Here is a 116,754-nt window from a genome sequence, read left to right on the forward strand (position 1 = left end):
TCCTCGTCGCCAGGCGACTGCATCTGCATGAACATGTTCTTGATGCGGTGAACGTTGGAGCCGTACTTCCGGCCCCTCCCGGTCGGGCGGGGCAGAGGAGCGGGCTTCGAGACGGGGCCGGCGCCTCCGTTGGCGGCGTTGTTGAGGTGGTCGGTGGCTTTCTTGAGCGCCGCCAGCCCGGCCTCGTAGGCGTTGCGGTGGGGCGAGGGACTCCGCAGGTTGGAGCTCCCGCTGCTGCCGGCGGGGGTCCCGTTGCCCCCCGTGGCGGTCGGGGGTTCGGTCTTCATCATTTTTGGTCAATCAGATGCCCGTCGGTGAACAGCAGGTCAGCGGGGACGAGGACGGCAGCATCCTGCAGCTGTTTGACATTCACCTCCTGAAGCACACAGAGACAGATCGATGGGTCATGCGGTTCATCCTCCTCAGTGACATCTAATCCCCCAGATGAGGAACCACCACACAAAGCTTTGAACCTCCTCCTTAGTCTGACGTGCAACCAACAAACCCAAAGTATTCTCTTCTTGATGATATGAAACTGAGTGATTGTTGGGGCGTTTTCACCAGATGAAAACTTTTGGAATCAATTTATTTGATAAGTGAATTATTTACGTTTTAGTCAAGAACATTGTCCACATTGAAAATGACTCTCAACTCTGATATGACTGCAGTTTGAACCAGGAACGTCGTGGTTGGCCACCTTAAAGGGCCACGCCACCAATTTTACACACAAAGGTCAGTTCACCTGTCACGAGGAGTACTACTGAGCAGTACATGTACAGTAATATGTCATCCCCAGAAATTCTTAATTGACTGACACTCAAAAGCTTTTGTTGACAAATCAATGACTTGATTTTATTGACAGATCTGTTAAAATGTTGTTCCTCCACAAAGAATCACACAAAAGCACCACGTTCAATCTTACGTCCATGAGACATGTGCTTATATGTTTCTTGGAAATAAGTGTTAAGTAATAAGTATTGGCAAAAAATAAAAGATGGCTGACGAAGACAAAAGCAACAGATTAGTTGACTAAGAGGGAGCAGCAGTATTAAGTATGATATACTCTGTGGCTCTTTGTCAACCTTCTCCACACTGTTGCCCGGTTATCTTGGATTTGGCTGCAGACTTGAAGAGAAAACCTGTTGGCAGCCTAAAACGAGACAAAGATCTCGTTGCGTTGCGCAACAGGAAATATAAAATGCCTCTGACGTTTGAATTTGGATCACTTTCATTCTGTAAGTGCCCCAACTTGGAGCTAAATCGCTAAAGTGGCCCTCTAAGTTTGTCATCGATAATCGAGCATCAGCGGAAAATGACCAATCCGAAAAGTGTTGCCAATGATGACATCGCTGTGTATTTCATAACACCCACATGGCGCTCCAGGAGCTGTCAAAGTAATCCAATTAAAGCGCTGACGCACTGTGACCTCGCCTCACGTGTTGCGCGCGCGCGCGAACGTGTGTGTGTGTGTGTGTGTGTGTCTTCAATGTTGCCACTCCGAATGCCAAACTTACTTTGTGACAAAGTCAGCTCATGAATACAGAGAGCCCTCCCGTGTGGTCCCCAGACATCAAGCTGTTTTCTCACCATCACAATCCTATTAACCGGCTGATTGCGTTGGCGTCCGTGCTGTCAGAGTAAAGCGTGATGTTTTCATCAGGCTTCATTTCTAGTTCTGCGTCGCACAACAACACCGGCAATGAGAGTGGTGCTGAATTGGTTATAAGCTCTGGCTATAAAAATCCCACAAACAAAATATGAAGAAAAAAAAAAGACAAAAACTCACTGACACTATGTCTGTATGTGGAGCTCTCAAAAAAAAGACACCTCATGATAATTTGATATTGGTTATAAGAAAAATCATGTTCCATCTCTCTCTGCGATAATTAACTGCATTTGATATCCACGTGGCTTTCACTGTTTTATGTCATGCCAGCAAGTTAGTGCTGAGCTTACAGAGCTCCAGAAAGCAAACTTAGCAGAAAGAAAGACCTCACAGGAATAATCCAACAATTTGGGAAACAAGGTTATTCGCCTTTTTTTTGCCATAGAGTCAGATGGACATCACTCTGTCACTGCTACAGCGCTGCATATGGGAAGATACAGCCAGCAACCACTTAGCTTAGCATAACAAAAAGCGGTAATACAGGGGAACAGTGCTTAGTCATTCGGCAAACGCCGTCTGGCTTTACCTCTCACCCGTTCTGGGACTGTGAATGTTGGTCTTGTCAGAGGCAGAAGTACTGAACTCAAACTATCCATTGTGAAGCGATTACTACATGACTACGGCACAGCCGTGTGAAGTACTGGAGCTTTCACTTCTAAAATAAAGCTGGATAATGTAACGAATAGCAATGCATTTTTGGAGTCCAACATAACTTGTAATATTTCTCTGTCGGGTATTTTAGTAGAACTACAATGTTTCCTCTCCAGTTGAAATGCAGAATAAGAAGTATACAGTTGCGATGCATAGTTTTTAAGCGCTCTGGGGCCTTTTGTAACTTATTTAATGGTACATATCTTCCCCTGGTGTTTCTTTCCAGTGGACCAACGTGTTTCTGGCCGTGAGAAGCCGTGAGCTGGGTGTGTGAAGCAGCTATGCTCGCGGCAGGTGAACCGCTCATGAACCACGAGACGACAGTTTGCATGAGCTGAAAGCAGCAACGCCGAAGTATCCGTCTCCTTTCTGAACAGCCATGTTATGAACATCCACTGCACTCGTGCTAATGACACGAGGACCTGGCTGTTTGCCACTTCATGAAGCGATTACTTAATCGAATGTGGACTGAGCCAAAGACGCCGTGGGCTTCGCGTGAAAATTCACAGCTGAGGTGTGAGGTTTCTGATCCGTGCCTCGTCTCAGAGTGTGTTTCTTTTGAGTCGACGCTCCTGGATGAGTGTACAACAAACACAATCTGAAGTAGTCCGGTCATGCTCAGTCTTGCCCTGTACTTTGTTTCCCTGAGTCTGAACAAGCCAAATACTGGAGTCGAATTTTCCACCCCGGATAGACCAGAGAGACCCGAATGAGGACGCCCCGCAACAGCTTTGTGTGATGTCATCACTAATTGATGGTGTCTTGAGTTGTTCATCATCGAGCCGCAATAAAGAATATCGCCCCTGAACAAGCCGGTACACAACAGTGAAACTTTCCATTAGCTTTTCAGGCCTGTGCTTGTGTTGGGACGAAAAGCCAGTGCAGTGCACGTTACACGCTTTGAGTCAGTGCAGCGTGGTTCGATATGAATCACTGCTGCAAGGATTTTTCTCGCTGATTGATCTGGCAATTATTTCCTCAATGAATAGTCTATAGTCCACAGCCATGCTAGCCGCTCTGTGGGGCTGTCCTTCTGCACAGCAGTGCTTTGAGCTAAATGTTAGCATTAGCTGTGGTTTACAGGAGACTTGATGGTGCTACCGGCAGCTAGCTAGCGGCGCACAGCAGAGAGCCTTAGCTTATGAGCTAAGTGTGCACGTGCGACCGGTTCAGATACGTAAACAGAGACAGAGAAGCCGGGACGCGACACCGTATCTTTACAAATGGTAGTTTGTTGCTATATTGATGCTCTGAATCCCGAATAGAACCTCAAACGTATCATGTGCATCCTCAGGGGAACATGCACCACATTTCTCTGCAATTCTTTGAACAGTTGTTGAGCCATTTATCTCGAGTCCATGAATGTCAAACACACGGTGAAAGTCAGGGGATCACCAACGCTATTTTGTCTAAAAAAGAATAAAAAAACAAGTCCAGCTAAATGATTTCTGTCATATGAGACGAAGCAAATTCTCACAATGTAGAAGATGAAACTAGAAAATCTATAATTTATCAAAATAGTTGACACATACATCTCCACTCCTTCATCGCAGGAGCGACTTTGCACCAAATATGCTGCAACATGCATCCGCACTGAGAGCGGATTAAAAACATGTCTGCTCATGTTGCTGTTTTGTGTGCTAGCTAGCTAGCTTTGCCATGGCAACGCGGACAGGCTGGATGTTGATGCTGCGTCGTCACCGAGTGAAACTGTCTTTGGGTCAGACTTCAATCACACAAAACCAAATGTTGTAGAAAACAGTGCTCACAGGCATTCTGGGGATCCGTGTGTGTTCCTGCCTGAGCCCACGCTGACTCCAGATGACACAGCTGACCACGATGGGACCAAAACACACACACACACACACACTGTGACCACGGCAGGTCTTGTGACGCCGTCTTGCCAAACATTCGATTCTGACACACTGATCATGTGAACTTATAAGCGAGCAAGTCCGATGTAAAGGGAAGAGCCTCATCAGACGCCTCTAGAAACACACAGAGGCCTTTTTATTTCCCCCGTCGCTGTAAAGACCGATCTGGTGGCTTCTGGTCTAACACACAAACCTGAAATGCACAACACAGACGAGCAAAATCTGTCTCCATCTGAGCAGATTTTATGTTAAACCTCCCCCTCCCGGGAAAGACTTCATCTGTCTGCTGCTACCCATAATCCTTTGCGGTTCAGGGGGTTTGCTTCCTGTCATTTGTTCAGGGTCCTCACTCCTTACTGCGCTCGGGTCGCCCCGTTTAAAGGTCATTGTAGGTCATTAGAGACACCTGAAGACACAGTGTGGAGTTACAGGATAGTTCACATTTTGCTTTTAAACCTGAGGCTGGACACGGCACTTTACAATTTGCTCCTCCTCACACACACACACACACACACACACACACACACACAGATGAAGACGGAAATGCCGTACAAGGTTGCAGGTTGCTCCCTGACAATCGACTCCAGGGACTCTGGGTTTCGATGTCTTACACCAAGGACACTGACGAGCGGACGGAAGGAAGCCGGGGATCGAACCGCTAACCTTGCGATTAAAAAAAGGACAAGCAACTCTACATGAAAACGCTAAAAACTGACGTTGGTCCATTAAAAGGATGCTATGCTTCTCCACTCTATTTTGTAATCAAAGTCAAAAATGTAGTGTGTTTACCGAGAGCTACCTCCCTCCTCCTCCTCCTCTTCCCACGAATGTTACACACACACACACTGTCTCAGTCAGGTCAACACAATCTAAAATAAAACCATCGCGGCCCATCCACTGCTCGCCTGCACCAATAATCCTCAGAGTATGGAGGTAAATGACTGTTGACTTGTAATCTATTGGGAGAAGCAGCCCCTCCCATCACATCACTAAATACAGGTTACACACACACACACACACACACACACACACACACACACACACACACACACACACACACACACACACAGCCGAGCAGTGTGTTTGCCGTGTGACAAGTGTTTGGGTGGTTTGTCTGGCAACAATGACCTTCATCACATACTGTAGGACTGGAGCTGTGTGTGTAGCACTGTGGCCGTGCGCGTGCATAGCGGACAGACTCTCGCTGCTGTGGATGCTGACACGGAATGTGCTCTCCCGTTCAGACCCGGGTTAATAATAATGGGTCCCTTAAGTCTCCGTGAACCGCACAACATATCTCGTCTGTGTGCGTCACGCGCGCCGTTCAACAGAAGCCACATTATGGACAAATTAACAATGAGTCCCGTCTATTCGCCCCACAATCCCTGCATCTGTCGAGGAGGACACTCCCGGGCCTGGCCTGCTGAAACAACGGTTTCTGGCAGGCACACACACACACACACACACACACACACACACACACACACACACACACACACACACAGTGTGTGTGCTCCTGCTCACAGTGTGTGCTCCTGCTGCTGCTGGCTCGAGAGAGGCGCTTTGTTGGCATACGCTGCTAGCGCCGAACTTCTTTTGAAAAACATAGTCTTTCTTGTGGCGTCGCTTCAGGAGCACTAAATGCAGCTTCGCCATGTAAAATGCTCCATCTGCTGCGAATCGCCACGCGACGCGGATTAATTCGGCGTGCGTTTCACACGCACATCCGCTTTCAAATACAGTAAAATGTCAACTATTTACAATGTCTTCCGTCAAAACTACACCTTATCGTGAGGCGCCGCGCGCTGTGCTCGCGCATTCAGATTCTACAGGAACTTGAATTAAAACAGGGTTTTTATGAACCCCTCCTGAGCCCGAAATTGCCAGAAGACGTCGGGGTATACTAATAATTATTGACTCGCATTATTTTAGGTGTTCACTTCCACATGTGAAAACAAGAGTTTAAAACAGCTAAATGTCTAAGGGAGTTCGGCGCGACGTTCTTTCTGAAAAAGAGACAGGCGCGCGCATTCCGGATGTGTTTTTTTCTGTGTTTTTCCCCCTGCTGTGAGTTATCACGCCGAACAAAAGCAGCACATACAGACAATATCGTGGAGCCGTTACAGTCGTGCCTGTGTTATAACGTGTCACCGGCCGGTTCAGGAGCCGGAGGCGGGCGGACGACGGGGCCCTGCTGGGTGTCTTGTCTGTCTGCTGCTCTGCGTCGCTTCCTTCCTGCAGCCTCTCGTCTTTTCACACACAAACTGCAGATTTGTTTTTGTTTTTTTGTTTCTCCGCCGCAGGTTAAAGCGCTCTAAAGCCGCGCGCCGTCATCCATACCTCGTTACTCCGGTTGGTCAGAAGCAGCAGCCCCGGTGCCCGTTAGGATCCGTAGGGGAGACTGTCCATTGTCCTGCTGCCGCTGCTGCTGCTGATTCCTCCTGCGAGAGAACAGACTGAATGCCAGCCTCCCTTCTGCTCCTCCCCCTCGCTCTCACCCCCCTTCTCCTTCCCCCTCCCATCATTTTCCTCCATCCTTCCCTCTCTCCCTCTCTCCTCTGCTACTCTTTTGCGTCCTTTCCCCTCATTCGGCCCCCCTCTTCCAATTTCTGTTTTTTCCCCCCTCCAGATCTCTTTCACTTCACACCCTCTCACCCTTTCCTTTCTCCCTTCCTCATTTTTTCTCCTTCCTTCTTTATAGTCTTTTCCTGGCACCCTTTTCCACCCCCGCTCCCTCCCTCCTCCTATTATAAGTAGCTCTCACCCTCAGTAGATGCAGATTGGCATCATTTTAACATGTTTACCGCAACAATTAATCCACTGACAGACGGCATTAGGTCACGTGCACAGACAGCCTATGACCTCATGTCACCGCATCACGTCCTCACTGCTTTGGACTGACTGGGTTACCTGATTCTGGTGGCTGAGGACAGGTCAGGTGTGTTGACGCTCAGAAAGTTTGACTGTCGACACGAGTATTCATTGAATTAGTGTTTACTGCCCTCAAGCGGTCACTGTGAGTAATGCGACACAGATTTAACTTCATGCTCATACACGTGCTCATAACGTTATTAATGCAATCAAACTATTTCAAATGCATATATATATATATATATATATATATATATATATATATATATATATATATATATATATACTGATTGTCATTATTTAGAAGTATCAATAATGGTATCAAGAGTCATGTCAGTGTTTAGGACATTTCCTTTTTCCTATTCACAGTTATGTGCAACTTTTACACAGCAACATCTTATTTGACATTTTTCTTTTAAACTTTAATTTTTAAGTGTAGTCATTTGTATGCTCTTTAGTGAAAATGATGAGCGAATGTGAGCAGAAGATACATCGTGACCTCTGAACTGTGTCTACTTGTAGTAACCACACGTGGACGGAGGAGGGCAGCAGACGGAGGTTTATCAGGTCTGGTCATGAGAACTCCATGGCATCGAACATGTGACACTGATTTAAAAATATATATGCATATATGTTTACTGCATTTGTGTGGCATTGGTGGTTATGATATGTCGACACCAAGCCTGCTGAATATTACAAACGTTTGTGTGCGTTTTGTTAATGGTCCGTGTAAAAACCTAATAAAAGACGCCCCCAAAACTGCTGGCAGGATTCTTCATCAGAAGCTCTTCCTCACTCTCCAAGTCCTGGTAGGTCCATGAATAGACATCAAAGCCACTTGTAAATTGAATATATTTGTGAATTGTTCTGTGCGCATTTGTGAGTCTTTCTATGTGCATTTGCAGTTATTGAGACTGATCTGACCCCGTACAGAAGGGCCTGGAACCCACAGCTGTGAGTGCATGGTGCGGTGTCAGCCTGTTGGCGTCGGTCCAATAGCTTTGCGCATGGGCACAGTGGAAAAAAAGAGAAAAAAGCCTATAGCCTACATGTATTTGTAGTCCCTCCTTAATACATTTTAATCAGGACATGTAAAATGCATTACTTCGTAACATCATAGCTTCATATGATCAAGATGTATAGGAGATTTTATATCTATCTATAGAGAGAGAGAGAGAGAGAGAGAGAGAGAGAGAGAGAGAGAGAGAGAGAGAGAGAGAGAGAGAGAGAGAGAGAGAGAGAGAGAGAGATAGATATAGATATATATAGTTTACTTATTTATTTAAGTAAAAAATAATACAATAATATTAATATAACAAGTAATACATGATGATATAGGTTGCAAATGCAACATTAAATACCAGAGAATTAAACAGCATTAATTAATTGTATCGTATGTATAAATAAACTAGATGAAAGAATAGTATGTATTTGATCCCATAAGGGAAAGAAAGTGAAAATAGTGAAAAACTACAATTTCGGAGCCTCAAAAAAGCCTGATATCATAGAAACCTGGTCTTTGAGAAACTGTCTCTGTATTTTGGTTATAAAATGGATTATAGACATTTAAATAGAGAACACCTTTCTAAAATAAATGCCATATGCAATAAAACAAGCAAAACTATATATAAAAAAAAACAAAAAACATTTGAAAATTAAAAAGCTAAAATAGACTTGTTTGATCTCCAGCTCTAATCACAGTTCCCAAAATATTAAATGAATACGAAAGCCACCAAGACGTTCTGGTTCAAAAAGCTTTTAATTCACTGGTGGAGCCGCCCACACATAATGAAGTACAGATGAGAGGGTGATGAGGAGGCACAAACAGAGCTGCGAGTTCTCCGGGTACAAAGCGGCACACAGCTCACATGGAAGGAGCACGAACCCCAAAGAAGACGTCGCCCAGGGAGCTGAAAGTAAATCCACGGGTCTACACACGTAAGCAAGAAGCCTAATGTCACAATGTCATCCTATAATAACCTTCTGTTCCACCGTAATCACACATCTATTCACTTAGCAGTCAAACCAGCTTTGTTCACTCACTCTCCAGGTAACAGACCCACCACAACGTCCAGACGTGAGCTATGAGATGATTAATATGCCGCTCTGATTCATCACGTCTCGTCTCTTTTGTACGTTAACGACCCTCAATTTCAATCCCCCCCACCCTACTATCCCATGAACTACTACTCTGATATCAAACTCCCCTCCTCTTCCTCTTCTTCTTTTCTTCCGCTCTGCGCTCAGCTGCTGACGACGCGTCCCGCCCAGGTCTCGTGCTTGCTCCCCGGCTTGAGGTGCGTTATGGTCACCTCCACCGCCTGGACCTTCTCCTGCTTGGGAGGGATGCAGCAGATTTTGTAGCTCACCTCGTCGCCTTCCATCGGCACGTACTCGCCCTCGATGCTGGAGGAGGAAGAGGAGGAAGGCAGAGTTGAACTAAACGCATGTAGAGGCCATTGCACTCTGTAAAATCCACCAATCAGAGGCCGTGGACACTTTGAAAGCTCTTCAGACGTCACGCTGAGCGTCCACTTACAGACATTTACAAGGAAGATAGAAACTGAACTTTTCTTTGTTGCCGTTTCACAGTACACATCGTGCAGTTGTGTTCAAAGTGTTTGTAGATGTGTAGATGCGCGTGTGTGTGTGTGCGCGTGTGCACACACACACACACACAGTGGTGATGTCTATGGGGTTCAAAGCCTGTGGCTGATAACAAAGGCCCACCACGGTGAAGGTCATCAGTTATTCTGTCCTCCTACAAAGTCCTGCAGCTACCACCACTCCTGTGTGTGTGTGTGTGTGTGTGTGTGTGTGTGTGTGTGTGTGTGTGTGTGTGTGTGTGTGTGTGTGTGTGTGTGTGCGTGTGTCCCTCATCTCCTACATAAACCCTGACATTCTTTGAGGTAAGTGATTGAAGCAGCCCTCTCATTATTCATTCATTCATTAGAACAGATATATAATATAATAGTATTATATTAATTTTCTCTCTCTAAGATGCTTTTAAGATAAGATAAACCTTTAGTGGTCCTTCAGTGGGGAAATTACAGGATTACGGCAGCATTGCTCACAAGTAAATAAAGACACAAATCTTATATAATATAAATGAACAGTAGAACGGTAATAAACCCAAATTAAAAATTAACATATAATCAATATAATTATAATGAATTATCATACAAGCGCAGGCTCATTCTTACTCAGAGATGTGGACGAAGATGTCGCCGCTCCCGTCGGACGGCGTGATGAAGCCGTGGCCCTTGGAGCGGGAGAAGCACTTGCACACGCCGGTAAACGCCGGGCCCTCTGACGCAAGAGCCGTCCTGCACGGGAGGGAGAGAGAGAGAGGGAGAGGGAGAGGGAGAGAGAGGGAGAGGGAGAGGGAGAGGAGAGAGAGAGAGAGAGAGAGAGAGAGAGAGAGAGAGGGAGGGAGAGAGACAGATAGTGAGTGTCCTTCTCTGCCAGTGTATGAACCAAAAGACACCGATTGAAGGTACGGTCACTCTTCAAAATGCGTCTCCCTCTCCTCTCCCAAACAAAGGAGAGTTGTTACTTATTTGTCCCTCCAGGCTTCCTTACAGTCTCGGCGGCAGCAGCAGAGAAAACAAAGCCACAGGCCCGATCCCAACAGTCAAATGTCAAAACAGCTTCAGTAACAAAAAGGAAACGTTTGATGAATAAATGAAGCGTGTGATGTAGAGTCTGTTTTCATGTTCCACCTCACACACAGGCCGCCCTCTTCCTTTACCTGTTTTTATTGTATTACCTGGCGGCCACGCCTTCACTGGCAACCCTGTGTTTAACGTTCCATTGCTGTGAATTGTGGGTAATTCCCTCGGGCTAAAGTCCTCTTAGAGATGCGGAAAAGTGCTCATACAAGGACTCTAAATGTCTGCGACTGGGACTCGTTGGGGCGGCTTCATTGTGTCCACCGGCAGAGCTGTGAAGAGGCCTCCTGCCTCTGAACCAGCTGATCACTAGCGGGGCGACGGATCATAAAAGTTACGGTTCAGAACAAAAGAAAAAAAGGGCGCCAATAGAGCGGTTAGAGATCTCTGATCACGTTAGTAATCGCCGATCTTTGATGATCCGTATTGACAGATGCAGATTCTTTTGTTGCTCTACGAGGATCCATCCGCCCCGAAAATCATTCAGACTGCTCTACTGTCAGTAAAGCATCCAAAGTGTTTTCCTTTCACTTTGTTGTTGTCTTTTGTGTTTTTGCGGCTGTCCAACAGGGAGAGCGTGAGAGTGTGTGTACTCACGCCGAGCAGGTCCGGTTTCTGCGCGTGGGCAGAGGGCTGGGGATGAGGTAGCCTCTCATGGGGGACGGTGAGCGGTCCCTCTGTCTGCAGGCCGGAGGACGCAGGGACACTGGGAGGGACAGAGGACAGTGTGTTACATCACGACAAATAACACACACACACACACACACACACACACACACACACACACACACACACACACACACACACACACACACACACACACACACACACACACACGGCAGGACAGGGGTTTGTTTCTAATCAATTCACTTCATTTTGTAAAGCCAACAGCTACAGATTTGCCACAGAGGACTTTACAATCTGAACACGTACAACATCCGGGTCCCGGGGCCTCACATCGATCAGGACACCCCCCCCCCTTTCCCATAATGCAAGTTGATAAGCATCTTTCATTAGATGCAGATATCACACACCAGTTTTAAACGTTTTCTATATATACAAAAATCTGAATTCAAGCTTGACCTTGTTTTCTGAGACTTCACATCCACAGACCATGTTCACCAAGTCAGTGGCCTGTCCCTTTAAGACCGTGCTACTGGGTTTATGGTATAGTACGGTACATTGAGTCGACAGTACTGAAAATAATCTGTCTTTACCTGGTGACACTGGGGATCCTGCAGTGGTCAGCGGCGGGGTCATGGGGCGTGATTCCTGAGATGACATCACGAAGGAGTCAAAGGGCTGGGATCAGGGAGGAGAGGGGGTCACTGGAGAAAAGGGGTGTTAAACACCTAGGGAGAGGAGAGAGGAGGAGAAACTTTAGAGTCCTTGAACCGATTGTGGTGATGAACAAACAACCAACCTTTTGGAAACCGTGAGCGAAAATCCTCCCGTTCCCATTTCAAGTCCCAGCATGCCCCAATCAGACAATCTTTTGGCTCAAAACCCTAACTCCTTCCTAACAGACCAAGACTTTGTTTTATTGGGATTTTTAGTGCAGATTCTGATTCTTTAGGTCCTAATCTTTCCAAAAAGGTGTCTTATTGACGCTCCAGGAGGCATTTTTGGGGAATCTGGCTCATATCATGCTGAATATTCATAGTTACGATCAAAATATCTTTTAAAAGTGATTTTTTTTGCAGATATACATTTGTTTCCCAAGACTTTGCTGAACAAATACATACAACAAACACAAGTATTGGAATTAATTTGGGGTTCCTACGACGAAAAAAACAAAACAGGTCTGGAGACAAAATTGGTTCCACAGCTTTTAACAGGTTACGCGCACACACACACACACACACACACACACACACACACACACACACACACACACACACACACACACACACACACACACACACACACACACACACACTCTCTGTGCAGCTCATTGAAAGGCGTCATCTCTCCCTCAGCTCAGGAGACAAACAGAGTCGCTGACCCGCCACAGCCATTCTCCGAACCGTGGTTACCGTGGCAACACTAGTTGTGAGGGCCGAGGCGGCTTCAGCGAGAACAGTCTCCTCTTTCATCACGACATCACGACAACGAGCCACGTCAACCAATTAGGGAAAAAAAAAGCAGGACGGAAAATCCTCGTTGATTGGACTTTCTGTAAGGGATGAATTGTTCAAAGACGAGAGAGAGAGAGAGAGAGAGAGGGGGGGGGGGGGAGAGAGAGAGAGAGAGAGAGAGAGAGAGAGAGAGAGGGAAAGAGAGAGAGGGAGAGAGAGAGGGAGGGAGAGAGAGAGAGAGGGAGCGAGAGAGAGAGGGGGGAGCGAGAGAGAGAGAGAGAGAGAGAGAGAGAGAGAGGGGGGAGAGAGAGAGAGCGAGAGAAAGGGGGGGGGAGCGAGAGGAGAGAGAAAGAGAGAGAGCGAGAGAGCGAGAGAGAGAGAGAGAGAGAAAGAAAGAGAGCTGTAGAAATATAATGAAAGGAGACAATGACGGAGGCAGCAGGGCAGTCAGCTCCGAGGCGTCAATGCTTTCCATTTTCTAGGTGTTCAAAAACAGGATTTAAGATTCCCAGAGAGGTCCCAGGAAAGTTTAAGTCAAAGATCATTTAACTTGACTTCAGGGCCGTTCGAGGGTCGGCCCAACTCTTTCCATCTGAACAGACAATTATGTCATGGGACTCAAGAGGCTTAGCGAAGGGTAAATTAGCTCATTTCAACGGCACCTTGTTTTCTGACATTTCAAATAAAAAAGAAATAGCAATAAAACCTCTCAGGAAAGATGTTTTTCTTAAAGGAGGTAAGAGAGCGTCACTAACAGGATGAGGCCCAATCAAACGGAACAAATGCATGCTAATATTGTTTTGTTTGCAGCGACGGATCATCTGGTTTTCACGCCGGACGAGGACTCTTTAAAAGATCTGAAGAGGATCCTCGAGCGGGTCTGGGTTGCAGGAAGGTTTGCTCATCCTTCATACGGGCGGCTCCGCACAGCGGGGACATGTTGTGATTTCAAAAGCACAGCGTCTGATCCATCTTAACTCAATAGACAGTGAGGCTTAATGAAATCACAGCCTCTTGCTTCCTGCTCGGGGGAGAGCAGCCAGGCTCACGACCCAAACACACACACACACTCATATATACACACTTTTTAATCATTTATTCACACAGTGAGGAGCCCCACGCCAGGCGTTTGGGTGGATCAACTCAAACACCCTCACGATCATCAGTTTAAAACGACTGAGGGTGTGAATGATAAACACACACTCAGAGAGAAAACAGCTGTTTGAGAGCAACAACGTGGGGGCGAGGAAGAGGACGAGGACGGAGGAGTGGAAGATAAGCAAGAGATGATCCACGAGGGAGGCCCGACAAACATGACAGGGACAGGACAGATTTAGCCTGTCCAGTCTTAACTCTTTAAAAAAAAAAAAAAAGGTCACAGTGAAGGTCTGCCATGTTTTGTTTGGTCTCATTAATAGACTACTTAAAAAAGAAAGAAAAAGATGACATGAGTTGTGGAATAAAGAAAGCAGAGTCTTTAAGACTGAAGAAGCACAGGACGAGTTAAAAGAGAAGAGGCACGGAAGATAAGGACAGAGGGAGGAGGAGGTCAGACATGATGCCATGCTTTGTGACGGTTGTAGACGAACTAAACTGAAACGGCAACATGTGGTCCTTCTCTCAAGCCTTTGGGAGTCTCAGAATGAGTTTATGATGTCGGGAGGACAGAAACATTTGGCAAGGAAGACACTAAATATTTGTGTGTACTATATTTTGATATGAAGCAGCATCAAAACACACACACACACACGAGTATTGTGGCATCGAAACACACACGTGTATTGTGGAATTTTCTAATCCCCAATCCCCACACCAGGAACCATGTTTATACAGCAAATACCAGCCCAGTGGGAGAAAAACACACACACACACACACACACACACACACACACACACACACACACACACACACACACAGTTGAGGCCATTATTCCATATAACCACAGCCTCTGCAGAGGCTGCATAATACATTTATAGACTTCCATTCACTGGTTTAGAGTTTCAGTCCGGCACTTTCTGCGAGACCGGATCCATTCATCTGGAGCAGCGGTTTGTAAAGCGGCAGTCGTCCTCGACGCTTCCATATCAGCGGTTGCATGTGGAGTTACATCATATTATGTGTTCATGAAAGACCCATAAGATCCTAAAACACAAAGGAGGTCTTCCGCCGCGGAAATGTAAAGAAAAAGATGTCTTATATGACTGTAGGGAACTTGTGGTAATGGACCGATACGCCTCTGACCACTCAAAGCACTTTACAAGTCATCCTTCATACACTGACACACTACCTGAGGAGGAACTAACATTCACACAACATAGCTTTGGACTAGCGGAGCCAGGGATCGAACCACCGATCTTCTGATTGAAGGACGACCCCGCGACAGTCGCTCAGAAAACAACCGCTCAGTCACACATGAAAGCAGTGGACGACGAAAAACACACTTATTTTAGTGTATATTCAATATGAAAGATGGTGGCTTTTTTTCCCACATAAAACGTGTGAACGCTTTGAACTCTAAGACCAGAAGGCGCGATTGAAAAGGCAAGTTTTCTTTAAACAAATCACCAAAACTACATCGCGTATTGTAGCCTGAAGCTGTAAAAAAAAGATGGATTGTAGTCAGATTACAATCTTTTCCGTTGGTAACCGAACACATCATGTGAGACTAACGAAAAACGTGAAATTCCACATTCCCAAATTGGACCAATAGCATAGTGAGCTGTTGTTGCTTCTTTTTTCGTCTTTATTTCCGCTTACCTCGGTTTGAGAGATGCAGTCGGATCATATCTGTGATCAGCTGCCACTAATGTGCCAAGATGTTAATTAAAAACTGCTTCAAAATCACACGTCAGTCTCTGCGTCTTTCTTTTTTTTCTGTTAGGAATATCATAAAAGGACAACACGCAGGAAGTGGCACGTCATAACAGACCTATGCGGTGAGAGTAAAAAGGGAGCGAGGAAGCCGTGTGAGGAACTGAAACTTAACATCTCTCGCGTCTCCTGCAGCCTTTCAGGTTCTCTGTCCTCCGGCTCGCTCCTCGTTGGCCTCCGGGAGGTAATACAGAACGGAGAGGAAAGGTCAACAAGGACGAGGCGACGCGAAGGAAAGAGCCGAATATGAGACCGTGAGAGGAGCGTCTCCGTGTCATTAATTATATAACTGTGGGCGACGACCTTCTCCAGGTAATGGAGGATGTTTCTAAACTCTGCGCTACATTAGCTTACCTCAAGGCCTGTTCAAAATTTTGGGAGATACCCCCTTCGATGAGAAGACTGGCCCCGCTCTGTCTGCAAAGTAAATGTGAAGCCACAGCCGGCAGCTGGTTAGCTTAGCGTAATCTATTTAATTTAGCCGAGATTCAATTTAATTAATTTGGCATTGCACAAAACCACAAATTTGCCTCAGAGGGTTTAACAATCTGTACACTCTGTCCCAGGACCCTCGCGTCGGCATGGGGGGAAAATCCTCCGCCTCCTAAAAAGAGGAAGAGACCTGAGGGAACGCAACAGAGGAGGATCCCAGAACAACAGATGTCATGTGGACAACACAGAGTTACAACACAACAGAGTTACAACACACCCGATGCGAATTACATAAAACATCCAAAACATGAAAACTAAACCCGTTACGGTTCTTTGCCACCAATTTTACACATTAAGCTCACACCCAAGCGGAGGAGCACACCTACTTTTATATTTTTATTATCGATTTCTTGAGTCAAAATAACCGTTTGACTTATAAAAATGGGTAAAAAAGGTCCGAGCCCGTCTTATTTTCACCAAAGAAGAGGACTTTGAGCCGCTGATGGACCCGTCGCCCCCTCCTCTCGTCTCTTTTGTGAAGCAGCTAGTTAAAGAGGTTGTTGACGGCTCCGGGCCGGTTATTGAGGAGTCTGCGCTGACGCAGAGAACGAGAAGAGCTGCTTTAAACATGTTATGCAGCCGGGCCGAGCGCCGCCGGCAGAACGCATTAACCTTAAACACAAACAGCCAATCACATTGAGCCCTCTGTGTGCTTGGTAAGTCAGTGTGGGGGCGTGTGTGTGTGCGTGTTGTGTGTGTGTTCCCCTGTATGTGTGTGCAAGGCTAAAATGTGTCACGCATTGGTGACAGACAAGAGATGGTCCTGATCCCACAATTTGATGACTCGCCCTCCGAAGTGCGTCAATGCAGAATCACGCACGCCGTCGGTGAGACCTGAGCACACGCACAGCCTTTTGTGTCGCGGCAATTTGCATTCACCGATAGCTGGGATCCAACTCGTTCTAAATATAAAATCTGATGGGAGTTTACCGCACATCTTTGCCACTGTGTGATTGTGACTCTTCTAATGGCCCTTTCACAGGTTAACCAGCGACAGCTCCACCTCATCGGCGGTCGAAGCGAAGAAATCTCTCGTCCCTCTTTCGGCCGCTGCCGTTCTTCCTCTGCATTATTTTCTGCAACTAAACCAACTGCAGTGTGTAGAAAATCTGCTTTTTGTTTGCACCATCACACGCACGCCCAGAGTATGTGACATGAGAGTAACTATAACCTGCTCTTGGGAGTCGCGTGAGAAGAACAATTCTCCCGTTAGCCAACGCTGGCTGTCAAGTTTCGTTGGCTTCTTTCTTAACGAACAATGGCTAAAGAAAACTGAGCATGTACAGTCACTTACTGTCCACGACCACAAGTGTTACTTAAGTAACTTAAGACATTGACCAACGGGACCGAATCGACCGCCCCTACACGTCGACTCAATGACCAGAGATTTACACGCCTGTTTGGCACCATGCGGACAGAGTTAACACGCAATTGTGTCATGGCCGATGTGCGTGCAAAGGTTCTCTGAAAGGGTCCGAGCCCAGACCATTGTCGCCTACCATTCGTTTCATGTCGGGCTTAATTTGATCTCTTAGCCAAAGTGGGAATCTCTCATGTACTGCGTGGCCAACGGTGTAACAAACCAAAAGCACTTTAGAAGCACTAAACTCAAAACTAGAACGGCACTCAGAGAGCGCAGACTTTCGCCAAGGATGTTTCCATAAGTGAGAAATAATGCTCTGTGATTTTGAGCTGCTCCAAACTAGGTTCTTCACCTCAAAATGTTTGTCCTTCAGTAAGAAAAAAATGTCCCAAGTCTGCGGATGAGGACGCTTCATTTCAAAATATAAAAATCGAACAAGGTGCTTCATTTGATCAGGTGATTTATTCATGCCGGTGCGCTGAGTTAAGAGTAGGCGTGGAGTCAAAGCCCGGCCTTTGATCAAACTATTTTTTTTTTATTGCCTCATCTTTTGTTATTAACCTTTGAGTTCATGGAAATTAAACTCCTTTGAGCCGACTCGAAACAAAGCACATTGAGTCCTCCTGTCACACGGAGAGAAGCGCTCTTCACCGCCCTCGTGTGAATCCCTTTTGGCTTTCAAAACCAGCTTTTAATCTTAAAAGCTGAAACTCATAATAGCGGAGTGTAGAGAGAGTGTGTCTAATTTTCTCCACCGTACAAGCTGGATAACAGAAGGACGGGCTCATTCGCAGCTGGGCTTGCCAGCTGTTGATCATTCTGCTGCTTTTGTATTGAAGTTACCTCGATGACAGTCTAACAACAGCGACGTGGGCGGAAACGAGCACCCCCCTCTGCTATATTTGCTGCAGTTCGAAGAAGACACTGTACGTTACGCCGAGCACCCTTCACCTCTTCTCTCCCTGTTCCCCCCCTCATTTAGACCCTCTCCTTAGGGTGTCATGACCCAGCCTGGTCCTCCCCACTTCCTGGATGCAGCAGGAAAAAGGAAGCAGCCGCATTTCATCCTGTCGCCAGAGAGGGGAAGTGTCGCTGAGGGTGTGGTTTGCTTGTTTTGGAGGCTTTCTTTTCAGCTCCTATGCAGAGACTTTTTTGATCCTTGCCTAAAATAAATTGTCCAATGATATTGTCGAAAATATGAAAGACCTGTCCAACAGGTCTCTCTCACACACACACACATATTTGCAAATGCTTCCTGGGTGATGCTTTGGACAGATAAAATGTTCCTGTTCATGACAAAAACAACAGTGACGTACGTGGTTGTGACTAAGCACCCTGGATCGCCGGGTCCGTCTAAATCTAAATGGGGAGCGACGACAACACGGGCGCACGGGCAGAACGGCCACGCTGAGTGAAGTGAGTGTGATAAATCAGAGTGAAAAACACCGCGTTAAGGCAACGGGAGAGAACAAGACACGGAGGGAAAAGATGAGAGAGAAAAGAGAGCCGCGGTCCCTTCATGTGTTACTCAATAGTGCGCCTGTTACAGCAGCATCAACACAGCGTCCCATCAGGCACTGCAGCTGACCGAGTGTAAAATGACAATGGCTGCTCTCTTCTCCTCGCCGTTGCGTCGGCGAAGAATGAGACAAGAGACTAATGATCCTCGCCGAACAATGAAGGAGCAGATGAGCATCGGAAGAGTTAAAAGAGCGGTACCGCTTTCAAACCACAGCAGATACACCTCAAAGTGTCCTCGTTTCCCTTTTTAAAGCTCTACTGATGGTCAACAGGGTTGTGGAATCATTGCCTTTTCTTCTACATGGACTCATGTCGAGTCAGGATGACCTCTGACACGGCGCTCACAGGAGCGATGGACCGAGTAAGCGACGAACCAAGACACAAGCAGCGGCAGTTCAACCCGCAACTGCTCCTATAAACTAAATAAAACAACAATAAATGTTCTTATTCCTGCCGCATGGCAGTAGAGCGGCACAAGAAAGTCAGCACTTTGACCCTGACGTTTCAACACGATTACAGCCTTGGCCCAACGGTCAAGTCTGGATCTGTTGCAAACAGACAGCCGACAACCACGCTTCTTTTCATGGTGGTGAAACCCTCCCATGATGCTTTGGACAGATAGTACTGCAGACTGAAATGGCCGCATCACATGGTCCCCCAACACCGGTCAGCGTTGCACAAACCCTTTTGCACACTGACAAACACATTCCACCAAATGTGAGCCGGAGTTCAACGCACTGATTAAAGTGACAAATAAAACGGGTCATACCAGACCAAGAACGTCCGTCACAACAAAACCTCTGAATGTGTTGCATTGATGAAGTATTCGTTTTTAAGAGTACTCCAGAGAGAGTACATCCTGAGCTCTGCTGTCGATTGCACTGTAAGCACCGCTAGCTGCTAGCCGCCGGCTAAGTCGTCACTAATGTTGAGAGCGGCGTGGAGGAAACCCCGTAATCACAAACATGCTCTGAATTTCAAACGGAGTAACTGTCAGGAGCAACTTTGATGACGCCGCCTTTATAAAAAAGGATCGCTGCACTTCATATCCTCGTGTGCAGGTCGCGTGCTCTGTGTTGTTCAGGACGGCAAACAAACGCCGCGCCCCACACACGCTGCGTGTCACAATGAAACCTGATCTGGTGTCCTGCCCCCGGTCTTGTGTGGTACCATCATGCCGCTCACTTCTACTTCACTACATGTGGATGTGTTTACGCCTCCTCGCGCTCTCTAGCAGAGTAATACGACACCTCTGGTGGTGATAACTCTCAGAGCCACAGCTGAAGGAGTTCTGCACCAAAAAGAGCCGTTACTCAAAGAAACACTGAAACAGGGATTCACACGGGCAACCGTGGCGTCTCAACGCAAAGGCTCAGCGGATGACTTTCATTATTATTCTGTTACGTAAACAAATTAAAAGCAATCTTGTGTGAAACCAATTCTTGAGTAAATATATTTAAAAAAGGGAGCATTATTAGGCAATGTTCAATTGACAAGCATTAAATGTGACGTGTGTTGCACCTCTACGCTCAGCGTTGATTGTGTAAATGACCTTGAAGATGATTCAAAAGACTTTAGCGAGCTCCACCTTCCACACGACTGAGAACTGGTTTGACACGGAAACTGGACAGCTGCTCCCCCTTTTTGCTGGAGAAAAGATATGCAGCTGTGTAGGCTCCCTGCGCAACTACAAAAATGGCAAATGCAGCGCTGCAGGGATGAGAGCAAAGTTTCTCTTGTCAGAATTAAACCTCAGACGCATCGTTTGGGGAAATGACATCCAAGCGCGCATTGCTATTGCTATGGAAACGGCAGGTGCACGCTGCTGGCCACCATCTTTGTCTTTATACCGGTGTTTGTTTCGTGCTCATGGCAAACGACAGGACACATTCATCAACATCTAGAAAGGACGCCTGGGGATCAGAATTAAGTGAAGCGGACTAAGAGACGATCACTGAACCAAACGCCTCCAAACGGCCACGTGGAGGAGAGCGAGCTGGAAGCTAAGCTAACCCTGACGTAACGACAACAACTGATCCTTGAACCCTCCAGTCTACGAGCCACAATTCCAGTTTTTAAATGGCCCCCGAAGCCAGAGTCTCATTTGAATTTGTCTTTTGTAAACAAGCCCCGAGGGCAGGATGAGTCATCAAACATTTAAAAACATTTTACAGAAGGAAAAAGACGAGGATCTGATGGGGGTGTTTACAGGTTTTTTGTTTTTACATATCTTTGGCATTTAACAACAGGTAGGTGAATAACAAACCCAGGGTAGATTTAGGGAAAATGTGTTCCTCAGTACACTGGGACTCTAAATTCATGCTTGTTTTCACGGTGATGAGGGAGCAAGCAGCTTTCTTCTAAGCAGGCTGTTCTCTCGCCGCATAATCAACCAGCTACCTAGTGGCACACAGCCTCTTGGTTTCCTGTTGCGTTCTTCTGTTCGCTGCTCTCTCGTGTGCATGCAAACTAGAAAGGCAGGTGAAAGTCGGCCGTGATGGCTGACGTTGCCATCGCGGGGAGCGCACAGTGTTGCTGCTGAAGCTCGTTTCCATAGAGGCCATTTCTCGACATGCAAAGTTGGAGGATGATCGCTGCTTTACCTCCCCGCGTCATCGCCATATTCATGTTGAGTCTCTTTTTACTGAGAAGCGGGTTTCACCTTCTCATCGATCCACCAGACTGTAACGTGCTTCTATCAGCCGACGCTTTGTTTTCTGGTTGCGAGGCAGTTCTCGTGAACGCAATGTCTCAGGAGGAGGGAACTTATAAACTGACTTCACTTTACTGTAATGCAGCCTCTTAAAATAAGGACTACACATAATACGACAGAAAATCTAGTCTCATATCACGATATTGATATAATGTTGATGTTATATCAAAAGGGCCTGTTGACCAGCAAAGCACTAAGTTACATTTTCCTCAAACTTGACACTAACGGCCACTAAAACGCAGGATTGGAATGTTAAGAATTTGGTGGTCAAAGGTCACTGTAATACCTCACAACACACATTATCGGCCATCAAAAATGTCAACGCTAATTATGGCAATTTCCACCAAATGCTGAAGGGGTGACATTGTGGACAGACAGGGATGTAAACCGCAACATGACTGGTTGAAGGAGGCACACTGAGAGGCAGTAATTATAGATTATTTTTAATTTAAATAAGACCCATGTTGTCAGGAAGCTGAACTCATCTCGACTCACGTCCTCTGATGCTAAGCTGCTGCTATAACACATACTTATAGTTTCCTAATGTATGTTGTTTGTATGTTTTTCTATTTTTATACTTTTAACTGTTTTTTCACTTTATTACCTTTCCACTCACTTTGTTGGACAGAAGAAAAAAATATTTCAAATCTTCAAAATGGAAGAATTGACAAATAAAACTGACATTGATGTTGGGAATTACCTGAATATTTAGTTGTTGTTTTTTTTTGCTTGGATCAAAATAACTAATTCTGATTGAATTAACCGAGCGATAAATATGAAACTACATCCAGCTGACTGTAGTTTAGCATAAAGATGAGGGAAATCACTAACCTGGCACTGTTAGACACAAAAACATTAAGTGCAAAAATCATATTACTACAGCGTAGAAACATATTATAAACATATTTCAGACAATGTGTAACTAACTATTTCCAGCAGTTTGAGAAGTCCTGATTGAGGCCCTGAATCTCCAATTCAGTCCCCCCTCCCTCTCATTATGATGGATTTGTTGGCCTCACGGGTCGATCACAGCAGATCTTATTACAACATGTAGGGCCTTCACAACAACAGAGTGTGTAGGGTTTTCACACGCCGAGAGACAACACTCAAAACGGATAGCACGCGCACTAAAACGTTGTGTGCCGCCGATGTACATTCTTCTCCCACAATGCAATGCTCACAGTTAATGGGGGAGCTGCTCACAGTTGTAAAATAAAAAATAAAACATAACGCGGTCGGGTTGTGAAACACTGCAGAACATCAAAGCATGTGAGAGAAAGTATTGTGATGTCTGTCCGAGAAGTTTGATTGGCAGAGTTTGATTAATTCTGCTTAAAAAAAACTCTTATGTATGTTGATTTTTACATTTACATCAAACTAATATATGGATCAGTATATCACACTCACACACACACACACACAGACACACACTGCAGTGTCAGAGCAAAGCATCAAACTGACTCTGTCCATAATGATGTCCGTTATTCCCAGCATGTTATGCCTTCAGGCCGCAATGCATTCTGGTCAATACAGACTATTTGCTTTTGCTCTTCATGTCACAAGGGGGCGACCCCCAAATGCAATGCCTGCGCTTGTTATTTTAAACGGTTAAATATATTTTCTGCTATACTTTTTTCTTTTAAATAGCTCATTCCGGCTCATTCGTGTACACGCTCGGGTCTGCCATCATTACAAATATGTGCTGGCATTGGCAACATGTTATATTAACCTTGAAGTCGGCCTGAACAAAGCTACGCAAAGTATGCGCTCATGTTTTGACAACAACACAATTCAGCTGTGGGGAATCTGCCACCAGCAGCCTGGAGACGCTCAGACCTGGTGAGGAGGGCACTTCAAACTTTTAGAGCCAGCCACATCCTGACTAAAACTGTGTCACGACCCCCATCCCCCAACACCCCCTCTGCGATTGATTAGAGGTCTGGAAACACACGCACACACACACACACACACACACACACACACACACACACACACACACACACACACACTAGTTATGCACACCATTTACTCGCAATGAGAGGTTTGTGTCGACAGAAAACCTTTTGAATGAAAAGCGTCGCACGCGCGCGGCAACAACTATCGTTCTGACCGTTGCTGCGCGTGCTCGCTTGTGTGGCCCCCCAACCTCCAAAAGAAGCGCGAGGCCAGGAAAACACAACCCGTCATGGAAAAGCAAAAGCGTGGACATCTGTGGACTTGAACGGCAATAAAAAAGTTGCAAAGAGAAAGCGAGTGTTGAACGTCGACAGCAACCACACTTTCGCTCCAAAACATAATGGATGCCGCTCCGTAAACCAAAGTATTCACTTCAAGAGACCGCGTCCTGAAACCCAACGGCTAGCTTGTGATAACTAACGTAAGAAAGTTATCTCACGTTAACTGCAGAGGGAGTTCACGTGTCCGAGAGCATCGCTCACCTCGTTCACCTCCTTCACCGCTGAAGGGCTCGAGCCAGAGAAACCCGACGACACGAAAGACAACTTTGTGGAGTTGTGTGTTGGTTTGTTCCGCCGCCGGTGGAGGAGACGTTGCGTGTGAGGTTTCACTGACCCAGACTCACTATAGCGCGCGTCTCTCTCTCTCTCTCTCTCTCTTTCTCTCTCTCTTTCTCTCTCAGTGGGCGTGGCTGCGTCACCTGTGGGCTCTTTACCGTAACGTACGTCACAGTGCCGCCTCAGAAGCACGTGGTGCACCGTAAATACGAGCTACAGCCCCAACGTTGACTTACCATTGAAGATGAGCCTGATGGTGATTTTTTAGGGAATCTCAGTCCACCAGGAATAACCATAATACAAAATAAATAAAAAATATTCCCATTGGTGGGTCATTTAAAATTATTTATTGTGCTGTGGATAGAATATTTTTATGGGAATACATGTAAAAGATCATGTAGATAGATGGATGAAGATAGATAGATAGACGGATAGATAGACAGATGGGTGAATAATAGTAAGAGTAATACATATTGAAACATCACTATATTTCTCGGATATGAGGAAACAATTATATCAGTTTAGGTTTTATTGGATGGATGTCATGTGGGTGAGCCAGTTAACCATTGTTGGAGGTGATCTTGTTATATTTTGAAATAATTCATAGGCAAAGTTGAGGTGAAAGAAGTAGACAGAGGTATATGCGACTAGGGGTGCTGGCATCCAGGTGCTCGGTGCTAGGTGCTGGATGCTAGGTGCTGGGTACTAGGTGCTGATTACTAGGTGCTGGGTGCTAGGTGCTGGGTGCTAGGTGCTGGGTGCCCCCCGGCTGGAGCAAGGTGCTGAGGCTGATGTGATTGCTGGAAGTAGACAGCTGGGGGCACTGGCATCCTGTGGTTGCAGGTTCATATTCCAACTGCTGGCACAGGTTGAAGCTGTATTTAAAACACAGGAAGCAGGACAACCGATGGAAGGGCAGGAATCTCCTTGAACGAGTTACTTTAAGATGTGTTTATTTCCTTATTATTTAGACAGGTTGTGATGGTGCATCTGTTATACCTGTATAGCTCCACAGGAGCACATGACATGACAAGAATGCAACTTCACTGTTGCATGTTCTAATAGAGCGTAATAACCCAGTACTTAAACTGGTGGAACTGGAAAAGTGACATGGCTGCAGCTGTGCAATGACTACCGTGCAATTCCTTTTTCAATTGGTCCCTTTCATCACCAGCAGAGACTGCTGATCCCTTTTGTGCAACTCATGAGGGAAAAAAACAAAAGCGAGCAGAAGCATTAGCAGGAACAAAGGGAGAGCCACCCATCTGCCCTTCACCTGGACAGAGGTGAGGCCACGAAAAGAAAACACATGACCTCATGAAAAATGACTATGGTTGACCTCCAAAATGCAGCAAAAAAACTAAGAGAACTCTAAAGAGACAACGCTGTGTCCAAACTGTGAGAATAAAAGCTAAAGAATGAATTTAAAATATTCAAACAAATGGGTGGAAAGAGTACTTCAAGGATTGGAAATAACACGGGTGTTAAACGTGGAACACCCACGACCCCCCAAAAAATGTGTTTGTGAACCTTTGATGGTTAGAATATTAAAGGGTTCTTGATACACTGGGTGGGTTCTAGATAAAAACCTGTGGGATATCAAAAGGTCCTCCGGTAAAACCCCTGGATGGATCTTGTTATGGACCTTTTTGTTGGGTTTAAGGTAGAACTCTCTACGGTGAAACAAAAGATGCTATCAAGTTGAATTATGGGAAGTGGAGGAGTCAGGAGACCTCTGCTGCTTTACTTTCAACCATTCCATCTTTAAGTCTCGCCAAATGTATGAAAGCACAATAATTAATCTCGGCACTGCCCCTTCAAGACCAACAGTTAGCTTATTATTGATGAAAATGTCCTGTTTAGACAATGTACTACGACACAATGGAATTAAGATAATACAATATACAGCAAGGAAAGTCACACTGACTCAGTCGTTACAATCAGTCAAATAAAACAAATTTATTGCATACACAATGTCTGAAATTTATTTTTGAGTTACCTGCCCAGAACCGGTTAACTCACCTTTTTTACATCATACGCACATTTTGTTTTTCACAGATACCCTTTTCCAGTGCCATGTCCTGTATCAAATCTACCCGCTCACTGACGTGGACATTGGATCCGGTGCAACAGAACGCAGGAGAGTTGAGGAACTACAATGTCACTCACTGACAAACTCACAGTCAACATGTCGGGCCAACTTTATTCATTTTGTCTCTCACAGTCCGGACCAACATTTTGGCACTTGCCGGGTGCTAAATTCGGACCTTGTGTGCATAAATATTCACAGACACACACACACACAGCTGCATGCACGCAGGCACGCAAAGGTGTGTGACTTAGGTGTGTGACTTGTGTGTGTGTGTGTGCGTGTTTAGGGAAGAGCATTTATTTTACTCATCTCTTACTACAGGCCCACATAAAAATCTTATCTTGGCTGTATTTTAAAAAAATCGGGACAAACAAGTGGACATTTCTCGACATTATAGCAGCAACTTTACAGCCGTGGAGCAGACGAGACAGGGCTGCAGCCATTTAAAACCTCTAAAATAAAGACCGAGCAACTCTTGCACGAACTACACACGGGGAACATTTGGAAACGATGTAGAAAGGCCCGGACATTTTCAGCCTTTCAGACCTAACTCACGCTATGAGAGGTGCGTGTACACCTGAAACATGCTAAAACATGATCATACGTTCTGGTAACAATGCCACCAGCGCAGACTGAGTTCAGTTATTGCACACAGCGAATCAGACGATATCGGGCATTTTCAAAAAGGAGAGGATTCCTACTAATCGTATCTCCCCCATCTACATCGTGTCCCAACATTTCCTGTGTGTAATTAGCTTTGCTCTACCCTTCTCGCCTGTTAGCCCGTTAGCCCGTCAGCGTGGCTTGATTCAAGGACCAATTCAATTTAGTGTGTTTTGAGTTTGTAGTAAAATTGATTCTGGATTCAATTTATACTCAAAAAAAGGGGACAGGGAGGATTCTCTTTGAACTCAGCCTACCGACAGCATAAAACAGACATACATAAGATAAATTTATATATTAGCTTAGTATATATAATATACAAACAGTATACATAGTCTCTGTGACAGTGGTGGACAGGAGGAGAGGAGACAGAAAGATGGACAGGGTTCAACCTTTAGTCTGTGTCGGGTTCCCAGAGGGTGGATATGTGTGTGTGTGTGTCTGTGTGTGCTACATCCTTTTTTACACCAAAGCTACGACCTGTGTTTGGCGTCCGCGGTTCATCTCTACCAGTTCCTCCGCTGCCGTCAGGAGAAAGAGAGTCCAACACTGCTCGGCTTTGGCGTACACAAGTACACAGGTTACTTTAGTAACTATTGGGATAGTGTAGTAGAATATACGGGGAAACAAATCCCACGGTTTGACCAGGTCGGTGTAAAAAAAAAAAAAAAACCTGTTTAGCAGACCTACGGCCGGGCAAATCTCGAGGGGGAACAGTGACAAACGCGCATCGGGGAATGGGGAATAACATTCTAGCATGTGAGCAGGTCAAACGCAGGTTGGACCCGGGGCCCGGGGACAAACACAGGGCGTGGGAAACCCCGTTACGAGGATGCAAGGGTGCGAGTGTGCGCGCGTACATCTGGGTGTGTACGGGGGGGGGAAGACTGATGAGCATCGGCTGCGCTCCTGCAAGAAAAAGAGAAAACAGAAGAGAGACAAAGAGGTAAATCAAACAGCCATTCATAGAAATAAACTATGCAAACGTACGCTGCCGTGACCACGCCTCCCGCCCACCTGGTCGCGGTCACATTGTTCTGCTGTACTGGATGCCGGTCTTGGAGGCGATGTTGGACCAGGGCAGCAGCGAGCGCAGCAGGGACTGGGCCTGCCGGTACAGCCTCTGAGGGATGGAGCAGGGGCTCAGGCTGGCCAGGGTGGAGCCGATGTGCTGGATATAGTCAGTGGGACAGGAAGTCAAGGAAAACGGGAGCATTTATATTTAGAGATGAACTCATTGTCATTTCCTTGGCTGATTTCCAGAATGTGACTTCAACTCTCCCAAAGCCGGTGAAAACCAAACAAGTGTTTTAATGTGATTGTTTTACTTTGTTTGTTTCAGTGCTGTGAAAGCATCTCTTTAAAACAACTGGATTTATCTAAGCATCTCATCAAAATCTACCATTTACATGATTACATTTGAACATATCACGACGGCGTTATAATTTTACAGAGGAGAGCTTGAACGCATCAAAATACAAAGTCAATGCAACCTTCGTCAGCGTTAGCTGTTTAGCTCCGAGCAGTTTGAGCAGCATGATGGGAATAAAAAACAATATAATAAATGCCTGACTAAGTTTGTTGTTCCAAATGTTTTTCCTCCACGGCTTAATCTCGTAACACATTGCCAACTTTACGTCTTCTTCACTCGCCCTGAAGAACGTCAACACAGACGACATGACACGTGTGTGTGTAAACATGTGTGTAAACATGTGTGTGTAAACATGTGTATTATCGAGCCAGCGTCTCACTGCCGACTCCACAAAAAGGATATAATATCGTCCAGGGCGGATGACCCCCGTTGATGTAGAGCACGTATGTGAATCCATCTTTGAGGACGCCTCGTATGGAGTAGTAGTAGGGCAGGTAGTGGTGCTGCCTGAAGTCCCTGTTCTCGTAGAAGTGGATGGCAGTGTTGTTGGTGGTGAGCACGTGCAGGTAGATGGCCTTACAGTGGTCCTGGGCCGTGGTGGAGATGTGCTCCTTCAGACTGTCCAGCAGTAGGGAGCCTGCATTGGTAGAAAGGAGAGCGCACGCACATTTAACTCCATTTATGTTGGCCACTGGACTCGTACATCTTTTTATTTACCCTCCACTTTAACAGATAAGAACTAGTTGAGATAAAAAATACAAAACATCAACAATACAGAAGAGATTAAATTAAAAAACGGGCGAAATCTATAGTAACAAGAACAATTTACTGTAAAAGCTTCAGTCAACTTTTGTTTGGTTGGAGAGATGAGGGAGGCTAGATTACGTGTAGTTTGGTTCAAGACCAAGAGCCAAAATAAAAACAGGCTCAGTCCACAAAAGTTGGCACCTTTAAGCCGATTATCGGACTTGGGACCAGAGGCATCCTGAACAAATACAAACAGAACGCTGCATCCTGTGCAGAGCAAGTGAAGCCGACACGTCTCAAAGCGGCACGATGAAGTGGGTCGAGTAGGGCAAAACCCGTGGGACATGCACATCACTTGATGGTATCACTGTAGTTCGGCTGTGACAGGAATAAGCCTTTACAGAGCACATCTACAGATGAGAATGGAGACATCGTCGGAGTCCCATGGGGGAAACTACAACGACCAACTTCCTGTGGGATTCGGCAGTTTGTGCAGGCTGTGCTGGTGCTCGTGCAGGTTTGAGCCGAACGGTTAAAACTGATGTACGATCAAGGCACCAAGTTTGTGTGCGCGTTAGAGCCGGTGGGGTGAAGGTACCTATGCCATGTTTCCTGAACTCTTTCACCACTCCCAGGCTCAGGATGTAGGCTACCTGTGTGTCCACAGGGAAGCTGGAGGCCAGGATGTCTCCATCCTAACACACACACATGGAAACAGAGAGATAAAGAGTGAGAGAAAACCACAGGTTAAGATGCATATTACACAGATTTTACCATTAAAAACTAGATTAAATTCAACATTTTTCAGTTTGCTCTTTGCTGTCCCGCTATATGAGCTTCTATGAGCTCCTCATCAGCACACATCTTTAATCTTTGCGCAGGCAAAATTACCCACTTGGAAGGCAAATATTCAAAAAAGAAAAGACCCTTCCAAAGGGAAATTAATTTAAGACACCAGGCGCTCCTTCCACTTCGTGAACGGCTCATGATAACCTCTCAAGAAGTGAGAGGAGCAGATCTCTGATAACAGCCCAATGGAAATGTTCCACTACCTGTTTCCTGGTGTTTTATGACACAAGTTAAGTCTTTTGCCATGGGCAATTAATGTCAAACATTTATATATACCCAAATTCAGAACAGGACACAAGACTAGTAGTCTGTCTTTAACCTATCTCATTGTTTATGCTCCATTTTCATCACTGAGAGCTGATAAACTGAACTCACGAAACACTCAGTGAGGCCACTTTTACAGAGCACATCTTATCTGTTAAGTGTGTGAGTGTGTGAGTGTGTGAGTGTGTGTGTGTGTTTTGGAACGGTTCTGCGCATCGTACCTCTTTGTGTACTTTGGTCCGGCCTTTGATCTCGGCCACAATCATTCCCACGATGCCCCCTCTGAAGGTGGCCGCGAGGGAGAAGAACTTCTTGTTGGAGGTGATGTCCTGATACCATGAGTCTGGGTACCTGCAGGAGAGGGTCAAAAGGGTTAGGGCTCACGCGCGACTCTGTATCAACGTCTGTCACCCAGTCCAAATAATGAGATTGAATTGTACGGGCAGCACATGCAAAACACACTTCATGTAGATTGAATCCCGTAATGCAGAAGCAAAGCTCAGAAGTGCAACTTCTACCAGGAAACTATGAGATGACCAGAAATTGGTTGTTTGACTTTGGTTGTTTGACTGAATTGTTTCTGAGCTTCTAACTTTATCTCAAAAGTCTGGAGATATATATATATTAATATATTATATAGTATAGAACACAATAATAAAAGCGTTATTAATTCCTTCCTCTAGTCCAGGGCTGTGCAAACCTTTTGAGATGAAGGGCCAGTGTTAAATGTTCTACTTTATTTAACATTAAGTGTAATTATGCGGATCTGTAAAATTAACTGCATCCATATAGACAACGGGCAAAGCAACATAAAAAAGAGATAGATCTGTTTTCTGGTAATTCAACAAATAGTCTATTTGAAATGGTTTTCTATGCCTTTGTGTGAAATAAGTACTTGACAAGTAAAAAATACTGAGCATATTTTCATTTGAATTAAGAACCTGAGTACAAAATAATCACAGTCTGAGAAATCAGAGATAGTATTGGCTGTTAATACCAATAAAGAGGACACAATTGTGCATGTTTCCATTAAAAAGGAGATAAACTGTCATATTGAATTATCGCCGGCTCCAACTACAGAGTGCACGCAAAGTGGTTTCCAGTTTTCCAATGGCCAGCATTGTGAACGCCCCAAACTACAATCAATATTCATGCCATCGTCAACTAATGTGGGCGCACAAGTGCAGTGAATAAGCGCATATAAATGTAAATCTGAGAAAAAGTTGGATTTTTTTCTGCTTTAAAAAAAGTTTTACCCTACAACGCATGTACAGATGTTACAATGACATTTAGCACTTTTAGAGTTGGATGCAGAGCTGACAAATGATTTCAAACGATGACAACTCCCAACAGGGGCACCTATGACTCTTACTCGATTGGGAACCAATCCCCACAGAGCAGCTTGACATTCTCTATGTCATCCTGGCAGAGGAAGCGGAGCTGGACTTCACTGAGAGCTGTGGGAGGCACCACGTCACTCATTCACACCTACAGGGACCAACACAGAGCGGAGAAAGGTTTGTTAATAGGTGTTTTTTTGTAGTTTTGCCTGTTGTGTAACGCTGCCCCTGTTTACTTCAATCCATCTGGACTTTTTTCCCATTTTTTTTAATCCTCCATACATAGAGGCATGAGAAAAAAGTTTCTGTAAGAATTCAAGGAAAGTGGGGTGATTGGTTGAAATACTATTTATCATTTTGGGGGTGAAACATTCCTTTAAAAACGTCACCCAAAAATCTGGGACACGGTGCTGGGCAATTTTCTATTTTTGATATAATCATTAGTTGCAGCCTCAATCTCTACTGATAACTCTTTGTTGTACTACTATAATAGTAAGGCTGCAATATGAATTGATTGATTGTTCGAGACCATAATGACATCAACATGTGATGTCAGGAAGCAAAGCTAATGCTCACATGCTGCTCTATGGAGGTGGCCAGCGATTAGAAATATAGTGTGTCATACAGCATTTATGCTACGTCTACTGACACTGATACTGTTATTTATGGTGTCGAACAGATTCACAGACTAGAAAAAAGTAAAGCGATACCAAATCAGAAGTGAACGGTGCCATCTCCTCTCCAGGTTATTGACAGCACACACAAAAACAATCCTATTAACCCTACTGAAAGCATATTGAGAGAAAAAAAAACTTCTGCAGAGAATGCATTGTGTACATCTCGAAAAAAAACAGAAATAATTTCATACAAAACGAGTCCGAGTTAAATGAGTCACAATGCACATAAACGAGTTTATTATTTCTGACTACATTACCCATGTACCCCGAACTATCGTTATAACGCTTCATGTTATCAACCCGTGGAGAGGTCTGCTTGTGTTACTAACAGCTAGTAATCCTATGCATGACCTCCACGTCCACGCGTACAACTAAAACGATAGAATAAAGCTCACAGCAACCAGGCTAACCCTAGTTATCGCTAGCGAAGCTAACGTACCTCGTTTCAACACTCGGACCGGAGGAAAGTCGAGGAGGAAGGTATTCCCGGGGTATCTGGCGGGTATGGCCGCTACTCCGGGCACAGCATGACCAAACACCAGTTTGTTCGCGACTCTCAAAGCCGTTTCATTACTGTGGCAGTGCTACACAGGCTGCTAAGCTAACAGAAAGCTACCCCCGCTTAGATAACAGCTGGATGTTTTCTTCCTGTTTGTGGCTGCTACACGAGCGACGTCACGCGGAGTTTTTCTTCTGCGCTTGAAGTCGGCCGGTGTAGAAACACAGAGGCGCTCTATCGCCACCTGCTGGCGCAGGAACCAAACGACCACAATAATGAAGCCACAGTGCAGAAATACTGAGATCACTTTTTTTTGTTTGATACGTTTTAGTAAATGCTGTGTGCTTGTTCTGTGTCGTTCAACATTAGAGAGTTTATTCATGGCTAGTGTACAGACACAGTTTTCATGTAGCAGATTCAGTCGATCGCACACACAACAAATGATATCCATTAAAATATATATACAGCAACACGGGCGTCAGAGCAACGTGACGTCACGTAACCAAGCCGCCGTTCTGACTCCAGCAAACTGCTTATTGCTGTAAATGCACAATGTTCCTTATCTTTAATCCTAACAAAAGATTTATCGATATTATAGTATGCCACTTTATATCCTACACATCTTGATCATATGAAGCTATATAGGTGGACGTTGTGTTTACAAAGTAATGTATTTTACATGTTTTTTGATGTTAAAAAAAATCGAGGCACAACACATGTTTTGTTGCTTTTCTCTTCTTTTTTTTTTTTAACTTTGTCTATGTGTCAAGCTATCATTGGTCCAGCACAGAGACATATTGTAATGAAAACAAAACAACTAAGCCATACGTGTTCATAATTCCTCAATCTTACGCTAGATGTAATAAACTATGTAAACTTACTTTCCCTTACAAATGTCTTTTGTCATTCCCACATGAGGCAGTTCCTCAGTATGTTCAGTACTGACCAGTCAAGAGGAACAAGGCCTCCATCCCCAACCGGCCCGCCCTCTGACATCGCCAGACCAGTTTATATTCTATACTTTACAGAACACGTTTAATTTACGTCATACCTTGTCTTAACACTCATTGACTAATATTTATACCACTCATGATCTGTATTCTCACTCATGGTTTCCATCTCATTTACTCATCTAATCTCCTCCGTCAGTCTGTCGTTAAATGTCAATCACTCCACTGACTCATTAGCAGACAAAGCCGTTTTTGAGCCTTTTATACCTTTAAAACCCCATTCAAGGTTACGCTGTTTACGAGGTTACGCATGCGCGACTCGCTGATTCTTGGCTTCTTGGTCAAAAGCTGACCTTGAGACCTCAACCTCCCTCCTCAGAAAAACATAATCTGTAAACCTGATCAACACTGTAGTTCAGTTTCTTGATCGTGTGATGGTTCTCTGCTGACACTGATTCCTTCATTGTCACGGGACGGACGAAGGAAGGAAGACCCAAATGCCAATGCAACAGTTGAAAGTTATTTATTTAAACCAAAAACACTCATTAAAACAGAGACAGATTACTCACGGGGGACCAGACACAGTACGAACCGACACAGAGACAGGAAACAAACGGGTTTAAATACAAGAGGAGGTAACGAGCATCAGATGGACACAATGAGGGCCGCACATGAGCAGGGAACACACAATCAATACCAGACAATCACCATGGCAGGAAGTGCAGAGACACAGGGGACACGAGACTACAAAATAAAACAGGAAACAGAAAACTCAAATCATGACATACGTACAACCAATTTTTGAAACGTTTACTTATCACAATAGTTAAACACTACCATTAACCTGACGTTTGTGACGTTAACGAGTGCTATATGCTATTTGCTACATGCAGCTGAAAGTAATTGTGTTTTTTCCAGCAACCCTCCCAACCAACCTGTGGTGATGCAGGAGGCGTCTGATGGTAGTTTTGGAGACTTTCTGACCCCAAGACTCAACTGACCTCTGCAATCCTCCAGCTGTGAGCCTTGGACGTTCTTCAGCCGGTGGAACTAGCAAAAAAGCTTAGCTCATATTTATTAAGGCTGCTAATAATTCTGGAGGAATAAATATCTGTATATAATATATACAAATATAAACATACATACATTTCATTTAAAATGAATGATTCTTTTCAAGTCCATTCACTATACATGTGTTTTAATGGGAGACTCAGGATGCCTCAGAGTCCTGCTGAATCACTCTTTGAATTTTTAATATTTTTGAATGAACCTTGAGATGTGTTTAATGAACTTTTCATCCAAAAAGTGAATGTATAATAAGGTTATTCCTGAGCAAACCAGTATATTCTCAGGCTGTAGTTAAGTGTGGCTCCAGCAGCATGGGGTCATAGACCCCATGCTGCAAGCACACTTCATGTTCTCCTGCGAGCATTCCAACTATTGTTCTTCAAATCTTTATTAAACTGTTTCTTCTATTTCTTCAATCCGTATTTTGGACAGAGTGAGAAGAAGCGACAGAAACTGTTAAAAAAATAAAACGTATTTTGTCTTTACTCCCACAATGTTCACTCTTCATACACCATTGTTGGATAGAAACGTTGGAAATCTTGTCTTCTGTCATAAACTGCGGTCGATAGGAATCCAACAGACTCAGACGTCTTGAAATCGGACTGAATGTGAGAGCAAGTCCACCTCGCTCTGCCATCCGCCGCCATGTTAAATCTCCCTCCAAAGCCACGTCTCCCCTGAAGCTCGTACCTGATTTGTAAATCGCCCGTACAGACACATGTTTTATCGTACAGACTCGCCAGTCACAGTATCTGTTCATCAGGTCTTCCTAACGCTCAATATGCGATATCGAAGCAATAGGAGCTTTTAAAGTACCATTTTTTAAAAATAGTTTGAAAGGAGTTCCACAGTATTTAGGTCTATTAAGCTCAGCGTAAGGAAGTCCCTTTGAAGTCATCACCATGGCAACCTTTGATCTAGCGACCCACAGGTGTTCTCGTTAGGGCAGTTTAACAGACACACAGACACTTACACACGCACACACAACACAGATGACTTCTGTCTCTCTGTCTGTTTGTCTCACACACACAGACACACATACACACACACACACACATACACACACACACACAGACACACACAAAGACGTTTACGTGTGTTTTATATTGTGTAGTTGTCAACACTGTGATCATTAATAAGGTCATATGATATTTCATATACGTTTGTGTGTGTTCAGGACGTTCAGTAGTTTATTTCCTTAAGTCCACAGTCCAGTCTGCCTCTAATCAGTCTGCTGGCGCTCACTTGGTCACCATGACGACGGCAGCACACAGGTGCTTCATATCAGCCAATCAGTTTAACACACAAACCAACTCAAGTGCTTTGGAGGAGAGACGGGCGTCAGAAACAAAAGCTATATATTGCGACGTCTTACGGCAGTAGTAGCCACACTTTCAAAATTTCTTGCGAAATTTTCTAGTTTGCTTCTGTCATGGCTCAATACAGGAGAGAGATTTCATCACGCCTGACCTCAAATCAACTCCCTTTATCACACATTCACGCCATCTGTTTCCTTCCCACTGCCGCTGTGAACGCCGCAGGTGAAACTCTGTTGAGCACACTCTGGTTCAAGAGGTGAGTGTGCTTAATAATCCTTAATAACCCGTCTCAGGTGAGTTGGATAACTGTAGAAACACAATTGAAATCAAAAGCAGAACTTCTTTCAACTACAAGACCGGCACATTGCAACACAACGATGCCGAACGGGGCCTGATTGACCTTGAAGACCAGATTCCCCACCGCCTCCCTTCACCCCTCCCCTCCGGCCCGACACGGTCACATGCGCCGTGCAGGTGAATAAAAACCTGCCGACAGACACCGCCGACGTCTGTCTGGGATTCACACAAGCGAGACTCTGAGCCCAGCTTACGTACAACAGGCCTTCCACTCACAGAAGCAGGTAACTATGCAGCTCAAGGATGAATGACTCAGTACATCAATACTGTAAGCCTGCTTGTTGCCGCGGAGAATCATAATTATTCAACAATATGTACAGTATGTCATTTACAGACATGTGACCCGTTGAAAACTGTGGAACCAAAATTGTCTGCAGACCTCTTTTTCCTCGGTGTTTGAGTCGTCGTAGGAACTCCAAATTAATTCCAATACTTGTGTTTATTGTATGTATTTGTTCAGCAAAGTCTTGGGAAAAAAATGCACATCTGCAAAAAAAAATTACTTTAAAAAAATATTTTGATCGTAAGTATGAACATCCAGCGTGATATGAGCCAGATTCCACAAAAATGTCTCCTAGAGCGTTCAATAAGACACCTTTTTGGAAAGTTTAGGACCTAAAGAATCTGAATCCGCAACAAAAATCACAATAAAACAAAGTCTTGGTCTGTTAGGAAGGAGTTTCAGTCAAAAAAACTGTGTCGTTCAGATTAAAAATGGAAGAATTACATATTTTATGCCAAAAGATTGTCTGAATGGGGCATGCTGGGACTTCAAATTAGGGGCGTGAGGATTTTGGTGCACGGTTTCCAAAAAGTTAATGTCAGATTAACCAATACAGGAACACACCACACTGGAAGCTGACGATGATATTTTACGACCTTTGCACTCAAGATCACCGCCGGACCGATGTAACCAAGGCAACAGGATGACCTGTTCTCCTGCAGAGCCGGAACAATATTTTACCCAGCATGCCCTCGTGAAACCGCTCGCAGCTCAATAAACATGCAGTACAACTGCTCTCTGTCAGGAAACATGTTTTATAAACAGTTCATTGGCACAAACTGGATTTTTTTACCTGAAACTTGCTTGGAGGAAGATGACAGACCTGACTTCAGTTACACGAGTGAAACAAGAGCGCATGAGAAAGGAGGAGTTGCTATTTTATCTAATGAGTCTCTTTAAGTCTCAAGTTTTATTCCTGAACATTTACAGACCACCTCAATACTGAGCAGCCTTCTCTGATGAGTTCACTGAACTGTTCATCATCTGTATTGATTTTGATTGTGTTGTCAATGTTGGTGATTTTAAAATCCATGTTGATAATCCCCAGGATAGACCCTCAGGACAGAAGGTCTATACAACTCTGTGGTGTCCTTGATCACTATGATCTGACTCAGCAGTTTTTAAATTATTGTTCTTAATTGCTTTTAAATCTTGTTTTCTCCTGCATTATGTTTTATTGCTTTTATTGTTTTACTTCTCTTGCCTGTTACATGCTGATGGTCCATGTGTCATAAAATCAAGGTTTACGATGATGTGTCGTAAATATCCACATTAATCTGGCCTCTTCGGCCCAGGATGCGTTGGGTGTGTGTGTTGGGCGTCTTGTCGGCGCTGCTGCACCTGTCGGCCTCCCTGCTGCTGGCAGCCTTCAACATCAAGTCCTTCGGAGACAAGAAAGCTTCCAACGCGACTCTCATGCAGCTCATCAGCACGGTCGGGAACTTTTTCTTCTTCTTTTTCTCAGACTGTGTCTCATTACACGGACTCACATTTATAGTGTGAAGATGATGTATGATGACCGGTGCTGAGGAGCTAAAATACCACGTTTATCAACTACCAATGAAGATCAAAGGGGCGCACAGGCAATTTTTGGAGACTCACGAAAGGAAGATTACTTTTTTTTTTTAAAGGATTCGATATTTCCCACAATGCAACCGTTAGCATTTCATAATTTACCTCCTCACCTGGTAAATGCATCCATTGCTTTATAAGTTTACTTTCCCAGTTTGTAGCTCAGGTTTTCCGTTTCTACCGTCCAAGCCCGAGTTTATATGACCCTGATGACATCACGGTGACATCATAGGGGTAATTTTCGCCTCAAGTGCCACTGAAGACACTATCCAGCTGTTTTGAGAGGTATCAGAGTACTTACTATGCAAAGCTAGAAGGATTCTACCACTACCACTTCTGTCCAGAGGGGCCGCCAAAATACAAACAAAAATAAAGTTTTTTTTGTAGTAGCTTTAATCTTTAATCTTTGTTGTTATTTTATAACCTCTAATACATATAACACCTTGTATTGGGGCGAGTAAAAGAAATACATTAAAGTTGAAGTCTGCCGTGACCAGTGAACTTTATTGTGTAGAATTATCAAAAAACACCTTTACTACATTTAATCCTGATGAAAAAGTGGCAATTTGTTGGTTGACCTCTTTAGGTTCTGTTTTCTGCATATTAATCAACTTAATAATAAGACGCGGCTGCTCCGAGAACTCCCATCAGATATGTGTTGTTTTGTGTTTCTCAGATTGTCCATCGCTATGACATCATTCTGATCCAGGAGGTCCGAGACAGCGATCTGTCGGCGACCAAAAAACTCATGGAGCACGTCAACAAGTTAGACTGCACCAAGCAAAGCACAATACCAAGTGCGTATGTTTAATATTATGATAAAGAAAACAAAAGGGTGTGTGTGTGTGTGTGTGTGTGTGTGTGTGTGTGTGTGTGTGTGTGTGTGTGTGTGTTTTCGCAGAGGTTCTCCTCAGTTCAGGTACAGCTACATCGTCAGCGAGCCTCTGGGTCGCAGCACCTACAAGGAGAGATATCTCTTCCTCTACAGGTAAACACTCAGAAGGGCAAAAACAAGCGATCTTTAGTAGAAGATCCTTCGTTGAGGCCCAACATCGGTGAACAGAAACTGAACTATTTCTCCCTCCACGTTCCATTCATACTTCATATTCACACCGCGTCTTTGTCCTTATTGTCAGCGATGGCCTCTGAAGTGAGAGGTATTTGGTAACAGAAATTAAAAAACACTCAAATAACCCAACATGTCTCAAAATGCATCCATTCATAAACATTTAATCAAAATGGCTATAATTTAATGGTTTGATTCTGCAAATTGTCTTTTAACTTTGATTTTTTTGCCATATGTTGAATGCAATTTTTCAACAAATTCACTTAAAGGGCCAGTGTGCAGTTTTTAGTGGCATGTTGTGGCGAGGTTGCAGATTTGAGCCAACTGAACACCTCTACCGTCACAGGCGTGTTGGAGATCAAACAGTGGCCTTAAGAACAAAACTAATGCAAAAGCCTCGGTCTAGAGCCGATGTTTGGTTTGTTCCGCGCTGCGACGGAGCATCTCAACATGTAGATATGAAGGGCTCATTGCAAGCTAGCACAAACACGATTCGTAGTTTACGTTGCTTATCCACAAATGGAAAGACATTACAGGACTTACAGACGTGCTCAAGTAGCATTTTTCCCTTGCAGGGAGCAGACGGTGTCCGTGGCTAAAAACTACACCTACGACGACGGCTGCGAGCCGTGCGGGACGGACACCTTCAGCCGAGAGCCCTTCGTCGTCATGTTCACCTCCAAACAGACCGGTAGGCCCTCGAGGAGGTAGACTGAGGTCAAAGATCTGTTAGTCACCAATGACGCTTAAAAAAAACCCAATAAGACTTGTGAATTCTTACTGCCATGCAGTATGTTATGTTAGCCAAATATTGTTAGCATCTTTTTTCTGCAATATCCCAAAATCTAAACTTGTGTCTTCTCTGCTTTGTCTGTTTCCCCCCTTCATCCACTCCTTCTTCCCTCCTCCCATTTCCTAGCTGTGAGGAACTTTGTTCTGATCCCCCAGCACACCTCTCCAGACTCCGCCGTGAAGGAGGTGGACGCCCTCCATGACGTGGTGGCCGACGTCCGCGCCCGCTGGAAGACCAATGTGAAGAAAACACACTGCAAAAAAGAGTGCATAGGATAATTCATTTGTGACATGTACGAGCTGGGGTGTTGTCAAAACTGTTCCCGTCTCCCTGCAGGACATCGTGCTGCTGGGCGACTTCAACACCGGCTGCACGTACGTATCGGGCTCCGACTGGCAGCAGATCCGCCTCTTCACGGACAAGAGTTTCCAGTGGCTGATCCCCAACGAGGCCGACACGACGGTGTCACACACTAACTGCCCTTACGACAGGTGGGGACACATGCGTAGGCACTTGGACACACACATGCACACGCACACGCACACACTCACAGAAAAAGTTGTACACACACCACATTTTAACAAATACCTAAGCAGCTCTGCATAGGTCAGACAGATAATGACACATTTTACTCCGGTCATCTTCCAGCCGGTCACCACTTATGTCATCAATAACTGTCTTTCGTTGTATTTCAACCCTCTTCCCGTATTCGCAGGATTGTGGCCACAGCTGACATGGTGGAGGGAGTGGTGCCCGGCAGTGCTCAGGTCTACAACTACATGGTGGACTTGAATCTCAGCCACAGTCTGGTGAAGACAACTCTTTCTTTAATCCTCCTCTATGACAGAATTTCCATCAGTTGCGATGCAGTAAAAAAAAAAAGGCTGAGTCTAGGTTCAAAATGCTGAACTCAAGGCTTCAAAGCGGCAGTAAACTAAAGGGTGACATCACTTCCATGAGACAGTTCATGGTCCTGACCAACGGGCCACCCTGACCCTACCGAACCCCTTGACCTCTCTGCCTCCAACAGCTAGGCCAAGAAAAGTAGTGCGATTCATAATCCTACGCAGTGAACCCATCTGATGATAAGTTAGCAAACTCACGTTGCGTTAGCTAACATTACTTGCACTTTTCATTTCAATGAAATGTCCAAACGGGAATAATCGTGACTAAATGGGATAATCATATTCACGTGTAATCATCATGTTCACATCTGATGACAATGGTGGTTGTTTAACAATGAAGACAACTCCCATAATAATCTCCCTCTCCTTCTTGATATCATTTCGCGATTCATTTGAGAGACCCCCAGATGATTACGTCATGTGGAAACCGAAGGAGACTACCCAGACCAGCCGAGCAATAGTCTGGCTCAAAGCACCAAATAAAAAAAACAAAACAGTACTATATGTAGTCCTTTAGCGACTTTTTGAGTTTTACAATATTATAAACCATGTTGTTTAATCAAGGCACTCTTCTGTATGCTTAAGATAGACTAACAAGAAATCGTGCTACAGGCAAAAGCTACTTTTTTACATTTTCCCTCTCTCTCAGGCGTTGGCTGTGAGCGACCATTTCCCTGTGGAGGTGGAGCTGAAGGGCCCGGCTGCCGCCGCCTGAATCTTCACCCCCACAAGCGTTGCAGAAACCTCCAGCGGGCTGAACTGGAACCATGAGATCAATCCCGCAGCATTAAATTCACAAGACTGAAATAAACTAATAATTTTTGCTATTCTATTATCTCTGTCATTCAAATCTTTGAAGCAGCACAAACAGAAGTTCATGCACCTTTATTGTATCAAGTGACAGTACAATTTGTAGTAGCAGTAGTGGTAGCAGTAACACTAGTAGTAGCAGCAGTAACAGTAGTAGTAGTAGCATTAGTAGTAGTAGCAGTAACAGTAGCAGTAGTAGTAGTAGCATTAGTAGTAGCATTAGTAGTAGTAGCAGTAACAGTAACAGTAGCAGTAGTAGTAGTAGCATTAGTAGTAGCAGCAGCAGTAATAGTAGTAGTAGCATTAGTAGTAGTAGCAGTAACAGTAACAGTAGCAGTAGTAGTAGTAGCATTAGTAGTAGCAGCAGCAGTAATAGTAGTAGTAGCATTAGTAGTAGTAGCAGTAACAGTAGTAGTAGTAGTAGTAGCAGTAACAGTAGTAGTAGGAGCAGTAGTAGCAGTAACAGTAGTAGTAGGAGCAGTAGTAGCATTAACAGTAGTAGTAGCAGTAACAGTAGTAGTAGCATTAGTAGTAGGAGCAGTATTAGTAGTAACAATAGTAGTAGCATTAGTAGCAGTAACAGTAGTAGCAGTAACAGTAGTAGCAGTAACAGTAGTAGCAGTAACAGTAGTAGTAGTAGCATTAGTAGTAGTAGCAGTAGTAGCAGTAACAGTAGTAGTAGCATTAGTAGTAGCATTAGTAGTAGTAGCAGTAACAGTAGTAGTAGTAGTAGTAGCATTAGTAGTAGGAGCAGCAGTAACAGTAGTAGTAGTAACAGTAGTAGTAGCATTAGTAGTAGGAGCAGTAACAGTAGTAGTAGCATTAGTACTAGGAGCAGTATTAGTAGTATAACTGTCTCTCTGTTGCATTCAAAACAAAAGCGACTTTATTTCTCAATGTGACCATGGTGATCAGTTTTTAATGGAGATAAAGTACACAAGCCAAAACTGTTTTTTTTTTATTCTTTAAATACACAAATCAATTCTTAGACCACATAAAAACTCCAATTGCTTTAGACATTTCAGGGTAAAAGGCAGTTCAGTTCTTTTATGTAGATTAATCTGTCACAAAGGCATCGCCTACAGTGGGCTGTTTAAATGCACCCAGGGTTACTTTCATTAGTTATGGTGTTTGAAGGTACAGTAGTGCGAGGCAGTAACTGGAGACCGGTTTGTGGCAATAACTGATCGTTCGCTAAAGCCCTGCACCCTAAAAGCAAAAGTTAGGGATTTCTACATTGCAAATAAGAGTATTTCTTTGCTGAAAAAAAAGGTTAACAGGTTTGTGTTTTTCTGATTTTTCAATAACTTCAAATGTTAGCACGTTCAGCTAACTGGCTTAGTAAATACATTTCAAAATAAATGGAGCGTGGCTGACAGTACATTGGAACTGCTTCTCTCTCCTCTAGGCTTTTCTCTTTTTAAGCATGGCCATATACATGCCCAGCGACTTCTGAATCGAGTCTTTGGTGATGAAGTTAACAAAGTACTGGATGTCGGCCTCTCTGTTAGAGGTCAGCTTGTCGATGGTTGGCTTCCTCATCATGGACTTGGTGATCGCTCTGGCGTGGTCTGTGAAGTGGACAGATGAACTATTAGCTCGCCGATTCCAAAAGTAAAAAGAGAAAAATTGCAATTGGCTTTTTCGACCCAATATTAATGCAATGTAACTGGTACTTTTAGCGGTAGCATTGATAGGTAGCAACAACCCAAAGCAACTACTCACACTGAAGCTCAAGTGCCACCACTTTAAGAGTATGAAAATGTGGCTGGACCAACAAGTTCTGGCACTGATCATGCATGAAAGGTGCCAGTATACCTGGAATAGCCAACCACTTGGTCATGGTCTGCGTGGCTGTGGCGAGGACCTGGTCTTCAGGTACCAGCTGGTCCACCAGTCCTATCTTCAGGGCCTCTGTAGGGTTGTAGAGCAGTCCCAACTGCAGAGCCACCTCTGTGGTTCTTTGGCCCACTGTGTTCGTCATGGTGTCCTTAAACCTGCAGACAGCAGCAATTGAGTTTTTGCGAAGCTGCATCCTTTTCTTGTGAGCTAATCAGTCAAGCTTTCAGTGCTGGCATGGAGCCCACACTGTCACTAACTGCACTCCTGGAAGAAATATACTTATTTTTGTGGGGTTAGGGTTCATTTCCGTCAAACCAGAGTTAGCGATTGTTGAGAAAGTGGAAAGATGAACCAAGGCCATTTGAGAGTTTGATTTTGCTTCTGTTGAGTTCGAATGAATAGCGTCTCATGATGCCTTAAAGTCACTGTTTTGGTCAATGGAGTCTGGTGTATTTGGCTTCAACAGCTGCCGTTTCTGGTTGAACAAAGAGGATTGAACTTGTTAAAGCTAGTTATTGATGTGCTAACATACTCTGCTAATGTTAGCCATTGTTACATTTAAAACGTTTAACAGTGGCTTCCTCCAAATCCTCAAAACCAGCATGACAATGAAGATCATCATAAACCATTGCAAGAGAGTCTTTGAAGCAGTTCTTGCTGGCATCCCGTCTGCTTTTCTCGAACAGAGGAAGGAGGAAATTAAACAGAGACCGGTGATCCGGCCAGCTCTGGTGAAACAGTGCAGGGGATCAGCACAGTCGTTTGATTTCCTGGAGTTATACTTGTAATTCTTACCAAAAAGGTGCTACGATGCCGAGCTGCGTCTCGTTAAGGCCGATGCTGTAACGCGGGTTGTCGGCCATAATCCTGTAGTCACACGTCATGGACATGAGACAGCCGCCTGCAGGACTGGAACCCTGTGGAGGGAGGGACAAGGTAAGCTACGAGGCAATCCGCGAAACGTTTGATTTATCAAGTTTGTGACGAAGGTGTTTGCGTACATTGATGGCAGCTATGGTGACCATGTTGGAGCCATAGAGTTTCAGCCACATCTCCTGAACCGCTCTCCAGAACTCTCCGCAGCGCTCTGGACTCTTCCCGTACATCTCTGTGATGTCCAGGCCGGCTGAGAACACCTTGGGCTGGCTCTGGATTAAAACAACACATACACACACACTCACTCAGGGTAAACGGTCCAAATGTAATGCAATATTTCAAAATTGTCACACGGCAGCAAAAATGTTAGCCACACTGATTCAAAACATTCTAAAACATGAAAGAGTATTTACCATGGAAAGGGTCACTGCTGGTATTTACTATTCTGCAACTCCAAATCCTATTTCTAATGTCATACAAATACGGAGGAGAAAGTTAAGACCGTACCGAGGTGAGGATGAGGCCTCGGCAGCTCTTATCCATCTCCAGCTTCTCCACACCGATGCAGAGCTCTGTGAGGAAATCTAAACTAAGACTGTTGACTGGCGGGTTCTGCAGGCACATCACAGCCACACCTACAGGGAGGGAGGGAGAGGTGCTGGTCTATTACATCAAGACCTTTAACATCAATTCTTTGCCAAATTCATGTCAAAAAGGAAAATAAATTACAACATGAAATGTAAAGTCTTTATAGTCAGCAGTATCTAATTTACATTTACCGTCACATTTAAGTAGGGAGCTGGGCAGCAGACTCTCCGAAACGTGCAAAAGATGATCTGTTGGCAAAAGCTTTACCTGTGCTTTGGTCAAAATTAACGTCAATTTTAGGCGACGAGGAGGAGTTGTTCCTTTGCTGAGCGGCGAGGACAGGAGTTGCACAGACTCTGCCATGGCTGCTGCAGGAGGATCGCTGGTAAAGAAGACCTGCACGCATGCACGCACACACACACATAGTTCGTGCCTGTGAGGAAGATCTGTTACAAGTACATATCCACTAGACATATATGCAAATCAGAAACAAATTTAAACTTACAATTTAGTTAAAACTATCAACTATACGGTCGTATTATTACAATACTGAAGGTGTGTCCAATTCTTTACATTACTCCAATAATGTTAAAATATGGTTGTTGATGCCGTCATGTGTTTGATTAGGTTACTAATAAATGGACGTAGAAAATGAAAACACTGTTCTGTCAAATTCATACTTTTTTTGTGGAAATAGTTGCCGATTATTTTTCGGTCATTAATCAAACAATGAGATAATTACACTATTCACCTAGAACAATGAGTTTGACATTATTTTGTATTTAAATATTTTATTTTAACAATAAATACAACACATATCTAAAAGCAAAAAGGTGTGTTCACCTCGAAGATGTTCTCTGCACCAATTAAAAGAGACCTGTAACTCTTAAATCTAAGAGCACATTTTATATTTTTAAAAGTTCTTAAATTTGAAAATGGGCACGAGCTGAAATTGACCTGGCTGACCTGAATAATAACACGACACGCTGTTGATAGTGAAAGGTAAGGCACTGAAGCACAAAACACTACGTTATTTAGCTTGCATTTAATGTAAAGAAAATTATGCCCGTGGTCGTGACCCAGAAGGCTCTTCTTTATGCCTCGTCCTGTAACCTTTGCTCCAGTTTCTATGGAGCGCGGCCCTGGCGCGCGTAACACGGGCCGACACGCTGAAATGGGCGGGAGGCGCGTGAACGTGCATGCAGACAAACCTGACAAGACGCACTTGTTCCTCAACACAGCTCTCAGGGCCATTTCGTCCCCCGCTTGAGTTTCTGACTCAACTCCAAGCTGAAGACGGGCAGGAAACGACGTCCGTCTTTTTCTTCTGCTTTAAGTTTGAAGGGTTGCAGCTGTCGCGTCCACGGCGCTCTGCCGCCACCTGGTGGCCCGGAGTGTGTAGTTTCCAGCGTTAAAACACAGTGAGGGGGCGTGCCCACTGGACACGCCCCCTCACTGTTCTTCTGTTATCTGATTGGACGCTGCAGCTGCGCGGACTGATCGCTGGAGTTTCATACCAGAGTGAAGACGATCACAGAATAAACGTAATAAATATAGTTATATATTTTAATGTTTTCTTATTCACCATCTAGTTTAAATGTGTTCATTCATTGTAGGTCTGACCTAAAAAGGACCACAAACTATTTTCTTCAAAGATTTGATCTGTTGTTTCCCTCAATAACTTTTATTATTATGTAATTAAACTGAGGGCTGGAGAGAGGAACACTTTTTACAACATGTATGGTTATTTTATAATGTCACAATTAGAATTTCAAAACATACCGAAATTCATAAATAAATAAATAAGATGCATTCTGCTGGTAATCGATCCTACATATAAGCAGGACACTGAACAAAACAGTGTACATATAAATATATATTCATTCCTCAAATATTCTGTTATCTGTGTGTGCTGCTTCTCATCTCCTGTTGTTCCAAGAACACCCTCAAGGTCCCCCTTCCCATCTCCCCGTACCAATATTCAGTTACCTTGTAACTCTGATTGCTGCTGCCACAACCCAATGTCCCCTTGGGGACGAACGAAGTAGATATCCTATCCATCCATCCTATCCTTTCTTCCATATATTTCTGGCAGTGCAGAACAAAGTGCTGCACCTAAAAAAACACACAACAATATTACAACCGGTCCTCTGCCGTGTTGTATTGTACACTAAAGAGGACCTTGTGTCTCTCTATCTGTATGACAAAGAAAAGGTGTGTAAAGAAGTGACAATTAGACCCAATTACACCTTGCTTATTGGCTTGGGGTTACACATCCGCCTTCGGCACAAATGCTCTTTACTGACACTCCGAAAAGTCCTAAACAGGTCAACACAATAAGAAAAGAAAACATACAGGCGAAGGACAACGTCTCTGCAGAGTAAGACACAAACTTCTTGTGAGTCATAAGTGATGATTAAGAGATTATTGTGTCTAAATTCCTTCACGAGATACATTTGAAGCTCTTGTATTGTAAAAATCAAGATTTAATCTTGAAGAAAAATAATGTTTAAGTTCTATATGAATAGGGTGAAAGTATCTAAACGCTCAATCCATAAAAAAAATCAAACACAGATGTGCCTGTTGATGATGGTGCCATAGGCATAGAAATGCAAGACTTTCATTTGTAATGGAGTAATTTTATATCGCTGTCTTGGTACTTTTATAAAAGTAAAGGGTCTGAATACTTGCCCCACCACTTCCTGTTGTTACACTGTATATTAAAGGAGTATAGGAAGAGTGTCTATGGCATGAAAATTAGTTAGCGAGTGTGAAAACACAATGAAAAGGTCATGTTGCAGGCGTTTGCGATAAATAGGCCCGTTGGTGAACATTTCTTCCGCTAAAGTGACGTATCGTGAAACAGGTAAAGCGCACAGCATCGAGCAGGCGGCCAAAGACGAGACGGAGAGGAGGAAGAGAGAGGAGTGAGTGAGGGGAGAGATAGAGGTGTGTGTGTGTATGTGTGTGTGTGTCAGTCATGGCAAAGTGTGTGATCGCGGCAGAGAGACCCAGCGCCCAATGAAGCTCCTCGCAGTCAGTGAGTATGTTGTTTTATATCCTGTTAAAGTGTTTCTTGTGCGCTCTGTTTCATATCTGAGAACACTGACGTACAGCTTTGGGATTAGATTCTTTTGTAGGTGCTTACAATGAAAAGTAGTTTTTTAATTGTTTAATTCTTATAGATATTGATGTTAGAGTAATAATTCATTATAACAACAAAAGAAAGACTTAAAATGCAATAAAATCTATAAACTGTGTAGAGCTTTATGGTTGTCTTCTCTCCTATGTGTGTATCAGTTTATTTGGTTTGTCTTTTATGGGTTTGGAACTAATCAGGAGCACAAACAGAAGCATTTAGTGTTGATTTAACTGCTCCAGAGTACCTTGATGCACGTCTAACTGCATGTGTGTTTACTCATGTATGTTAAGTAAACAGCATTGCATGCATTTCTATGTGTCATCTCTTGTGAATGTACACACGTGTCCGTTTTCTCTTCCACTCAGACTCCCCTTCAGTGTTCGCTGTGATTGAGCGGCATAGGAAATCCATCGCTGCGTCCTGTAACCCGGGACACACACACCTCTCCCCCGCTGCTTTCTCCGCGCTCCCTTTTTCTGTCCGACCCCACGGGGCGCCATCATGGATCCGATTGAGTGGGGAGACGTGGGCAGTGGCTGCGAAGATGAAAACTGTAGCCACGCATCTGACTGCTTGGACCCAGAGTGCCACTTGGAGGAACCTATGTTTGGATTGAGCGAGTTAGGTGGGTAAAATAAAATTATTTTGAAAACTCAAAAACAAGTACCAATGTGTGCAGACGGTACAAGTTCATACAATCTTCCCAAAGATTTTCCACGGCTGTGATGAACTCCAAAACGCTCTGGATGCAGAGTAACGGATGAGCGCTCAGCTGTGTTATCACGAACGAGCAGGGGAGTCAGCGGGCAGCTCAATATCTGCAATCACATGTGTTTTGAGAAAGTGTGGGTCACCGCAACCAAGCAATGTCTTCAAGCGGGCAGCCATAAAGTATTATCGAGTTTGCTGAAGAGGAATGCAAGATTAGCCGCGGACAGACGCTGAGACGCACACTCACTCACGGTCCGATCGCATAATCCTCCTGGCGGGGATTAAAAAGAGAAGTTAGATGACAAAGTGGGGATGCCATGTAGTCTGCTATCCTTTGATTTTAATCTTGTTTGACTCCAAGGCCGAGCTGTTGTGGCAAAAGTGACGAGAAGAGACGTTGATTTGGAGTTGTAACCCAGCGGGAAATGTTTAATGTCCTCAACAGGCACAAGACCACAGTTTAAACTTTCAGCATGGGCTTTATAGTGTAATTCAACCCTCCCAGATCCCTTTCCATCTTCTTTGGGTGTGGCCTGCGGTCAGGGTCACACTCACCTTTGACTAAACACACAATTTGTGTACAGAAAATGTATTTACTCAACCCAGGTTTCATGAGATAGTGTCATTGTCAACTTTCTAACTTTTAGAAAGTATTGGTTATAAAACCAGATGTGTTCAATTTAACAAGTTATATATTACGTTTTCTTATGTTTCCAAATGTAATGTTTCCAAGCTATGTTACATGATGATTTTCTCCAACAGAGATGATTCTGACAATGTGTGGAATCAATCTATAAGTATTTCTGATAAAAACCTATCCATATTTCATATTCTAGTGTGCGTGACTGTCATTTACATCCCACTGATGCTCTTCGGCTTTCTGGGAAACATACTGACCATTCTGGTGGTTTGGCTCCGCCCTCACATGAGAAGCTCAACCTACCTCTACCTGAGCAGCATGGCTGTCAGCGATCTGCTGATACTCCTACTGCTGCCTCTGGATCTGTATAAGGTACACGCACGCACAAAACACACACACACACACACACACACACACACACACAAAACACACACACACACACACAGCTTTAAGACTTGGTTGGTGGGGCTACAAATGTTGCATCATTCACCATGTTGTGAGTCTGTCGAGCTACTTTAAATGGCTACTTCTAATGCGTGGGACTCTTCACACACACTAATTGTGTGTGTGTGTGTGTCGCTCTGCCAGTGCTGGGTGGTTGGAAATTGTCTCGTCATTCCTTTTCTTTGGTTGACGTCTTGGCTCACGTCTTGTTGGGAAACATCACTATTCTCGTCTAAAAAAATAAGCGTTCTAACTCCAAATGAAGAAGTCAAATCATTGATCGTGAACTGAGGATATTAAATAAAAGGTCGCACACCCCTGCGTGTGACGGCTGCGTCATAAAGTGTTAAATAAAGGTGGAAAACGAAAGATGTCGTCGGGGTGAAAATAATTGCTGTGTCTCTTGCAGCTGTGGAGGCCCAGACCCTGGCCTCTGGGAGACCTTGCATGCAAGCTGACGATGTTCCTCTCTGAGTGCTGCACCTTCTGCACCATCCTCCACATCACCTTCCTCTCCCTGGAGAGGTACCTGGCGGTCTGCTGGCCGATCACGGCCAAGACCCTGCTGACGCGGCGCAGAACAAGGGTCCTCATCGGTTGCCTCTGGCTGGGCGCGGCCGTGAGCGCGGCACCCGTGTTGCTCATGGTTGGAGTGGAGGACGTCGGGGGAGAGGAGCTCGGCGGAGGGAGGGAGGACGGAGGGTGGACGAGCAAGGAAGGAGAACAGGGAGGGATTATGGTGGGCGCAGAGGAAAGAGGAAGTGGACAAAATGGAGGATTAGAGGAAACGGAGTGGAGAGACAAGCAGAAAATGGGATGGGGTGAAAGGGTCGGGGAGCTAAAATGGTTTGGAGAGGAAGCGGAGAGCAAAGCGGGAACAGAAGAAAGAGGCGAGAGGAATCAAGGCGAAGGAGGAAAAAAGGAATTTGAAAATCAACCAGATGACGGAGGAGGTGAAGAAGAAGGAGAGACGGGGGTTGAGGGAGAGCGGCAAAACAAGATGAAAGAAGATGAGGGAGGGGGACGGGAAGAAGGCGACACCGACAATCGAGAGTGCCGCTGCACGCAGTACGCCGTCTCCTCCGGCCTGCTGTCCGCCATGATGGTCGTCTCCAACTTGTACTTCCTGGTGCCCCTCGGCATCCTGGGACTGGTCTACAGCCTGATCGGACGGACGCTGTGTCTCCGTCCACAGAGCAGCCGCAGAGACCAGAGTCACCGGCACACGGTCAAAATGCTGGGTGAGAAGCACACGAGAAACACAGCCAGAGCCTCGGGCGCTTCTTGGGGTGACTGACACAGGCATGGACACACTTTCAGCAACGTTGTTGTCAAGCTTGCACTGTTAAAAATATCCGGCTTGATCCACTTTTTTAAAAGTATGGCATTTTTTTTTAAAATTTGCACTTTTTGATTAACTAAACTTGTATTTCAACAATGATCAAGCCATATTTCCGAAAGTGCTGCTTGAGACGATAATTGTTGAAAAATTACCGTTTTTCCTCCCAGTGCTGTGCACTAAGCTTTGACTCTAACTGTAGAGGACTGTTCACAAGCCCTCGTGCCGATAGCACAGATAAACAACCTAATTTAATACAGTATGTATCGTCTGTCCCACTGATTACGTAACAGCTGAAGTTACGTTAGCTTATGTTAGCTGCTCAGCGGCTCTGAACGCTACAGAAACTTCCCGCTTAAATAACTGATGGCTTTTGATTGGACGATGCCACAGATACCTCCGGGCAACCAGTTTAGACATTACTTATATCTTTATTAGTTAAGACATTTCTTTAGTTTTAAGCCTTAATGGTTCACTTTAGTTAATTTTAGTTAAAGAAATTGGACATGTATTGATGATTGTAACGTTCTCTCCTGGGTTTTTCTCCCCACCCTCTGTGTCTCCACCATCTCCAGGAGTGATCGTCTTGGCGTTTGTCCTTTGCTGGCTGCCCTTCCACGTGGGTCGCACCATCTTCTTTTTTTCAATGGGCTCCATTTACGACGGACAGGAAGGGCACACGGACACGGACGCACACGCAGACATCGACACCTTCGCTCACGTCGCCGCCAACGCGGATATTGACGCACGTGCCAAACCCATCAACCGCTCGGACTCGGACGCACGCCTCCAGACCACAAAGACGACTGCGCATTCGCACGTACGCACGCTCCAGCAAAACATGACACACGCACGTGCGCGCTCGCGAAATAACACGCGTCATCGCGCACCAAGCGCGACGTCTACCGGCTTGTACGATGACGGCGTGCTCAATGACACGCGCTTCAACGGTACACACCCGCACCCGGACGCCCACGCGTACTTTTTATACTATTTGTCTCAGTATTTCAACCTGGTGTCCTCCGTCCTCTTCTACCTCAGTGCCGCCGTCAACCCGTTGCTGTACAACCTGATGTCCGCCAAGTACCGGCACGCCGTGCGCAGCCTTATGCGCACGCAGTCCCACCGCCTGCGTACGCTTACGACGCGCCACTCCACGACGCGCCACTCCACGACCACTTTTTGAGCGGCTAACGATGCGCAAGCAGAAACTGACGCACAGTGCAGTGGTAGTAGTGCAAAGGTCACGACCACAGTGGGAGTTTGATAAAAGGGCGTTTTTAAAATCTAAACCCGCGTTCAAACAGATCAAACCACTTCCTGGTTTGATCTGTTTCAAGTGTTTCCACAGACCAGCTCAGTGCGTGGCCGCCTCTCTCGCTCTCTATTGTTAATCTGTAGCATCCGTCAACGTATGTCTGACGGATTTTGTGCTGGCATTGATCTGTGGCGCTGTCCGTGGAGCTAAACTAGCAAACATTTTTCCGGGCTATGTCGCTAGTCGCTAGTTGTAGGAATCAACCCCGAGTCCATTCCCCTCTGTTGAAAACGGACGAGTCAGCGACTGATTCCAGTAAACAGTAACGAGAATATTGTCCTCGGATTAGAAACAAAGGTCCCTCCACTTATTTTAGCTCACTGACAATCTTGCGTCTTAATGTTTGAAAGTAGGGCTAACTCACTTCCAGGATGTGTGTGTGTGTTTCACAGCAGACGAGGCACTTTCCACACTATATTTTATACAGGAGAAAGTGTATGTTTACGTAGGTACAGCTTAAAGTGTGGTGACAGCAGCCTGCTGGAATACATTGTATGTCCACACACACACACACACACACAGACACACACACACACACACACACACACACACACACAGACACACACACACAGAATAGGGCTATCATTTGATTCATGTAGTTTCATACCGGCTGATGTGTTTTGACGTAATATATATATATATATATTACATTAACGTGTCCCTATACTGATATGAATGTCTTTATTTGATTCACACTGGAGGTGTTATCACCTCTGCGGAGGACGTTATGTTTTCACTGTCTGTCAGCAGGAAACACCTCAGAATGGATTTCCTGAAGTTTGATGGATAGATCGGCTTCGGGGCTGAAGGACAATTGATCTGATTGTGTTGGTAACCATTTGTGCCATCAGATCATGTCTTTCATAAGAACATATGTTTGTACGTTGAATATATATATATATATATATATATATACAGACTTGATAAAAGCAACCAATGATGAACAAATCAAAATTTAAAAAGATTGTAATTAAAAAATAACATGTAGTTGACTGAAAGTGTCTCATATCATAAATCATTCTGACCTTTTGTATCTGTGATTGTATTTCTAGTGTCTCACATGTATCGTAAAATGCAAAAAAAATAAATGTTTTGCTTGTGTTTGTGCTGTGAGTCATCTCCTGGGATCAATAGAGTTATCGCTGAGGTTTTGTCTCATATGAGACACACACACTGTACAAATTACTCAATTCTACTCAACTTAGCTATTCAGTCCTTGTGGAGTACGTGTGTAAAAGTATAAATATGTGTATATGCTGTGCGGGTGTATATGTAGATGCATATGTATAAGCATCTGTTGGTGTATATGTATATAAAGATTAGCATTTATACTCGCGATAAGCTAAACTATTGATACTAATTATCAATGTTTCAATTATTTAGTATTTTATGAATGATTCAATGAGTGTTCAGTCAAAAAGATTTTTTAAAAAAACAGAAACCGTTTCACCTTGAATGAGTTAAAAATAAAAACATGATTTGATGATCAGTTGACGATATGCAAGACATGTCACACACACACACACACACACACACACACACACACACACACACACAGTCACCAGTCTTAATGTTGTCTTTTAAGGTTGTTCTGCGGCCCCCAAAGTGGCTTCAAGAAGTCAGTGAATGCATCTTTGAGATGCTCCTTCAGCGTCACACCGCCTCATGTAGCTGTGTAGTATTGTGTGCTCGGTGTAGTAGTACTATGGGCGGGGCCCTGGGTAGTTTTGAACGTGATGTCACTATTACCTATTCTTATGAATTAATATAATGACTCTTACAACCGTTGCTCTCTTATTCTGGAAATTGAAATAACTGGCGGTGCCTCCAATAAAATGAAGGATGTCTAATAAAAGGTCTCTGCCTCGTATGAAGTCCTTCATCTGCGTTTTAATGGTATTTTAGCCCTTTTTTAAACAGTTCTCACCAAAAACATGAATTTGCCTTTTTGTGATGAACGGTGACACTTAAAGATACTTTAACAGCCTTAAAAACACAGTTTGGTATTCATGCAACAAACAAAATGACCTGCTAATGGTGCTGGATTCATACTTACGCACAGACACGTGAGTGGTTTCCATCTTTGCCTCGAACTCTTCGCAGAAAAGCAAAGAACTGTCGTTCCCAAAACGGGAAAATATTCCTTTTGTAATTTAAAGCAAACGTTTAAGTTTACACGGTTAAAGAGTTTTTCTAACCTGCAGGTTAACGCGCTCTGATCTCAGCCATAGCGTCTAGCTTTAGTTTCAGCAGAGGTTAAGGTCATGTTCCTCACAGGTGTTGTGTTTGTACTGTGTGTAGCGGCTACACAATACACTACACTGTAGACACGTTTGAGTACGCGTACCCGCAGCTTGAAGAGCTCGGAGAAGGAACCGTGTATGCTGGGAAAAGAAAGACTGATCAATTACCAGTTAGTACTACGTTTGTATTCTTACACACACACACACACACACACACACACACACACACAGTGATCGCTCCGTGCAACGTCAGGGTCATGTGATGCCATGAGGCCCAAAAGAAATGGACAAAAGGTCATCAAAAGGTCATTCGCCATGCTCATACCGAGCCAAACCCTCTCCACCTTCAGTATCAAAGTTGAGTTGTTCCTCTCCTTTTAGTCTCATATTTTAAATCTGCAGCGTACAGGTTCTGGTAAATGGACTCGTAGAGCGCTTTTATAATCTTCCGACCGCTCAAAGCGCTTTAACACGTCATCATTCAGCCATTCCTACACTGATGGGGCGACATGCGAGGTCCCATCAGGACTATCTCTGACATCACGTCCCCTGAATGAGTCCTGGTGCGTCTGTTTGACTCTTTAGTTTACTGCTGTTCACGCGGTGCAACAGATGCTCTCCACCACCATGCGGCGCTGTGGTACAAAGGTCTGAAAGGTTCAGTTGAACAGGTGAAGCTCCTGTGTGAATTTATTTTCATGAAGGAAGACAGAGTTTATTAAATACTTTTGAAGTTTAAGTGTCTCCAATTGTGACATTAATTAAGCATTAATGAACGAATGGGAGGTCATTATTTATAAAAGTTATTGGTTAGTCGACCTGAGACCTGATTATTGAACACACTTTTTCTCATCAAATTTCTTATGAACACACTTGTTACATTACACAGTGTTGTTTGTGTGTGTTATGCAATTTTGTCATTGCGTAACAAGCGCATATAACCTATTTTTAGTTACGATGTGATCACTTTCACTGGTCAATGATTTTAGATCACATTTTCCTTCAATTTAGAAAGAGATTTTAAAAGATTTGTATTACTTGTATCTTCTGTTGTGCGACTCCACTGTTTCTTGTGCAATCATCCCCTTCGTACGTGGAGCAGAAACCCTTGAGGACCTGTCAATCTGCCCCTGCATCATGTTGTGTGTTCGCCCCGTGCAGCGAGATGTGGATGAAGCGGCGTGCTTACTTCACTGTGTGATGCACAGCGTCTCAGTTTGTTCCCAACGGCGCAGCGGGGATTTAATTGCTTCAGCTGACAACTGGTGGACGGGCCGGTGAGCGTTGTGGTCAGGCGAACACGGTTCTGCTTGAAAAGGGAATGTATCTGTCTACATGTACATGTATGTAATCAATCTTTGTCTGGTTTTCCCACAGAACGTGACTCACACTGCAGTTTTAGATTCGTCAGGTGGCCACAAACACAACTCCAAAATGAAGGCTGATCATGTGTATTTTGTTGTGTTTGTATCTCTTTTGTTATTAGTCTGATGCTCCACATGGTTTCTCTGAGAAACCTTCATTGGAAACTATTTGGAAAAGGGTCAGCACCATCAAAAAAAGGTGGCAGGTGATTGAATGAGCCATCTGCGAATCAAACTCTTGCTGAAAAAACCATCGAGAAAAGGTTTTGGCGTCATTCTTTGCTCGTCTCTCTCTCTCCAGTTCTGTTAGAAGTTATATGCAAACCTCTTCAGGGGCCACCATGGCTGTTTAGAAGGAACAGTTGCCTCTAGACCGTGTGTAAGGAGTGGACGACGTAGCCGTCGTGAAGTCACCCACACGATTCAAAAGCACTACTCGATAGCGTGAGAATCCAGCTGCCGTGCAATGTTTTGCCCCCAAGAAGCAAAAAACTAATAGACAAATCACATTTCTATGAAAATGCGGCATGAAACCCGCCAGTAGCCCCATATTTCACCCCAGTAACACCCTGAAAACCACATGCTTTACCCAGTGCATTAACCCTGCTGCTTCAGCAGCTCAGGCACTACTCTTATAGAAGCTGTTTTCAGATGCCCTTGTCTCCCACTCTCCACTGGCGATTTAAGATCCACTTAATTGTCTTCCGCTCTGGTGAAAAGATAACAGATCCAGTCTTCTGCCTTGCGTGTACATGAACCAGGTTATCAGCAGGACATGTTCCCCTTATCACTCACCCAGCTTCCTCTGCATTGTTGATACAGCTGTGTGCATTTGAAATGTACCTCATAAATCATATCATTTAAAGAACCCCTCCATCCGGCTCCCAGGCCTTTGTGAATGCGACCCGGTGGATTCGATCAATCAAACAACGCTTGGTCTGGACTTTATTTATTCATTAATGATAATTGTAGTGACGATATGTAGCGCAGGTGTTCACCAGTCAGTCTTTCACGAGTCAGTCATCTGGCTCACTTAGCTCGGGTGGGATGGGAGGAAGTGGGTTTATTTGCTTGGGGGGGGCAAGAAATGAATAAGAAGGTTGATAGCACTTAAGTTTCTAGATATGAAGCTGGGGCCAGCAGTTGGCTAGCTTAGCTTAAAACTTCAAAACGTAAACTTTATTACGTCGTCAATTTTTACACACTGCAGTGTCACGGGTTGTCTTTAGGGCAGGCGAGGGTGGGGCAGTGCAAAAGAGGGAAGAAAGTGGTTATTGCACCAAAACAAAACTCAACTCTGCAAAGTCCATGTTACAAGGTCCTCCTCTTCGTAGTCCTTTTCTTCCAAGTAGGTGTTGGTTGACTTCCTGCTTGTCCAGCTCCTTGTGCTCTCCACTCTGCCATTTATTAAACTTCTGCTCCAATGAGGTGCCCTAAGCACCTGCAGCTGGGTGAGTGATGCGGCAGTCTGGGAGATGAAGTGTAGACCCTGGCGGCCATTTTGTAGTGTGGGCGCGGATCATGAGTTGGAATGTAGCGCCCCTCCATACCTGTCCCCTTGTGACACCACAATACATACGCGAAATTTGCCCTAACGCTAACCGCTAGCCCTTTCTGCATTTAGCATAAAGAACTAGCTAGCCTGGCTCTGGTCAAAGATAACAAAAATGTGCCTTGCAGCACTCCTAAAGGAAAATAAATTGCATTTGCACGTTATACATGTAAAGCCACACAGAAACCGAATTGTAACAACAGCAACTGTTCGATTTACGCGGGGTCGGATGTGTCTGACTATTTCCTGGCTGGGACCTGTAACTTCCTGGAGTCTCTGCTTGTTTTTCCTCACAAGTTCTCCCAGTGTTTTTTGTATGAATTAAACAAACAAGTTAATCAGAAGGTAAGGCGGATTTTGTTCCTTTTCCCCACCAGGAAGCAAAGCCAACTGTTTTTCTCCCGTTTCCACTCTTCACGCTTAACTCAAGCTAAGCTAGTAGCGGTAGCATCGTGTTAGCCGTACAGATATTTCACATGATTATTAAAACTATTTTCTTTCGATGTTTGACGGCGGTAATGAAATGTTGACTATTGGGCTGATCATGAAGCTGAGGTGGAAGAGAAAAATACATATAATTACTTTCTGCTCTCACTTTCTCTTGCGTGGAAACAATAATGTGAACAGTACAGAGCGCAATTAGCAAAAACAAATCAGCAAGAGTTTCATGGAATTGATCCCGAGGCATGATGCAATGTGGAAATTAGCTGCATGTATCTCTACTTCTGGCACAAACTCAATACCTCTCTTCCATTGCAGTGGACCTAAGAGCTTCGTTTAACAAGCCGGTTCATCACAGGGATTCATTTCTGCTTCAATCCAACTGCACATGGATGTAAATTCTCTCAAAGCCAGCGCACGCGGCCGGCACATTCACACTAGAGGGAAATAAACACAAGTGTGAACGCGACGCACGCTCATGTACACACATGGACATTAAAATGCCCTCCTACAACACACAGACATCTCTCTCTCTCTCTCTCTCTCTCTCTCTCTCTCTCTCTCTCTCTCTCTCTCTCTCTCTCTCTCTCTCTCTCTCTCTCTCTCTGAGCCCCCAGCAAGACAAAGCTCTCTACAGCACATGATTGAGCAATCTAATTATAAAGGTTGGGGGCCATCCAGTAGTTTACTACCAGTATTTATTAGCTGTAGTGGTGCTGCTCAGCAGTAGGGACCTGTAACATATGGAGCAAATTAATGCAATATGGAGTCAGAGCTCCTGGGCGAAGACAGCTGGGATGACAAGTTTGAGGAAGATGTACACAGTTGCTTCCTCTCTGAAGGGAGCCATTGTGGGATGTTCTGCCATTTCTTACCCTGCGATAATGCTTCAAGTGCTTTCCAATAGACCGTTTTAAACGTGTCTGTGAGGATGTATATCTGACTGAAAACACTGTGGAAACATTCATTTCATTTGAGTAAGGAAACTTTACCCTACGGTGAGCCAGAAGTTGAGTCGTCCAAAACCCTGAACGTCTGATTTAAAATTTAAAAAATGATTTTGCAAAAACATGGAACAATGTGATGGAACAATTTGGACTTTAAAGTTATACTTTAAAAATACTTATTGATTTGTTTTATGTCAATCCAAACAGTCATCTAACAGTCTGCAAATGTATTTGCTGCAAAACACACGACATCTAATCTAACATGACGAGTCGTTCCCTCATCGGCCTCTCTCTCTGTCTGCCTGTCTGTCTCTCTCTCTGTCTGTCTGTCTCTGTCTGTCTCTCTCTCTCTCTCTCTCTCACTCTCTCTCTCTCTCTTCTCTCTCTCTCTCTGTCTCTCTCTCTCTCTCTCTCTCTCTCTCTCTCTCTCTCTCTCTCTCTCTCTCTCTCTTCTCTCTCTCTCTTTTCATACTGGCTTACCTCGTTTGTTTCTCTGGTAGTTGGTCATTGTTGCAAGTTGCCGTGTGCTTCGTGCTTTTGCTTACCTGCACCGAAACCTACATACATACTTACCTTCCTACCTACCTACCTACCTACTTACCTTCCTACCTACCTACCTACCTACTTACCTTCCTACCTACCTACCTACCTACCTACCTACCTACCTACCTACCTACCTACTTACCTTCCTACCTACCTACCTACCTACCTACTTACCTACTTACTTACCTACCTACATACTTACCACCTACCTACATACTTACCTACCTAACTACCTACCTAACTACTTACCTACCTAGCTACCTAGCTACCTAACTATCTAGCTACCTACCTACCTACCTACCTACCTACCTACCTACTTACCTTCCTACCTACCTACCTATCTACTTATCTACCTACCTACCTACCTACCTACATACTTACCTACCTACATACTTACCTACCTACATACTTACCTACCTACCTACTTACCTACCTACCTACCTACATACTTACCTACCTAGCTACCTACCTACCTACTTACCTACTTACTTACTTACCTACCTACATACTTACCTACCAACCTACCTACTTACCTACCTACCTACCTATCTACCTACCTACCTACCTACATACTTACCTACCTACCTACCTACCTACTTACCTACATACCTACTTACCTACCTACCTACCTACATACCTACTTACCTACCTACCTACTTACCTACCTACCTACCTACCTACCTACTTACCTACCTATCTACTTATCTACCTACCTACCTACCTACCTACATACTTACCTACCTAGCTACCTACCTACCTACTTACCTACTTACTTACTTACCTACCTACATACTTACCTACCTACCTACTTACTTACCTACCTACCTACCTACCTACCTACATACTTACCTACCTAGCTACCTACCTACCTACTTACCTACTTACTTACTTACCTACCTACATACTTACCTACCAACCTACCTACTTACCTACCTACCTACCTATCTACCTACCTACCTACATACTTACCTACCTACCTACCTACCTACTTACTTACCTACCTACCTACTTACCTACCTACCTACCGACCTACCAACCTACCTACCTACTTACCTACATACCTACTTACCTACCTACCTACCTACCTACCTACTTACCTACCTACCTACCTACCTACCTACTTACCTACATACCTACTTACCTACCTACCTACCTACCTACCTACCTACCTACTTACTTACCTACCTACCTACCTACATACTTACCTACCTACCTACCTACTTACATACCTACCTACCTACCTACCTACATACTTACCTACCTACCTACTTACCTACCTACCTACCTACCTACATACTTACCTACCTACCTACCTACTTACTTACCTACCTACCTACCTACATACTTACCAACCTACCTACCTACTTACCTACATACCTACTTACCTACCTACCTACCTACCTACCTACCTACCTACCTACCTACCTACTTACTTACCTACCTACCTACCTACTTACCTACCTACCTACCTACTTACTTACCTACCTACCTACCTACCTACATACTTACCTACCTACCTACCTACCTACTTACCTACCTACATACCTACCTACCTACCTACTTACTTACCTACCTACCTACCTACCTACCTACCTACATACTTACTTACCTACCTACCTACCTACCTACCTACTTACCTACATACTTACCTACCTAGCTACCTACCTACCTACTTACTTACCTACCTACCTACCTACCTACCTACCTACCTACCTACCTACCTACCTACATACTTACCTACCTAGCTACCTACCTACCTACTTACCTACTTACTTACTTACCTACCTACATACTTACCTACCAACCTACCTACTTACCTACCTACCTATCTACCTACCTACCTACATACTTACCTACCTACCTACCTACCTACTTACTTACCTACCTACCTACTTACCTACCTACCTACCGACCTACCAACCTACCTACCTACTTACCTACATACCTACTTACCTACCTACCTACCTACCTACCTACCTACCTACTTACCTACCTACCTACCTACCTACCTACTTACCTACATACCTACTTACTTACCTACCTACCTACCTACCTACCTACCTACTTACTTACCTACCTACCTACCTACCTACATACTTACCTACCTACCTACCTACTTACTTACCTACCTACCTACCTACATACTTACCTACCTACCTACCTACTTACCTACCTACCTACCTACCTACCTACCTACCTACCTACCTACCTACTTACATACCTACCTACCTACCTACCTACCTACCTACCTACTTACCTACCTACCTACTTACCTACCTACCTACCTACCTACATACTTACCTACCTACCTACCTACTTACTTACCTACCTACCTACCTACATACTTACCAACCTACCTACCTACTTACCTACATACCTACTTACCTACCTACCTACCTACCTACCTACTTACTTACCTACCTACCTACCTACCTACCTACTTACCTACCTACCTACCTACTTACTTACCTACCTACCTACCTACCTACCTACCTACCTACATACTTACCTACCTACCTACCTACTTACCTACCTACCTACCTACCTACTTACTTACCTACCTACCTACCTACCTACCTACTTACCTACCTACCTACCTACTTACTTACCTACCTACCTACCTACTTACCTACCTACCTACCTACCTACTTACCTACCTACCTACCTACTTACCTACCTACCTACCTACTTACTTACCTACCTACCTACCTACCTACCTACATACCTACCTACCTACCTACTTACTTACCTACCTACCTACCTACCTACCTACCTACCTACCTACCTACTTACCTACTTACCTACCTACCTACTTACCTACCTACCTACATACTTACCTACTATTTTACTGTGTGAAGATACAAAAGTTGAAGCTCATCCCCGGAGCTCATCCTGCCGAGTCAAATTTCTCCCAGAGCTCGGCCAGAACTTGAATCGGGTTTTCAGGGAAACGAGTGTCGACTCCCAGACTAAGTGTTTGTAGTCGTAGGATGTTGAATTATTAATATCCACCATAAACTTCACACTCACATTGTTGTCTTTCCTTGACCCAGGCATTGTAAATAAAGTAGAAAGCGCTGTTTTAAAGTCACACGCTTTGAAGTCTGTCCATGTGGTATAACTCTAGACTAAGCAACTGTTATTGTGAGTATAGTGTCCTGTTCTAAAGCCTGCTATTGACATTTCAACACTTCTGTGAGTCATAATCGTCATCATCATGGTAGAATGGTTAAACATAACTGAGTTAATGACTTGGTGATTTTGTTCTGTGAACCGTGCAGCAGCCCAGCGTCTCGGCAAGGCAGGCGGTCTCCGGTGTTCAGGGCGAGGCTCAGGTCGGACTAACGCGAGGACCATTACACAAACATCGACTTTCAAAGTGTGTCCCGGTGTATTCCCTGTTGCGGTGGGAGGAGGAATAAAAAGAAAGAAAGCGACATGTCATCGGGACACGGGCCAGACGTTGGAGGCAGTTCTGTTGCCGTTTACGAGGCGGCGATGCCAAGTCCCCTATAAACCATCATACCTGTGTTTCACCTTTTGACAGAAGGATTTTCACAGCATTAAAAATACAAAACACTGTTCATGATGTTGACTGATGCTTTGTTCCCCTCACCGACCCTGCAGCTCCATGTCTGTCTGTTAATATAACAGAGATTTAAAGGACTTTAAACTTCAGAGGGTGTGGTGTGAATATGCTATCACAGCGGGCTGCCGTTTATTGCACTGAAAAATCAAAAATCATCACAAAGCAACACTACTTCTTGACACTTCCAAATAAGTCAAAATATACTAGCTGTCTGAGGTAATATACTTCGACCCCAGTATGTCAAACGTTAGCTAGTTAAAGCCAAAATCAATACACATGACCCTGGCTTCCGTGGTAATAACCTGTTCAGGTCAGAGAACATAAAAGACGCCGTTCATCTCAAAGTCAGCTGACCTGAATGTTTACCCGCCTCGATGTGAGTTCTGTGCTGTAATATCTTCCTGTTGTATAGTTCTGGTTGCAGTGTATGTCCATGACAAAAGCTGACAGGAAGTCAACATGGACCCAAGCTGTTGCCTAGCGTTGACCCGCTTTCCCCGGATTGTAATCTCAGCCAGCTGAAACGAGACAATCTCTGACGCTATCCTCATCCTAAACTCTCTGTTAGCGCTCTCAAGCCTCCGTCTCGTCGTGTTCGTTCCTGTCCAACGAAACTAAATGAACCACATCAAAAACATGTGGGACATTTTTTTTGTTTTTTTTTACAATCAACACTTGAAATGATGCGGGCACTTGTAAATGACACGGCAGTACAACATGTGAATCATGCCATGGTGTTTCATTTTCACCTCTTGACTTTGTTGGTTTTTGATGTCTTTTTACAAAATGTACCAAAACACTGGCGAAGAGGAAGATCTCGGGTAGATAATGACAAGAATAAATACACCCTCCAAACTAAATCATACCCTCTAAACTAAAAAGGTAAGCTGGTTTGAATTGACATCAAACTCTATAACTAAGCTCTTTCACAAGATATTTATCCACGGCTGGACGACAGAGGGAACCATGAAGTGCGTCTTTGGATGGATGTGAAAAACAACCCTGAATGAAAACGCTATTGACTCTTTCAGCACAAAGAATTCATGCACAGTTACTGATCCACAACACACCGTGCGCTGCACACACAAACTGACTGTGAGTCGCCCTGCGGGTCAACCCTGATTTCAACCGGGAGAGACTTGTTTCAGAGTTTAACAATAATTTATGAGAACTGCATATTTATGAATAGTGCAAAGTCTTTTCGTGATTGGACACCACACTGCAGGTGGTGGTGGTGGTGCAGAAGGGAGTAGCTGTGACCCGATGATGAATGAGGAGCAGGACTGAGTGCTCATTGGAGGAGGAGGGTCGCGTCGGTTCGAGCTGAAACCACAACTGACAGCAAGCAGAGCGGGGAAACTATTTTAAAGTTCGACAGCAACGCTGTGATTGGCTTAGGGATATAGCGCCGCCTCCGCCTGGTCGGCTCATTCAGCATACACCACCCTTAGTCAGCTGATGGAGTAACCGCTGTGAGGCTCGGACTGAGCTTTATGAATGAACCGGAGAGTAGGGTTTGTCTTCCTCACTGAACTTCCGCTTAAGCTTCATGAGACCTTCCTCTTCGATATTGCTCATATTTAGGGCCCCGGCTCGCCTTCAACCGGCCTGAGTCGTGCTGCTGTCGGCCCTGACTGCTCCTCTCCTGCTCCATCCGCATGAATTCATGTCGCATTAATGCAAGTCATACGTCGCCCTCATCGCCGGAGCCTCTGTGCTCTCTGGTCTCTCTCTGGTTTCCACGGTTCGTGGTAGCTGAGCTGTGGTTGAGCCCCTGTCTGACACACCCGCTGCTACTATTGTTACCATTATGTTATTATCATTAGTCACATTTCTATTAATATTACTGCTTATTGTTACTGTTTTTATTTTAGTCTCTTTTCAGATGCAAGGGACAATGGACAGACGGCATGGTATGACGTGCAGATGGTATTTGCGATATTGGGATATACAAATAACTCTTTAATCCTCAACTCACTTCTGATTATCAAAGGAGACTGATTGTAGAGAGTAATTGATTTCATTAATCTAAACTCCAAGCACTATCCTGAGACAAGTGGATGCATAAATGACTCATCAGTGGACGACCATAGATGCTGCAGTTGAAGACGGCTGATTGAAGGTCAGCTCCGTGACCCTGAAGGGGAAATATTCGGTGATGGAAGACCAAAACCTACCAATGTGACTCAGGATGTGAACTCCCGCTGGACAAAGGTTGTCACTTTCCATTCAGAGACATTAATGCTTCGACACTGAGGAACATGTCACAGGTTCTTTGGCAAACTTGGATCCCACGCACCGCTTTGCTTTCAGAACATCTTCTGGCAGTACTTCCTCACGGTTTGTTTTGAGACGGCGCTTCATGAGTCCGTCCCCTGGTTCCCTCCGTCCCTCTTCAGCCGTGACATCAGGAGGAACCGAGTCCTCTGGAGAAGCTCGGAAAACTCGCTGGTGATCATAAAGGTTAAGAGTTGGCGAGACTGATCCCTGGACAGCGCTTTTTGTTGAGAGTGGAGCCCTTGGGCAGCGTCCCTGTGTGCCCAACAAAATGGAGAGCTTCTGAAAAATGGTCACTGCAAAAGTAAAACCTCTCCTTCCTCTCCTCGAGCCTGATTGGAGCATCCATTTGTCAAACGTGACGTTGCTTTTGATATTTTAAGCACCGAGACCGCCGCCCCGCCAGTGATTCCGATGCACGCAGTCATTTTAGCTAAATGCTAACATCAACATGCTAAGAAACCGATGAATATGATTGGGGATTGGACTGCACATACACCGGTGGCTCCCGCACCCTTTTTTAAAGTTTTTTTAAATGAAGCAACGTCTACGTCAGACTAAAAGCTTACGGCCTCGATGTGATGTTGAAATGTCAGCAGTTCAACTAAAGTAGGTATTTCTGGAGGTCTGAAGAGTTGAAAGTGTATTCTGAAGGTATCATTTGCAACAATTCCCTTCAAAAACAAAGCATATAGACGTATATGACAACAATCCCTCTCAGTCAGAAGTGTGTGTGGCGGCGTCCGCACAGAGGCCACGCCCCCTCTCTGTGTTTCCTCCTTACTTTTGCTGTTTTCGGGACTGTTCTGGGCATCAGCAAAAATCATTTCAATGGCGGTAGCAAAAGCAGGTTTGAAGCTCGTCCTCATGCCCATCGGCGTACCGAGGCTCGCAGACCTCACGGGCCAGACACGGACCGGCCCCGCAGGAGGAAGCGGGCCGTGCGCTGCATTCATTCAAAATCCGTCACGTTTCCGCAAATAACATTTTATTCTTCTGATTCACAGCTTTGTTGTCACTAACGCCCGTCCTGCTCTTCATTCTCACTCGAGCTCGCTTGCCGGACACTGTGTTTACCAACAGAAACGACTATTTTATCACATACAATACCTTTTTTAAAGATGAATAAAAAAATGTCAGAAATAAATCCACAAAGAAAATACACTTTATGGAAGAGATTAGTTGTTTTTTTACTTCTTCAACCACCTAGCGACCCCTTTAGATTTACCTTGGGACCCATTGGGTGTGGGGGTCCCAAACCACGGGTTGGGAAACACTGTGGTAGACATAATGATATGTCCCATGACTCATGAGGGACACTCGCATGCACAAACCAAAGAAAGTCACAGTGCGAACAGTGTTGACTATAATTTCCCCAAAAGCTGTTGATCATCAGTATGAAATGAATCACGCCATCTTGGGCCACGCGCCTGCAGAGGCTCACACACGAAGCACGATTACATCACAGCTGAGGGAAAACAAATGAACTGCACCTGGGGAAGGTGACACAAAGCCCGACGTGGTGCTCAGGTTCAAACGCAGGCCTGGAATCAGGAATATAACCGAGTATCACATGGGGTTTGGTTTGGCAGTTGCATGTCCCTCTATGTGGTCTGATCACTTACTAACACACACACACACACACACACACACATACACACACACACACACACTACAGGAGTGTCACGCAGCAGCTTCCTCTCTGTTCATGCATATCACATGGAGCTGCTTCACGAGCTCCTCCATCATGTGCCGCAAAAGAAACGTCAACACGTCAACACATCCATCCTCACTTAACTTTAGATAAGAGGGTGTGTGTGTGTGTGTGTGTGTGTGTGTGTGTGAGGGGGGGGGGGGGGTAATTCACTGTCCACGCACATCACGTCTGACTCAGACAATGAAAAGCGTGGCCTGCAGTATATTTACTTTAATCTGAGTGGGGAGGGGCGAGCTGAGGGACTTTATAAAAGCAAACGGAAACCTTCACCCGGGACCAACGCGCCAAGCGCCAAGAACCAAACACACTTCCTCTTCCTCCTCCTCCTCTTCCTCCTCCTCCTCTATTTTTCTTCTTCTTCCCCTTGGTGTGAAGCTATTTGGCTGCTGCATGCGTCCGGTCCTGCGTCCACTTCTGTTGTGTTATCCCTGAGGTGACGATGGAGGCTCTGAAGTTGGCCGTGGTGGTCTCGGTGGTCGTGTTCGTGCAGGTGTTCGGCGCGCTGGGGATCCCGCTGTCCAACGGGGACGGGGACGGGGAGATCTGGACGGTGGAGAACTGGCAGGTAAGCGGCACCAGGGACGTGGTGAGAGGTGGATTCGTGGATTATTTGTTAGATTATGAAAACGTGTGTAGAGTTTATTTGCGTGCATGTTTCGAGAAAAGCATCTGCGGGTAAAAACATTCACTTCTCGTGCGTAATGATGAAATAAAACTGTCTTTGACATACTAATCCAAACATATCGTAACCGAGACTTTAATGGCTCTTGTGAAAGTTAATATTGCGTTTAATTTTGCACGATTTCTTCAGACGAAGTTAAATCTCTTATGGGGAGTTTTAGACTATTGCAGACAGTTGAAAAGTGGAAAGAAGATGTCGATTCAAAACATTGAAAATATTAGTTAGTCCGTTGATCATCATTTCGCAGAGAAGTCACATGTTTCACCTGCAGAGTCCTGCTCTCTGCAGGAACAACTCAGGACAAAGAAAGAGTGCGTGTACGACCACGCGCGTTATGTCGGAGACTCCGACGAGTGGATCGATACGTTTATTTGTATTTTTGCATCACTTCCTGTCTTCTCGCGTCTGGATTTTGAGAGAAAGTTCAGAGACGTTTCAGTGCGTTCAGTTAAACTGGAACTTGAAATGTGGGACAGAGGTAGGATTTTGAAAAGTGTGTGTGTGTGTGTGTGTGTGTGTGTGTGTGTGTGTGTGTGTGTGTGTGTGTGTGCGCGCGCGCGTGCACTGCTTATCGTTAATTCAAATACTTTTAAATGTGCTACCTACTCAGTTTCAGCACCGTGGACAGCGCCAGTGCAGCTGTTGGAGGAGTTACAGGACTTGACGCGTGTGTGTGTGTGTGTGTGTGTGTGTGTGTGTGTGTGTGTGTGTGTGTGTGTGTGTGTGTGTGTGTGTGTGTGTGTGTGTGTGTGCAGGGCTACCCGCTAGAGAGAGGAATCACCATCCGGCTGGCAGACCTCATTAAGCGGTCCAAAGCGCAGCAGTTCCACGGCCTGATGGGAAGAAGCTCTGGTAAACAAACAGATGAACACACATAACTGTACTTTGTTGGAATATTAATGCAACAGTTATTATATTTTTTTAAGGAGCCATGTTGTACTACCGTACATATTAAAAGAAAGAACGTTTGCGCTGAAGCTTCATCCCTCTTCTCATTCCAGGAGCATCTCAACCTGTGAGAGTGGGCAAGAAAAGTGAGTGACCAGCAGGACGAAAGACAGTCGTGTTCCCGACAGGTTTAATAATAATTTGCTTTCTTTTCACCCTCGTGTCTGTCTCTCTGCGTATTTCCAGCAGGAAATAGAGGGGAGATGTTTGTTGGACTCATGGGCAGGAGGAGTTTAGGTGGAGGTAATGAAAACTCCTTATTATAACTCCTTATTATAACTCCTTATAACTTCTAAGTTATTCTGATTCATGATTTTATTTTGTGCTTTCAAACGTGTCAGATCTGATTACTATTCATCACGCGTGTAAACGTTTCATTCTTCGTGCCTCCTTGGTGTCAGCTCCTCAGTTTGATATTTCGCCGTTTCGCTCTCTTTTTTTTTCCAGATGTGGAAGAGGAGTGGAAGTCTGACTCTTACTAACAAACTGCAGAAAATCCCCAAAATCAAAGCTGAGATTCAACGACAACGTCCGCGTGTAATTCAGTCCCACGTTGTTGATCAACAGGACGTAACGTGTCACACAGTCTGACCAGGACCGACGCTCTTAATTTAATCTGCTGCCAATCACAGAAATCGCCGCCTCTCCGTCTCTATAATCTTTATTGCTATCAATAATATTCAGTCATACTTAAATCTATGTACATGTAAGTATCGTGTCTTTCAAGGGAGTTTGCTTCTTTCACCCCAGATCCATTAAAGCTGATGACGTTAGCCAAGTGTGTCTTTATTCTGTGTGAAGGACAATGTGGGCGGAGAGGAACGTTTGAGTGTAACGTCACGATCGTCCAGAGGAACCAGCGAAACAAACCATTCACTCTGCGGCTGATTTGGGTATCGGAGGAAGGATTTGCTTTCATTATTGAGGAGAAATCATGCTTTAATAATTCCATAGTGATATAGTGATGGCATAATGTTGCAGCTTAATGAATAAAACATTATTTTGTTCACACAGTTGTCTGCGCTTTGATTTTACTCTGAAGAAATATGTATTTCTGATGTTGTATTGGAAGAGAAAGAGCTATTCCTCTACTTCTAACTGGTAAACAAAACCACTCAAAACATTTTTGTGAGCACATTGATCACTTTAATTCATGCACTTTCCATGCAATATTCACTCCAGTATTTTCTTTCAGTATTTTGTACAATTTTTTAATCTCTGTAAATACAATTTTTTTATTCCATCTGTAAATTTAATATTCTTCTTTGTTACTGCTATTTTTTTTCTTTTTAAATCTTTAATCTGTTTATTACCGTTCTATTGTTTATTTATATTACTTGTTTCTTTTATCTTATTGCTTGTTACTTGTGAGCAGCGCTCCTGTAATCCTGTAATTTCCCTACAGAGGGACAAATAAAGGATTATCTTATCTTATTAAACCATAAACTGATCTTCCATCATATCCCCTACTGGAGCTCAGGGGTTTAGATGTGGGGACTGACAACAAACAGGTTTAACAAAAACACAAAATAACAGTCATCTGCTGACTTCAGTCAGTCAGTAAAACTCCAACAACATTGGTGAAGTGCCACTTTAAAGAATTTGTTCGCCTCGATTACCTTCACGGAGTCGACGGCTATGTTTCTACAGGAGCCCAGAACGGACAAACCAGACCCCGGGTCTAGAGGGGGCATGAAGGCCACCGTAGTCCTCCTGAAGGGAGGACGAAGGGTTCATTCACTCCGTCATTGCTCGATGCCACAAAATCTTTCCCACTGCTCCTTTAAGTTGTTTATCATCGTAAAGGAACGAGGTCAACTTTAAATACTTTTTGGAGTCAAGACGTCGAGTTAATACGGTTTGTATAAAGACTCTAAAAGTTTCTTTGAATAAAGTCTATTTCTAATATACAAGAACTGACCTCAGTAACCCCTGTTGTGAAAAAAAAGGGACGACAATCAGGTCTACCCACAATGCCCTCAACCCTCACCCTGAATCCCCTGCAGAGGGTCACCTCCCCGACAACATCGACACGTCAGTGAGGATATTATTACTACACATTTAAAATGATTTAAGTAATCCCTTAAATGACCTTCTGATGACCACAGTGAAGCAACACACACGACCACGCTGCTCCTTTTGTTTCACCACTTGCATTTATTGACGGGGAGCGAAGGCGGAGAAGCAAGTACAAAAGCACAACCGAGCTACATATCGACGCCGCGCTACGCTTGTGGGCCGCCGCCTCCGGCGCGGAGTTTAAACAGGTAGCGGGGCCGCGTTTCAAGTGCTGCGGTACAACAACAGCCTGCGGGAGGTGAGGGACTGCCAACCGGGACCCCGTGTCAGGTGTGTCGAGAAGCAGCGACGGGCTCTGAAGCCGCTCATCTACAGCTGCCACTGGCTCGGAGACCAAACGGCGAGACGTCAGGAAGAAAAGACAAAGGCGGACGAACAAAAAGAAAAAGCATCAAAGGGAAACTTCACACCAATACATGTGATCCAGTTGTGGTCTTGTAGTGTTCAAATTCATGGTTTAATGAGACTTTTCCCAATGCAGAAAACAAATAAATACATTCAGGTCCCTCTTCTGCGACTGCGAGGACAGAAAACAATTGCTCTGCTAATGATGGATGGTGTGTCAGGTATCAACACGGCAGCCCAGTCTCACCGACAGTCGAGGACCAGATTGGCCCAGTCGTGTCCGGTCCATCGTCATCAACGTGTGTGTGTGTTTGTGTTTTTTTTGGGTGTGTTTTTCCCCCTGTGAAAGTGCACTTTATTTTAAATGCACTTAATATTTGGCGAGTCGACCCCCTCCCTACAGCCACGATCCAGTCGCCCATCTCGGAGAGGTTTTGCAGAGAACGGGTGCTAACGCCCCCCCCCCCCCCCCTCATGCGAGGCCCAAACGAAGACTGGAAATTAGAGAAAATCATCATAGAAATCCACAAATGGCAGAAAGGAAAACATCACGATAAAAAAAACAGCAAGAGACACAGAAATACATCTCCAACCTCATTGAATTTTAAAGGCAACGTTTCTTATCCCGTGAGAGAGTGAATGTAACTCTTGGCTGTTAAAGGGAAGATTCCTCCACACGTGGACATTGTGACGCAGAAGCGACAAAACAAAAAAGCTTTCTGAAAAAAAGAAAAGATGATTCAATCCGACATTGTTGGCCACACACCTCTGATTTCACAGCCAACTGTCTGCTGCTGATGCACAACGTGTAAAGGACCGCTTCCACGTACTCCACTCCATATTGGTTATATTTGTAGCTAGCGCCAACAGCCTGTTAGCTTAGCATAAGCTTAACAATCCATTTTTCCTCAAGTCTTTGTGCTAAGCTACGCTAACTGGCTGCGGCTTTTTTATATTTAGAGAGTGGTGTCGATTTTCTCGCCTAACTCCAGGCGTGAAATATGCACGTTTCCCGAAATGCCAAAACACGCCAACGATTGACATACGAAGATTCTCAATAAAATACAAGGTTTTTAAATCACACAGTTTGCTGAAAAGACCGAAATTATAACAATACAAAATGCTAATTGGTCTCACATGGCAATGTCCAAAAGTGACATGTTTCCATTCAATCTGATGTCACTTTTGATAAAAGGAAGGAGCTACGCCTCTGAAATGTAAATGACTTCCGTCATTGTCCTTGTTGATTGGCGGGGCTTGGACTCTTCCCCCTTTACCTTGTAAAGACACATACAATTTGGAGATAAATATTCATATTTACAAGGCAGACGGTTCTATAGAGTAGCGATGCTCCACCCGTCTTTTACGTTATACGCAGTTAACATTTGTTTTAAGAATATAAATAGCATACTTTTTTTTATCTAGTAAAAAAAAAAAAACTTGCTGGTTGAACACAGCTATATAGTTCCACATGTAAACAGACATAAAAACAAATGTGGGTGGGGGGAGGTGGTGGGACAAGCTTAAAATGGGCTGTTCTAGCTTTTATACAGTGGTAAACCTTAGAGGTAGAAAAAGTATAAAATATCATTGAGAACTTTAACACAACCACCACAAGAGGACACACAGACAGGACGACGGCGTGCTGAGCTCCGACACGGAGGGCGGCTGAGGTCCCCCGTGGGCCTTCACCGTCCACGGCCAGACGTCAGAAAACAACACGGCCGCCCCGAAGATAAAAGGCTAAAGAGAAGGAGGGAAGACAGGTCGGCCCCGTCCCGGAGACACAACGAGGTCCGAGCACGGCCAGCGGCAGCTAAAGCTTCCTGACTGGTGCGATGGGTTAAATACTGGACACAACATGTACGTGTGTGTGTGTGTGTGTGTGTGTGTGTGATGCATGAGAGAGATATTGATTAGCTCTGGGTTCAAACAGTCACTGAGTCAGAGAAATGTCTGTACTCTCCGGCCTGTCCGGCACCATTTCTTACACAAAAAGAGAATCTGTAAAAGAGACCACCTGACTGTGGATTTCTTTTTTTTAAATACTTCTATTCAATCATATTTAATTTGTAGTGGACGTATGATAAAAAGGTAGCATCACTCTGCAGCTGATACCCAACCCCTCACACCATAAAGTACTACAATACGTGACAATAGTTAATGGGAGGTGATACTTTTATGGAAAAAGAAATGTCGTAGTCTGATCTTATTGTTTTTTCTCTCCTGGTTTCATGTCTTAAGAACAGGAGATTTCCTTAAAGTTACAGTTTTTTCACCCGTGAAAGCAGGTGTTTTGTGGTTGTTGCAGTACTCAAAGCATTCATGTTTTCTCCCAGGTGAGTTTGAATGTCTCACCTCTCTTTAGTCACAAACCCGGGAGAGAAAACTATTTAAATCAAACTTAAAAAAATGGATCGCCAAAATTAGTTTTTTTCTCTTTCTCTCCGAGCTTCCGTACATGTTAGTCCTGTTCAAATGTTGTTTTCCTATTCTCAAAGAAATCTGTTTGGGATCTCTCTTGTTTAGCCATCTGACCTAAACTCATATTCCTATAAAACTGCATTCATTTTGTTTTTTTGGCCCCGGCCGTGTCCTGTCTAATGTCAGCCAGCTGGTCTGTGTCTGTCATAACGCAAGGCGTGAGTCAACGCGCTGCAGACCTGCGTTGTGTCGAGCACCTCCACAACACAATGAAAAGCAGCACCGGTTCGATACCGGCCGCCGCAGATTGGGTTAGCGGGTGTGTGTCAGGGAGGAGGTACTCTAACAACGCACAATTACTTTCACATTTCAGACAACAAATGAGGTCAGTGCCGATGTTACGGAGACAGACATCACCAGTCGTGTGCTTCGCTTATCATTTTGTAATTCAGTCCCAAAAAAAAATCTAAAAAAGAAATCGGGAACAGCTGATTCTAAGCCCCAAAGCGGTCACATTTAAATATATATTTAAAAAAGACATTATAACATAAATAATCATATTAATAATTTGTGAAATAATACAAATTCTATACAAATGTTTTAAAAAGCACTATGTAATATATTAATGAAATTTAAGCCAGTGGCATACGGCTGTAGTGTAATATATAGTTTATAGCTCGTACTAGCTTAAACAGCTATCCAGGGACGAGCTACGATATTACTTTTGTTTCAGTTGCTTCTAAACCCACCACATTTTAAGTGCTTATTTCAAAAGAAACACTCAAACACAAACAGACTCTTTTCTCCTATTTTTGTGCAACGCTCAAACGAATACTCCGGCCGGGCATCGTATGGTTGTTCTCGTCTTGAACCCCGTGTTCAACCACGACGGTGACTGCTGAACCCAGAGTTAGCGGCGGACACAACGAGCGGCTGACAGCGCTGGAGCTGCTGAAAGGGTTTTGTACAAGAGTGTGTGGGGAAGGTTGAGGCTCAGGGTCTGTGAGCATGAGTGCGGCGAAGGATCGGCATGTGTGTATGCGTGTGTGTGTGTGTGTTTCTGGGTTTGTAGTGTGAAAGGAAGCTCCTCTACGTCCCTTTAGGCGGTGTCCATTTTAAGGCTTTGGGGTCAATGGTCTTGCCATTGCCGCGTTTGGTCTCCTTGGCCTTCCAGTCGTCGATAAGGTCCTGCAGAGAGAAAACGCACTTCAGTAGAGCTGTGGCATTTAACTTTCATGATAAGCAATCAGCTGCAAGCTGGGCAAAGTAGGGATCCCCTACCTAGATTTCCTCTTTGATGGTTTTTGTTTCCTACCTGTCTCTTTAAAACCAGGTGCTTTCCCTTCCAGTATTTGAGCATCTGGAGAGACTGCAGCGTGCTGACAATATCCACTGGGTTCACCGCCGTCTCCTGACTGATCTCTGTGAACACAAGAGTGGGACAAGAGAGGGTCAGGGTGACGGCTCTGTCACCCTGACCCTGGCATGCTAGCGGCTCTGTGAGGCTGTACACCGCCGCGCTGACGCCGCCGTGCTGAAAGGCTCACGGCGACAATGTTAAAGAAACATATTTAGCTTTCTTGCCAAGAGTTAGATGAGAAGATTGAAACCACTCTCATGTGGCTCAGTAAATATAAGGCTATAGCCAGCAGGTGGTTAGCTTAGCTTAGAATAAAGATAGGCAACAGCTAGCTTGTTTCTGCCAGCAGGTGGTTTAGCGTAGCTTAAAATAAAGATAGTAACAGCTAGCTTGTTTCTGCCAGCAGGTGGTTTAGCGTAGCTTACAATAAAGATAGTAACAGCTAAATTAGCTTGTTTCTGCAAGCAGGTGGTTTAGCGTAGCTTACAATAAAGATAGTAACAGCTAAATTAGCTTGTTTCTGCAAGCAGGTGGTTAGTTTAGGATAAAGACTGGAAACAGCTAGCTTGTTTTTGCCAGCAGGTGGTTAGCACAGGATAAAGACTGGAAAAGCTAGCTTGTTTTTGCCTAAACGTAACACCTCCCAGCACCTCTAAAGCTCACCAATTACCATGTAATGTATTGTATACAATCAGAGATCACAAAAGAACTTTAATTTTTGCTAAACAGGTTTATCATTGTTAAGGCTTGAAACAATATTCAACATAAAAAACGTTAGCTAAAGTAGGCCCACATCCAGAGCTCTTTATGCAACGTGCAAACACAGCGGGAACTAATCAGAAGGCTCCAGATTGATGCCAAAACCCATTTTGCACAACGTTTGCTAATCTCTACACTCGTGGCGGAGCAAGGCGGCGGCAGAGCGGTCGCATCATGGCAGCACAGAGGGTACGCATTTTGAATGTAGAGAGGAAATGACTGAGAAGAGGTATTTGTATTACTCCGTACGAGTTGAAAAGATCTTCCTAAATGCAAAATGTCATGCAGGAATTATGAAAGAAAAGAGTACACAAGGAGGCTTGAACAGGAGGAACAGAGTGTTATTAGGGAACTATGCGTTTCTTTGTCACACTGTTGTGATTTCCATCTGATCTATTATTTGATGCTTTCGCTATCTCTGATAAGCGTGACAAAAGATGTTTGAATGACTGTGAATCAGTTATTTGTGAACAGTAACTCATCTAAAACTAAGTGCAATATTGTGTCTTAGTCAACTGGAATTATTTAAAACTGAAAAACTAAATAAATCGTATTGAGCCTATGACCATGTAAGACTTAATTTAATGGCATTCATAAGTTTTAACAAGCCCTTTCTCCAGCACCATCATCACGTCAAATTTCCAACACTTTTTTAATGTTTTTTTTTACCAAATACCTTCAAAACTGAAGACCCATCAGGCTCAGAAGTACTTTGAGTTTTGTGCAAGTGATAGCGTGCTATCAAGGCTAAACTAGGCTGGTGAGCGTTATACCTGCTGGACATCACAGCTGTGACTGGGAGCATGTGAGCATACGGACGTCGACCGCCGTGCGTCACAAGAGACATTTGTTGTCTTTTCAATTTCACGATCATTTTGTCTGTGTTAATACATTTGGCAAACATTTTTGGCAAGATTGTAAGCGCTACATTTGTTATGTTTTATTTTTAATACGTAAACAAACTGACATTTAAATAGTTGAAATTCTGTAAATGATATTTGATAGTTTTAATCAGGACTGAAGTTGGTTACCAGATTTAACTCTGTGAAAGTGGAAAATAATATCTATTAGTAGCTCCGAGTGTCAACGAGTCTTTGTCTTGTCTTTTCTGCAGAATGAACACAACCAGGAACAACCCAGTGCGTTTGGAGATGACCTAGTTTCGCTTGAGTTTAAGTCTCGGGCGCATCCAACTTCATTAATCACCTGAACGCTGACTTGGAGAGACCACAATGTTCCCCGGTCCATTCACCAAAGACGACACACATGAATGCATGCGTGCACACAATATGACACTCACACATACGCACACAGTCTTGCTGCCCACCGTTTCTTCCCCCAAAAGATTTTATGTTTCCCTATCCCTTGTTTAGCACTTTGGAGAGTGCGGTCCAGCTCTGACCTTTGATGGAGATCTCTTTGCCCTGGAAGTTGTTCAGGTAGCGCAGCAGCACCTCTTTCCAGTAACTGCGGTAGCTGATGAGGCCCAGGTCAGACAGCGGGCGCTCAGGTGAGCCCACCTTCTCCTCCACTTTGGACAACAGGTAGCCTGAAAAAGGCAGATCAGAAAGAGCTTTCTGTTGTTGTTGGTTACACTCCTCCGCAAGCATTACCTTCTCCCAGTGAGGAAATGTAATAAGGATACAGAAAAAAAGGCAAATTAATCACCGTAATAGCCAGAAAACAAGAGTGTGCAACGGTTTCCTCAGAAGGGAAAGTGCTCCAGACAGCCTCCTAAATCTGGTGTTATTGTGCTGCGCAGAAGCCCTTGGCCTATGTTTTAGGTTTATGAGACAAAAACACATGCAAGAACACGCAAAGAGGGGCACACACACATACACAGACACACACACTCGCGCTCTCTCTGGACTCACTGAAGTCTATGAGCATCTTGCCGTAGCCCTGCCTCATGTACTGCGGCATGGTGAGGATGCAGGACACGTTGTAGTTGAGGAAAGAGTTCTTCTCCTGCAGAGGGAGAATGGATCCGTGAACTGAAATGAGTTTTTCAAGGGCTGATATGCTTGAATGTGAGGACGCTGATATTTTGAGCTGGTATTTACACAAGCAGAGGAAAAAAATATGCTTTTTTTTGTCCAATCTTTACTTTTACCGATCTCATTTTGTCTGTGCATATTCACTTAAGCTGATTTATTTTTCTTTCTCTGGTAAACACTGGACACTTGCTTGCCTTGGAGAAGTATCCGACCAGATGGCAGCCTGTGTTGTCGGCTTCGGTCATGACGTAGAAGAGGAAAGGTTCAACATCGTAATACAGAGTCTTGTGGTCCAGGAAGAGCTTCGCCAGCAGACACAAGTTCTGGCAGTAAATCTGTGAAAGAGAGCGCAGTGTTAATTTATTAAAGTCTCCAGGGAACACAAGGCTGGCTAATCTCACACAGACAGATCCATTAGGTTTGGGAGTATCAATTTCAGGCACAACAACAGGTTAGAAAGCCCAGAGACAAAGTGTTGTACTTGAAGCTAAAGAGACACTGCGGAAAACCAACAAGAAGGGACTTGAAGGTAGCATCGGCCCTCCTTCATACTTATACTGTTGATACTCAGCCAGTGTCGGAGCCAAAGAGCCTCCAGGGATTGCAATCAGAAATGTTCTCATCTTTTAAGTTTGAATGAAATGAACAGGCGATCCAGACCGATTGACAAGTTATGTACAGGCAGTCTGCCTTTCACTACAGAGATAAAAAAAAAACCCTTGTATTAATATTTCCTAATCGTCTCGAGTCCCCTAAAGAGTCCACTAAGACGGTTACATGTGTTACGTTGTGACTGAGCAGATCTGTGACCACCGACTATGCTGATGACCAAATATAAATAATGCACGAACAGCTGAAAAAGGTCATTTCTGACACCTTCGTACAGTCAGGAGTTCAGCTGTCCGACTTGGGACGAGTAAGCTTGCGGTATGAATGTGAAAATGTTCTTGTGCGGCGATAGCCGAACCTTCCTCTGGGAAAGCCGCTCTTTTACCTTGTTCTTCTTTCCGTCCACCTCAAAGACAGAGATGTTCCCCTTCCTGTAGATCTCGTCACCCGGCGGGTGTTTCCAAACACACTTGGCCTTCACGCGACAAGAGATGTGAGAAAGCCGGTTAGTTCATACAGAAGTTAGACAAACATTTTACGCTTAGTTTCGCATGGTGCTCCTTCTGGATAGAAGAAACATAATCAGATACATTCAGATCCTCCCTGCTTGATGAATCTTATCTCAGATGTTCTTAATTTAGTTAGAAATTCAAGTTAATGTTACATAAATGGCCAAACTTTGCCATTTGTTTAACATCCAAGCTCCAAACCATGAGGTTCAGCAGAGCGTCCTCTCTGATAAAAGGAGCTTTTTTTTCTTTCTTCTTCTCTCCCTCTAATATGGAAACGGTGTGAACCGCATCAGGAGGGAGAAGTTATACAGTCTATCTAAATAGAGTCGGCGTGGTCTGGGAATACAATTACGAGTCGCCTCGGGCGTCGAGATAGTAAGGTTAGAGTTGGAACTGAGGCCCAGGCTCATTTCGTGCCACAGTCCATTTACACTTTGATGCTTCAACACCACCGACTGAAAGCTTCAAACTTTTTGGTTATCAATCAGAGTCTTTCAGCTCCAATAAAGTACCGCTTCCTAACCTCACCTGGCAGACTTTGCAGCATTTAGCTGTGTTTTTTAAGCTTTACAAATGATCATGAAAACACTGAAACGAAAGAATAATATTTTGTTTGACACTTTTTGTAAAGAACAGATACACACACACACACACACACACACACACACACACACACACACACACACACATATACATACATACATACATACATACATATATATAGACACATACATATATATACTGCATTCTTGGCAAATACAAGACCAATGTCGCAATACCAAAAATACTACTAAAAACAGTAAATGTGCAAGTCTGACATCACTGAATTCAAATCTTCAGACAACAAAAATGCCAAATGTAATTGGATTAAAGTAAAAGACCATTTCTGTTTGACGTTTGTGAAGCTACAGGATGCATAAACTAGGAAATTTAGAAGGCGAAGACGAAGGGTTCAGAGGTTTGGTGTATTGTGTCAGCCCCACTTTGTATTAATCCGATATTGGACATGTAGGTAAATACAATAGAGTGTGACCAGGATGACACTTTGCATTGTGGGAAAAAAAGAAAAGTCCATGAGATTGATTTCCGGCGCTGACGTTCTCTGACTTCAAAAGGACGAGCAGAGAAGGAGCTGCCTCACCATGTGCCGCCGCAGAATGGTCTGGCTCTTCATGTACTTGAGGCAGAACTCGCACATGTACAGCCTCCCCAGGCGGGCGTACTCCTCCGGGTATGGGGAATGGTACCACGTGTCCAGCTCGTAGCGGCCGAACACGATGGTCTTTATCATGTTGCTGCCCTCCGACACCTGGCCGGCCAGCCGCAGTTTCTCCTGTAGCAGCCAGGACAGGAGGGACGTGGAGACAGAGGCCGAAGGTGAAAAGGAACAGAAAGAGGACGAGAAGAGAGGAGAGAAGAGAAGAGAAAGAAGAAAAGATCCCCAATTATTCAGGGAGGAGGATCCGGCGAACCACAGAGCATACACAGGAAAACCTCAGTGGAGGCAACCAGCCTGATAGAACAACCACAAGATGCAGGAAGAAAGATTACAATGGGGAACCAATAGGAAAAGGTCTCAAATTAAGCTTTTAACCTAATATACATGTTGTCCGCAAAGGTTTTTAAAGACGTTTTACGAAGAAAACCGAATCTAAATCTATTGTGCGTTTCATTTATTTGTTATAGCACATGCCGTTTGTAGGGAACCAACTAGAACATACAAAACCGTCTGTGTGATTGGAGGAGAACAACGCCTTCTCGTCTGAATGGGTCATAAAGCAACAGAGCAGAAGAAAAAAAACAAACACAGAATAACAGGAAGTGATTGTCCAAACTACCAAAAATATCTCAGACTCCTCCTGTGGCTGCAGAGGAGGGTTTGCTGACTGAAACAGAGAAGAAGAGGAATAATGCAGAAAAAGGGGGAGGGAAAGGTGGGGACCAAAAAACAAAAGGGAAGCGGGAAAGAGTAAGGGAGGGAGGTGAGGATGAGTTTTCTCTCTTACAAGGTCCTCCGAGGCACGTGCCTGCGCTTTCCTGAACAGCTCAAGGTCGTAGTCGCTGGTGATGTTCTCCAGCAGCGGCTCCCTGCTCGCTCCGTGGCTCTGACGGTGCTCCTGGAAGTGAGGTTTGGGAGGTTGGGGAGAGAGAGGAAAGACTTTCTAAATATGAATGGGTTAGGATACGGAGGCGTGTGAAGGAGTCAACACGTTCATTTCCCGCACACTTACCATGTACTTGTCCTTTTGCTCCTTGTTGAGGCCTGAATTCCTCTTCCTCCTCAGCTCCGTCACCTTCTCCTTGTAGCGCAGCTGGCGGTCTGACGGGGCCTGAGACCACAAAGAGACAAACGCTGGAACAGAGAAGGCTTTGCGCCGCCTGATGAGACGGTATGAATAAATAATGTCTTGCTGAGATGTATAAATGTTCTATTAATACTAGTGTTATTGATGTTTTATTACTGCTTGATGTAATGGAAAAATAAACACAAATTGTTAAGGTTCATGATTGTAAGTGCGTTTCTGTTAACCCCGATATCGGCGTCCCACAGGGATTTATACTCGGGCCACTTTTATTTAGTCTTCACCTAAAAGATATGCCTGCGTCTGAAAAGATCCAGCAATATGCTGATGATACAGTGATCTTTACTCGTGGTTGTACAGACAGCCAGCTGCTTAAAAACATGCCAACGCAAGAAGCCAAATAGTTTGGTCTAATCTAGATAACTTTAGATTCATAAGACTTTCAATAAACTTTGGAACAGTCATGTTTCTGTAAACGCCTCTAAGGAGATAAGACTGAGATATGGTATTATATTTTACTCATTTCAATCTTTTTGTTCATATTTATTTATTTAATATATTTCTGTTTCAGATCTGTTTTCTCGAAAATATGAAAGATGGGAGATATTTGTTACTTTTGGATACGGTACATGTCCAGTCCTAAATATACTTTAGAAAAAGAAAGAAAAAAAAAAACACAGCTATGTTACACATACATGAAGGTCTTAACATCCCACATTTCACATTTGTTTGACAAGCTGTGCACAGGCTGACAAAATGTAAATGCATCTACCCTTTAAGCTGGCAGAAAACTACCGCATGTCATACTTTTCCATTAGTTTTATCCTGTTAGTTGATAAAATATGTAATTTTGTTCTGGTTTAGGGGTTTTGGAAAGACTCTGGCTCATTTACAGCCTTTCCTCTGTTGATCAAATGAACCAATGCGTTACTTCAGACCAGGCCTTGCACACTCACTGTGACTCAAGCAACAGCAGCCCGTCATCACTTTGCCTCTCACCCGGCCGGACTGAGGAATCACAGTGTGATCTCAGACCTGAGGTATTACTGCTTTTAGCAATGCGGGAATTCCCCCTTCATACACACACAGGCACACACACCTTCAGCTCATGATGAAGTGTAGTGACAGGTGAAATTGAGGACGTGTCACAGCTTTCCACTGAATCCACTTGCTCAGTTCATTTGATAAAGAGAACACGGTTTCCTGATATTCAGTACACTTACAATAGGACAATATATTTATGTGCACATGTATTGCTCTGTTTTTTGCTGTGAGCATGTGTCACCATGTGTTATACCTGTCGGATGCAGTTGCTGTTTATATCTGTGTGTGTGTGTGTGTGTGTGTGTGTTACCTGGTTTCTTGTAGAGTGTCTATTCTCGTCCTGGCGGTGTGACAGCGTCCTTTCCTCGGCCTGTTTTTCGCGCGTCGATGCCTTGCCCTAACAAAACATCAACACTGTGTCTGCCACCAACAACTCACAACAACCCCCAAAGCGGAGACGACAAAGAAAAGACAAGAGTTGCAGCAACCCCCTCTGTGTTCCTGGAAGCTTCGCAGCTTGACAACTTCGATTTAAGTCTGTTGGTTTCCTTTAGTTTCATGCACTGGACACTTGGTCACAGTGCGATGACATATTTCCCACCAACTTGGTTTGATTACTTAGTACTATCATGTAAGCAGTGAAAAAAATGTTTTACAGATTTTAGCAAAAATAGAAAAGGAAAAAAAGGAAGCTAACAGAAAATACATGAAATGGTGGGAAGCTTCCCGTGGGATATTTTTCCTTTTATAAAATAGTATTTCAACATCGTGGTTTCTTACCCTAGAGTCCTTGTTGATATGTCTTTGCGTGTGTGTGTGTGTGTGTGTACCTTGCATTCATCAGCAGAGAGATTGTGGTAGAGAGGACATCCCGATATGGAGAAATGTCTCTCATGCCTCCCTGTGAGATGACCTGAGAGAACAAGCGGGAGACAGAAAGGGAGAGAGATGGACGGGGAGCTGAGGGTTGGTGCGTGGGAGCGGCAACATCTGAGCCGATGAAAAAAGAAACGTTTCCTGTGTTTGTGCCCTCACCCAATGAGTTACACCCAGGCGTGGGACACTTCATGTTGAAGTTGTAGCTCTCGTGGAAGCGCCGCCGCTTGGGCCGGTGGGAGAGGTCGTGGGCGGCGGCCTCTTTGAGCGACAGCTCTTTGGCCAATCTCTCGTCCTCCTCCTGCGACACTACGACGTCGTTGCTAGAAGACACGTGGTCGTTGCCGGGGCTGGAAACGTCGATGTCGGACTCCGAGGACGGGGCGTTACCCGTCGGGGTCCGTGGAGGGGTCTCGTCCCGGTCGCCCCCCTGCTTCAGGTCTGCAGAGCCAATCGGGACAAAGGGAATGAGAGGGAACGATCGCAAGGACGCAGACCTCTGCATTAATCAGTGGGTTTCAACCGTGAATGAAAAGTCTGAAAGTGGGCACGAGGGGAGGCTTTCATGCTGCGGGGGGACACACAATACAACTAGAACTAACAGAAGAAGAAGAAAAAAAAACCACAATTAAAAATGCTTGCTCATTTTTTAATCTTTTACCACAGATCGATCCGAAGGGAGTTCACTGTCGTCTGCAAGTGTGAGCACACAGATGCAGCCAACACCCTCCAGCAGTGGCTGCCGGCAGAGAAATCCAATTGAAAAGACAGATGTAACCGCAGCAGAAGACCAAACACTGGAAGGTGAATGGGTCAGATTGCAGCCCATTTCCTCTCCTATGTCTCTCTGTCACATTGGACTCTTAAAGACGTCGAGGCAAATTTATTTTAACTCAGAAATTGCAAACCTCTGCCAGCGCTTTACAATGTCATGAGATGCGTGTTAGACCCAAAAGCATCTCTCCTATTACCACATGCATTTCAGGCAACTCACTTTCCTGAGGAGCCCTGCAGGAAGTCCAGCAAACAGAGATGCATTGAGGTACAATCTGACAAACCCCATTATTTTGTTAAATCAGGAAAACGCTGACTCATTTCAAGGTTTTAGAACTTATTCCTGCAGCGCTTGAACCCATCAAACGGTCCGGGTCAATTAGTCATCTATGAAGGAATTAGACCCATTAACAATAAATCTGGTGTTCCACAAGGGTCCATTTGAGGGCCTGTGATGTTTTGGAAATTGCTCAATGTTTGTAAACCGGCGTCTAAGAGCATCAAAAGTATTTTCACGCTCACAAGAATCTTGATAATAGGTTTGCAGCTATATGGCTCCTAAATGGTGTGGACTTCCCCTAAAAGGGAGCCATTATTCTCTCAGCCTCTTAAAAAATTCATGTTTAGGCTGTGTATTCAGACATTCCTCTGGATATTGTTTCACTGTTAGACTCCAAGTTAAGGCATAAAACGATAACGTCGAGCAACCAAACGATCTAAAGCGCAGATATGTCTTTTTTATTTATTTAAATGAATACAGATCAGCACCTTCTACAGACTCTGAAGTTAGACAACCAATCCTGGTCTCTCCACGAGGTAATTAATTCATCCCAGTGACAGAAAACAGGATATGTGCCGAGACATATTTGTCTTCTTTAAAATCAGGAACACACTGTGATTACAGACAGAGCTCATGATGTTAGCTGAGTGGGCACAGAATGAAACACGCAGATAGAAGCTCTTCTTCCTACTTCCCATCCTCATCCTTATGTCATTCCCTCTTTTCTCTTCCAGCTTCCTTTAACAACCCCTTCATCTCCTCATCAGCATGAGCTTTACGCTCACCAGCACTGCGGGTGAATTTTTTTTTTCCAGTGAAAGTTTTTTCGTGTCAAGCTTCTTCCTCTGCAGGTGGCTACTCGTGAATCACAAAGCACAAAGCCCCGCCCTCGCTATGTGGCAAGAAGTTAGCAAACAAAACATTTCATGTTGAAAGACTCTTCCAGAACAAACACACAGCATCTGATGAACAGTATCGAGCTGCAGAAGAGCGATTCCTCAACTGCTGCAGCAAACTGAGCGAAGTAACCTCTCAGGGTTATTTTTCGGAGGGGCCTCATGTGTTTCCGTTACGGGGCAGACGCTCACCCTCCTCTCTGACTCTACTGCTTAGCTGTGCCTCTGTTTGCACTCTCGTCAAAACCCCAAACAGCATCCACTTTTAATGAAAAGGGTTGAAAGCATCCCTTAATGTCACGTGTAGGTCCAATACCAAAGACATACACGGCAAACACTGACGCTCTCACCATTAGCCTCGGTATCCGAGCCAGACGACCTGCTCTGACGCAGTGGGTATTTTTTGGGTGCAGTGTTTGTCGCCCCCTGCTGGCTGCGTGTGATCCTGCGCCCGGAGGAAAAGACGGACGCTGCCACTGCTGCTGCCGTCGCCGCCGACTCTGCCGCTGAATCCTGGCCTTCGTCAGGACCAGCGGCTGCAGGAGAACTGCTCCGTACTGAGCTGCAGTTATCTAGAAAGGAAGAGATCATCAATTAGATGCCACCTACAACATTAATATGCCGATAAAAGACGAATACACTCAGAAATATGATTTGGACCTTCCTGCTCATGTTTCTTTACATTGCTACTTTTAGTTGGCAACATTTATAATGGGCTTTTAATTGACAACTATTTTGATGATCAATTGATCATTTAAGTCATTTTATGCAGAGAGAAATTATTTATTTCGGCTCCTACATTGGAAGGATTTGCTCTGTCAATTTCTAAAAACTGCAAAGTTATTGGATTTCAATTCAGATATATTGTACTTGTTAGTATTTTTACTGTAATGTCCTTTTGTATCTTGGTTTTTAGATCATCAGGGATTTCATCATGTCAGCAAAGATGAATCAAGAAAACATTTAGCATATTAGATGATAATGAAAATAATAATTTTGCACAACAATTGTTTAGCTGGAAACATAAGTTAAAAATCTATCCAACTGCATTAAAAGTTTAGCAAATTCTAGATATAATCGTTTTAACCTGAGCAGCCTGTAACAGACTAACTTCATGCCAAAAAAAAGGGAAGAAGAAGACAGAGTTACTTGTTGAGAATGGCTTCAATGATAATCCTGCAGCAGAAAAGAACACTGAACCTCTGTATCCGCTTCTTTTTTGGGGAATAAAAAAAAGGGCATCTGTGCTTTTTTTATTAAGCCTCTATGGGGACGGGGCAGCGTGGCCAACTTCCCTCAGCAACAATAAGCAGAGGAAACAGTGTCGCCTTTTATTTCTCCATTGTAAATCCCCGTCAGCCACAGCGGAAAGAGGTCACACAGGGGATAGGGGCAGTGTTTGTGTCTCTGTGGTGTGTGTCTGTGGGGTGTGCACGTGTGTGTGTGTGTGTGTGAGTGTGTGTGTGTGTGTGTAGGGGGCGGAGTCAGGCAGGCTGAAACCCATTCATGAATTAGAACTGCCCATAGATAATAGACACTGTTCAAGTGTGTGTGTGTGTGTGTGTGTCTGTGTCCGTGTGTGTGGTCTCCGTGTGTGCCTGAATAAAAACATCTTCCCTCATTCAAATGACACTTAAATTAAATTGTACTGTAAATGTGTGGCTATGTAATAAATACATAGTATTAAATATGTATGAAATGAAGGACATAATCACTAAAATGCACGACAAATTTAAAAACTAGAAAAGGTGATATAATAAATGGATTTAATTATAAACTAACAAGGGAAACTGGCAAAAACAATATACAAATGATACTTTTAACTTTCTAAAGTCCAAGGCAAGAAAATACTGGTGTTATTATATTGTTTTTTTTTATTATATAATGCTTGATACAACCAGGTAGCATGGGTGTCCCCCTGAAGGTCCATTACACCGGTTATAATGTGTCACAGTGTAGCGGTTCGGCATCAGTTTACCTTGTGAGCTCCGGCTGAGGCGCAGGGACGCGCGAGTGAGGCGCGTGCTGCTGCGCCTGTGCGCGCTCTCGGAAGCTTCCGCGTGCTCGAGGTCGGCGGAAAAATCAGAGTCCTCAGTCCCGTCCGAGCTGCTGCCGGCTGTCCTCTGCAAAACAACAACGTGCATCAGCTGGCAGCGTGGTTAAAGTCTCAGAGGGGTCAGCAAAAGGATGTGAGACTGATGTTAGTAAAGTGTTGAGTGTTATTTGTTTATTTGTTTGTTTTTACCATCGGGTAATTCAACAAAGATCCCATGCTGGGGGAGGAGCATCACCCCCTCCACATCTCCTCCGGCTCAGCGCCCCCTCTTGCCACGATGGACTTGTCAATAAATAGTCAAAAAAAGCCTCATCGCCATTTGCGGGTTCAAGCCGAGCAGCGCATCTATTGTACCAACAGCCGCAGTTTGATCACAGCGCCTCAGTGCAGCTTCTGCGTAAATTCCCAGTTCGTAGTCAATTACATGGACGAGAAATACTGTTACCACACACACAACAACGCTCAACAACTCAGCAGAGACAGATCAACTAATGAAACATCCTACAAACTTGTGTCACCTCATCACGTTGTCGAAAGGGCAGACTGCCTGTGTGCCGGCCACACGGAACGAATGGGGTGATGCTCACCTCACCCCACCAGAGACACATCAATCCGGCAGGGTGGGGGTGGGGCAAGAGGACTCCAGTACGAGCCAACATGGCATTTGCATTGACGTAAAAAAAAAACATAATGTACCCTCTGAAATAATAACCCATATGTGGTATTATAGGAGTAGGTAACCCACAATGTATCTGTGTTTCACTCGTTGCGCTTAATGTTTAGTTCACAATCATATTTATGTATTCTTTTAATTACTGCATATGTCACGTTGATTTTACAAAGGGCCACCCGAGAAAATACATTAATAGGATATGATGAACCTTTATTGACGCGTATTGGGTAAAGTATGTGTTACAACACGATAAAGACAGGGTTAGGGTTAGAAAAAGTAAAGAAAAAAAAGATGAAAAGAAAGTTGTTGTTTTTTTTAAAGAGGAAAGCCATAGCCATGAAATACAATTACATTAAAGCTATTCACAGATACAGATCAAATTTTAAAAAAAAAGCCTTGTACAAACTAAATGTGAATTAATGTGGCAATTGTGCTAAATATATGCTGCTGTTAGGCTACTTGTCTATTAATGGTAACTAAACATTAACTACATTTTAATAGTACTAGACGATAGTAACAAACAATATACAAAAATACTGAAAACAAATAGTGAAACGTGTTTCTACAAACAGCGTGGACCACAGCGCACATTTAACGTTAAGTGCGTTTGACAACTTCACAACAAGAAGCCGAGGGCTTCATTTGCATACGACCAATCACCTTGGAGAGGAGGCGGGGTTTGAGAGACTTGCGCCAATGAAAGCGACGCCCGTTCTGATTCCGGCCAATCGCGGCGTTGTTTTGGTGCGGGCGCTTCGTTTTCATTCTCGCACTCAAAGAACAGCCTGTTCCCTTTTGCAACAGTTAAAGCTGCTTTTATTGACACGACCGGAGGTCAGCGTCCCTTATGCAGGCCACCAGCTGGTCGAATATCTCACCAGAATTTTGTAAAAGCCCAAATTTCCAAAGCTCTTCTCACCGCACCACGAGGAAGCGACGCGTCATAAACTGCAGCACATTTGTGCCACTCAGCAACACACGTTAGCTAGCATAGCTGTTTAGCAACAACACAAACCGATGGCTCAGTCGAGAGACTCTGCTAACGTCCGTATTTTAACACACATCCACGACCTATTAGCGGCATATTAGAGAATGTAATTTCAGCTCACAGGCGACCAAAGGTGTGTCCACACAGTTAGATGTTTGGCTAGAATGAACTGTGACGTTATGTTGTTGTGTGTCTCCAAACGACTGCTGCAAACATCTGTCTTACCTTTCTGCGGGGCATTCTCAAAGGTGTTACGTGTGTCGCCCGTGGCCGGCTACTACTCCCTACTCTGGGGGCAATTTATTCCAGGTTGTATAAATAATAAGACCAACAAATCACCAGCTTTTGATATGAGCCAACTCAGCTGAAAAGGCGCCCCAATTTTTTCCGCACTTCCTTGTGAGTACGGCGCAAACTCGTTCGTTTTTCGGGTCCGTTAACAAAATGCCTCCGTGCGGAACATGAGGCTCTGGGCGGTTCCTTTGATTCCACGGGTAACGGCGAGAGTGGTAAAGTATCTCAACTTTGTAAAATGCGAAGTCAAGAATAGTAATGAATGTTACTTACTGAAATGTTATCCAGTTATCTTCTCACAGTAATGAGTGCGCTCATAAAAACGAATCAAAAAGACGTCGCGGTACACAGAGCGGAACCACCTACTAAAACACAACTGGTGTTTTACAATATGTTAAATACATCTAAAATACATATTTACATTTGCTGTCGACAGCTTATAAAAGACACACACACACACACACACACACACACACACACACACATACACACACACACACACACACGCACAGACACACTACGTTGTTTGCTTAAATCCAGAATGAACTCGGATACGACACCGGAAGTAAGCAGAAGGGGAACCTCTCGCTCGACGTGTGTCAGTTTAGCTCTGCACATTAATTTCCACAGCGCGAGGTTTTTCTAGTGGGAGGGACGCTAACGGAACGTTGCATTTTCACGAAGAGTGAGTCCTGCTTGCCCTCTCGTTTCAATAACTTGCAACTGCCACATTAACAACTTCAAAGTAAACGTTTTTACCCTTTAACGCCACCGAGAAAACCAACACGAAGCGCCCTGGGAGACTTCCTTCCTCACTCACTTGTAACTATTATGGCTGGCAGCACCGCCAAGACAGTGCACGATATTTTCCAAAGCATGGAGTACGGACCAGCAGCAACTTCCAGCACTGCCACTGCACAGGTAAAGCTACCCGCTCATATTCACGACAGACGCAGAGATTGAACCGTAAAGGTTGCCATAACACTATTTCATGCGATTTCAATGCATGTTTTTCCTGCACTCTTGATGGGTTCCCGTCAGACCCCTTGACTCTCACGTGAAGTTCATTAACTGTTCTGGAGCTCACGAGACAGACATGTGACTGAGAATGTACAGCATTGGTTATGAAACGTCAAGGGGGAGCCCATATGTTTGGACACATGTTCCCTCTGAAGGGGAATCTTCACAGTGACACTCGGGGTCTCTCAAATCCAACAATTAACCTAACGATAAGACTTCCGGAAGTAAGCAGGTGTTACATGTAGGTTGGTCAGATTTATATTTATATATATATATATATATACTTGGTCTATACTAAAGCACATATAGCAACATTGTACGATAATCACTTGTTGGTCCATGTTCTTTTAGGACTACAAATATTTACAAAAAGGGTCCATGTCCCAGTACAGTTACTGAATGTGTCGTCATAGTGTCCTGGTAGTTTGATGAAACACCTCCTATGGTTTTGTAGTTGACCTCGTCCCTTCAGTATGTCTTTATACTGGAGCAGAAGACTGACTTTTTTCCAAAAGATTGTGGAATATGATGATAATGGTGATGTCACATCAGCTCTTCTTTACAGAGAAGGTTCGCTCTGTACTTTGGTCTCCTGTCTGTAAATAGTTGACACGCTCCACCATGTTCCCTTCATTCCTGTGACTTGCGTGCGCTCCTTCCAAAGGCAGTTGAGCAGTTTTCATCGCTTTCCTGCGAGCTGTGAAGAGATATTCCTGTTCTCTCACACACAAAGTGTGTTTGAAATAAAGTTGTCTCTTTCCAAATGCCCACTCGCATGTCAAACACAATGGTTTACTTTTGACACAGAGGAAATCTGTCAAAACAGTTTTAACGACACACAAAGTAAGGTCGCTGTGAAGTATGTGACGTGTATATATAAACGGACATCAGTGTTAAGTGAAATAAAAGAGGCCTCGGAGAGAATCTTACTGCGTGGATGTGCAGAGAGATATTAGGCAATGATGAAAAAAAAAACAGGTGTTAAATGGTTTCAATATGTTTTTTTGTTGTGTTTAAGAAGTCAAAATGAGCAGCGTTCCAGTTCGACCTCTTTTTACAGTCAACACTGCTGCGTTCCTGGAAAAGGAACGTGTGTGTGTTTAGGCTCCCTCAGCAGCTCAAGCATTGACTGACTCTCCCTCCTCCCCACCAGGCCTGGCTGGACCACCATTCCCGTTCTCTGGGCCTGTTCCTCGATGGCAGGTTTGTCCGCCCGGCAGACAGACAGAGTCGCTCCCTGTCTGATTCTAAAGGTGAGAAGCAGCCGGGAAATCGCAGTGCAGGAAAACCCAACACAGCTTACACTCGGGGCTCCTTTTTTAATTTTCTTTCTTCACATGCATGTTTTCCCTGCTCTCCAGGTGGTATCCTGTGCAGCACAGTGCACGCCGTGGAGGACGACGTCTCCCAGTGTGCCTCCTCCGCCGTTAAGGGCCACAAGGCCTGGGGCGACCTGAGCTGCCACCAGAGGGCGAAAGTGCTGCTCAGGTAGGAACAAACTCACCCTCTACACACCTCAGAAACCTCCGTCCGTCGGATTAACGGTCCTGTCCTCTGCCGACAGGGCGGCGAGCGCTCTCGGGCAGCACGGCCCGTGCCTGTCGGAGCTGTGCGATCTGTGCGAGGCCTCCTGCTCGTCCTCCAGCCTCGTCCGACTGCTGCAGTACTACAGCAGCTGGGCGCAGCTCCGAGACGCACTCGTCCCCGACTGGAAGCCACTGGGTGAGGTCAACACGGGATTTGGTTTGAGTGTTTACTTTCAGTAGAGTTCTTTCATTTATTTGTAATTATTATTATTTATTTTTTTTACTGATTCCTAGGTGTGGTGGCTGTAGGCGCGTCTGATGACTGCTCTCTCTATTCCCTTATGCTCAAAGTTCTACCAGCACTGGCCATGGGTAACACACACACACACACACACACACACACACATACACACACACACACACACACACACACACACACACACACATACAAATGGGCTGCTGCAATTTATGTTTGCAATTTATGTTTGCACACTGATAAAGTTCTATATCCTGGTATAATAATATCTGCACTACTCTTTAGTTTGTTTTGCCCTTCTGACATTTAACTCTTTGTGGCTTCGAGTTTTCACTGAAATATTAAAAGTCCTGCACCTCAATGGAAACGGCACGCCCATGGCTTTAAGTAGAGAGAGCTCAATATTGTCTTCATGTTAGTGTGAAACAGTTCCAATGCCTCATCAGAAAGCAGCCTAAACGCTCTGCTTTTGTTATGAAATTAGTATTGTGGCTTAATATCCCAACATATTTCGTTCATAACTGCTCTGAGAGGTGATTTGAGTTCTGATTTATTCCGGCCTCTTTCTAGGGAACTCCGTCATCGTCGTCCCTGGTCGGAGCAGCGCCCCCCCGGCTCTCCTTCTGGCGCAGCTTTTTACGGGAGCAGGGCTTCCTGCTGGGGCTCTCAATGTCCTGACAGGAAGCGACATGTCGCTGTGTGCCAGGGTGGCCCAGAACGCCAGCGTCGGCTACGTCACCTACAGCGGCAACAAGCAGGTGCGTGTGAGCAAACTGGTGTTACATTCCCGAACCAGAACGTTGACCGGCCTCCGATACATTGGTTCATAAAGCTTTCAAAAAGACTTTTAAATGTTACATGAAATTTCCGGCTTTGTTGCAACAATATTCCCCCTCTCCTTTCAGGATGGGGTGTTGCTGTGTAAGTCCACAGCCGGGATGGGCGTCCACGTTTCTGTCTCCACTAACATCGGCGCTCGCTGTCCCTTCATCGTCTTTGAGTCGGCGGACATCGACAGCGCAGTGGACGCGGTGATAGAGACGGCCTTCAAGAAGAGAAGAGAGGTGAAAATCCCCTCCAGAAGGACAGAGTGTCGTGCCATCCTATTGGGCCCCTTCTCTTTAAAGGGACAGTTTAGTGCTGTATTCCTGTCTGTGTCTCCAAACTGGCGACCGCCATCTTCACGACTACGGATCAGTACCCTCGCACAACCAAACTTCAAAAAAACAAATCCAAACTACCTCCTTTACCAGTTTTGCCTCCCTCTGTCCGCTCAGGTCCACTGGGTGCTGTGCGTGCAAGAGAGCGTGCTGAAAAGTGTTGTGGCCCGTCTCGGGCACCGGATGGCGGGCATGAAGTGTGTGGCGCTGCAGAGCGACGGGGACAGAGGCCTGGTGGACGCTGCAGTACAGGACGCTCAGCAGCAGGGGGCAACGGTCAGTCAGAAAACACAAAGATCATCTGTGTGCACAGACGATCTAAACAAGTGGCTGAGAGGAGAGAAGGTTCACATGTGTTTTTTTATGTATGCCAAACCCAAAAAGTAGGACAATTAAGGAGTTTAAAAATACTAATGAGCCGTGACCTACAGGTTTCCTTACTTTTTCCTCTTTCTTCCCCTCCAGCTGGTTCAGGCCTGCGCCGCCCCGCCTTCAGGCGCCCACTACCCTCCCACAGTGCTCTGCGGGGCGGCCCCCTCCTCTCCATTTGTGGTCGACCCCTCTCCCGGACCACTGCTGCCGCTCATGAGCTTCAGAAGCAACACGGAGGCCGTGGCCCTCGGTGAGGACGCCTCCGTGGATGTAGAATAAAGAGACCGCTAGGTTCCCTTTGAGCCCTTTGTGAGGGACGTCGTTAAAATATTATGTGTAGCATTTTACTGTCATCACAGTGGCTGAGATGTATACTGCATGAGAGCTCGTAGTGGCTCTACACTGCATTTCCATTGTTTTGTGTTTTGTGTTTTTTGTGATTTCAGAGGAATAATTCACTTTGTATTCTACTATTGTGTAACGGTCTCTGTTCTACACAGGGAACCACAGTCCTCATGGCCAGGCAGCCTCCATCTGGACTGAAGACCTCACCCTGGCTTTAGAGACGGCCAAGAGGTACCTTCTTCCTTTCCTCTTCTTCAGATATTTTTAATTACATTTTTTATCCTCCACTTGTTTCTTATCTTTTCTGACTGACTTCTCTCCTCCCATTTTCTCTCATATTGTCTTTACAGGCTTATATTTACAATTATTTATAGGCATCTTAAAGACTTAAATGTCCATTTAATTTCTAACTTCTGCAATAATTGTTTCCTGTTAGCTATCTTCCCCCTGAGACGTCTACAGACACTGTTTGAACGTTGTTAACTGTCTGCTGAGAAAAGGATCCTTTCCTCCCTCCTGATGCTCTCTCCTCCTTCCTCTCTCCTCAGTCTGGCCGTAGGCTCAGTGTGGGTGAATTCCCACTCGGTGTCTGACCCCTGTCTGCCCGTCTCTGGTCACAAAGACAGCGGCACCTGCACTGACGGAGGACAGGAGGTAAGTTTGACTCTTTGTGACTTATTCACCGGCCTCAGCAGGGAACAAACCTAACGACCTGCTCCCCGCCATCTGCCAGGGTCTGTACCAGTTTCTACGCCCGTCCTCGTCTTCCTCCCCTCCTCTTCCTCGTTCCACCCCGGTCTCTATGGACTACTCCAAGTTTGGGACAGCAGCGTCCCCGCCGGCGATCATTCCTGAAGACTCGGCCTCGGCCAGGTGGGTTTATAATGCTCTTACTTTAAGTCATGTTTATAAGTTATCACAAGGCATCATAACTGCATAATAAGCACAATATTAAATATTATAAATATCAGTGCTGTACCAATTTTTTATTTTAAACTTGTATTGACTTTTTCATAAAATGAAGAATCCTCATCAGTGCGCGCCTCCCTTTGTGTGCAACAAGTGGGAGAGAAGACTCCTACTTGAAAGGGCAAAAAAAAAAATTCAAAGCAAATAATATAATACGAATAATATTGTAGATCAATCTTCATTCAAGTAATTTAAATAACAGTTTGATACATATCTGTCCACATGCCTCCTCCTCCATCAGCGCTCCAAAGGTCTACCTGCAGTTTGTCGGCGGTAAGCCGTGTAAGTCTGTGTCTGGCTGCAGCGTGGCTGTGCAGGCTCCAGGGGGCGCCGGCGTGTTGGCCTACTGTCCCGACGGAGGCCGGAAAGACGTCCGCAACGCCGTGGAGGCCGCTGTCAAAGTCCAGCCCGGGTGAGAGCTTAAACCACATAAAGATACACAGACTCTTTTCAAGTTGGGTCACACAAACAGCAGGAGGCGACACGAGATGTCTGCCACCCTCAACCTCTCCGTCCCCCAGCAGCAGAGGAAGTGTCGGGGCAGAGGAGTTGTTTACTCGAATGTTAGTCTCGTCTGCATGAGTCATTGGTTCTTTATCTGACGGAGGTTTGTGTCCGTTCGCCTCTCTGTCTCTGAACAGCTCTGCTGCTGACGGCGCTACTTGTTTTGTTTTCAAAGTCACAAACCCACAGTGGACACCCCGTTCTATTTTTATTTAACACCGTTTAGTTTTTTTGTCTATTTTAATTTACTTCGGCAATTCAAACTGAGTTATGATGAATAAACAAAAAGTAATTAGTTGACGACGGTGAAACGCCCTTCTTTTCCTTTTCAAAATCAAAAAAATATTTTTCATGCTCGACATCTTTTGAATTCGTTTTTTGCCCAAAATACAACTTTTGGAGGTAAAATTTTGACATTATTTCATGTTTTAGACGCTCTCAGGAAAAACACCGGAGTACAAACCAGAGAGGCAGCAACGTGTTTCACAACCCTGTGAGCGTCTATAACCAGTCAAAGTCCAACTTGAGAAATGTAATGAGTCATACGCAGAACAAAGCACATGATGGCTATGCTGAAATCCAATAAACATACTTCATGTCAGTACACGTAAACCTTTACAAGTACAGTACAAGCTCAGTGTGTCTGCAGGATGGTTTCAACCCTCATTCCCGGTTCAGAGATCTCAACCTAAATAGCGGTTAAGATATACGTATAAATATACTTAATTGTATTTCTTTAACCGTTTTTCCCCTCCCGTAGCTGGATGAAAAAGAGTGCGTCTGCACGCGCTCAGTCCCTCCACTCTCTGGCCAAAGGCCTGGAGGCAAAGAGGCGGGACTTAGCGGCGTCAATCAATGTTCAGACCGGCCTCTCGATGGACGAGGCCGATGAGGAGGTGGAGCTCAGCATCGCCCGGCTCAGCGATTGGGCGGCTTACTGTGACAAAATGCAAGGAGGGTCTCCGGTGAGGCTTTTTAAAAATATTATACGAAGACTCTTGAAAAGAAATCTTCTCCAATGATGATCAAATGAGATGATTGACAGGACGCTTGGCAGCATTATCATGTGTTGTGCCCCTCTCCCTTCAGCCTCTGCCACAGCCCGGCTCCGCTCTCTCCATCCCTGGCGCCCTGGGAGTCGTGGGGGTCGTCCTCCCCGACGAGAGTCCCCTCCTCTCCATGGTGACGCTTCTCGGGGCGGCCGTCGGCAACGGCAACGCCGTCGTCGTGGTCCCCAGTGAGAAGCATCCGCTTCCGGCCTTGGCTTTCATCCAGGCAAGTGATGAGATGCGGCAAAGCAAGTTGGTCAGGGCAAAAGTTAGACAAATGCGTCACAATAAAAGCATTTCCCATGAAATATGAAATGTGCCGTAGCCAAAGAAAAGAGCAGCGGAAATGAAGGAAAGTAAGATTAGCAACAAGTACAAAGCATCAGGTAAAGCGTGAGGGATGAGAAGCGAGTCTAACTTCAGAGGTTTTTCAAAAAGGACGGTTAAATTATCTAATAGTGAGACAGAATGATTGGTACTTTAAATGCTCGTCTGGGAACATTTCTCTAACATGTTGGTTGACAGACATCAATATTTTAAATTCAAATAGCAGCAGGCGAATGAAGCTTCGAACTAGTCGGTACATCCGCCGTCTCTAACCCACGAGATCAGTACTCGCCACTCCGAACGCATGTGTACACCTTTTTATATCTGTAAACACTGATTTTCCTCCTCAGGTTCTTCAATCTTCAGACCTGCCGGCTGGCTTAGTAAACATCATCACGGGAAGCAGAGACCAGCTGACAGCGGCTCTCGCTACTCACAGCGTCATCAAGGCCATCTGGTACTGGGGCAGTGCTGAGGTGAGGACCAAACACACACACACACACAAACCAGTGTTTATTTCAATTTGTGGATGAAGAGGTGTGGGTTCGGTTAAGTCTCCACTTCAAAATTCAACAATAGCCCGACCACATGTCATCATCTTCACCCCTGCTCCCTGCTTGTCTCCCGTAGGGCTGTCAGTACCTGCAGTACACCTGCACCAGCCCTCTGAAAACCCTGCGCCTGTCCTGCCAGAAGGAGCGCGGCAGGAAGGACTGGACTCTGTCTCATCCCTCGCTCCTCGAGGAGATGTGGAGAAATGCCGTGCAGTGGAAGAGTGTCTGGATTCCGACTGCATAAAAATGGAGGAAGAATAATGGAGGAAGTTGACAGAGAAAGCTAGACGGCGGGTGGGGGAGAGTTGCAGATTTCCACGGCTTTAACGTGAAGCCTGTAGAGTTAACTTGTGACCTGGAGGGTGTAAGGATCAAACAAATGAACTGTGACCAAGATGGCAGACCAGAAATGTAATACCCAAGATCTTATGAGATACTTTATAAATGATCATGCAACTTTAAAATGAAGGCAACATGTGCAACTCTGTCCTAGTATCTGTTTAAAATATAGTAAAACAAATGTTTCATTCAAAAAGATCCAAATGCTACTTTAAAATCAGATCAGCTTCAGAGACGGAGGAACACGCAGGTCTTTGGTCTGACAGCTGGGATTTATTTGTTATGAGTGAGCAGAAGGACATCATAAGAAGTTAAATATGTAACATTTTCATACAATATCAGAAAGCAATGACAAACACAGGAAACACAAGGATTTGTACTAAAAACGTAAAATACTAATACTTTGAGCTTCCTGAAAAATATCATTAAATTACATTTTCACATCTACTAAAAAGAGAAACGACAGCCTTCATGATGATGAAGACAATCGGTGTGGATGATTCCTCTCAGCTCAAATGGTCACGGCAGAATAAACACTGCAGCGTCACTGAGAGGCAGCAGAAACGCTTCAGATGAAATGCATTAGCCGCGTTTCCTCTTATCACATTGTTGTTGGGTTTTGTTGTTTTGACAGGATTTATTGACAGTTAAAAGATGTCTCAGACACAAAGCTATCTCAGTGTTCCACTACGGCATGTTGTGGTGCATGTGTTCAAGTACAGGTCGACAATACACAACAACACAACCACAGAATGCTGCTGTTCAGCAGCGCGATGGCACGGACCGTATGACTTTCTACCTCCATCTGTTCTCTGCTTCGTTTATTGTGTGTTTGGATGTCCTGTAATGTTACTGTCTTGTTTGTCTTTTGGCCATAAGTGTGTTTTAATCAATGCTAATCTGTCATCAGAGAAAACAGCTGTTCTTTAGTCAAAAACACGAGGGAAGGCCATTTAGATCCGACTTATCTCTGTTGTAAAGGTGACATATTTTATATTTTTTCGACAGTTGTATCCCTTTTTTCAGTCTACAACCTGAAACCACATCTGCCTTAGAATTATATCTGTGACCGAGCAATAAAATGATCAATCAACGCAGCACTAAATATGCACATGTCCTGCAGGTCTTTATAACTCTACTTTACTACTGTCACCTTTCTGTCTGTAGAAGTACACGCCAGCATTCCCTGTTGTATCTTCTTTGTTTCCATGTCCAAGTTCACACCAAAAAGTGTGTTTCCTGAGAATAACTCAATCTCAATTTGGGAATTTAGGTCTTATTTTCCCCCATGTCAATTCTAGTGGTAACACTTTGTTTAAATCTGCACCGTCATCGTCTCGGAAACATCCCGTGTGGTTTCAGGATCCTTTTTTTCTGTCTTTTTCTCCAACCGGTTCCAGCCGGCACAGCCCTGAGGTGAAGTCTTTGGTCACAAGACCTGAGCCTTGAGGCTGTGGAATGCTGAGTCACAACAATGACACAGCACAAAACCTCAGTCAACACTTCTCTACCACTTTGGCGCCAGACCGACTATTCGAGCTGCGTGACTCAGCACAAAATAAGGACGGGTGCTTTCTGAACTGCTGAGTCACTTTGAGACTGTGGGATATAGCCACCGATATTTTACTGTAATGTCTTAAAGTTAGTCACTGCAAAAGATTCTTACTATATTTTTAGCTAATGCATAACTACCACAATGTTATACTAGTAGTTACAGTTGGGGTGGAGGGGTCATTTTCACCATTAAAATAGCTATTTGAAAAGGAAACGTAGGGTTTGCTGGCACTTTGCAAATGGCTCAAAGTGCTGTGTCACTTTATGTCTTGTACTATCTACAAAAACATGATAGTCCAAGTGTACATGAGGACAAACCTCAACCCATAACAACCTCAGTGTCTGTTACCGAGTGATTGACACAAGGCAGTTTCATTTAACACCGTCCTCTTTGGAGAGACTTAATGCCACTTATCTGACTCTCGTGTTAAACAAATATGAGCATGCAGTAATACAAAAAAGTCAAATTGTAACAGTGCTGACTCTTTTAGAAGCATGAGTTACATTATAAACATAATCACTGACAATATGCAAGTACAGCATTCTTCCCATGTTACTTTAAGCAATGCTCGGGCCTTTCAGGATCTGTTGCGTCTCGCAACACTGCTGTAGTATTGAGTATTGCAATAAAAGAAACACACCTTGGTCGAAAAGACTTTGTCAGCAGTTTTTAGAAGTTGTGTTATATTGCGAGATAAAATGAGTTAGGCTGTTTAGGGACAAAGTGAAATACATGCCAAGGCCTATTGATGGTCTATAGATGGCCTTACGGGGAGTATTGGCCAACAATTCAGAGCTCGGTCGGTTTGTAGAGTCAAGACAAAACCAGAACCAGAACTCAGTATCAAACTCTGGAAAAACTTCATGAAAATGTCAAAGCACGATGATAGAGAATTGGAAGTTATTCTGCCCTAAATGATGCTCATTATTTGCTATTGCAAGTGCATCCCCTATGTTGAGACAACAAAAAACAATTAATGCCGGAGAGAATCTGTTCATAAAGATAAAAAAACAAAACAACAGAATACTCTGACATGAAGGGAACATTTTTACACACATAAATTGTACACTCAACCAATTCTGTATTTTAATTTCAATTCAAACTATAATGCATTCTATTATTATTATTATTTTGAGATTTAAAAAAAAAGAGCTTCGTTATTCCAGGTGTGAATACATCGATGAAAACTTGGATTTCTACGAATGAGGAAGTATAAGGAGACGCAGCAGCCTCATCTCGTCTCATAGCTTTGCCGCCGTCACGTGCTTATCTGAGCTCCGTGATTGGTTGAAACGCGTAGTGACGTCCGCGTGTCACGAGCTCCGGCATTGGTATAAATACAGGGAGCGGAGCATCTGCCATTTCACATCAGGAAAGCTTCAAGTCGTTCTTGCTTCAACAGTGTTTGAACGGAACTTCTTCCTTCGTCCTGCTTACCACGACTGCTACTTCAAATATCCAGCATTCCGGACACGAGAAACAACCTTTACTACCTTAATACACTACCGAGAAAAAAGTCGACGTAAAGCTTTATTTTTGTACCGTTTTGCTAAGAAAAGATAACAAAAACCCCGCAAGAAACGCTAGCTAAAATGGAGTCTCAGGTGCGTCAGAACTACCACCGCGACTGCGAGGCCGCCGTCAACCGGATGGTCAACATGGAGCTGTTCGCCTCCTACACCTACACGTCCATGGTGAGGGAGACGGCTTTCACTGTCTGCTAATTGTCTGTCTCTATTGTTTAAAAAACATTGGCTTCCCGTCATGTTAAATGTAAAATACAATTGCTGTTTTTTTATATTTAGCTTTAAGTAATTCAGTGGTAGATGGCCGTTTTCTGCATTTGTGGGTTGCCAGATAAGGTTTTATCCACCACTTGGAGTCGAACATGCTGCGTTGTGCTTTTGCTGCTTTTATTTTATCCCCAAACTTGATGCTTGACTTGTGTCCTAACCGACTAGACCTGCTGAAAGCATGACTCATGTGCCTGACCACTGCTAACTACTGTTTGTCACATTGTCACAACCTTTTTTTTTTTTTTTTTAAATGATGGGTGACTTCTGCTAATCACCTGTTTTCTAACCTCTGCCTTCATCCCCTGTTTACAGGCCTTTTACTTCTCCCGTGACGATGTGGCCCTCCCAGGCTTCTCCCATTTCTTCAAGGAGAACAGCGACGAGGAGCGAGAGCACGCCGACAAGCTGCTGGCTTTCCAGAACAACCGCGGAGGACGCATCTTCCTCCAGGACCTCAAGGTCGGTACAGGCTGGAGACAGCTGCACGTATTGTTTTGCTCAATGTAGTGACTGTTCAGTCTGCTATAACTTTTTCTTTTTTTTATTTTGTCTGTAGAAACCAGACCGCGATGAGTGGGGAAGTGGGCTGGAGGCCATGCAGTGCGCCCTGAAGCTGGAGATGAACGTCAACCAGGCCCTGCTGGAGCTGCACAAACTGGCTTCTCAACACGGAGACCCTCATGTAAGTATGAGCTAGTGCCGAGAGGGCTGCCAAACAGGGGCCTGGCTAAACCACAAGCTTGTATGATTTGTTGGTGCTGGTAGTAATATCTCTCTCGTCCCGTTCCTTAGATGTGTGACTTCCTGGAGACCCACTACCTGAACGAGCAGGTGGAGGCCATCAAGAAGCTGGGTGACTACATCTCCAACCTCTCCCGCATGGACGCCAGCACCAACAAGATGGCAGAGTACCTGTTCGACAAGCACACCCTGGGGAGCAAGAGCTAAATGTGCGATGTCGCAGAATCGAGCCTGGAGCGGAAATGTGGCAGTCTCACAGGCTTTAAACTCGCTAAATGTCATTTAAGCAAGGCTATTTATAAGGTGATGACTTTGTCGTCATGACCTGTAAGTCTCCTCTTGTGTGACACTTTAACGACTACTGTGACGGAATGTTTCTCATCTGTTCCTAAGCTGAATAAATATTTTGAGCTGGAGTGTTGTCTGATCTGCATCTGTTGCGCAATCCAATGTTCACACGCAATCGTAACGCGTAACTATGAATGACTCTAAATCAACAGAATTGCCGTTTAGTCAAAAGAGTTTCTCTCGTTTTCCCTTCAGTTCAAATAAGTGATTTTCTTGATTCCTTTCTGACTTCATTCTTTGAACTGAAGAGACCAGGGAATTTAAAAAAGGCTCACTACCCCTACAACTCTAAAGTGGTGTAAGTTTTAATGGGCCTGTGTTGTCGGGAGCATAATTCTCAAGAATATATCTTGTCGCTGCAGGCGACAAGATATTTTTTGTCAGGCTCTGACATCTAGCGGTGCGCCAAACTGAGACCGGAAAGTAGAACTGTTAGTCCTAATTTAAGTAAAAGCCCAACATATTTAACTTGTGCACCAAAAGGAAGTGAATATGACGGGCTAAATATATATTTAACTATTGATGCATTATGTTTAATGTTTGACATTGCTTAAGTTTCTCCTAAGGATCAAATGTGTGTATATATAGTTTACATTAGTAAATCAACTTATTTTCCGAAGTAAAAGTTTGACATCTCTATTTAAAATAGTGACATTTCTTAGTAATTTCATGGTAGTCAGATGTCCTGAAACCAAACGTATCAAACATTATCAGGCTTTATTGAGCAACATGTTTTTATAGCAAGCGACTCAATTCAACTCTGTGAGAGCAACAGAGGAGGATCCCTCTCGCAGGATGAACAGAACAATAGATGTCATGTGACCAGAATGAACAACGTAACGGAGTTGCAGCACATTACATGAATATGAAATGATTCAAAAAATGAGTAGTAGACATGGACCACGATCCAGAAACCGAGGAGATACAGAGGGGGGACACAGCCACGATACATGGATAGTTGAGAGGCGAGAAAGCACAAGTATTCAGAAATGCAGCCATTTCACAGTATGCATTTTTCTAAGTAATTTCCCTGTTTGTCAGATGTCCTGAAACCAAAAGTATCAATCATTGTCAGGATTTATTGAGCAACATGTATTTAGAGTAAGGACCTCATGTATTCAGAAATGTAACCATTTCACAGTAGACGAGTCTTGTACTATGAAAAATCTTGTTAAAACAATGTTTTTATTTATTTGTATAGTCTTGGATTATCATTATTTATTTTTTTCCCGGTAACACAAAAATCAAAGAATAGACATGTATCTTGCAATTGTGTAGAATTGTCTTTATTAATCTATCAGGGACACAGGCAAGATGCTTTGGAATATAATCTATTTCATCTTATTCCCATATACATCATGTAATCTTACCATTATTTTATTTTTTAAACTAGACACAATTTCATGTGTATACTCGCTGTAACTTTACCTTATTCCCAGTCAGATTACATTTTAAGTAAGAAGAAACACAATAATCTGTTTTCTCGTGATCACGAATTAATTATCAGTTGATCTCGAGATGACGAAATAATTAAGTCGTGATCGCTGGATAACAATGACAAAATATTTAGTTTGAATCATTTCCGTTTAAGGCTTCCGTAAAATAAGGGAGACATATAAGATTACACATATAATGGATAACAGCGTGTCCAGGTACAGACGTATGTATATGTCTATTCTGAATGATTAAAGCAAAGCAAAGCACGACAGTGATCATTTAGGACTTTTAAATATCCGGTTCACTTCTGGCTCAGCAGGGGGCGCAAGAGCCGCAGCGTGACGTCACCAGGGGGAAACTAAACATGGCCGACAACAAGCGCCAGACGGCTGAAGTTAGCGAAAAGCGTGTGTAAATTCGGCGAACCTCTTACTTTGCTGCAGGTATTTGGACTTCTTGGTACACGTTTGCTGTATCGTCGTATCGGGACGCGTCTCGCACATGAATTGGAGGTTCAAGTTGAGTTTGTTCGTCTGTAAAGGCCTCGCCGAACCGGACATTAGCCCGCAGTGTTAGCCACGTTAGCAGCGGGACCTGCGCCTGCTTTTGTTTTTGTCGGGAGGGTGGAGCGCTCCAGAGGGTTGAAGCCGTGCTGTCTCGCCTTTTTCTTTTTTTCCGAATCGGACTGTAGCCGTTTAGGTGGACTGAGTCAGTTTTTTTGTATCGTATTGCGGCTGGAGTCCAGCCAGTCTGCCAGCGTGTTAGCGGTGTTGTTTATTCAAGGCCAACTTGGCAACAAAGCCAGACTTTTGCCGACAACGGACACGTACCCGCCTCGAGCCGCCTCCGGACATTGCGCCGAGCAACATGGATCCAAAGCGCGCGCACGGCCACCCTCACACGAGCGGCGGCGGCGGCGGCAGCAGCAGCGGGAGCAGCGGCGGTGACTCCAGCTGCGGCAGCCCCGCGTCCCCCTCCAGCAGCCCCGCGCCGGCCGCGCGCAGAGCCCCGGGGCCCGGGGGGAACTCGTTCGCCAACGACGGCAGCTTCATGGAGATGTTCAAGAAGAAGATGGAGGCGGATGCTGCGAAGAGGAAAAACGAGACGCCGCAAACCGTCGGAGAGGCGAGAGCCACCGAGCAAGGACAGACAACAGTGGACAAGAAGCCCCTTCCCGTGACGAGCTTTGTAAGGGGTTTGGCAGTTGCAAGATGAGATAGCAGTATTTCGACACTCATCCAAAGTGGAGTGCCATGCTCTGATTGACAGGCTTACTGACACTACAGTTTTTACATTCTTTAATCATGGCCAGTAGTTCAGCAGTATGTGCCTGTAGTATTTGACCCACACACACATGCCAGTGTTTTGTGTTAATCTTTCCATATGATCTGAACACGTTGTGGCAATTTGCATTATTTCTAGGCCAGTGAAGACTAGGGATGGATCTTTTTTTTACTGGTGATGGTTTCGCTGGTGGTGCAGCAAGGAACTAAATGTAGACCTTCTGCTCTGGTGAAGTCTCCTTCATTGACCGTCCACCTGCAAGGGCTCCTATAACGGTTTCAGTCTTCTATCCCCTAACCCAGGTGGGGAAGCGCAGAGGCGGCGTGTTCCTAAAGACCGGCATGGTTGCAAAGAAGCTGAAAGACGAAAATGAAGTGAGTGAAAGACGATGGCAGGGTGTCAGTTTGAACATTTTGTTGTTGTTGTAACTTTTTAAATCACCTTGCATTTCCTCTCTTGCAGACCACACCAGGCAAGAGCGACGCTTGGTCAAAGTATATGGCCGAGGTAAAAAAGTACAAAGCCCACGAGTGTGGTGACGACGATAAGACCAGGCCTCTGGTCAAGTAGGGTTCCACGGTGTGAACGCGAAAGCGACAAAATGTTTGAGTGGGGGGGTGGACGGCCATCTGGGAGAAGCTCTGAGGACGGCCGGCCAATCCTGAACCTTCTCGCACTGCCAGTTCAAGTCGCCCTTTGCATCAGTCTTTCATGAACTGTGTAGATTGACGGGCCCTTCCCCCCGCTTTCTTTTCCTTTTTTTGAATTTTTTTTTGTCTTGCTTGTTATGTTGGGACTCTGGTAATCTGATGTCAAAAGGTGTTTTTCCAAACTTGGCATTCATTATTATTAAATGTGTTCTAATTTGTCATGTCTGGGGTCAGGGGTTCATTAGCAGTTGGATTTGATTTAATAGCCAATCCAAGGTGTCAATTAAACCTACACTGCCCATTAATGTGTGATGTTGTGCCTCAGTTTTGTGTTGGCTCCTGTTCAAGATGTTGCTTGTTAGTTTGTAATCCCAAAAGTCTCACTTGACTTGAAGGCAAAACTCCGTCAAAAGTATCAAAGGGCTCCGTTTTGAAGGGAAAGATTTTAATTAAAAGTAGGTTTGAGTTCTATACAGACAATTTATTCAAGAATCCAAGTACAAAGAAAAAAGTGTACAGCTCTTGAGAGAGAAGAGAAAAAGCTCATTCTATTTGCAGTTTACATTTCTTACAGGTATCAGTGATAATTACATGATTAAAAACAGCACCGAAGAGACACTGACCATGCATCAGCAAGGGAGACATACAGAAGGCACGCTCTCAATCCCACCTACCAAACTCATTCAAACTCTCACACACACACACACACACACACACACCTAAAAATCCCATTTACTCATTCTCCCTGTCCACAGTGATATAGGTCTATCTTGTAAACATTGACAACCTGTATTTGTCATTTTATTGAACAATTCTATGAATAGTATTTAAAAGTTATCAAATCGTTTAAAAAAAAAGTTATATTTAAACTGCGGTGTTCGTGAAAAGTTGAGCTGATCTCGTTCAGATCAGAGTATCTTTAAAGTGTAACAAAGTCCTCATTTCTGATCCGTCCCATCTGTCACCAAAAGTCACGCCGTCCAAACACGTTCCATGAGACAGCGTCTTTGAAATCCAGCTGTATCATAGAGTCTTCCTCTTAGCGTCTCCTCCCTGGCTCTGACTGACATCTGGATGGGAATGATAGTTTTTTGAAACGTCAGTGAAAATCATCGACGGACAGAAAACATATTACGGAGGTCGGACGACAGGTATAAATGGCTGCATTAAAATAAAATTAAAAAAGGCATGCCGCCACCAACAGACGAGCAGAGAACAGGACGACCAGAGACAGAACACCAGACACTTGGAGAGAGAGAGGGGTGGGAGTAAATGGAGCAGGCTTGTGAGGGTGGAGGGAGGGTTCAGATTTTACCTGAGAAAGCGAGCTGCAAGTGAGGAGGCAGAGCAACCTGAGACCCTGACTGGAGACTCTTATACAGATCTGAGGAGACAGGACAGGGGAACAAGAAAACGAGGAGGGAGGAGAGGAAGAGAGGATAAAAGTGTGTGGAGGTTGAGGGGGAGCGCAAGATGGTACAGAGGTGAAAGGCAGGGTGATGACAGCCCAACAGAGGAGGGGGATTGACGGAGGAGGAGGGGGGATATTTTGGGGTAAATGAAGCAAACAAAATGGAGTTATGTCAAAGGGGAGAAAAATCACAAGCTTACATTTGACACACGATATGATGACAGAACAAACGCTGCTGTGACATAAAAAACACAAAACGAAGCCTCTGCAGACAACGGACAACGGCAACGCCTGCCCTCGCGTGTAAACACAAATATTCCCACGTCAATAAACATTGCATCAGATCTGGCGCCTTGCCACATATTCTTTACAAATGTGCGTTTCTGCCGTGGCGTGCGTCACTCACTCTGGGTCAGGGTGGAGAACGATGCATTGCTACTGGCCACCGAACCGCCGGCCGCCGAGCTGGAGCCCGTCGTGCCCAGCGGGGGCAGGTTCAGCAGCTGGGGGAACTGGAAGGGCAGCGATACGGGTACCAGGCCCCCGAGCATCCCGAAGCCCAGGGGCAGCGAGGAGGCCGAGCCGAGCAGGCTGCCGCCGCCGCCGCCCGCCGTGGAGACCTGGGGAAGGAGATGGTGGACGTCGCGTCCGAAAGAAGAAACACGTTGGCGTGCGCAAAACACAAAGTCAGGGCTGCAGAGTGGACGACACCTCCACTACGCAGCCGGGACAGTTTGACTCTTTCACACAAACAGTTCAGCCGAATCCCAACGGAAAGATCTGCCTCTTCTCTCTGATTCTTCACTAAAGTATAAGTAGCAGTACTACAATGTGAAACTACTTTGACGGATTAAAGCTTAAAGCTTAAGTGGCCAACAATCCAATTTCGATGGCTCGGAACATGCAAATGTATTCAATCAGAATGAATTTGGACGAATAAAACAAACTGCAGGTTTTAATCTGGACATGCTGGTGGAACAAACCTGTGGCAACTGAGAAGAGACGGACGACGCCGGGACAGACGCGACCGGCTTGGCCCCCTGAGGTGTCCCGCCCCCCGGCCTCTGGCGCTGGTTGGCAGAGGCTATCGTGGGGGAGGCACTGGATCCTGAATGCTTGCTGATGGATATGGTGTTAATAAGGCTGGCGTTGGTGGTGCTGCTGTTGTTGTTGTTGTTGTTGGGCGTCTTCTGGCTGCCTGGAGGAGTGTAGCTGCCTTGCCCCTGCTTAGTTGCTCCTCCTTGGGCTCCTGAGAACGCCGAGCGGAACCCGGCTGCGCCTTTGGGAGAGTACTGGTGCATTGGTGGGTTTGCCTGAGACCTGGGGCTGATGGAGACGGAGGGCGAGGTGGTGGTGGTGGTGGCGGCGTGGTTGAGGGTGCGCGGCGTGAGTTTGACGATGGGCGGTATGCTGCTGTGGGCCGACTTGGTGAGGGTGGCGTGCATGGGGGTGATGAAGTTGGACTGCGGCCGGGGCTGAACCCCCGGGAGAGTCTGGGTAAGGGAAGGGGAGGACTTACTCGGCGGGTTGTGGGGGAGGCGGGGCATCTGGAAGGTTTTGGCGAGCATATGCGGGGAGGTTATGAGGGTGTGTGGCCGAGGCGGCGGCGACGTGATGATGAGCGTGTCGCCGCTGTTGGCTTTATTATTGCTGCCTTTGTGGAGGCCGGACGTGGGGCCCCCCGCCTTCGACCCCGGGGCCGCCGCCTTCGACCCCGGGGCCACGAGCGGCGACGCGGTGGGCGGCGGACGCGGCTTGGGCGGCGGCGCCGAGGCCAACATGTTGGCTTTGGCCACGCCCACAACCAACGCCCTCTGAGTGTTCAACATCGAGTGTCTGTGCGCCTGCGACGCGCCCTTAATGACCCCCATCCCGTCCGGCCGCATGGAGGGCAGCGGCGCCGAGGTGACGGAGAGAGGCCGGGACAGAGAGGTGGAGGTGACGGAGAGAGGCCGGGACAGAGAGGCGGACGTGACGGAGAGAGGCCGAGACAGAGGGGTGGAGGTGACGGAGAGCGTCCGAGACAGAGGGGTGGAGGTGACGGAGAGCGTCCGAGACAGAGAGGGGGATGTGACGGAGAGAGGCCGAGACAGAGAGGGGGAGGTGACGGAGAGAGGCCGAGACAGAGAGGGGGAGGTGACGGAGAGAGGCCGAGATAGAGGGCTGGAGGTGACGGAGAGAGGCCGAGACAGAGGGGTGGAGCTGGAGGTGACGGAGAGAGGTCGAGACGGAGGGGTGGAGGTGACGGAGAGAGGCCGAGACGGAGGGGTGACGGAGAGAGGCCGAGACAGAGGGGTGGAGATGGACGAAGAGGTAGAGATGTAGTGAGGTGCGTTGGAGCTGGCCGCGCTGACGGAGTTCTTCTTCTGCTGCTGCTGCTGCTGCTGCTGCTGCTGCTGCTGCATGAGCGGCAAGACGTGGAGCGAGGAGGGCTTGGCGGCGGCCTTGGGTCCGTCGGGGGACGGCGGGTCCCCGTGGGCGAGGCCCTTGGCCGCGTTGCCGAGGATGGCCAGCGCCTGGGAGATGGAGTCCAGGGACGGGGCCGTCAGATCCTCGTCCAGGGAATCCAGACATATGGGCTCGGACGGCGACTGAGGGGGTCGCTTGGCCGCCTGGCCCGCGGGGGAGGGGGTGGCGCCCGCCGAGGCCACGGGCCGCTGGACCCACATGGCCTCCTGGGGAGGTACACGAAGCACAGAGCAGCGTTTACACGAGCTGGAGTTGTTGTAACCGGACTTCATTACACATTTCCATGTCTCATTAAAAGTAAAAGTTTGGATTTTTAGAGTATTACTCACATACCAGATGTACATTTATAGAATCCCCCCCCCCCCCCCCCCCCCTCTCAAATACAGAATAAAGAGCTAACTTTGTTGTTTTTGCCCAGACAGGGCAAAATCTTTATCCAACAAAGACTTTGGATGACGTCAACTTTGTCGTATTAGCATCAGCTTATTTTTTAAATGCATTATGGGCACATTAGTATCGTTTTAAGACAAACTTGGAGACAATCAGTCATGTAAATAAACATTAAAAGCAAATCTTCATTAAAAACTACACCCTTTACTGTGGATATAAAAGTCAAGTCTTACCTTTGGCTTGGCCTTGGGAGTCGTGACCATCCTTTTCTTTGCTCTGGAGCCAAAAAGAAAACACACAAAACAGAGTGAAAACAAGTTAGACTGAGTTACTTCTGAAGATATCTGTGAATAAAAAAAGTCCTGTGACTCACGTGTAGCCTGTGAGGTGACCGTGAGCCATGATGCTCTCTTTGAACAGCATCCTGTCAAACGGGAATATCAGAAAAGCAGAAGTTAAAGCCGCGGCGGAGGACATCGCAAGGCATACTGTGAAGGACGCAAAATAACCCGAGCGGCCACACACACCTGGCCTGCATCCAGCCTTTAGGCCAGAGAAGCTTGACCTCGGTCTCCATGAAGGCTTTGAGGTAGTCCTCCAGAGACAGAGAGTTCTTGCCCTCCAGCTCGTAGCAGCCCAGCTTCACGCGCACCAGGTTGCACAGCAGTAACCTGCAGAGTCACGACCAGAAGGCAACCGAGTTGAAAACAGCATCATAGGTGCATTATGTCACATTTTCAGTGATGATCCAGCTGGTATGGCAGATAGATATTGCACCAATTGCTATATAGGTTAGAAACACTTCAAAATGACAACAAATCATATAATAATTTGGAAAAACACAGATCAGCAGTGACACATTCAGGGTTTCGAACACTTTAGGAGTAACCTGCTCATTTTCTAAATGCTCTCATCCATGAACTACCATTTCAACATGAATATGATCCTGAACATAACATATCTCTTACAGACGGTTATGTTATCCGCTCCGGTGGAGGATTTTGAAATAATTTTTTATGGCAAAAAAAATAAAAACGGTTTACAGGACGCATGTGGGCCCTTGGGACCGCCCCCTTCCTTCTTCAGTGAAACTGACCTGAGTTTGTCGTCCCACACAAACTTCTTCCGGGGGCCCATCACCCTCTTCCCCGGCTTCTCCTCGTCGTCATCCTCCGACCCGTTCTTCTCTCCCTCCCCGGACTGTTGCCTAGGGGATGAACATGGTTACATCACAGCACTTTCACAATATGCTGCGACAAACTGTGAGCCGCGGCCGACTCCATGAGCGTCCTCACTTTGCCACTTTGGCGATGCAGTCCATGTTGTAGCGGGCGATCTGCTCCGGCATCACGCTGCACACCGCCAGCTTCAGCTTCAGCAGCGGCGTTCGGAGGCGGTCGTCCTGGGCGACGGAAAGCGAAGTCAAAAACTAGCAACAAGCTGGTAGCGTGCGATCAGCAAAGCACACATGTCCTTCTGAAACCGACACGTGAAGAGCACACTGCGGAAAGCCGCGCACCTGTATGTTGAGGCTGAGCTTCTTAAGCCGTTTGAGCAGAGCTTCTTTGTTGCAGGGCACAAAGGCCTCCAGGTGGGAGTAGACCACCGCGCGCACCTCCGTCGGCTGCTCCTGAACCTGCAACTCGATGCTGAAGTAAAAGACACGCAGAGACGTGTGCGTCAGAGACTTCGAACGTGTTGTTTTTCTCAGCTCATTTCAAATCTGAAACGCTGGCACGGCACTCACTCCAGCAGGATGTTGTTCATGTCCAGTGTGAAGAATTTCTTCCGGCCCTCTGCGTCGAACAGACGGGACGCCTGTGTGAAAGGGACAAGCAACACGTTCATGAGTCTTATTAGAAAACTGAACATCTTAGAAAAGGTGTCGGACAATTGGTCAGATTGAAGAAGTAATTTCAATGTGTCATCAATAAAGAAAAGAGCTCTCAGCTGGAGATCCCACACATATGATCCGGTGGAGCGCGGCGGGCCGTACCGATCTCAGGTCTTCGATGCGCTTGGCGAGCGGGCCCGGGAGTCCGCCTGGCAGAGGGGGAGGGGCCATCACGTTGCCCGGCAGCAACCTGCTGCCGCCGGCTTTGTGGAAGGAGCCGTTCTCTCCCTGCAGAGGGCTGGACGGCTGCGGGGAGTCCAGCATCTCGAAGTCCAAGTCGCCCATCATGTCCTGCAGGATGTCGTTGTTGGTCGAGCCCAGCATGGACAGCACGGCCTGGTCGGCGGCCAGGTCCGCCATGTTACACTCGTTGCCGCCGGCAGCCTTGGACTGGGCGTTGTGGAGTGCGCTGGTGGCGTTGGGCACTTTGGCGGCAGCAGCGGCGGTGGCAGCGGGACGCGCCAATCCGACAGGAGTGACGTTCCTCTTGCGCATCTCCTCCTTCTCCCTGGTGAAGCGCCGCAGCATGTTGGCCAGGTGGATCGAATCCTTCATCAGCTTCTTCCTCTTCTTCTTCTCCGGCCGGTGAACGTTCAGGGCCGACACTCTGCCGAGAACGGGACACACGGCGAGGAGGTAATGTATTGAGATCAGGAATTATGGGGAAATCAGCAGAAAAAAAAAGTAATAAATGAATACAAAGAGATTTTTTCATCATTGCCTGCATTCCCAAAGAGAAAAGCAGCAAATCCTCACACTTCAAATACTGCAACTGAAATTTTTCCACGAACAACGATGTGAACAATTCATTAATAACAGACGGGTTGATTCATTTTCTATTGATCAACTAAACAATGTCATTAACTCATTGATTTGAGTTTTTTCTGGACAAGCAATAGATGTTATGTTGGGATGCAGAGACGCGTCCGTCACTTTAAAACCCTGTCAAGATGCATCTGGTCCAGAAACTCTTGTCGTGACATTACATCAGATCTGATAAAAACATGTTTAAATATAACACTTTTCAAACTGGAGCTAAAAGGTAAAGTGTGACTAACAGATGATGTTGGGACAATGTTTTTATTCGGTTCTTGTCACCTGACTTAGTGATCGATTCAATCTATGCGGCCGCACAGCAGTCTGCTCACTAGACTGCCTCAAAAATATTGTGTACTATACCATTGAAATATACCTGTAATGAAACACTCACCCGGCCTTCGGTACTTTGTTCTTTCTGGGTTTCTTTTCCTCCAGGATTCCACCTTCTTGCTTTTTCCGACGCTTCTTTATCACTCGCTCCTCGCCATCTTTCGTCTTCTGCAAAAACATACATGACGCTCGTCTTTTAGTTCCAGGAAAGAAAACAAAAACAACAAAATCTGAAAGGGTGACATTATTTGTCTGTTTGTTGTTTACTTGTATGTGCACTTCGCTACACACAAAAATGGGGCTGAGGAGCTGGAACCTGCCTTGAAGCGATTGTCCTCTGCGCCGGCGTTTTCTCCCTCGGATTCGGACGCCGCTCTGAACTGCAGCGTGCCCGTGTTGATGTAGAAGCCTCCGTGTTTTGTGGTGAGTGAGGCCGGAACCAGCTCGTCGTACTGAGGCCAGGAGACGAGTTAGTGCGTCAGCCTTTTTACCGCCGCTTGGAACAACAACAACGTTTCTTCCACATGATACTCGGCAGTACGTGCACGGACAAAACTTGCTGCGTTAGTTTAGGAGTAGCTGATGATTCAAGACGCGATTAAACTGCAACTTCTGACGACACATTTCACAATGAAACTTAACTAAAAGCAACATAAATGTATTCTTTCTTTTGTTTTTAAGAGGATACACTAATGAGCGAATAAAACAGTATCAAGGTTAACTTGAGCACACTTAAATCCCCTTATAAAAAAATGTGGAAACTGGAACACAAAGTGCAAAGTTAATTTAAAGTGTAGGCGGTTTGCAGACTATTGCAGAAGTGACCCCATGCGAGTGACGCAGAAAGTGACGTGTGTGTTTTGGGCAGAAAGGGAACTCACAGCCTCCGAGTTGTCTATGAAAGGGTCCGTGTCATCGTAGCCGTAGCCGATGTCAATGAGGTCCTGCATCCTGTCCTTCTTCTTCTTCTTTGGGACAACACTCTGCAAACAAAAGGCAAAACACAAAAATCATTTATGATGCATCTATTATACTTCCTTCCGCGTGCACACGGTTACAGCTGTGACAACAGATTCTTACGTCTCCAGAATATGACACTTACATATTTGCTCTCAAACTTCTTGGCCATCGCTTCTACCTCCCGTCTCTCCCGGTCAGCGTCAGCGAAGGGGTCGCTGGGGTCCAGGGGGGGAGCCAGTCCTTTGGGGACTGTTGAACCTGCAAGCTTTACCTGAGGGAAAAACATTTGTAGAGTACCATTTATCATTAAAGAAATTAAAAAAATAAAAATCAGCAGGATGTCTTTAAAAGGGAGCAGTCAAACTGTGAAACTTGTATAAAGTCTGCCAGGGCTCTTAAATCTTACTATGAAAACATCTGGAGAGGTCTGAATGACTGAACGACAGCGTGGACTCGTTCACGTCATATCTTCACGTTTTCGTAATAACGAGTTTCCAACAACACAAATCAAAATGTAATCGCAACTTAGAAACTTGTGACTGTTCCGAAAGCTTGAAATTCATCTGGCCTGAAGCTTTGTAACAAAGAAGCATCAATCTGCACACCTCCCATCAGCCACAGGGAGTGGACATCTCTCCTATAGGACCTGAACTAAGCATGGGGGGAGCTAACAGAAGGAGGATCCAGTGTTTAAGGAGTTTCACACAAGCTACGGACTTTAAAGTCAAGATATTATCGAATGATTTTTTATTTTTATCCCCAAATGTTTATGAATAGGGAAATAAAAGAAAAAAACAAAACCTGCATTACTCCTTTAAAAACTTTCCTGACTTAAACAACATGTCCATACTTTGGCCCAAGGTCAAAACAAATCAACACATCCTTATTGCGCATAATAACAGCGGTTATTCGCCGGTAGCAGCATTATCAAGCCTCCTCGTGCGCGATAAACAGCGCCTCAAAAGTTTTTGACACCTCAGCCTCGCGCGGCCAAACACTTCCGAAGTGCCGCCGGGTCGCGGCCCCTCCTGCCGCCGTCACGGGGCCGCACCGCGCGCCTCCGCTCTGCGCTAACCTGAGTGAGACTTGTGTTGACCAGCTCGCCGTAGTTGAACTCGGAGGACCCGCGGTCACTGGGCTCGGACAGCGGGAGATGGAGCCGCACGGTGGGCTTCGCCTCCCCGGCTTCGGCGTCGCCTCCAGCCGCGTTCACGTTGCCGAACGGACCGCTCCCGCCGCTGCCGCCGCCGCCGCCCGACCCAACCGCCGCGGCACCGCCACCTCCATCTCCATCTTTCCCAAAAGTGATGTCGATGGCCTCGTCTTCGCGGCGGCGCTTCTTGCTGGACTCCGGGGTCGCCGGCGACGTGTTGAAGGTGGAGATGGTGACGAACGGCACCTTCCTCGGCTCTGCCATTGGACGCGGTCGGTCCGGGAGACCGGGCGCGCGACCCTCCTCTGAGCCGCCGCTGGCTGCGGAGCTAAAAACCTGGAGATGGTCGACAAGCAGCGCTCGAGCTCGCCCGTTGCTCTGCTAGCTAGCTTCCTCAGAATGTGTGCGGCGGGTCGCACGAGCACTTTTATCTCCCTGCAGCCCGTATTAATCCATAAAGTATCGTCCCTGGCAGAGCCCGCGTCGCCTACGAGGGACTTAAACAGTGAGAAATAACAGTTTTGAGCGCTTCCATGAATTTGGAGGTTAGCTACCGCAAGGAGGATTCTGTAGTAGCCATCTTGATCATTATTATCATTATTCAGTGGCTGGGCGTGCGTATGAAAAGAAAGCGGAAGCCGGGGAGGAAGAGGAGCCGCGGTTGTCCAATGGCAGCGCCGAAACACGCCCACCTGACAGACAAGCGCGAATGTGGAGGGGGACGATTGTTCTGTACAGGCGGGATGTCCCTGAACGCCTCACCACTGTTTACTACACCGAGGAATTATATGTGTGATGCGTTTTAGTGTTTTCATGCCCTGGTTGCTCGTAGAATCCGGAAATGAAACATTACGACACCCATCTTCCCCCCTAAGGCTAAAGAGATGCATTTGAGTGAACTTCACCCATTTGCAATTAACTCTTTTATTATGTAAACAGTGTGATCTTTTTGCAATCCAAATGCAGAGAGTGTGAGTAAGAGTCCCACAACTACACTGACAACACGCAAATCAAAGGAATGCTGCAAAATGAAGAGATTTCATAGCAATTAAATATGAATAAGGTGCAATAAACACCCTTAAAATGAACACAAACCTATGGAAAATAAAAACATATTTTGGTTCTTTGGTCCCACAGCGTGAGGTGTCTTTTAATGCAGAGATTATAGTCTTACATGTCGAGTTGAGTCATGTTAATGTTAAATGATGTGCTTATGAAAGTACATAATACATTTCAGACATTTTGTCTAGCCTCAGTGCTAGTCTTCATATGAGTAGTGACACCATTCAATCACACAAATTATATATATTCATGCATCAATCTTTTTCAAAGAAACTTTAATGTTTTTCATTAAAAGTGAGGGATTGTAAAACTGTTACACCCAAACAACATTATTTCTTGCAGCTTTATGTAAAATCTACCTTAATATACTGCAATACGGCTGTTTTTATGGTTCTCCTGATCCACCATTATTGTTCAAATTACCCACTGAGGTCTTCAGTCAATCAGTAAAAACACATATCAACAATACACATATCATTTATGTAAAAGTATTGCACCAGTGAGCTGCAAAGATCCACTTTACTTCCCAACGTAGAACTTGGATGTCACTTGTGTCCTTTATCTCAGCGTTCTAGCCCAGTTCTTATGTGTAAACTGTTTACGTTGCTCGTCAGGTGACCCTATATTCTGCCATGTTTAACTATGATAAAA

At 45.1% G+C, this 116,754-nt stretch overlaps 12 protein-coding genes across 17 annotated transcripts in view; 6 read left to right on the forward strand and 6 right to left on the reverse strand.

Moving 5' to 3' along the window:
- Positions 1-6,624, reverse strand: part of LOC137787171 (neurabin-2-like) — a 26,816-nt gene extending 20,192 nt beyond the window's left edge. Inside the window, exons 1-2 of the mRNA XM_068579462.1 lie at positions 6,532-6,624; positions 1-376 (exon numbers count right to left, since the gene is read on the reverse strand). The exon at positions 1-376 is cut by the window's left edge and continues 20 nt beyond it. Of these exons, the coding sequence (XP_068435563.1) occupies positions 1-290 (290 nt within the window). The 5' untranslated portion in view covers positions 291-376; positions 6,532-6,624. The remainder of the gene's footprint in view (positions 377-6,531) is intronic.
- A 2,178-nt stretch (positions 6,625-8,802) lies between these two features.
- Positions 8,803-24,386, reverse strand: carhsp1 (calcium regulated heat stable protein 1). The gene is made up of 5 exons (XM_068578776.1): positions 24,211-24,386; positions 11,951-12,085; positions 11,331-11,439; positions 10,266-10,388; positions 8,803-9,468 (listed from the first exon to the last, which is right to left on the reverse strand). The coding sequence occupies exons 2-5, from the start codon at positions 12,015-12,017 to the stop codon at positions 9,306-9,308; spliced, it is 462 nt and encodes a 153-aa protein (XP_068434877.1). The 5' UTR covers positions 12,018-12,085; positions 24,211-24,386; the 3' UTR covers positions 8,803-9,305.
- Positions 24,387-26,234: 1,848 nt separating this feature from the next.
- Positions 26,235-32,957, reverse strand: naa60 (N-alpha-acetyltransferase 60, NatF catalytic subunit). Its single transcript, XM_068577794.1, has 7 exons — positions 32,729-32,957; positions 31,645-31,760; positions 30,494-30,623; positions 29,758-29,854; positions 28,815-29,049; positions 28,058-28,224; positions 26,235-27,949 (listed from the first exon to the last, which is right to left on the reverse strand). Exons 2-6 carry the CDS (start codon positions 31,752-31,754, stop codon positions 28,068-28,070), a joined length of 729 nt encoding a protein of 242 aa, XP_068433895.1. The 5' UTR covers positions 31,755-31,760; positions 32,729-32,957; the 3' UTR covers positions 26,235-27,949; positions 28,058-28,067.
- A 5,104-nt stretch (positions 32,958-38,061) lies between these two features.
- On the forward strand, positions 38,062-41,863 carry dnase1 (deoxyribonuclease I). The gene is made up of 8 exons (XM_068579249.1): positions 38,062-38,199; positions 39,014-39,102; positions 39,239-39,325; positions 39,979-40,094; positions 40,323-40,435; positions 40,533-40,687; positions 40,912-41,005; positions 41,751-41,863. The coding sequence occupies exons 1-8, from the start codon at positions 38,062-38,064 to the stop codon at positions 41,814-41,816; spliced, it is 858 nt and encodes a 285-aa protein (XP_068435350.1). The 3' UTR covers positions 41,817-41,863.
- A 993-nt stretch (positions 41,864-42,856) lies between these two features.
- On the reverse strand, positions 42,857-46,570 carry eci1 (enoyl-CoA delta isomerase 1). The gene is made up of 7 exons (XM_068578781.1): positions 46,429-46,570; positions 45,485-45,613; positions 45,137-45,264; positions 44,755-44,901; positions 44,549-44,670; positions 43,730-43,908; positions 42,857-43,482 (listed from the first exon to the last, which is right to left on the reverse strand). Exons 1-7 carry the CDS (start codon positions 46,469-46,471, stop codon positions 43,316-43,318), a joined length of 915 nt encoding a protein of 304 aa, XP_068434882.1. The 5' UTR covers positions 46,472-46,570; the 3' UTR covers positions 42,857-43,315.
- Positions 46,571-48,860: 2,290 nt separating this feature from the next.
- Positions 48,861-52,679, forward strand: LOC137786422 (growth hormone secretagogue receptor type 1-like). Its single transcript, XM_068578307.1, has 6 exons — positions 48,861-48,984; positions 49,907-50,082; positions 50,564-51,044; positions 51,114-51,395; positions 52,069-52,164; positions 52,489-52,679. Exons 1-6 carry the CDS (start codon positions 48,861-48,863, stop codon positions 52,677-52,679), a joined length of 1,350 nt encoding a protein of 449 aa, XP_068434408.1.
- Positions 52,680-67,803: 15,124 nt separating this feature from the next.
- On the forward strand, positions 67,804-70,089 carry tac4 (tachykinin precursor 4). 3 transcript variants are annotated; one of them, XR_011077610.1, is made up of 6 exons: positions 67,804-68,049; positions 68,922-69,018; positions 69,168-69,200; positions 69,301-69,357; positions 69,562-69,820; positions 69,916-70,089. XR_011077610.1 is itself a non-coding variant. In XM_068579300.1 (5 exons), the coding sequence occupies exons 1-5, from the start codon at positions 67,924-67,926 to the stop codon at positions 69,594-69,596; spliced, it is 348 nt and encodes a 115-aa protein (XP_068435401.1). In that variant the 5' UTR covers positions 67,804-67,923; the 3' UTR covers positions 69,597-70,089. The 3 variants fall into 3 exon arrangements, 2 of the variants coding, with proteins under 2 accessions (XP_068435401.1, XP_068435402.1); XM_068579300.1 differs by having other exon boundaries at positions 69,562-70,089; XM_068579301.1 differs by having other exon boundaries at positions 69,304-69,357; positions 69,562-70,089.
- Positions 70,090-70,296: 207 nt separating this feature from the next.
- LOC137786206 (histone acetyltransferase KAT7-like) lies at positions 70,297-89,529 on the reverse strand. Of its 3 annotated transcripts, none has more exons than XM_068577919.1 (15): positions 89,315-89,529; positions 87,351-87,495; positions 85,723-85,944; positions 83,582-83,863; positions 83,377-83,459; positions 82,857-82,943; positions 81,431-81,529; positions 81,206-81,316; positions 80,341-80,532; positions 79,073-79,162; positions 78,273-78,413; positions 77,956-78,049; positions 77,484-77,630; positions 75,278-75,384; positions 70,297-75,150 (listed from the first exon to the last, which is right to left on the reverse strand). In XM_068577919.1, the coding sequence occupies exons 1-15, from the start codon at positions 89,327-89,329 to the stop codon at positions 75,052-75,054; spliced, it is 1,914 nt and encodes a 637-aa protein (XP_068434020.1). In that variant the 5' UTR covers positions 89,330-89,529; the 3' UTR covers positions 70,297-75,051. The 3 variants fall into 3 exon arrangements, with proteins under 3 accessions (XP_068434020.1, XP_068434021.1, XP_068434019.1); XM_068577920.1 differs by lacking the exon at positions 89,315-89,529 and adding an exon at positions 87,618-87,688 and having other exon boundaries at positions 81,227-81,316; XM_068577918.1 differs by lacking the exon at positions 89,315-89,529 and adding an exon at positions 87,618-87,688.
- A 476-nt stretch (positions 89,530-90,005) lies between these two features.
- Positions 90,006-98,889, forward strand: aldh16a1 (aldehyde dehydrogenase 16 family, member A1). Its single transcript, XM_068577917.1, has 17 exons — positions 90,006-90,304; positions 91,557-91,656; positions 91,765-91,891; positions 91,968-92,125; positions 92,224-92,301; positions 92,756-92,943; positions 93,091-93,249; positions 93,463-93,621; positions 93,811-93,967; positions 94,218-94,293; positions 94,611-94,716; positions 94,796-94,935; positions 95,273-95,443; positions 96,296-96,500; positions 96,625-96,810; positions 97,262-97,387; positions 97,542-98,889. Exons 1-17 carry the CDS (start codon positions 90,215-90,217, stop codon positions 97,707-97,709), a joined length of 2,394 nt encoding a protein of 797 aa, XP_068434018.1. The 5' UTR covers positions 90,006-90,214; the 3' UTR covers positions 97,710-98,889.
- A 1,844-nt stretch (positions 98,890-100,733) lies between these two features.
- Positions 100,734-102,312, forward strand: LOC137787137 (ferritin, liver middle subunit). The gene is made up of 4 exons (XM_068579417.1): positions 100,734-101,053; positions 101,468-101,614; positions 101,712-101,837; positions 101,948-102,312. The coding sequence occupies exons 1-4, from the start codon at positions 100,952-100,954 to the stop codon at positions 102,101-102,103; spliced, it is 531 nt and encodes a 176-aa protein (XP_068435518.1). The 5' UTR covers positions 100,734-100,951; the 3' UTR covers positions 102,104-102,312.
- Positions 102,313-104,035: 1,723 nt separating this feature from the next.
- Positions 104,036-105,920, forward strand: trir (telomerase RNA component interacting RNase). Its single transcript, XM_068578806.1, has 3 exons — positions 104,036-104,869; positions 105,268-105,339; positions 105,428-105,920. Exons 1-3 carry the CDS (start codon positions 104,549-104,551, stop codon positions 105,533-105,535), a joined length of 501 nt encoding a protein of 166 aa, XP_068434907.1. The 5' UTR covers positions 104,036-104,548; the 3' UTR covers positions 105,536-105,920.
- Positions 105,921-106,076: 156 nt separating this feature from the next.
- Positions 106,077-115,645, reverse strand: ubn2b (ubinuclein 2b). Of its 2 annotated transcripts, XM_068578798.1 has the most exons (17): positions 114,964-115,645; positions 114,031-114,159; positions 113,810-113,911; positions 113,249-113,380; positions 112,990-113,096; positions 111,882-112,386; positions 111,633-111,703; positions 111,405-111,534; positions 111,181-111,287; positions 110,982-111,092; positions 110,413-110,556; positions 110,259-110,309; positions 110,119-110,161; positions 108,010-109,701; positions 107,433-107,646; positions 106,931-106,999; positions 106,077-106,685 (listed from the first exon to the last, which is right to left on the reverse strand). In XM_068578798.1, the coding sequence occupies exons 1-17, from the start codon at positions 115,303-115,305 to the stop codon at positions 106,639-106,641; spliced, it is 3,996 nt and encodes a 1,331-aa protein (XP_068434899.1). In that variant the 5' UTR covers positions 115,306-115,645; the 3' UTR covers positions 106,077-106,638. The 2 variants fall into 2 exon arrangements, with proteins under 2 accessions (XP_068434899.1, XP_068434900.1); XM_068578799.1 differs by lacking the exon at positions 106,931-106,999.
- Positions 115,646-116,754: the final 1,109 nt, after the last annotated feature.

This window comes from Clinocottus analis, unplaced genomic scaffold (assembly GCF_023055335.1).
Source record: "Clinocottus analis isolate CAN_PGR_092001 unplaced genomic scaffold, fCliAna1.0.p SCAF_16, whole genome shotgun sequence".
NCBI classification, from domain to species: Eukaryota; Metazoa; Chordata; class Actinopteri; order Perciformes; family Cottidae; genus Clinocottus; species Clinocottus analis.

Bases quoted from the DNA above. Each gene is read 5' to 3' on its own strand.
- carhsp1 (XM_068578776.1), bottom strand. From the start codon at position 12,017: ATGTCATCTCAGGAATCACGCCCCATGACCCCGCCGCTGACCACTGCA. The intron at 11,440-11,950 runs GTAAAGACAGAT...TGTCCCTCCCAG, and splicing joins AGGATCCCCAGTGTCACCAG to TGTCCCTGCGTCCTCCGGCC. The intron at 9,469-10,265 runs GTAAGAATGAGC...TTCCTCCTCCAG, and splicing joins ATCTTCGTCCACATCTCTGA to CATCGAGGGCGAGTACGTGC.
- naa60 (XM_068577794.1), bottom strand. From the start codon at position 31,754: ATGAGTGACGTGGTGCCTCCCACAGCTCTCAGTGAAGTCCAGCTCCGC. The intron at 30,624-31,644 runs GTAAGAGTCATA...CCTCTCCTGCAG, and splicing joins GGGGATTGGTTCCCAATCGA to GTACCCAGACTCATGGTATC. The intron at 28,225-28,814 runs ATATCCTTTTTG...TTCCTGTCCCAC, and splicing joins CATCCGCCCTGGACGATATT to TGACTATATCCAGCACATCG.
- dnase1 (XM_068579249.1), top strand. From the start codon at position 38,062: ATGCGTTGGGTGTGTGTGTTGGGCGTCTTGTCGGCGCTGCTGCACCTG. The intron at 38,200-39,013 runs GTCGGGAACTTT...TGTGTTTCTCAG, and splicing joins TCATGCAGCTCATCAGCACG to ATTGTCCATCGCTATGACAT. The intron at 40,095-40,322 runs GTAGGCCCTCGA...CCCATTTCCTAG, and splicing joins GTTCACCTCCAAACAGACCG to CTGTGAGGAACTTTGTTCTG.
- eci1 (XM_068578781.1), bottom strand. From the start codon at position 46,471: ATGGCCCTGAGAGCTGTGTTGAGGAACAAGTGCGTCTTGTCAG. The intron at 44,902-45,136 runs GTACGGTCTTAA...GTTTTAATCCAG, and splicing joins GAGGCCTCATCCTCACCTCG to AGCCAGCCCAAGGTGTTCTC. The intron at 44,671-44,754 runs GTACGCAAACAC...CTCCCTCCACAG, and splicing joins TCACCATAGCTGCCATCAAT to GGTTCCAGTCCTGCAGGCGG.
- LOC137786422 (XM_068578307.1), top strand. From the start codon at position 48,861: ATGGATCCGATTGAGTGGGGAGACGTGGGCAGTGGCTGCGAAGATGAA. The intron at 51,396-52,068 runs GTGAGAAGCACA...CACCATCTCCAG, and splicing joins GCACACGGTCAAAATGCTGG to GAGTGATCGTCTTGGCGTTT. The intron at 52,165-52,488 runs AAGGGCACACGG...TTTTATACTATT, and splicing joins CTCCATTTACGACGGACAGG to TGTCTCAGTATTTCAACCTG.
- tac4 (XM_068579300.1), top strand. From the start codon at position 67,924: ATGGAGGCTCTGAAGTTGGCCGTGGTGGTCTCGGTGGTCGTGTTCGTG. The intron at 69,019-69,167 runs GTAAACAAACAG...TTCTCATTCCAG, and splicing joins CCTGATGGGAAGAAGCTCTG to GAGCATCTCAACCTGTGAGA. The intron at 69,358-69,561 runs GTAATGAAAACT...TTTTTTTTCCAG, and splicing joins CAGGAGGAGTTTAGGTGGAG to ATGTGGAAGAGGAGTGGAAG.
- LOC137786206 (XM_068577918.1), bottom strand. From the start codon at position 87,644: ATGGGATCTTTGTTGAATTACCCGATG. The intron at 82,944-83,376 runs GTACACACACAC...ATGTTTTGTTAG, and splicing joins TCTCTGCTGATGAATGCAAG to GGCAAGGCATCGACGCGCGA. The intron at 75,385-77,483 runs GTCAGAGCTGGA...TTGTGTTCACAG, and splicing joins CAAAGAGATCTCCATCAAAG to AGATCAGTCAGGAGACGGCG.
- aldh16a1 (XM_068577917.1), top strand. From the start codon at position 90,215: ATGGCTGGCAGCACCGCCAAGACAGTGCACGATATTTTCCAAAGCATG. The intron at 91,892-91,967 runs GTAGGAACAAAC...CTCTGCCGACAG, and splicing joins AGGGCGAAAGTGCTGCTCAG to GGCGGCGAGCGCTCTCGGGC. The intron at 96,811-97,261 runs GCAAGTGATGAG...TTTCCTCCTCAG, and splicing joins CGGCCTTGGCTTTCATCCAG to GTTCTTCAATCTTCAGACCT.
- LOC137787137 (XM_068579417.1), top strand. From the start codon at position 100,952: ATGGAGTCTCAGGTGCGTCAGAACTACCACCGCGACTGCGAGGCCGCC. The intron at 101,615-101,711 runs GTCGGTACAGGC...TTTTGTCTGTAG, and splicing joins TCTTCCTCCAGGACCTCAAG to AAACCAGACCGCGATGAGTG. The intron at 101,838-101,947 runs GTAAGTATGAGC...CCCGTTCCTTAG, and splicing joins CTCAACACGGAGACCCTCAT to ATGTGTGACTTCCTGGAGAC.
- trir (XM_068578806.1), top strand. From the start codon at position 104,549: ATGGATCCAAAGCGCGCGCACGGCCACCCTCACACGAGCGGCGGCGGC. The intron at 104,870-105,267 runs GTAAGGGGTTTG...CCCCTAACCCAG, and splicing joins CCCTTCCCGTGACGAGCTTT to GTGGGGAAGCGCAGAGGCGG. The intron at 105,340-105,427 runs GTGAGTGAAAGA...CCTCTCTTGCAG, and splicing joins AGCTGAAAGACGAAAATGAA to ACCACACCAGGCAAGAGCGA.
- ubn2b (XM_068578798.1), bottom strand. From the start codon at position 115,305: ATGGCAGAGCCGAGGAAGGTGCCGTTCGTCACCATCTCCACCTTCAAC. The intron at 110,557-110,981 runs GTCAGTTTCACT...GTGACTCTGCAG, and splicing joins GTGTGGGACGACAAACTCAG to GTTACTGCTGTGCAACCTGG. The intron at 107,000-107,432 runs GTGAGTGACGCA...CTGTCTCCTCAG, and splicing joins GTTCTCCACCCTGACCCAGA to ATCTGTATAAGAGTCTCCAG.